This window comes from Mastacembelus armatus, chromosome 10, assembly GCF_900324485.2.
Source record: "Mastacembelus armatus chromosome 10, fMasArm1.2, whole genome shotgun sequence".
In the NCBI taxonomy this organism is placed as follows: Eukaryota; Metazoa; Chordata; class Actinopteri; order Synbranchiformes; family Mastacembelidae; genus Mastacembelus; species Mastacembelus armatus.
The window spans coordinates 12,179,017-12,296,519 of NC_046642.1; the positions used below are offsets into that span (position 1 = coordinate 12,179,017).

Consider the following 117,503-nt stretch of genomic DNA (forward strand, 5'->3'; position numbering starts at 1 on the left):
TAGATCACAACTGAATAAGGTGGTTCATGGAAATTAATTAACCTATTATTGCGTTTATCTTGACCCCTTTTCTGAGTGAAGGCAGTTCGTCCAGACTGTACAGAGCAGACGGGGTCCCACTGGTTGCAGATGTTGGGTGTTAGTAATCCGGTGTAATCCAATGATTATGACTGATAATGACATATTAGCTCTGACCTACCCGTGACACCCGTTATAAAACACGCACACACACACACACACACACACACCAACCAGCTTCCCATCAGCCTTTATGTATTTATTGGTGGTGTGACCATTTCAGACAGTATGTGTGATCGTTTCATTGTTTCATGATTAGAGCAGAAAATGTAAAAACGGAGAGTGTTTACTTAAAAACACACGCACAAACTCCCTTGTTTGTTTGAAAAGCGGCCCAGAGGTTATCTCGTTTAGTCCAAAATATTTGGAAAAGACTAGTGTTTCTGAAAAGCCTACAGCCCGCACGGAAAATTAAGACTGCACATCAATCCTCGTTTTTTTTCCACAGGCAATATAAAAGCTGACAACCTGATTTCAAAAGTCCAAAAAGAAACGACAACAAAAGAGTGAAAGAGTGCGATTTGTTTGAGAAATTACCACTTGATCTGCATAATCGGGGGTCTGGGCTGCAGCTCGATACCCGGGGGCTGCGTTTTTATTGCGCGTCTCTTCGCCGTTATCAATTTCAGCAGCGCGCCTGACTTTTTAAAAGGGGGACGAGGCCGGCTGCTTCTGAATAATGAATGACACGCTTTTATATTGTCGCTAAAGTGCCCGTGATGTTACAATATGAAAAGGCAGCGGTAAGTAATAGTGCATTTAAAGGGGATGTAGTGTATTATTATGATGTAAAAGAGAAGGAGAGAGGCGGTGGAGAGAGGGAGATGAGTGGAGAGCAGCACCCAGAGAGAGAGAGAGAGAGATTGTTTTATTACAATAAGAGGAGATGAGTTTGCCTCGCAGCGAAATGGGGACCAGTTAATGAAACTTTACCGCAGCTAACGATTTCCCCTCCCTCTCTCTAAAAACCGCCCTTATGAAATATTTAAACTATTTAATATAGGTAGTATTAAGCTGAAAGACACTGGCATCGGCCATCTAACAACATTTACAAGGCTGTGGATTTTTTAAAGTTGGGTAAACAAAGCTTTATGGCCCGCTTTGCCTCAACCCACATACAACAAAAGTCATGTAGTAAATCACACTCACATTGAGTGCAATATAGTGAAAATGTGTTTTACTGCTGGGAGACTTGATTTAGTCTAATTCACACTTTTCTCCATACCCGGCAATGTATCTTTTCACACAGGGATGCAGCAGTTTACAGGCTCATCCTATCAATATAAGCCTGTCTTGTCTATAATGGGAGGGATAGCCTAGCATGGCCCCTGTGTGGGGGGATTTTGTTTCATATTGACATGCTCAGTGGGATTGTTGGATGAGAAGAGAGCAATGGGATCCCCCATCAGGGACTTTGTCAGGACCATCATCATCATCATCATCAACCCTGGGCTGTCAGTGGACCACTGCTCCGTCCTCTGCGTGCACACAGTTTGTCTGCTAGACACTTAAAAAAGCAGATAAAGCATTTAAAACGTCACTGTAAATGTCAGATATGTAGCTTGGTAGACATCCAGTGGTTTTAATTATCAAACGTGAAGGCTGTCATTTCAAAAGGTTCTCTTTATTAGAGGAGATTGAACTCGTATGTTGCCTAAAGATAGCTGACAACAAAAATGTAACTTTTTAAAAGTGGTGCCTCAGCTGATTTATAAAATTTTCACCTTACTCAAAGACAGCAATAATGGATTGCTGGGAACCTTCATATAGAGGAAAAACTGCAACCAGAATTCAAATTAGTCTTGTCGGCTTTTTTTTTAAAAAATGTATTTATTTTTTTTATTTTGCAAGTATCAGGATGCACATGTAACTACATAAAGATGCCCTGACATGGTGGATACTTGTATCAGTTAACATCGCCTTCGTATTGTAGGCTACTTGAGGAACAATATGCTTTGACTCTATATGTGCGTGTGTGAGGGTAGACCATGTTAGTCTGTCTGATGGTTGAATGCATGGCTGCCTCTTCACGCTGGTTAAAAGTCAGGGAGGGGGAGGGGGACGGAGGGAGAGGAGGATGGAGAGGAAGAGAGCAAGGAAGGGAAGTAAGTAAACCGCACAGACGTGAATTATAGGGATGGACGGAGAGCAGAGAGCAAAAACCAGACGGACGGATGGCTAATACTGAGATGTGGGAGAAAGAGTTAAAGCATTAATGGGGATCATTTGGAGCTGATGATAATTGAACACATGGCATGAATTAGGACAAGAGGATTCCCATTACATTGTCTCGTCTTTATGTGTGTTTGAGGTTGTACTTTTGAGACTTAACCTCTGTCTTACCTATTATGAGTGCCAATAAAAGTTTCTCTGCTGATTTTGTTGAGACATTTTACTCAATAGCTTTCAGAGGGATCTGCCATTGACAAAATGACTGATGTAATTAATATGGGTGTGTTGCTATTGATTTAATGAGTTATCGCTGGTGTGTGTGTGTTAGAGTGTGCCAGTGTGGGTTTGTGTTTAAGAGCATCTGAACGCTCCTGAACGCCCCTGGTTGTGGCGCTAATGTGTTAATTCATTACTGCTTGTAGTCAGTTGCATTGTGTCAGAACTGTGTTTCCCATCTCTCTCTGTCTGTGTCCTCTCCGCTTCATAAAAGCTGATTATCCTGCATGTCGCCACCGTTCCACCCATTCTCTCCAGCCTCTTGACCTCCTCACCCCTCCTGTTGCCTGCCCGCGGGGCGCTCATGCAGGGGAGGAGGGGAAGGAGGGACAGAGGACCAGCTGCCACCAGTCATAGTGCTCTGGTGTCTGGCAGAGGGAGCTACTCCAGCCCCCTGCTTCGCTGGGCCTTCTGGCCCCTCAGGGTGGAGGGGGGGCACTAGCCTCTTGCCACCAGCCCCACCTGTCTTGCCCCAGGCACAGGAGTGTGACCGATTGCGCGCGCACACACACACGCACACACACACGCACACACGCACGCACGCACGCAGGCACAGATTTATACAGCCAGACATGCATATTGCTGCTGAATGACCGCAAAAATGTCAACTCTCAAGTCGCTTTGATTTAATCCAGTGTGCTTCTAAAACGTTTCATAAGCTGCAGAATTTTCTCACTGAGGTGCAAGAAATACTTTGATTAGAGTTTTTGTACACTGACATGCAACAGGAATTAAGCATCTATATTTAAATGCCTCTTTTTGCACACTCACGCATACCCACAAGTTCCACAATTCCAACCCTTGTGAATGTCTTTGTGAAGCCATTTATTGACGTAATGCATTTCCTTGCCCCTTGTTCTAAACTTGGCCATCACACTTTGTCTAACCCTAATCCTTATCCTAACTATAATTTAAATCCAATTCTTACCTCAACCCTAAAACCAAGTCCCATTTCTCAAACAGCTCTTTTAAAGTGAGTCAGAAATCCTCACTCCCATGGTATACAACTCAAACTGGTTGTGTACCTTGCAGGTACACACACACACACACACACACACACACACAGGCCTGTCCTCGCACACACATAAATACACAGAGGCACTTTGCTGTGAGGCGTGAAAGAACGAGAGCTAAGTGAGGCCACTCCAGAGTGCTATCCTCTATATTGATTTCCCATTATCAGACCCCAGTCCCAGTGGAGTCATTAGTGCCGGGATCAAACAGACAGACAGAGAAGGAGACTAATACCAGTCACTTACACCAGCACAGGGAGATCACCTTACTTCCCTGAGGGTAGGAAGGCCAGAGAGGAGGAGAGGAAACGAGGAATGGGGGGGTAGTGGACGGACGAGTGCAACGGGCTAACAGATGGAGACAGCAATGTGTAGAGAGTGAGGAAGAGGAAAGAGGTGGGGGAACATTCATGGGCACTCTTTGATCACTTTATTTGGCTGTTCTCCTGTAGAGGAAATGTCTTGTCTTGCTTTCTTTCTCTTTGTGATCTGTTCTTTTTTTCAGCTAAGCATCTACCCGAACTCAAACACATGGTTGCCCTTTGTTTTTTACTTAACTCAAAATCTTGTGTTTTTACAATTTGGTGAGTTTTCTTTTTGTCCAACCTTGTAAAATGTAGCCAATATAGCTGCTCTTCCCCGCCTGTCAATAATTTTATGGTAAAGATGTGATGATGAATGGTTTTCATGTAGCCGGCAGCTGTCCCCACACCAGAGAGAGGGAGAGAAATGGAGAGAGAGACACAAGGAGAAAGAGTGAAAGAAGAATATGAAATGTGAGATACTCATTTTGGTCCCTTGCTTCATAATTTCTTTGGATGTATTTATTCTCTATGGATTCAGGGGGAACAATGAATTCGTAGTATGAATCAACACCATCCATCTTATTCACTTCTGCGTGCCAGTGAGCCCTGGAAGTGGTGGTCAGACTTTACACCAGACACACACATACACGCACACACAGACTGACACACTGATGCACACTGACACACACAGCTCTGACAGGGGGTGACCCTGGCCTGACCCCCCTGCTGACCCTCAATCTGTTCCCCAACCTCACACCATGAGAGACCGGGGCACACTGGGATAGGGACACACACGCTCAAAGACACACACGTACGCACACACACATTGGCATACTGCGCAATATGAGATCTGATGGATATTTCCTCAGACAGTACCATGTGTGTGGGCAGTGGACGTGCAGATAATGTGTGTATGTCTAAGTGTGTGTGGTGCCTTACCCTCTGCCCCCTCCCACTGGTGTTAATTGATTCTTGGTGCGCTTTGCTGATTGGTGTGAGGACCCCTAAAGGCGGGCCCAGTCTCCACCGAGGGCCCCCTCCCCATTTGTGCAGCATCACACGCACACACAAACAATACAGTACATACCACATCGATATACTATGCATGTTATATCTCCCTCTCTCTATATATACATATATGTTTGTGTCCACAAACTCTTCATAGCAAATATGTGGATTGTACATTCACCAGTGAGGGGAGGAAATACACACAGAAAGACACACACTCATGTCTTTCAGGGGGTTTTCACACCCTGGTAAAGAGGAAGCTGGCTAGCTGACATGAGCAGATTGTGGATCATATGAGACGATCCACACAGAAAAAAAAAATCTGTCTTAGAGGTGATTTATGAACAATATAGGTGGGTGTAGGTGTGTGTGTGTTTTTTTTTTTTTTTTTTTTTGTGTGCGTGTGTGTGTGTGTGTGTGTGTGTGTGTAAGGGAGAGACAGCCAGAAAGACAGTAAGAGAGATGAATCTCCGGTTATTAATTTCCAGCCGCGGCCCCTGGGTGAGATGTTAATATAGGGCTGATTGTGACTAATTTCTTATTAATTGCCATCAGTGCTTACACAGTGGCCAGTAATGTGGCTAATTTGTTGAAATGAATTTGGTTTTCTGAGGCATTTTAATTGCTGCAGGTGGGCAGCGTCCTCCACACACTGTCACTTTTGTTTTTCAGCAGGAAACTTTGAAAGTTGTGCTGCTGCTGTGTGGGAATAACATTAGTAATATTGTGTGAATTGTAGCATATCACTACAACAGTACAGTGTGTGTTCATATGTCTGTGCACGTGTAGTCTTCGCTTGTGTTTCAGCCTCTGTCTAATGACATGCACACAAACAAATCTTCATTGTAAATGCCAGGGATATCTTATTCATCAGGGTTATGCCTCCTCCAGCCTCCATATATCTCTACACATTCATGATCATTACAGTGGGGACAGAGGGACATTTAAGTTGTTGCCTTTGTTTGTTGAATGTTTATAGCTTCCGTTAGCACAGTCTCAACGATCACCGAGGAACCAGTAGATACAAAATCCAAATCCCCCTATAAAAGAAGAGATGCCCTCTGGGCAGCAATAGCTCATAGTTGGCCTGATTTAGTGGCAGCCAGGAATCTGGGCTTGAATAAAGACAGAACGAGAGAGTGAGGGCATGGTGAGAGAGAGAGAGAGAGAGAGAGAGAGGAAAAGATAGCTCCCTGTGTGATAAATAGCCCCGGCTCTCTCTATTGCATTAGCCGTCCGGGCCGATAGATTGCGAGCCCAATAGACCCAGACGTATGCGATTGGTTTCTCATATAAAAGTTGCATATTAAATTCCTTCACAGGACTGTGCCCCCCCAAGCATGAAGAAGGGAAGGAAGAAAGGGGAGTTAAAAAGAAGAAAGTGGAGAAAGGAATGGAAGAACAAGAAAAAGGCTTTTTATGAGAGGCAAAACGAAGGCAGAGAGTCGGGGAAGCTGGTGAAGAAGGGGGAAGGATAATGGCAGGAGAAAAGTAGCTTTGATGGTAGAAAAGACAAATGGTGATGTCATGTATTTAATAAGTCCGTGGATATTGGGCGATGAGTGCGACCGTACGTCCATTTAATCAGTATTGCCTCCCAATGAAGATTTCTCTCTTGTTTTGTGCTCACTCCCCCCTTTTCTGTTCTCAGCCGTTCTCCACATGCTAACGACCTCTCTAATTGTTTCCAAGCTCATTAAGATGCTGATGTTTTAATAGTAATTAATCCGTCATTTGCCTACATGCAAACACGGGCCACTGAGGTTTGTTCATCGCTGTTTCAATACACTGATAATGCTGTAGCCTAGTCAAAGGAGACAATATCCTGCTAATTTAGCTCATCACTGTTAATTGGTTGTTAAGTGCCTTTAATTACCAAGCAGGTTTTGGGATTTAGGTTGGTAGAAAGAGGGGGGTCGCTATGATTGTCCCTGCCTGTCTAATGGATCTTGTGTACACTTTGAAAACTGGTATAAATGACCAAAGGCTGAAAAGACACACACATTGACCCCGTTCTGTTTTCTATCAGTGCCATTGTCCCTTGTCTCAGTTTCCTTTCTTCTTTTCCTTCCTTTCCTCCGTCCTCTTGTCCCTTCCTCCATCTCCATCTCACTCCCTATCTCTTTCTCCAGATATTATTAACTCATTAAGTTTTTTTCATTATTTTTAATAAAAGATGAGTTATGGCTTTAGCCTCACTGTGGCAGCATCCCTCCACACCCTCTCCTCCACCCTCCCTCTACTCTCTCCCTTCCTTTTCAGCCATTTACTCCCTCCCCTCCTCTGCTTCATCCCCCCTCATATTCTCCATCCTCCGTGGCCATATTGTGCCTCCTTTGATGCGTTTGACCCCTGAACCGCAGTTTCTGACCTTGGAGTAGCTAGTTTCAACCTTCTGTCCATCTCCTTTGCTTTTGCCACAGTCACTCACATCTATCAATCATCTCTCTTTCTCATAGTGCTGAGCGGTCTTTAGATGGCATTCATAAGATTTATGATTCACGATTCTCTCTCTCTTCTTCTCTGTAAGTGTGTGAGTGAGAGAGAGAGAACAGAAAGAGGGAAAAAGAGAGAGAGAGACAAAGACAGACCGGAGAGAGAAGGAAAGGGGCCTGTCGATGACACAGTTGAATAATGACAATATCTATGATTGATAACTTATACAGAGCTAGTCGTGTGTGTACTGTATTTGTGTGTGTGTGTGTGTGTGTGTCTGTCAGAGTGACATAAGGAGAGTTTATGGGTTCTGTTTTTCCCCGCATTCATTTGATGTTAAAGAAGCAATGATGAATGGGTTTCATGTAGTTTGTGCTGTCAGTGGTCACTCTGAAAAAGAGAGGGGAGGAGTAGCAAGTGACCACATTTCCAAGGGACCCATGATGTTTATGTAGGAAGAGCGGGGCTTAAATAGATGAAGGCATAATAAACGTCTTTCAGTTAGAGAGGACAGTTGTTAAACATTCTGGTTTTCAGCCATTAAAGCCTTAATAAAATATTTACTGCACCTGCTGGTCATTTTCGACACACCATGAGCCAGGTTTTTTTAAAAAGCCTTCCAAAGGTTCTTAACTGATGCATTTGGATTTGTATGTTATTGTGTTAGTGTAATCCTCACATCCAATGCAACATTTTTTGGCACTGTATGCAGGGTAGCCTGGCAGTTTGATGCTTAGGTCCGATGTTAGATCTTGGAAAAATACATACATCCTCTTAGTCGGGTCCCAACACACTCCGTTGCGATCAGGTCAGCTGTTTGGCTTCAAGTGTCCAACTCATGCTCAGTACCATTAACATATTGAGGCGTCATCTGTTTGACTACCGACTGACTGGTAACATCCACTCACATTCATGCCAGTGTAGCAGCAGTCATAAATTCCACGTTCTTACTTTTGCTGAACCTTCGTACCTGATTCCGAATTGCAGTGCTGCTTGCTGCTTCAACTGCCTCCATCAGCTCATCCTCTTTCTTAGGTTTTGGCATTGTTCTTTTTCTAAGCTTTAATGTTAACGTATATTTACATCTGTCTTTGATTCTCTACCATTATGTGTTTCAGTGAGTAGCAGATCCCTGGTTGCTGCTTGGATCATTTGAAAACTACATTTAAAGAGCAGAGCCTTTTCTGGAAAATCTAACTATAGAATCATTTGCTTTGAATGGTTTGGCACTTAACATGCATGTCTGACTGAATGAGCACTGTGTATTCATGCTGTGTAGTCATACTAGAAAAGGATTACTTCCCATCAGACAAGGGAATGGTTGGAGTGTGTGTATATATATATAAACTTAGATTTTTCAAGCCTGTCTTTTAGCTCCTAACTGCTCCAGTGGAGTAAATCATTCATCATAATGTGCAGCTGAAATCACTGTCTTTGTTGCTATTTAAATAACTATATATATATATATATATATATATATATATATATATATATATATATATATATATACATATACATATGCATATATATATATATATATATATATATATATATATATATACACACACACACACACACACACATATATATGATTTTTTTGTGTGTGTGTGTGTGTGTGTGAGACCTCTAAGGAAATAGCTTGAAGTATGGGGAATGTTAATGTGATAGTAGTTTGAGGCAATGTGTGCTGACAGCTGTGATGAATTGTTTCCAATGTGCTTGTATTCCTTACCACCCGTACAGTATTATCTGTATCATGCCACATGATAATTCCTATCCATACTGTAAATAACTACACAGCATCTGTATTGCCTCCACAAGTGGTATATAGTGGTAAATTGTATATAATGTATTCTTTATTTAGCTTCCTCTTCCTTAGTACCATATAGTTTTAAATTTCTGTTTTAAAGAAAGATTTCATGCCCTTTTTTTTGGTCCACATTTATTTTTATAGTATGGTACACTTTGCCACATTTTTGAGACTGAATGAACAACAATTAAGATGAAATCTGGAGATTATTCATTCTTCAGAAATGACATATGCAATATTTCACAGTAAAATGTCACATTTCAAAACAATCAAAATGAACTACAAAAGTCCGTTAAGTCCGCTCTGATTTTGTGAGGCCTTCATTTTTAATTAGTTAATTTATTTTGTTGATGTGCTGCTTCATGTTTCCACTGGAGTGCAGTCTTGAGTCAGCATTAAAAAAAAAAAAAAAAAAAAAAGTAGTTCACGAGCCAACTGGTTAATTGGCTGTTCTCATTCAGTTTTCAGAGCTTCAATACAAACCACAGTTGGTTCAAGAGCTTGTCAAGGCCACATGTTGCCCTGTAATGGCTGGACACAGTGGACCAGTTGAAGGCAACTTGAGTTTTAGCTCGATCCGTGGAGGAGCATCTTCATTTGTCTGGTCCTGGGTGGACTGAGACCAGCTGTGTGTTTATAATTGGTTCTTGCTGATGAGGTGTGGACTTGTTGAGGTCCTGTTTTCTCCCATTTGTGTTTATTAAATTATGGACAGTGTGAATGCTAAAGAAGACACAAAGGAAGATCATCAAAATTTGCTTCTCTTACAAGTCAGTTTGGGTGGACAGTATGTGAGGAGAAAAGAATCATTCACTTCACCATGTTGGTGATTTTTAGATTAGCTCCCGATCTTGGGGCAGAGATTAGCCAGGTTGCTGTATGAAAAATAACATAATAAAGGACGACACATACATCTTTATGAGGTAGGATTGGTGTTAGAGAGGTTAAAATACATATTCACAATAGATCAACATAGATTTGTAAAGTTTTGTTTGTATGAAATTTATGTAAAAATGTAAAAAAAAATGTATTATTATTTAATGTCATTTTGTAGGTGTATGCTAGTATTATGATTTGTCTGTACTGAATTCCACAGTACTGTAGAGCTATAGAGCCTTTACATTATATTTGTTTTGCTGCAAACATGCCCACATAACAGCAAGTCAGTTATCTGATGTTCAAGTGCAAAAAGAAAAGAGCAGGATGTGAAAGTGTATAATATTCAGTGTATTTTATGAGAGCAAATTTCACTGGATGACATGTCTATGATCAACGTGTCCCAGTCAATTTGTTCCAGAGCGCACACAGTCTGTCAAAGGCCACTGGGATGTCAGTATGTGTGTCTACTTACATTGTGCGTTATGGATGGTTCTACTGTGGCACTGAACATTTCCAAATAGGAGGGATGTAAATCTTTGTCCATCTGTTTGTCTGTGTAGAGAGTGTTCAGGATGGATTCTGGTTCTTGGTTGCAACCATGGTATAGAGGACACAGCATCCACCTCACCAGCACAGGTTCAGCATGACCTGAGCTCATAGAAAAGAATGAATGCTAGAAAAGTAAAACCCAAATGTGTTTGTGGCTGATGTATTTTTTTTGTGTTTAAGACAGAGAATGAATATGATCTGTGCAATAGCATATGCCATACATACTGTAACGATAAGGCAGTTATGAAGCTCTTTCTGTTTTCTTTCTTTCAGAGCACTGCTTTTGTCTCCCTATGAGTGAATGTGTGTGTTATAGAATTTTCACCACAATTTTGAATGTAAGGTAAAACACTCTGTATGCAAGAACTCCTTTGCTATTATTTCCAGACTAGGTAAACACTGGGTTGAAGTTTACCTTTCATTGCCATTAGTTCTGTTGACATCTGTGGCAGCAGCGCCGTTTGCAAACTGGATAGCTGCTGTGGTCGTCCTGCTGTTCATTTCTTGAAGCATGACGTTTTGGTGTGATAGACCTGCCCTGCATGTGTCAGGGGTATGGCCACAGAGCAGTGTCACCTCTGAAAGCTGCTCTCTGCCTGAGATATGAAAAGGGAAAGGAAAAAAAAAAAAAGAGAAGCTGGAACTATAACATTTTATCTGTATCTCATAGATGATGTGCTATATATGTAATGTCATTTAATAAGAGTGGTTGCAACATTTTGTTGGTCAGAAATTTTGCACTCATAAATGGAATAGATTCTGAAACATAAGCTCCTAAACTGTTACCTACACAATGTGAGAACTTTTTGACCGTTACCTGCTGTTATAGTGGGAGATGGCTGCCGGCTCCTCCACCCACTGTAAGTAGGGCATCGACATCTTAGTAGATGGGTATAGGCTGACCGGAAGTCCCTGTTGAGGGCTCCATATAGGATAGGGTTGAGGGCTGAGTTGGCATAACCTAGCCATAACACAATGGGAAATTCTGGTACTATGCTAGGGTCTGGATGCTCCTTTAGGCCCAACACTGTGAATAGGATGAAATAAGGCAGCCAGCAGACAACAAAAGCACCAATCACTGCTGCCAGTGTCACTGTGGCTTTGTGCTCCCGCAGAGCCACTGCTGTAACACTGGAAACCATGGTGGTGCTGGTAGAAGGGTTGCTCCTGCCGTTGTAACTAGTGATACAAGTCGGTCGGACACTGATAATACGCTTGGCCTGTGCCCGTGCAATGCGAAGTATTTGAAGGTATGTCCAGCACATAGCCACCAGAGGCAAGTAGAAAGTGAGAAGTGAGTCAGTGAGTGTATATGGTCTGTTCAGCTCAAAACGACATTTCCTTTTTGGAGCCCAAGGCCCGTAATTCTGCACTGTCCCATTAGCAGTGTTCCACCCCATATGGATAGGCAAGAAAGACACAGCCACAGACACGGCCCAGACACTGGCCATGGCCATAGCAACTCTCCATGGTAATACCAGTGAGGCGTATCTCAGAGGCATGGTCACTGCCAGGTAGCGGTCCACACTGATGGCCAGGAGGGTGAGGATGGAAGCGGTGCACAGCATGACATCCATGGAGATGTAGAAGTTGCAGAAGACGGGGCCGAGTGGCCAGTCATTGTTGAGCTGGAGGAGGGCGGAGAAAGGCAGGACTAAGAGGCCGAGCAGCAGGTCTGTTACTGCCAGCGACACAATGAAACAGTTAGTGAGGCAGCGGAGGCGTCGAGAGGCGCAGACAGCCAGGCACACCAGCACATTACCACCAACAGTCAGGAGGATGAGGAGGGACAAGATGACACCCAGAATGACTTTTGACAACATTATTGCTGAGGCTTCAGTGGAAACAACCAGATGACATCATGGCCAGAGATTTATGTGAACAATTATTACGTTTTCAGTTTTAAACTGAAGAAGTCTTGCTCTTTGCAGAAAAGACTTTCACATTTTAGTCTGTAAACTCACATTGAAGTATTATTACATATATTTGTTGTTTATTTATATATTTATTTAGGTGCATATTCTCAATGACTCAAGGTTTAAATGTGACTTAAGATGGTAAACCCTCCTTCTCCTTCTTTTCCAGTATCTTCTGTGCTGCTGATTTACTTAAAGGTTTCCTCCTCTGTTAGGGCCAGAACCTATTAAACACAGCTTTCAACTTTCCTGTGGCTTGACCACATCAGTGTGCCCATTCACACTCTTGACATTATTCGTGAGAAAAAAGTTGCCTAAGCAGCATTTGTCCTCTGATAAATTCTGCAGATCAGCGCTATGTGTAACTGTTGAAATGTCTGTGAGAGCTGCTGAACAGCTTTCTGTATGCTCGGCAGACTGATACTGGTCCATGGCGTCACGTTTTCTTCAACACCATCTTCTATGGCTGCAGTGACACCTAGTGGACATAGATGATTAACACAGTTAGACTTTGGTAGTTGTTACAGGATCACATGTACCACACATTAAACAGCAAAGAGCAGTTAATCATTTGGTTTTGTTATGACCATATCAAAATATATATGTAACGTATTGATTATTGATAGCTGATTTATTGCAGTGTCTGGGATAACTTATGTGAAAATATGAAGTACTTCCTTTGTTTGTGCTTTGTTTGCTGTGGGAACAGTATTTGCTCAGCAAAGGACAAAATGTACATCACTGCAATCTGCTGTAGCTGGCGTCAAGCTTTGCCTTTAGAATTAAATAAAATGAATATCGTGATGCATCAATGTGGCAAAGTGTAATATCCTCTTAGATTATTTTGTGTGTCAAATGGAAATCCAGTCAGGCATCAGAGAGTTGAGTCTAGGTTAAATGTGATTAGAGCTAAATAACATAATAATATCTATAAATAAAGTGTTTTAAAATCAAACGACTAGTAATACATTTAAAATTCAAATACCAATGTTTAATTTGTAAATTAAGCTATTTTTATATTTAGCTGCTTTATATTTAAGTATTTTGGCAAAAATAATGTTGTTATGGATATCATTTTCCCCATGACCTTGGTTAAGGAATAAGCGGGTATAGAAAATGGATCAATGGATGGTTATCATTTTTTAACAACATATGTTTTTAAATTTTTGTTCTTGGTGGAATGAGGGTAGCAGCTTGATAAGGACTGCGGGCTTGAGTGTGTGTGTAATATGTGTGTTTGCGTCAGTGGGTGGTGGGTAATGTTTGCTTGTCTGTTTTCTAACAGTGTAATGGATACTGGGAGCTTTGCCAGTCTTGGTCCAGTTCTCCGCACTTATCACCTCAAAGAGAGAAAGAAGGCAAGACACCCTGGCTTCATGTGAAGGTGAGAAGAAATAGAAATAGGCGACATAATGAAAACAGCACAGCAAGAAGGGTTTTAATTAAATCTGAGCCTATTAAAAAAAAAAAATCTCTAATTTTAAACGTTTCTAATCTGCATTCCTTTGTTCTGTGGACACACTGCTATCACCAACCCACTGCTTTGAATTACATCCAGAGCAAACACTGATAACACAATCACTAATGTATGAAGTGACCCAGACAGACTTTTGTAAGGCCACACATTTCAACAGTTTTCATGATGAGAATCTGTCTCTGGTTGTCTAGCTTTGTTTCACACACACATGCTCACTCAGATAGCTGGAACAAGTTTTGGCTTGGATCCAACACCAGCCTGTGGGGAATGTCCAGATATAGACACATAATGCAGCCACTACTGAATTTTGGGACAGTCCTGTCTCATCCTTGGGACTTAATGTATGTAAGATACATGTATGTGTTTGGTCACATGTCCTTAGGTCCTTTTCCCATGTTCCAGTGCGTGTGTCAGAGCGCATAACCATATTAATTTCCTGTGTTTATATTTGCATAAACATTTGTGTTATAATAAAAACCATATTAATATACAATCATGCCCAGTCACTTATCAAGAAGCTCAAGTGAGCAGCAAATGGCATTCATCGCATTTTTATTTTATCAGTGTCAAGTCAAAATTAATCTGTGCAGAGTACAATTGTAGTAAAAAGTCAGAGTCATTCACCTTAATGTTGTCAAGTATGGTGTACCCTTACAGTGAATAGAGCTTTGCTCATTTAGACAGTGTGTTATTTTATTACTGGCAATCTGTTTTCTTTCACTAACTCTTCATTCGTTGTCCCTAATGGAAACAGTGGTGAGTGTTGCTACATTTGTATATGTAACTACAAACACACACATGCACGGACACACACATACACATGTAGGCATGCATGAACACACTAACACCCAAAGTGTATGTCTTAGTAATGGGTTGTAATAACTAGCGAGTGCTGTGTTTTTCGCAGGATTGAAAAGGGACTCTATTTTTAGGAGTTTTCTGCGGGGGAACGCTTTTTCATGGCCTGGACAGCATGGGTTTGTGGTTTTGAGGACCGCGCTTGAAGGATTCATCCAGGGTCTAGTCTAACTGTAGGTCTCTATGTAACCGAGGTGATACTCAACAGATGAGCACAACAGAGATGAAATATTAGATGATTAACTTTAAGGACCTCCTTGATAGCTTCCTTTCCTTAACTCTTTTCTTCCAACACATGAAAGACGCAGTGAGTTGGAAAGACTTCATTCTGCCCCATCTAGACCTTCCTTTACTCAGTAAGTGATCTGGTGAAAAGAGCCCAATTAGAGTATTGAGATGAAAGGCAGCAGAAAAGAACTTGGAACAGTGGCTCTTACCCACACACGGTCTGAGCTCGGAGATGAGTAATGAGGTTATTTGCCTCTCAGCTGGGACTCTGCTATCTGAACTGTGAGATTTTCCAAGAAGAAAATGCTCATTTTATGATCTTTTTTAACCAGCCAGATGTGTCTTTTTAGAAATAAATGGATAAGCAATATCTGCTCTTATTCAGCCCAATGAGTAGCCAAAGTAATCATGCATATTTCCACAAATGCAGTGTGTGCTTACACAGAGCCAGGAAATGGGTTAATTCTACAGTCTCAAATCACCGATAAGCTCTGATTTGTCCGCACGGTGCTCCAGAATTGTCATGAATACATGAAATAACATCATTCATTCACTTATTCATTCATTCAGCCAATTAAAACTCAGTCCAGTTTTAGTGTATCTGCTACTATCTGTAGGAGGTACGGCAGTGTCCTAAGATGACAAACCAAAAAAAACAAAAAGACTTGTCCCTACACAGAGCGTCCATCTGGGCACCATAATGCAATAAGACTTTTGAATGCTTCATTTATCCTAATATAATTCAATTGAGCTAAAATACTTGGCTCACTCGCTTCCTCTAGCAATCTATAGCTGTCTGCATTTTTAGGAATGTGCTGACGGCTGGTATTACATACACTGTGGAGGCTCGCTTTCCTAGTGGGGTCTAAATCCTGGTCCCGGCATAGAAATCATCAAATTTTACAGCGTGACTTGGTTGAAGGTTAGGGTGAAGTTTGGTTAAGGTTAAGTTAATGGTTAGGATTACAGTAAGAATCCAGGAACTGAAAAAGTTAATGTCATGTCCCCATGAGAAATGAAAGCAAACGTGCGTATGTGTCCTCTGGCTTGTCTTTGTTTTTGGCTCTGAGTGAAAGACGCAGAGAGGGGAAGTGGTCTGCACTAAGGCTGCTTGGTAACAGCTGTGTACCCTGACCATCGAAGAGAAGCTGTGGAGTGTTGATGACATGTGAAACTAAAACACAGTGAGCGCTAGACGCTGCCACAGACAGGCAGATCAAGACTCATAAAATATGCATCGGCTCTACCAGCATGCATTGTGACACACACACAAAGATAACCCAGTATATATGCACAAATAAATGCAGCTCAGATGGAGATAACGGATTGCCCTTAATGCGTCAGTTTTGACCTTAACACTTAACTGTTATGTCAATATTGCAGCTTCTGTATAGAAAAGCTTCAACTTAATAAATGTCTAAGTGGACACACACATGCACAGGTTCAGGAACAACATGTCTCCTGTTTATACTTTACATATACATTTACCATCAGCTCATAAGAAATGAACTGCTCAGCACTGAATGTGAGTTTTTGACCAAGATCTGAGGCTTAACCAGTCTCTTTGCATTCTGGTGGTTACTTCAGCTGACACTGCAGAGGTACTACTTTAACCCTTTGGAGTCTTGAGCTGTTATTGGCCATTCTGAATACTTTATGTTTTCCACATTACAAAATATTTACCATGCCAGTGTTTGGTATCTTTATTTTTCAGCACCATGCCAATATGATCTGATAAATGTATTTTCACTTTGATATACTGAACCAACACACTGCACCATATACTGCACTGGATTTCCATTTGACACACAAAACTCATAAAATCATATTTAAAAATTACGCTTTTTTGACACTAGCATAGTCAATAATGCATAATGCATACATACTGTACATTAATTTTATATCACATTTAAAATATATCTGTTTTACTTGGTTTATCCAAATCAAACTGATCACACTGAGTGTTTCAGGCCTGCACTTTCAACATAAGCTGACAGCAGTGCTCGATACGGCAAGTAATCTGTAACATTTTTATTTTGTCTATTTAGCTGTTCTGTGGGCTGGTGCTGTAATATAATGGTATATGCATTTCTTCTTATCAGATCAGATTGCACTTCCTTATGTAAAACCCTTGTAGCTGTCAACAGGTTATGCTTTTCTCATTTAGAAAGAAATGGAAGGTAAACAAGGTGCATAGGATTAGCAATGTTTTACTAATAAAATAAAAAGGACTATTATTCACATTAAAGTCAGAAAAAAAGTTATGTAACAGTATCACCTGATTATTTGAATATCTTAGAAATGCAAAGCAGAAAAAACATCAGAATGCTCATGTTGTGTATTTCCGTTTGTGATTATGAAATATGAAGACAGGTTATTTTTGAGTTTAACGTTATAAATAAATATTAAATGATATTTTCTTACAGGACCTTCTAAATTTTTGTTGTTTCTTCTCACTACTCATGTAGAATGGATAATATCACCAATCTGTTCAGACTGTATGGCTGTTTTTTAATATAATGAACTATTCATATTTTGCCTATTATGGAAATTCACACTATTTGTTTTAGATAAAGAGGAAATATGAAGTTAAAATGTAGAACTTTAATGTGTAAACAAATGCAGAAGAGTGTGGTAAAGATAAATTTGTTTCAAATACAAATGCACACAAAAAAATCTCACTGATTAAGTGACCCATTTGTAGATTTGTTGTGCAGATTTTACATGTATAAACCAGGCTTAGGGTCAGCCTGCCTGAACTCTCCACAGCCACAAACCCATGAATCTCAATCTACATTCAGACACATTTTAAAAAAATTCATCATTTCCCTAAAACTGAGCTGACAAGTATTCAGAACGACGACGCAAGTCTATGACTGTCACTCACCACACACACACTCTGCTGCTTATTCTGATGCAATGACAAAAAGAAGCACCAGAGTATATATTATTTGATTGAGCAAATATTTGACTAATAATTAAATGAACTGTTCATTCATTTTTTTATAGCAAATCCATTTCACCAAGCATAAAGTAGGAATTCATCAACTTACCCCTGTGCTGCTTTTCTATTTCTCTGACGGCTGCCCCTGCTTCTCTGCTTTGCTTTCCGAGTGAGAGAGTCTCGCTCACAAAGTGTGTGTGTGTATGCTTGTGTGTCTAATGAGTGTGTAAGTGTGTGGAGAAGATAGAAGAAGAGAGAGAGCAGCAGCAACTCACACAGCTCTTTCACTTTTCTTTCATTCTCTCTCTGCTTCTTTCTATTGTTCTTCTGTCTTTAGGTTAATTATTTTAATAGCTCTTCCATTCTCTTATTATGCTTTCTAACTTGTATGTGCAAGATGTCATAATATAGATAATATAGCTGGTTCTACTTAACAAACTGTTGCCTTTGGAGACCGGGCTGTACTACTTGAATAATGGAAGCGCTAGCAATAAATCTGGTTTGGAGAGAGACGCAGGCAGGAATGGTATCCATGCATGCATCATTTCTTGTCTTTAGGGGTTTTTTTTTCTCATGCACATGTCTGTGCTCTTTAAAACTCTCATACTTCCTGGTTCCTTTAGAGCTTCAAGGGTGGATGTCTCCTGGGTAAATCTTTGAGAACTGGCACCAGTTGAGCTGGAGTGATGACAATGACCTAATAGGGCTCAAAGATTTTTAAATATATGTTTCTATTTCTAGCACAGCTTTTTACTCAGCCTTTATATCAGTTTTTTTGTGTGTTTTGGCTTCTTTCATGTGCTGATGTGGCTTCTTCTTTCCTTTCCAGTGCCAGTTTATCTTCTCAGCTTGGGGCTTACATTCACAAATCATTATCACTTCTCACACCTTTTGTCTGTTCTTGCCTCCTTTTCCTTATCTGTCACATCTGTCCGTTTTTGACTCTGTCTCAGTTTCTACTATCTTGTTCATATCTTTGTTGGCACTGAATTTAATCTGTGTCTCTTTGTGCCTTTTCTTCGCCTTTTGCCCAATGCTCCTTTTTATTCAGTCATCTGTATATCACTTCATATCTGGCTGTGTCACTCTTTTCTTTTTCTTTTTTCTTTCTTTCTTCATTTCTTTTTAAACTCCTCCTTTATTTCTCCTTGTGACTCATGGCATCAAGGTTCCAGATTTGTTCCACTACACAGAACTATTGTGATAACATATCTTTCTTTATCACATTTACTTTTTTATGCCCTTCTCTCCTACTTTCTTCATCTTCCTATCTTTTATCTCACCCTCACTTTCTAACATGTAACTCATGTCTAAAAGTGACCTCTTCACATTTTAATCTGGTTAATGTTTCTAAGCTCTAAACCTTTTGCCAGTGTTTGTATTGATAGAGTGTTAAGCTCTGTCACCCATAATGTTTCCATAACAAGACAAATACTTTCTGATATTTCTGAGTTGGTGGAGGATACCTTATTATTAGCATTCCAGAGTCTGAGTCAATGGTGTCATCAGTCATTTGGCTATATGTATGTATGTATGTGTGTATATATACTGTGTGTATAAATATATATATATATGTATATATATATATATATATATATATATACAGTGGGTACGGAAAATATTCAGACCCCTTTAAATTTTTCACTCTTTGTGTCATTGCAGCCATTTGCCAAAATCAAAAAAGTTCATTTTATTTCTCATTAATGTACACTCAGCACCCCATCTTGACAGAAAAAACCAGAAATGTAGAAATTTTTGCAAATTTGTTAAAAAAGAAAAACTGAAATATCACATGGTCATAAGTATTCAGACCCTTTGCAGTGACACTCATATTTAACTCACATGCTGTCCATTTCTTCTGATCCTCCTTGAGATGGTTCTGCTCCTTCATTGGAGTCCAGCTGTGTTTAATTAAACTGATTGGACTTGATTAGGAAAGGCACACACCTGTCTATATAAGACCTTACAGCTCACAGTGCATGTCAGAGCAAATGAGAATCATGAGCTCGAAGGACCCGCCCCAGGAGCTCAGAGACAGAATTGTGGCAAGGCACAGATCTGGCCAAGGTTACAAAAGAATTTCTGCAGCACTCAAGGTTCCTAAGAGCACAGTGGCCTCCATAATCCTCAAATGGAAAAAGTTTGGGACGACCAGAACTCTTCCTAGACCTGGCTGTCCAGCCAAACTGAGCAATCGTGGGAGAAGAGCCTTGGTGAGAGAGGTAAAGAAGAACCCAAAGATCACTGTGGCTGAGCTCCAGAAATGCAGTAGGGACATGGGAGAAAGTTCCACAAAGTCAACTATCACTGCAGCCCTCCACCAGTCGGGGCTTTATGGCAGAGTGGCCCGACGGAAGCCTCTCCTCAGTGCAAGACACATGAAAGGCCGCACAGAGTTTGCCAAAAAACACATGAAGGACTCCCAGACTATGAGAAATAAGATTCTCTGGTCTGATGAGACCAAGATTGAACTTTTTGGCCTTAATTCTAAGCGGTATGTGTGGAGAAAACCAGGCACTGCTCATCACCTGCCCAATACAATCCCTACAGTGAAACATGGTGGTGGGAGCATCATGTTGTGGGGGTGTTTTTCAGCTGCAAGGACAGGACGACTGGTTGCAATTGAAGGAAAGATGAATGTGGCCAAGTACAGAGATATCCTGGAAGAAAACCTCTTCCAGAGTGCTCAGGACCTCAGACTGGGCCGAAGGTTCACCTTTCAACAGGACAATGACCCTAAGCACACAGCTAAAATAACAAAGTAGTGGCTTCGGAACAACTCTGTGAACGCTCTTGACTGGCCCAGCCAGAGCCCTGACCTAAACCCAATTGAGCATCTCTGGAGAGACCTGAAAATGGCTGTCCACCAACGTTCACCATCCAACCTGACAGAACTGGAGAGGATCTGCAAGGAAAAATGGCAGAGGATCCCCAAATCCAGGTGTGAAAAACTTGTTGCATCATTCCCAAGAAGACTCATGGCTGTACTAGCTCAAAAGGGTGCTTCTACTCAATACTGAGCACAGGGTCTGAATACTTATGACCATGTGATATTTCAGTTTTTCTTTTTTATTAAATTTGCAAAAATTTCTACATTTCTGGTTTTTTCTGTCAAGATGGGGTGTTGAGTGTACATTAATGAGAAATAAAATGAACTTTTTTGATTTTGGCAAATGGCTGCAATGACACAAAGAGTGAAAAATTTAAAGGGGTCTGAATACTTTCCGTACCCACTGTATATAGTGACAGCAACATCAGAAAGAAGGAACACGAGAAGCTGGAGAAATACCAAGGGCTTAAAGAAGAGCTAGAAAGGATGTGGAAGGTGAAGGCAACAGTGGTCCCCGTGGTAATCGGCACCCTCAGGGCTGTGACCCCCAAACTGGGAGAGTGGCTCCAACAGATCCCAGGAACAACATCAGAGCTCTCAGTCCAGAAGAGCGCAGTGCTAGGAACAGCTAAGATACTGCGAAGAACCCTCAAACTCCCAGGCCTCTGGTAGAGGACCCAAGATTGAGGAAGACACACACACCACTCATAGGGGTGAGACGGGAAATTTTTTATATATGTGTGTGTGTATGTGTGTGTGTGTGTGTGTGTATACTGTGTATATATGTATGTATGTATGCATAGCAGATGTTTCCCATGCATAGCAGAGTAAAGAACGGAATCATTTATTTAAACTGGTAGTGTGAAAGAGACAGTTGGCAGTGGTACCTCAAATTCCATTAGCATTGTAATAATATAATTTTTTATTAAGGGAAGTTAAACCATAAGTCCATGTACAGGCCAATAATGTGTTTAAAATAAGCCATGCCTTCCTAAGATAAGACAAAGGGGATGTAATACTAAGAGAACAAAGCAAAAAAATGAAAAGAAAAATTAATTAGCACTCTAACACCCTCTTTTGGATTTGCAAAGTAATGACATTATGTGGAAATCTGTCATTTGATGCAGCCTGGTATAGGCAAAGCAAATTCAACAAAAATGTCATAAAGGGAGGAAAGTAGCTGCTGTAAAATTAAAACTGGAAAACACATTTTTACAGTTAATAAAACAGAAACAAATATAGAAACTGTTTTAATTACAAAGGAGCAGATAACAGTGCTGCTGCTGGGTAGTGTTGCCCCTTTTAATGTCATAACTATAGAATGGAAATTAAAAACAAAAAAATAAACTTTCATCCATTTACTACAACGACATTATATATGCAATATATTGGAATGGCGTTCGCCAGAGAACACCAGAACTGGCAGGTCCACCACTGGTGCCCCATTCTCTTCATAGATGAGAGCACATTTACACTGAGCATTTGTGACAGGCGTGAAAGAGTCTGGAGATGCTGTGGTGAGCATTATGCTGCCTGTAACATCATCCAGTATGACCAGTTTGGGGAGAGATATCCTTGGAGGGTCGCACAGATCTGGGAGTCTGGGAGTAGACCTGGATCAGGATGTGCAATGACATCGATGGAACAAGGATGAGCCTGTGATTCAATATTTAATTTTGATTTTCTGTGTGATTTTGAATACAGCCTTCCATGGGTTGATGGTTTTAGTTTCAAGTGACCATTGTTATGTCATGTTCTTCTCAATAAACTGTACAATCTACATTAGTAAAATTGAATAATTTCAGCAATTTTTCATCATGGATTAAAGGATTTAAAGTGTTCCCTTATTTTTTTTTTTTTTTGAGCAGTATATATTAGTTTTTGCTTTATTTATGTTTAAGTAGCCGAATAATGACAAATGCCTTGCCATGACAATATTACAAATCCACCAGAAATGTCTGTTTACACTTCAAACCCTACAGCCTTTTGTATCACCAAGGGGCGAGACAAGCAAATATGTCTATCTCAGTACTCTATAAAGTGGACAAAAAACCTTGTAATAAAAAAAGCAGTTCACTCTGGGACCCATAAATGTTTAAGGGCCAACATGACAAGCAGCCTTTTATATCCCAGAAGATGTAGCTGAAATAGTTTGATGATCAAATGCCATAGAAGGAAGAAGAGTTGCTCACTGTATATTTACAGTTCTTCTGTCTTGGGTAAACTAGAGATGCTTTACATACTGTACTGATGGACTAATTCTAGTCAAACATGTTTCCAATATGGGAGACTAACACTCGGACTGTAAGATAGTTTTGAAGACTTGACAAATTTTATGAAATAGTGCTTAATTCAGCAATGCAGAAGCTGAGGATGATATTTAGATTCTAAAAGGAATTGTTAAATGTTACATAATTTTGATATATATTTTATAATATATATAATATAATATAAAATAATATAATAAAATATATTGTTCTATGTATCATGGTTAGTTGTTGCCAACTACACACAACACACAGGATTTTGTTGTTTTCCTAATGTGTCGACCTCAGACACTCAAAATCATTTACCGAAGCTGAAGCAATTTAATATGTTTGAAAATGCTACTATTTTGAAACTACTTTTTATTAATATTCTTTTTTTTTTTTTTAAATTTTGTTAAAGTTTTGTAATATTTGACACACAGTACCCTGTGATGGACTGGAGACCTGTCCAGGATGTACCCCTGCCTTTCACCCGAGAGAGAGCTGGGATAGGCTCCAGCAGATCCCTGGGACCCTGGCTTTCAGGAAAAAGCAGGTATAGAAGATGGATGGATGGATGGACACACAGTAACCATACAGTGTGTCCCATTTTTGAAAAAGCTAACTATTGGTTTTATAGTGTTTCCCCACTGCTCCTGATCTCTGTGATTCTGGCAGACTATCGATTTTCCTACACAATTTACACATTTAAATATACACAGTATTTGTTTTAATCATATTTGGGAATAGCATCGTGAATGTAAATTGCTGTCACATTTAAATACAAAAAAAAATGACTGCAGTGTATTAGTTCTGACTTTTCATACTTTAGAGATTGGCACTTTTTAGCCTTTTGTGCACTTGTTACTGATGCATTACTGTCAGTTATCATGCAGATTGAGAGAATACGCAAAGCGGAAAGTTCACACAGTACACAGGCCTGTGGGTTCTATAGGACTCCACCTTTTTGTACTCACCCACTTCCCCTTAACCGCCTAAAGGCAGGAAGAGAGGAGAGAGAGAAGAGGAAGAGAGGCAAAAGGGGTGGTCTTATTGCTTTCATTTAAGGTAAAAAAAAATGCAGAAGTGAGAAGTTCAGTAGACACCCACATAAAGAGAGAGGGGGAAAAATAAGAGGGCAGTCAAACAAACAAGACTCAAAAGTAAAAAGTCGGTAAAGTACTACATACAATCATGGCTCCCTGGACGAGGACTACTACAGAGCGGTATGGTGTAGGTAAGTTAAAATGTACTAATATGTGTTAATATGTGTGTATCTTTGTGCATGTGAGTGCACATATATTTTGCTTTAGTGCCTCTCTGTGTAGCTCTGCTGGTAAATATCCCTGGTATAAATAAGAAATAAACAGCTATCATTTCCTGCTTGACAGGATGTAAGCAGGTGCTAACGGCCTGGTAGAACTTCAGGACGCACACATCAGATGTAATCCCCCCCACAGAGCTTAAATCTTATTCACCACATCACATCAATGCAGCAAAACTTATAAGACTTGCATTGGATTGCATGGGGATACTATCATAGACAAAAATTACAATCTATCCTAAGCTGATGGAGTAATGAGGTAATCACCATGCATTACAAATCACGCAGCACATAAATACAGAAGCCAGAACTATTTCTGAAAATTAAAGATTAAATTCGGCATCGGGAACAAATCCCAGACTGTGGAAATTCTCAGTACAATCTGCATTTTATCTGCCATGTGGGTTGAATATGGCTGAGCTAATTAGCATGCAAAGTCATCAGATTTGCAGTATAAACAGAAGCTGAGCAGAAACGGAGGTGCCTGACGTTCAATACAGACTATAATATAACAGATATAATATAACTGGGCTTTGCAAATGATGTAATGATTTACTGGCTACTTGTAATAAGTTACACATTTGTATTGTATTGTAAAAATGAATAAGGAATGAATTAAGATTTTTGTCAAAAATAGTTCTGCCACTTAGGATCCAGCATTATCCCCATGATCCTCAATAAGAATAAGCAGGTATAGATAAGGGATAATACTGCCACTTATAGATTAAGATTGTCAATGAAGGTGAAGCTTAAACATTTAGAATCAATTACTTATATAATTAATCATTGAAGAATTGTTTATCTGTTGTATCTGGATAGAATATCTTCCTGGTCTGTGTAACATGACAATACAGGAAGTAGATTAAGAAGGAAGGAAGTTGCGCATGTAAGTGTGAAGCTGTACTGATTACTGTATAAAGAGCTGATTGTAAAGAAAAAAAAAAAAAATATATATATATATATATATATGCAATACTGAGCTTGAAAGTTAAACCAAATTATTAAATATAAGTGAACAAATGTGAAGGTTAGGGATATTTGTTGTGACAAAAATGGAACGGAGAAAGTCTGTGAGCTAGTGCAAACAGACGGCAGCAGTTTCACAGCTATGCTTACTTTCTGCAACACTCTAATCACAGTGCACCATTTGCAGTTTTTCAATGTTCATCGACTTGGATTTCAGTGCTCGGTGTACTCATTTGCTCTGCCATGCCACTGCAGCACGTCTGCAAAGGCTGCACTTAACATTATAGTTAATTTGCTTAGTTTTTAGATTAAGCAATTATGTGATGGATTGTATATTTAAAAAAAACCTTCTTTCAGTTGAGTAGTTTAAATGAATGATCATTTCAGCTCAATGAAAATCATTATATATTCAAGCTGACATACTTGTAGTTCCTCACCCATGTAAACACACTTCTGGTAAACTGGCGCATGGAAAAAATGACAGAAGAGGTGTTAGAACTAAACATATATACCAGTGATGTCAGCTGAATTCCTACATAAACCAATATTATTATTATTATCCTATAAATGAAAAATGGGTTTTTTTTTTCAGCTATGAATGTGGTTCTATCTTTGGTCACTATATATAGATCCTAGTTTTTCCTAAGCTCACTCTCCAAAGCTTAACTGAAATAACTACTCAACATAGGTTTTAAGAGTTTAATTGAGACCAAAGTGAGAAACTTTCACATTGTACCCCAACAGCAGATATTATTTCACCAAACGTTTATGTTTTGGTGACAAAAACTGCATGAACTACAAAACAGAAGTAAAAACCAAACAGTAGTTAAAAAAAAAAAGTTTTATAGCTACATACACCATTTAACATATAACAAACTATAAAACCTTCTGTCAGACTCGAACTTCTAACCTTCAGTGTTCGTTCTCCTAGTTACTTGTCTTTGCCTCTGAAATTTCTCTTCTAGTAAAGTGGAATTTTGTTGGCAATGGAGACAAACAACTTTCCCTGGAGGTAGGAGATGCAGTCTACATCCAGGAGGTCTGTGAGGGTAAGGTCATCTCAAAACATAAAAAAATACATTACCTGAATAAACCTATATTGTGATATCATAATAAGGTACCGTATGTTAATGTTTTGTAATTTCAGGCCTGCGTGTCGCATGTCTATGCATGATAAATACCTCTACAAAAGTAGCATCCAAATATTACATTATTGTTATACCAGTCAAAAATGATATGCAATCCTAGTTTTCCCTCCAGGTTTCAGTCTTCCACATTTCCGACAATTTTGTATTTCAGTCAAGTAACAATCAAATGACAGTAGATTTGTTTTTCAGGATGGTACAAGGGCTACTTGGCCCGGAACAAAGTCCAACAAGTAAGAGCTCTCACTCTCTCTCTCTCGCTCTCTCTCTCTCTCTCTCTCTCTCACACACACACACACACACACACACACACACATAATCATTTTTTTTTTTCATTTTGACTGTGCATCACATTCATTTCAACCCAAAGAATGCATGATATTCACCCACTTGTAGTGGGGAGATCTGTTCTAGTTGTGAGGATAGAATAAGTGTGAGCTACCACTGTTTACCCCTTTTTGACCGATTCATCTCCACCCATGCTTCTCACCTCTGCAGGGAGTGTTCCCTGCCAGTTTTGTCCATCTTAGAGAGGTCATCATTGAAAAACGAGGGTGAGTGAAATAAAATATGAATTTCAGTGTCTTCTGAATTGATGTTTTACCGTATTTGTGAGTGTATGTATGTGTGTGTGTGCAACATCAGAAATGAGGAGGTGGTGATATCTGCAGAGATGCCCTTGGTGAAGGAGATGACCACCACACTGAGGGAATGGGGAAGCATATGGAAACAGCTCTTTGTGGTAAAACAAACAAACAAGCAAAAAACTGTGTTTATGTAAATGAATATGTGTCTCTGAATGTGACAACATACATCTACCTGTCCAGGCCAATAAAGACGCACGTGTGAAGCAGGTACAGAGGCTGATGTGGGATCTAATGGAGTGGCGTTCCCAGCTCCTGTCTGGCACTCTGCCCAGTGACGAGTTCAAGGAGCTCAAGCAGAAAGTCACCTCAAAGATTGACTATGGCAACAAGTACGTCTTGTCAAAAACAAAACCTCTTTGTTCAAACTTGTCTTTCTCTACTGCATCTTCCTCCATGCTCTCTGTCTTCTTCTCTCCTGCACTTCTCCCTTCACTTGTTGCACTTTTTTATTTTCTGTTCTTCTTGCACGTTCCACCTATTTCCCCCCCCCATATTCTAACTGTCCTCCTTCTTCCTAATCCAGAATCCTGGAGCTGGACCAGGTGGTGCGAGATGAGAATGGGAACATAATGGACCCAGAGCGGGCTAGTGTCATCAGTTTGTTTCGGGCCCATGAGGAGGCCACAGCCAAGATTAATGAACGCATCAAAGAGGAGCAGGTATAGGCAAAGACAATAAATAAATAAATAAATAAATAAATAAATGTGCTAGGGAGCAGAAAGGACAGTGTGTAGGATAGAGAGTGAAAGTCTCTTGGGGCTGATTTGTTATGGTTTGTGGTTTGTCTGCACTAGATTAGGGGTTTTTTTACCCCACAGCTTGAGTTAATTTCACTAAATGTAAAAACTATCCCGAATCCCATTTTTTAAGAAGTCATTTAACTTTATCAGCATGAAAATGCTATGGGAAATATATTTTGCTTGCCAGTCATGTCTGCCAGCTAAGCCTAATTAACAATTCATTTTTCTTACAAATTGGCTCGTCTTCACTTCACCTCCACACAGCCTGTTTGACGTTTAACACTGAGTCATTATTAAGAAATATGTGTGTTCTTTTATAATTTTCTTCTCTTACAAACTTGCAATCTGGATGCTGCAGCTGCTTCCTCCCAGAATTAAGTAACAGGCCATATTTAAGTGTTATACCCGCCAAGCAGATTTGTCAGAGCCTTGAACATTAGGTATTTGGCTGACAGTTTATGCTATTAAAAACCTTGTCCCAAGATGACTTTCTAAAACAAATGTTTCCTCCTGCAGTCCAACATCCAGACAGACCACAGTGGGATTTCAGCACGGATCCAGTCCTCCCCCACCCACAGCCTTTACGTCTTCGTCAGGAACTTTGTCTGTCGCATCGGAGAGGACTCGGAGCTCTTTATGTCCCTCTATGACCCCATCAAACAGGCCATCATCAGGTATCACTTGTTCCTTTTTCAGAATGATTTTAAGAATTTAACGCTCCAGATTTATATTGAAGATTAAATGTGTAAAAGTGAAGGATTATTTAATCCCCTTTTGTACATTTCAAATTAATGTTGCGTTATAGCATCATGCTTGACAGCTACAGTAACTTTATGTTACTCATCATTTTGATTAGAAATCCAAATTGCATAAACTCATTCCTTTAAATTACATATAAACATTGGGAAAATAAGATTATGTGGGTTTAGCCTCCATCATATCCCTTGGTACCCATTTAATGTCTGAAATGAAAGAAAACATTTTTGTACTGAGGTTTTGAATCTTAGGTCTCTACAATGTGCAGACACACATGCTACAGCCTCCACGCACTTTCCTCTGTTCTTCTCCAATTCCTCATATATACCTCTCTTTCTTCTGTTTCCTTATTTGTCTTCTCTCCCCCTTTGTTGAACCCAGCTAATTGAGAACAATGCTAAGCCAAAAATATGAATACAAAAAAAACACAAATTATAGAGCAGCAGATATTGACTGGCAGCACTATGTGGTGCCTGACAGGCCTGTAGCTAAGCCCCATCACTCACTGTCATACTGGGCATAGCTATGTGTCTCAGCCACTGCAGCTGGGAGTTTTAAGATAGACCTGGATCGATCATCTTTTCCTCAATATATATCCACCAACCATTCAAGCGCCTCTTACTTTCTTGGCATTTGTCCTGATTGTTTTTCATCTCTTTGGTCTATATTATTCAGTACTTTTTGAGATATCGGCCTGCCTTTTAAAAAAAAAGAAAAATGCAGATAGTAGGGTTTTATGACAGGAATCTTTCAGTAAGGCATCCACTTTTTCTCAGCTTTGATTCATCTCACTGACACTGTAGAAGCGTGCCCATTTTTCTGTCTGTCTTTCTATTCATCTCCCTGACATTGTCTGTTACTGTACTCTGTCTGCTTTTATGTCATGAAAATGCTGCTGGGAATATGGGGGTTGTAAGTTTAGAACTTAAGTGTAAATTACTACACCAGCTACCACACCTACATGCCTGTCAGGGGATGACTGAAACATCTGAAGTTTCCCAGATGTCATGTACCTAATATTACATCAGTAAACTTCACACAGCTCATTTACATCAGCTGGGGTGCTGTGTGATATTTTCCTGAAGATTGAGCTACTAAAAGATATGGGAGGTACTGTAAACAGTCCAGCTTTATCTGGACTCATTCTGGGACTCGACAGTAATAGTATTTTTATCTTTTGATTCATCACTTCATGCAGGGAAAAATATTTACAAACCCCTAATCAGAGAGGAATGTGCAGAACTTCACAAGCAAGGTTCTTTTTTGTGGCTGCAATTTCTGATAGTATGTGTGGTCGGTTTTTAAACTGGTATAACTTGTTAGAACAGCAGCGTATCAGGTATAATATATGACTTTAACTGTTTATCATCCATTGTGCAGTGAGAACTACTTGGTGCGATGGGGCAGCAAAGGGTTCCCCAAGGAGATTGACATGCTGAACAACCTGAAGGTCGTCTTTACAGTAAGTGGCCACAGGAGGGCACTGTCACACTGTTTCTTACCTTAGAGACAGTATGGGATTAAAGGAGTTTATTTTGTATTTGAAGATTGCACTGTTTTTTTTTTATTTTCTCTGTTTTTTTAAATTTTCTCTCACCCTCTCTTTCCTACAAACATACCATCTCCAACTCCCCCCCCCCACTCCAACTAATCTTTTTTCTCTCTTCTTCTCCCTGTTTTTGGCTGCCACCAGGACTTGGGGAACAAAGACCTGAGCAGAGAGAAGATTTTTCTGATATGTCAGATAGTGAGAGTGGGCAGGATGGACCTGAAAGAGACCAACAGCAAGAAGTGCACTCAGGGGCTGAGACGGCCATTTGGAGTGGCAGGTACAAGAAGAAGAGCCAGACCAATTTTGTCCAGCTACATTTCCAATCCCAGTGGTCAAGTGATGTGGAAAGTATTCAGTGCAGTTATTAGACTTACTACGTTGCTAATCAAAAAGATTTCCCATTTTGATGATAGGCTGTTTTATCCCATTCCCTTGCCAAAATTCACCAGTCTAGCAGTAACAGTAATGGCCTTTAGAAGATTGTTCAGTAATTTGAACTTTTGCTCCCTAAAGGTCAGAGTTCAGAGTTTTGTCTGAATTGTTAGTTGCAGCAGGGTTTATTCTCCTATAATAATAGTCACAAATAAGCTGTCAGGGTGTGTCCTGAGGCCTGTTTTGTGAGACCAGTATATCACGCATTAGAAAGCATTACACGCAAAACTTCACAGAGGCTGTCATTTTTTGACTGATGTGAATGCACATCTGAAATTACTGCTGTTTGAATTTGTCATCACAGACATATTTGTTTTCTCTTTTTTTTGGCAGTAATGGACATCAGTGATATCATCAAAGGAAAGACTGAATGCGATGAGGAGAAGCAGTTTTTCATCCCTTTCTTCCCGTACGTCCTATTTTCATCTGCTTTTCTCCAGCAAATCTCGCCCCCTCGGTTTCTTTTCTGAGTAACCGAACTCACAGATCCAACCTGTAATTAAAATTGTATAATTGCAATCTTGTGTGCGTGAAGGTTTCAGCATCTGCACGATTTCAACTGTGTCTGTCTGTGTTTGTTTGGCTTCAGGGTAGTTGCTGAGAATGACTTTCTCCACACCTTGCTGAACAAGGCGACAGCGTTACGGGGAGACAGTGGTGGCCAAGGTACCGTCCTAGACTTACAGGCTTTGCTGTCCGTTTCCTAGCGTGAAAGCCATGTGACTGCTCTGCCAAACTTTGTGCTGCTGCTGTATATGGGCTGATGATTCCCACTGGACTGTAGACACTGCAGTCATTTGTGGTCAGATAAAATGGCCATTTCTCATCGTATCCTTGCCTCTTCTCTCTACTCTGTGGGTGAGAATGAAGGCCATTATCCTGATGGATAGCATGCGCCCTTGAGCTGATGTTTTCATATTCGTTACCCTTTATTGCTCCCTCACCAACATCCAGTCTCACCACCCACGTAGTTCATGTTTATGGCTGACTTTGACAATCCCTTATGTTTGACACCATCTTGTTCCACATAGAGTCACCTCACATGTTGGACCACACTGTCATATCGCTCAGCATTTATCTTTGGTCCAGCTCCTGAAGGCCCTGGGTATAACCTAGATATGAAAGCAGCACCTGGACGAGCAGATATGGAAGAAGCACCTGAGGCCACTAGATGTCTGTTCTTAACATTATTCAGTGCCCTAATCTCTCCCTCCTCTCATTTTGTGATGCTTTTGCCACTGTACACACTTATATGCACACACTAACAGGCACATGCAGTTTTCCCTGGAGTTATATGGTTAGCCTTGAAAATGTGGGTTTGTGACATAGTTTTCACCAACTATGTAGTTCCTTTATATAGCTCAGCCCTTTTATCCTGTTCATTCCAGGTTTTATTCTTTAGGAGTAAATTTCTGTCTATTATGAAAACACTTTCATCCTTTGTTTGCTTTGCTCTCGTGTTAGACTCATATCACAAAAAGGACATACATTTTATAGAAGTGATTACAGTATAGGCTGCAGCAACAACCGACATTTTTCACATTCCCAGTTCACCTTTAGCATTACATTTCCCACAGCGACAGGTTTGAAATAATTCATTTGGATGCAGAGAGAAATGAAAATTCCCTCATTTCAGACAGTATCTCTACACATCTGAACAGGTGCTCAGCGGGGACAACTAACCAGACCAAACAAATAGAGAGACTCCCACATACAGTTTTAGCCTGTGATATTTATTAATTAAGAGCGTTATAGTCTATTCATTTTTCATTAAGTGGGTCCCTCATATAAAATAGCCTGGAGTGACACGTTCAGTATTTGTTAAAGTAAAATTTCCTAAGAGATTCAGTATAAGAGAACATGAAGGGCCCTTCATGTTCTCTTATACTGACTCTACACCTAACTTGTGTCTAACAGTGGTTTAATGTATCTGTAATTTAATGTATCTTTTGAGTTAATTATTCTTTAGATTAACAACCCATTTACTGCTAATATATCCCAGAGGTACACCCACTAGTGAATATGTGCAATAAATCTGCCCTTTATCTGAAGTTTGAGTTTGGAAAGTTCCATAATGGTCTAAATGCCTCTTCAGAGGCTTATAAATATAAATATAAATATAACTTTTTTCTTAAGCGTAATACATAACCTCCCTTTATTCTCTAACTCCACCTCCATCCAGGTCTGTGGGTGACCATGAAGGCTTTAGTTGGGGACATCGTTCAGATCCGGAAGGAGTATCCTCACCTGGTGGACCGCAGCACCGTGGTGGCCCGTAAGCTGGGCTTCCCGGAGATCATCATGCCAGGAGATGTTCGCAACGACATCTACATCACGTTACAGGGTGGTGACTTTGACAAGTACAACAAGACAACACAGAAAAACGTGGAGGTCATCATGTGGGTCTGTGATGAGGAGGGCAAGGTTATACAGGTGAGCAGTACCTTTGTGTATTTGAATGGGAAAGCGATTTATATAAACATGGACTGCTTTGTGTGTGTGGGGGGGTTGCGGCAGAGTATGCAGGTTTGAAAGTGTGTATGTGTTCTGTATGTGCAGTGTTTAAGAGATTGATGTGGTAATAGGGCAGTGAACAAGCATGGCATTGATCAAGCACTCACTCACCTTCTCATAGCCAGGGACTACAGATGCTTTATCCAGAATGGAAATCCATTTTAGGCATACATGGACATCAATGAACACACACACACACACACACACACACACACACACACACACAGACAGACAGACAGACACATACATGAACTTACAATCCTTCAGCTCAGTGTGAAACACATCATTCTCTCCCTCTCTTTCCTAGAACTCTATCTGTCTGGGTGCAGGGGATAAGACAGTCAGTGAGTACAGATCGGTCATCTACTACCAAGTCAAACAGCCCCGCTGGATGGAGACGTTTAAGGTGTGTATTTTGTGCATGTGTATATCTGTGTGTGTTGAATTTTCGTTCCTTCAATGCTCGGTATTTCTTTCAGTTTCCTTTAAATGTCTGGTTCCTCATTTCATCCATAAATTTCAATAAAACAAACCTTGGAAAGTCATTGCATAGCCAATAACATAAGATGTCCTCCAGGTGGCAGTCCCTTTGGAAGAGATGTGTAAAGTTCATTTGCGCTTTATGTTCAGACACCGCTCTTCTCAGGAATGTAAGTATGAGTCTGCCTTCATCTACCTGGTCTTTCCACAATTCCACCCACAATCTTAGTTCCTGTCTAGTGATTCCCTTAGCATAATGTGACAATGATTGGAAGCAATTTGGAAAATGACCCAAGGTGCCATTAAAGATACTTGATTATACAAATCAGAAGGTTTTCTTCCTTCCAAAGCTTAATTCTTATCTGTCGCCCTTCCCTATTTCCCTGATATGTTTCTCTCCTGACCCTTTCTCCTTCTGTTTACACATCTCTCTCCATTTGTCTTCAGCCAAGGACAAGAGTGAGAAGAACTTTGCCATGGCCTTTGTGCGTCTGATGAAGGATGATGGGACGGTTTTGCAGGATGGACTGCATGATCTTGTAGTCTTCAAGGTGAGAACCAGAAACAGAACTTCTGTAGAACAACACAGACACAGTATGCTATTCAAAGATGAATCAAATAAAGGGTAAGTTATATCAGCTGAACTCAGAACCAATTTCATTTAAAAGTGGATATGCATCTTATTTTCTACCAAATCCCACTTTCCTTGACGCCCACTGACATTAGGCAACTGAATAGCAGATCAACACAGATTTTTCAGAGCTACACAGATGCAAAAGCTCCTCTGAAAGTCAGAACTTTCATTGTGCATCTTTTATGATAAGAAAGGGTCACAGCTCATTACTTCTGTTGCACCAACCACCTTGGATTAAACAGCCCAACTACAACAAAGCCGAGATATCTTTTTAACTCGTCAACTTGTGGTTAATAACACAACCAGTCTGCAGGATTGTTTTGATTCAAAAGACATGAATTAATGAGGAATTTGTTTTCACTCTATCGGAGTTCAGTGCCATCTCCCAGAGGTTTTTCTTTATCTATATAATGACAAGAAGTGAATTGTAGACTTGACAAATCACTGATGCATACAGCTCTAATTGTCTAAAGCATGATAGAAAAAAGAACACAGACCATGCATGTCTGAAAACAAGTTAATACCAGGAAGAGGCAAAGCAGACCTACAGTAAATATATAGCGAGTCATGATGAGAGATTATGGCCATTCAGACAGGTTGAGTGAAGCCAAATAGATTTCCTGCCAAATGAGCCAGAACTAAGATTGAATCCCCTTATTGATTAAATGCCAAACGCAATGAAGATTAATTACTCGTGATTCACTCAAAGACCAAATGGACGGTTCCCCCGTGCCCTCTTTTCGATTATCTCTCGTTATCCCTGCAGTCCTCACGATCCCTGTGCCACTGATGGCTTCAACTCCATGTTTTTCATCCAACTCACTCATTAATACTTAGTGGTTTGACATTAACTAAAGCAAAGCTGAGGTTTCAGACCTGAATGAATTTATGACCCGAATAGGGTTACATTTATATGTATATAAGAATCTGCAGCAGTACCTGATGACATAAACAGAATAGAAACTCAAAATGCCAAGAGGAGATTTCTCATCTTTTTTCCATGTCTTTTCGCTTCTTTCCAATGTCTTGACTCTGTCTTATGTAGTTTTTTCAAACTAAGGAGGAAAATCAGTAGTTTTTGTTTTGTTTATTTTTCCTTTCTTTGCCTCACTGTTTTTTAAATTTATGTGTTTACAACTAGAAGTTGAGTTAGGCAGAAGTAGATAAGTGACTGATCACAGGGGATTACTGCTGTGGAACCAGTAACTACAGTCTTTTCAGGGTTGGCCTGATAAATCACTGCAAATCCCAGTATCCCTCTGTCTTCTGCTTATCTTCCATCAAGGCATTTTGACTGACCACAGAAAATATAATCCTTGTCCTAGTGCTGCTGTGACTCTCACCAAACATCAGTGCCATATGTAAAGTTGTATCATTACTACTGTGTCAGCACTACTGATTTAAAATGACTTTCTCTCATTGTCTTGTCAGGGTGACAGCAAACGCATGGAAGATGTGCACTCTTACTTGTCGTTGCCCTCAACCCGCCACCACCACAGCGACCCCCACAAGGTGGCAGTACTGAGCCGCAGTTCCAGCAGTGTGTCTGGGGGTGGAGGCCTGTCAGTCAGCTCTAGAGACAGCTTCAGTATCTCCAGTCTGGTGTGCTCCACCAAACTCACCCAGAATGGTAGGTGTATGTGTGTTTTTGTTTGGATGGACACGAAGTAGGTGTTACAACGTTCAAATAGCCATTCTGTGAATTGACATCAACCTATTCTAGAGATATTGTAGAAAAACACACACGTAAATGCACGCAATATAATATAAAGAAGGATTAGGGCAGAGATTATGAGCACAGAGAAGTAGTGTGTTTGAACTTAAACCTGACACATCAAAAAAACATAACATCCTCTCTCAGCAAAGTAATAGGACTGGGCAAAAAACAATGAATCATTGGTGAAAAGTCTTATTGACATCGCATCTTTAATGGAAAACAGGAAATTAGATACTTCAGATAATGGAGGAAAGAACCTCTTGTCTCTAAAAAACACACATATCTATATATATCTATTCCTCTGTCTGCATCTTTTACTTGGATCCCTCCTTCCTTCTCTGGTGGGCACGACTAAGTCTTGAGATCCAGAAATTCAGATTTAAGTTAGAAAACTTCTAAAATGTTTGGCAAAATACAAGGAAACATTTTTTCTGATGTCATTAGGCAAAATGTTATTTATAGGTTTAGGGTTGAAAATTGAGACAGCTGAAGAGTGAGTCTGGGTTAGGGTAAAGGGAACCTCTAGCCAATTAACGGTGAGTCATTTGTATGTTAATTAGGTCAGTGGTGCCAGAAGTACAAAGTGTGTGGGTGTGTGTTTATGCGCATTCACATCTAATATTACTTACATTGTTTGGACTTTATACACATTATGAAGACATGGAATCCACCTAAATCTAAGTGTTTGAACTTTAGGGTGATTAATATAAGGTTAAGGTAAGGTCAGGGTAAGGTTAGGGTTAGGCAACTAGTAACAAAGGTTAGGATGTCCAGTAAATGAATGTAAATGTAAGGTCCCCACAAATGTAAGGTCCTCACAAGGAATGTTAAACATATGTGAGTGTGTGCACGTTATGGTCAGTAAGCAAAGGATGGGTGGGAGCTGTGTATATCCATGGGTTTTATCAGTGGGGAGTGTTGCCATTTTGTCCTACACACCCTGGCAGTCAGCCACACATACTGAAGTCTATATCCACATCAACAACTGCATACACACGCACACTCCAGACAGTAAAGTGCATCAGACACAGGTGCAGTGCAACAGCTGTTACTGAGGAAGCCAGTCCATCATTATAATGAACATTATCCTGCAGTATTAATCACCTGTACACACATGCACATACACACAGAAAAAAGCTTTTAGGCAGCCATGCATGTCCACAGCATTGTTTAGGGCCACTCACCAGATGTGAGGCTTGGCTTCGTGAGTCAAAAGTTATTGGACAGTGAAAGCGGTGAGCTTCGAGTGGGCAGCCCTACAGAGACATGGAGATCTGCCCCCTATCAAACTGTAGCACAATTAATGACAGAAAATGTGTATATGAATGAAGTGAAAATCTCATTAATGACAAATCATCACGTTTTGTTGATTGAGCTATTATTTCCACTCGAGCTCCTTTAAGACAAAACCTGAACATATCCTGTCTCTCCTCTCTCTAGTGGGCCTGTTGGGGCTCCTCAAGTGGAGGACTCGACCTGAGCTCCTCAGAGACAACCTGGAGAAGCTCAAAATCATTGATGGAGAGGAGGTTGTTAAGGTCAGCGATGTGATTCAAAGTGTGCCTTTGCATAAGCGTGTAAACTGGCACGTGTGTGCTCTTACTGGTGCTCACCTTTGTGTTTTTGTATGCATGCAGTTTCTGCAGGATACACTGGATGCCTTGTTCAACATCATGATGGAACACTCCCAGACGGATGACTACGACATCCTTGTGTTTGATGCCTTGGTGAGTGTGTGCGTGTGCGTGTGTGTGTGTGTGTGTGTGTGTTGTGTGCTTTGTCAACAGATGTAGGTGATTTCTTGACAGCCTTCCTCTGTGTGCATTGAGCCTTATAGCTCTGTGTCTACCTGTCTATCTCCGTCCAAATAAACATGTAGAGTACTCCTCACCTGCTTTGTACATGTCTGATGTTGTGTAGACATATAACCCTACCTGTTCTTCTGTTTTTTATCTGCCAGATATACATCATTGGCCTGATTGCTGACAGAAAGTTTCAACACTTCAACACAGTGTTGGAGGCCTACATCAAACAGCATTTCAGTGCTACACTGGCCTACAAGTATGTTATTTCCTGGACCTGAAACCACTTCCTTTCATCTCTTTCAGTGAAATTTGTATGAGTTTCCCATAAGATCGACAGCACTGGCAATAACACCCTGTAACTCTTGCATCAGAACTTAATGAATACAGTACATTTAGAACAATACAGCCCATGTTTCTCCACCCCACTTTTTATTTCATCTAACACTGTGGAAGATTGACATAATAAAACATAAAAACCTGCAAACAAGCAACATACAACTCTATATAAAAATATATTATGATTGGAATCACACAAAAAAAAAATTAGTTTGATCAAAAAGGCAAGATATTCAGTAGCAAATCAGTATGCTCATGCAACAGTCCTGTTAATGTCTTTAAAAAGCAGCCAGCTCTTTATTGAGTCTACCACGGTTGACTTTAGTATCAATAAAACTCGCAGGGCGAGACCAGCTATGTACAGTACGGTTTATGGTTCTTTGAGGAGTTCCATAAAACACCAGCTGGGCATTCATTTAGTTCTGATCATAGGGAAGTTTCAGAACTGTGTTCAACTCTGTTAACAAATGTAAAATATTTCAGTTGTGGGAAACTACTACTAGTGTATCAGCAAGTTCTGCTGCATTCTTGTTTGCATTTCAAATGGAGGATTATATGCTCTTTCATGAGGCAGTTCTCCCATCTCTTCAGAATAATGAAATCCTCTAAATCCCACCAGATAATCTCAATAATGTTTTGTCATTAAGCCAGGAAGTGTTTTGTGCTTCTTAGAAAGACGGACACAGAAGCTTAATGTACACTAGGTATGTAGATGGCATTAATTTAGTTTAAGTAAATGTCTTACTGCATGCCAATGATACACACATTTAAAACCTAATGTATTCATTTAAATGTCAGCTGATGATTCAGGGTTTGGATTCTAACTATTGCACTATATCCAGTTGCCAGAGGAGGTCAGAGTATGTGTTAGCTTTTGACCTACTTGATTGAACAGGATTAGAGTATTCTCCAGCTAGGCAGAGTTTTAACCCTGCATTTCTGTGGTGCATTGGCTAAAGCATTCAGGCATATACCTCAATCACTTCTAGCTGCTTTTTCCTCTCTGTTAATTCACTTCACTTGATTCAGTGGGGCCTAGAGAAACCAGTTGTTTGCACTGGCTAAGCTTCAGTTAGGAAATTAAAAAGCCATCTAAGTCCTCCTCATCTTTTCTTGCTTGCCCCTTTCCCCTTGCTACCCCTCCTTTAGCCTCCTTCGCCCAATTATCCCTGACACTCTCCTCCTCTCTTAACCGCTTTTCTCCTCTCCTGTCTGATCTTCACTCCATCTATTCATCTCGTCTCCCCATCATCACTCCATCCCCTCTCTGCCAGTGTGTTGGTGTTCATCCTCCTTATGAGGGTCACTGCAGCTTAACGCCTGTCAGCCCAGAGGCTGGTATGTAAAACTATGTAACACCCTCTCACTATGTTTTAAACTCTGTATCTTTTGCTCTTAAAAGAGAACAAATCCTCCTGTATTTGCCTTTAAGTCAAGCACCAAAACAAAGCCAGAGAAGACTGAATGGTAATAACATAATATTTTCAAGGCCACCCAAATGGCAGTGAGACCAGATTAGAGTTCATTTTTAAAGGGACTTTGTTATTGTTTAAAAGCACTGCATAGTTTTAAAAATGAACTCCTTTTGTTCTTTCAATGAAATAGAGCCATCACAAAGCCAAAAGTCTTAACCCTCTCCAAGCCAGCAGTATTACTTGTTGTGTTTAATGTGCCATTAATGCACAGCGATATTAGGCCCATAGGTCATAAACTTAAATTGAACTCTGCACCACCCACACCTCTCTCCCCCACACCAGAATATTTGTGTGTGTCTAAAGATGTCTGTAGGGTGTGCATGTGTTGGAGACCGATTTTTTTAGTTTTTTTTTTTTTTGTCTGTGAGCTATGTGAAAGGTACATCTGTTGAGGTGTGAAATACTATTTTTTAATTTTTTTTTTTTTTTTACCTCTGGTCTTCTCCCTTATTCTTTCTCACTCTGTTGCACTGTCTTTCTGCTCTACGGAAGTGAAAAATTGAGTTGGCGATTAACCTTCCATCCTGTGGAACATCAGAAAAGAAATGACAAATCTGATTGAATGTTTTTGACTTTTCTTTTTTTCCCATTATTTCCTTTTTTCTTTATCACTCTTCATATCATTCTCTTCCAGAAAGCTGATGTCAGTGTTGAAGAGGTATCTGGATGTGTCCAGCCGAGGGGAACAGTGTGAGCCCATCCTCCGAACTCTCAAAGCCCTTGAGTACATCTTCAAGTTTATCGTCCGCTCACGCATGCTCTACTCCCAGTGAGTGTTTGCATAGACTAACAACTTCACACGTTTGGTGGAGTGATCATTATAATTACTTTTAATTTCTTTTTGAACCACAATAATGCAAATATAGACTCTAGAAGGTACTCACACAGAGCCAAGTGACACTGTATTACTGGAGTAATTGTTTGACAGTTCTGTGAGAAAATGCTGCTGATTGCAGCACAAATGCTGCTAATAAACATTGATGATAAAGTGCAGAATCCAAATGAGAGCTAATGGCAGAGACAGGGTGCTGGAGGCAGCCAGCAATGCACCAGCTGGACAAACTTCCTGCAAGAGAGACTTATGACTCCCGCTGTGCTGAGCTGAGACGAGAGCTGCACCACTCAATAAGTGTAAACATCATTTAGTGTGTAACTGCTGAGCAAAAGTTGATGCTGACAGTTCAGAAACATGATCCACAAATGTGCCTTTCCTGTGGGTGACTTAAAGCACCTATGTGTGTTTTTGTGTAGATGTGTGCGGAAATAACACACGGACATGTTTTGAATCGCATATCTGTGGGTGTGTGTCTTTTTTGGGTGCAGTGTATTAGTATTTGTAGAACTGAAATGGGTGGGGATCTCAGTGTGTGTGTGTGTGTGTGTGTGTGTGTGTGTGTGTGTGTGTTGGTGTGTTTATCATTTGACGTCCATTGGTCAGTGAAGGTCTGTCATTTTAATCTTCTAGAGGGCATTGTGGGCTTTGTTTGTTGAAATTGATCTGTTTGTTTATCGATGTGGTTGGTGCATATGTTTATATATTCATAGAGTGTATGCAGGTTTGTGTGAATGCATTAGTATGGATTCCCAAGTGTGTGTGTGTGTGTGTGTGTGGTGTTAGTGACATTGTGGGGACTTGGTCTTCCTGTGGGGACTTTTGTGAGAATTTTTGAATTTTACAGTGATGACTTAATTTGTGGTTAGGATTAGGCAGGTAGTGGCTATGATAAAGTTTAGAGTAAGTCTTCCAGAAATTAGTGAATAAGTCAACAAAGTCCCCACAAGGAATAAAGACAAAGGTATTTGTGACTGCTATTACTTAGATTGTGGGGACTGAAACCTTTATACACTCACAGTTCGCACTCCACCTCCACCATGTAAATTGTATGTGTGTGTGTGAGCCCACATACACTCACTGGCCACCATTATTAGGTACACCTGTTCAACTGCTTGTTAACACAAATAGCTAATCAGCCAATCACATGGCAGCAACTCAATGCTCAATTTAGGCATGTAGGTGTGCTCAAGACGACTTGCTGAAGTTCAAGCTGAGCATCAGATTAAGGAAGAATGATTGAAGGATTTAAGTGATCTTGAACATGACATGGTTGTTGGTGCCAGACGGGCAGGTCCAAGTATTTCAGAAACTGCTGATCTACTGAGATTTTCATGCACAACCATCTCTAGGGTTTACAGAGAAAAAGAAAAAGAGAAAATATCCAGTAAGCGACAGTTGTGTGGATGAAAATGACAAAATAAAGCACGTTTGGGATGTGGAGAAATGGGAGATTCGCATCACGGATGTGCAGCTGACAAATCTGCAGCACCTGCATGATGCTATCATGTCAATATGAACTAAAATCTCTTCTGAATGTTTCCAACACCTTGTTGAATCTATGCCATGAAGAATTAAGACAGTTCTGAAGGCAAAAGTGGGTCCAACCTGGTACTTGCAAGTTGTACCTAATAAAGTGGTGTATATACATACATAGTTGTGTGTACGTGTTCATCACATTGTCACTCCAATGCTCTGTGACTGACTGAGCTCATCTATCTCCCCTAGCAAACCCCAAACTGATAAATCGCTCTCTCCTTGTCTCTTGCGCTCTCTCTACTTCTTTATCTGTCATCCCCCACCTACATGCATCTGACCACTTGAATTTTTTTTCTCAATCTGAGATTTCCATCCAGCCATTAAATATTGCTTATTCCTGCTATCCAGGGTTGTGGGGGAGACTGGAGCCAATGCCTGCTGAGTGAGAGGCAGGGTACAAACTGGACAGGTTGTGAGGCTTGATTTGTGTTCATGTGAAGTCTATTGGAAGTGTGTAATATTTACTTCAAAAATATGTAAGGCACGCTGTACCAGATTTTGCTCTTTCCTTCACCTTCTTTCTGTCCTTCACACCCTATAGCTTTCATTATTTCCCTGTAGTCTAGTTCATTGGTTGTATCGGTTTCTTTTTTCCTCCCTTGAGCACTTACTGTGTTCTATATTTCTCCTCTGTTATCCTCCCCTTGTCCTCTTTTCACCATCCCTCACATCATCTTTAAAATTCACCGTCTGTTATCTTCATTCCTCTTTTATTTTTTCCACACCATTTCCTATTGAAGCAGATTGCAATTTATCATTTAATAAAATGATCTTTTTCTTATTATAAGGATCTTATTAAGAAATTGCATCTGTTTCCTCTGAGATGTTATATTTTGATTATCTAATCTTTGTAGTTATCACAATATGTAGATTTTCTAATTGTGTTATTTTATTCTTAATCATATCTCATTATTTTGAAATAGGAAGACGTAGTGTCTGGTAGCTAATGTCACCATGACACACCACATTACTCTATTTCACCTGTCCAGTAGATAAATGCCAAACTTTCTAGACCAACTTTGGATGCATTCCTGCTTTGTCACAATTATCCTGACTGTCTCAAGGGTCTACAATGTTTGTCTGATTGTCTTCATTAGTAAACTGTTAAACACAAACAGGATTTAACAGCAACTGTGCCCCATTGCACCATGATCACATTTTCAAACGATTGACTGATAATTACTTAAACAAGAAATATTGTTTTTGTTATACTTGCGTGCCAGATTCAAAGGAGTGATGCATCTCAACAATGTATGCTCTGCAATACTTATGTGTCATACAAAATATTCACGCCTGATCCAACCTGAGGGATTCTTACAGATTACTGCTCAATTGCAGAGATGAACATTTTCACTGACTGGACCATAGGGGGACTACAATTACACATTGAATCAAGGTGACATTTTTGAGTGATTTCCTCAGAAAGGCATTTCATAGCTCATTGGGAACATGTTGTCTTGTTCTCCTGTTTTTTCTTGCTCACAGCTCCATGCAGCTGACCCGTCCTCCATACTTTCCCTCCCACTCCCTAATTTCTTCAGATTTTTCATCAGTGACCCTCACACTTTTCCCTCCCCCCTGCTGATCATCATCCCTCTCTCTCTTCTCCATCTGTCTCCAGTATTAGTTTGCTGTTTTTGTTGTTGTGCTTATTGTATATGTAGGTATTCCATGTGTAGATAAGTAACACAGTGGTCACTTTTAGTATTTTGCAGTTGATAATTGATACTGGTATTGGTAATTAAAATTGGTACTCTACTGTAATCGGGGACACCACTATTTAAGTGTAAAGCCTATATGTGATATAAAGTAAATGAACAAACTGACACATCTAGGCAACATCTCTCTCAGCACTCAAACACAAACACACACGTTTTTATGCACAGGCAGGGCCGATGGATTAGGCAGGACAGTGTGTCTGTAAGCATAACTGTTCTCTGCAAAGAGCCCAGTGATAATACCTCTTGTATGTTACCGCCTAATCCCTCCCCCACATGCTAAATTCACTGTGTGCCACATGCCGATCCCTCCCTCCAGCATTCGTAACTTCTATTGTAATTAACAACTGCACAGCTCCACCAAATCACACAGAGATAGTGAGGAGATGGATGAGAGAAAAGTTAGCTAGGGGTGGTTGAAGGCATGGTAAAGGGATGTGTGGGTGTTCGTATGTGTTGTGAATAACAGCAACAAAGATAGCCCATTTTTTTGTTAAGTTTGAGGGAGATTTTTTTTCACTATCACAGTAGTGAGTGTTTACTTTTACGTGCTTTATAATCACTCAGATGGTATGACACGTCATGTCATGGTCTTGCAGATTCCTGTGATTAAACGTGGGCCTAAGTGCAGTGCAGCACCTTCACATTGAATGCATTTTCAGCCACATTACTGAAAGAAGATGTGAGGTTCTGCAGCCAATTCAGCTGATCCCCAATTTCCATGAAAACACAAGATTTTGTTGTTGCCAAACTTCGAAAACATTGTCATTACCAACCTGGAATGAGTTTAAACTGTGATGAAAAACAATTGCAGGATAATTCACATCCCAATGGAGTGTTCTTAGGAATAGAAACATGTTTAAAAGTTAGGAAATAAATTTTTTCACAGCAATAAAGAGGACTTATTTCTGATACTGTTTTTTTATGGAGTCATAAAAGTAGGTGTTTGTGGATGTATCATACTAGATATTTACAGACAGCAGTGAGTAATAAAAGAAATAAAACATAAGAGTCAGTAGAAAAAAAGGTTTCTATATGAAATATATGGACGTTAGGCTGGGTTTAAAGACTAAATCCTCTGTTTTTTTTACCTTGCTAATTATCATGTTATATTTTCTCATGTTTTCTATCTTTCTCCCTTTTCTGTTTTTCCTGCCCTCCAAGGCTGTATGAGGGAAAGGAACAGGCAGAGTTTGAGGAGTCGCTGAGGAAGCTATTTGAATCCATCAACAACCTGATGAGAACAGACTACACAACCACTCTGCTGCTTAGAGTAATCACACACACTTACCCTGAACACATAGTTCACCAGCCAGTACTCCTCTCTACATTCCTGTCATCTTTATCCTCATGCCTTTTCTGATTCTCCTCCTGCTCCGTCTCATCCCCTCTTCTCCTCCTCCTCTTGATACTTCTGGTTCTCTAATGTGATCTCTCATTTTGATTCTGACTCCATCCACATTCTGCTGCTTAGTGTTTTCTTCTTATTCTCACTACTTACACCAAGGCCAACATATAAACAGATTGAGTTGCAAAAAAGTTAGGCAGACAGCTAAGCTGCCCTCTGAAATATAAAATAGGTTTATTCTCTAGCTTGTGATGAGAGCCTATGGGATGGCAGTTACCTTTTATTAACCAAATGTTTATTTGTGATGTGTGTGTCATCAGGTTGCTGCTCTGAAGTATCTGCCAACAGTCCTGCATGATGTTGAGAAAGTATTTGATGCCAAGCTACTTAGGTAAGCTTAGCCTTAAACACACACACGCGCACATGCACACACTCACACACAACTATCTTATCTTTGGTCTCGTTCAGGGACACTGACAGAGAGGATATATGAGAGCTTTCATCTCAGTTTAAATTTTCCTCTTGGCTTTGTTCAGTGACCCCCATCCTTTTGTCCCTTACACACCCCATCCAGGTGGTGCTTCTTTATCAGGTGATAAAATTCTCATCAAAAATGACATATAGACAAGGACACATACACAAACACCCTCTGCAGCTCCTTCATGCACCCCTGAATGAATTCACGATTTCAGTGAAACCATCAAACAAACCCATTTGAACTTCTTCTCTTAACTTTATTCTCATTCTCCTGAAGAGCAAAATAAATCGGAATTGCTTGTTTGACCCTTGCTTCACCCAGAATCAAACTTCAGCGAGGAAATAACCCGAGTGTATAGACTTTACCAGTTGGTAGATTGTTTTCTACAAATGTCAGGCCCTTTATTTGTCCTCCAGGAGTTCCACTGACATGGACACCAGCCCAAACATAGATACATGTTTGAGATGCTGTCAAACATGATATTTTCCTGACTTTCCACATTTCTTTTCAAACACTCTCATTGTAATAGTTTCTCTTTTCACCTTTCTGCGACCTGTGTGTGCTTTTGTGTGTCTGTGTATTTTTGCGTGTTTGTGGATTATCTACTTCAGCCCTCAAGTGGTTTGATGTCAACACAGTGTCACATAAGTGCTACCTGTAACACCTGCCACACACACACACACACACACACAGGTCAACGCACAAATAAGCAGCTAGGAAGGTGATGAAGGGCAGAGAGTTAAAATCAGTGCATATATTCTCACTTTCTGTCATTTGTGCACATTCACCAACTCCTATTGTCTCCTACACTTTTTACACACACATGCACAAAACATACCAGAGTCATCTGAACTTGAAAGCAAGGTCCCCACTGCATTTCTGATCAAAATTGCCTGCAGCGGAGTTTCCAGAAGCAAGCTGTGTGAATTACAATCACTGTGCATGAAGTGGACATCAAAGCTTTGTCTCATCTCCTGTATAGTCCCATTCCTGCACTTTGCAAACTCAGCCTGTAGTGGGATCTTCAGAGTGGTACAAGCAGAGACATTGTCAGCTATGCAAGTGTTTTGTTTGCTCTCTATGTCCTTTTGCACGTCTATAGGGTATAGGCTGACATTTTGGGTTTTAATTAGATTCAGCTCAGATGATTAGTGGGCCTGATAAGTCTGCACTGAGCCTCTGTGCCCCAGCCTGTCCGTGTGCCAGCCTCTGCACATCAGAAGTCATACAAACCTTTTTGTTTTGTTTGGGTTTGGGAACAGAGGTGGTGCATTTCATTCTTTTCTACTATTATTGAAAGTGCTAGCACAGCATGTGTGGCATCATTTAACGGGACAAGGACAAAGTGAGAGACCGCAAAAGGAAAAAAAAAAAAAAAGACAGTGTTCTGTGCATTCAATCTTTCTAAGTGGCACCGGGGTTTGCAACTGGCCCGTTTAATTATATCAAAATTGAATTTGGGGCGGGGGACGAGTCAAACCTGTGTCTTCATTAGTGTGTTTAGTCTTTGGCTCTTTTGCTTTCACACAGCATACACCCCTCATGTCTGTGGTGCACTCTGACACAACCACTGCTTTTAGTGGCTACATATTTAATAGCCTTGAAAGAAAAATGTTTAAATTTTGACTTACTAAGGTACAATTTGTGTTTTCAATATCTGAATCACTTTCATGGTAGGAATAATCAGAGCCAAGATTTTTTTTTTTTTGTTAACATTCAGAACACGTACAGTAATCTGAAGGAAATTATTCTTGAATATTAATTGTGCTCATTTTAAGAAAACACACCTGTTGCTCTTTCCATGTAATGATCTTGCTGTTATTTATTCCACTCCCCTCTTGCTTTCTTTTTCCAGTCAATTGCTGCATGACTTTTATTCCTGCATCCCCCCTGATAAACTCCAGAAACAGAAGGTGGCCTCCATGACAGAAATTGTCAGCAGCCAACTCTTCAAGAGACAAGGTGTGTACATTTTTCCGGTTACTGACCTGTGCACTGAGCTACCAACCAGTAGCAGACGGTTATGTGAACAAGCAATCACATATGTGCATGACATCAAACCACTGCCAACCTATTCTGTGTGAAACCCCGCAGAACGTTACAGTGGTTGCTTCTCACGTAAATGCTGAGATTACATTAGAATGGGTCTGGATAGACAGCTGATCCGAATGAACTTTATGACCAGTAAGGATGTGCTTTGCTCTACAGGTTTTGTCTTTATACAGCATAGTGGGTAAAAGTGTGTTGCTATTACTGCAAGAGTAATGTTCCATTCCCTTTGGGGCTCTCTGGATAAAAGCATCAGCCAAATGGCACTGGAGAAACACACATTTGGTTTCATTATGGGCTTTTTTTGTTTGGTTTATTGTAACATACAAATTGAAGTTGTTATTTCTACTTACGTGTAAATAACTTATATATTTTTATTTAAAATGTTAACGTGCAGAATTTGTCCTATTTATTTGTTTATTAGATTACAAAGTAGAGGGTAAACATAACTTAAAACGATCTGCTCATTCAAATAGAAGGAGACATGGATATTTTTGTTTTACTTTGATAATCTTTTCATCATTGCCATTTACTAATTATATAATGAAAACAGTGTGGGTATTTGTTAACACATAATTACAGAACTGCACCTACTCTGATATTACAATCAGTGCAATAGGCCCAGGTCAAATACTGTCTTATTACAATCAGCACAAATGGCACCTATTATATGCTCCTCCACTGATGTAAAGGTCACTTCTAGTCACTCTTGGCATCATTAAGCACTTTTGAGGCTAAAATAACATCAACCTAAACAGACATTTGTTAGCATCGGGTGGTTTTCTTTTATCCTTGTGGTGCTCCTTGTCAACCCAGACTGAAGGTGTCCATGAATGTTACTGCAGGCCGAAAATAAGTACACCTCTCACGCCTCAGTAGGTGTCGGTGGTGAATATAGAGAAAGACAGTTGTTATCCATATTAATGTCACAGGTGAGACCTGTCGTCTACCAAAGGAGAAGTAATATCACCTAATGTTTGAGGCGGATAAGACAGGAAGTGTTCAGAATGCTGCAGCTTCCCTGATATTAATGCTTCACTTTTCACATGCCTACTCTACTTTTAGATGATTTTCATTGGATTTGGTATAATTGCCAACTGCACATGATTTTGTTTGTTTCATACCTTTTCATACCACACATCAATGAGTCCCCCCTTACGTCTATACTGAGCACTGTTGTGTGTGTCTAATTTGTTTGTAGTGGCCAGATGAGTGATAGTTTCCCCCTGCACAGTGATGGGAAGAGAGGACTGATGTGGTGCTCCTGTAAAATACAGACTTAATAAGGCGCCTGATAATTGGTCTTCTGCAGTGCAAACCGAAGAATTGGAAGTACACTGTGTGATTCTGGAAGACCAAATTTGGTGTGACACAGAAATTGGTCTGAGAGGGTCTGAGATTGGACACATGCTGGGCTGTGCTAGACAGATTCAGTCGTATCATTGATGTGGCTCCATGTGTGCAGGATTCCATACCCATACACAACCTACAAATGTATTTGCATGTGTTTGCTTCAGAGTGACTAATAATACTATGATTGCTAGGTGTGAATGTATTTGCATATTTAAATGTTTGTGTGGTGATGTATGCTTAATGGGATTGTGCACCAGTGTGAATGCTGCTTTTCTTTTCTTTCTTTTCTTTCTTTCTTTCCTCTTTTCTTTTTTTTTTTTTTTTTGCTGCTTTCCACTCATCAGTCAGTCCCTAACAGCCAAGTAGGTAGCCGGTCCAGGCTGCAGTTCTTTTGGTATTGATCCTGGCTTAGATGACCGATTCCCCAGGGGAAGAGATGACTGGCCTGACCCTATGGCTCGCTGTCAACATGCTCAGAGTCACACTCTGTCACCGGGAAAGTAAAGCGAAGGGGAGAAAGTGACAGGAGAGGAAAAGATGGGAACGACGGGTAGAAGGACAGCAAAGCAATTTAGGCCATTGAGTAAACTATCAATACGTCATCTATCAATAAAAACAGATGACCGTCCTGCCATAATTTTGGAAGAAATATTTGGTAATTACTTTTAGCTCCACTTGTAGGGTGTGAAGTATTTTTAACGCATGCCAAGAGTCAATTTTTGAAATGGTACATCAGATTTGGGAAAAATGATGGAGTCAGATAGAGGTAACAGAGTACAGTGGTCCGCAGGGACACAGCACATCCATATGTGAAAGCACAAACATTAAAGAACTGTGCTGCAAATTCAAAATTACATACAAAAGTAATATCGCAAGTATAAAGGAAATGCACTGCAAATCTGAAAACACATTAAAGAGTCGAAACACAATCCCAGAGAGGCCAAGAAGATCAGAATAAACAAGAAGAGGGAAGAAACCGAGACAGAATAAGAAGGGAAGAACTTTTGGAAAAGATTACATGAGGGTTGTTAAGGGAGAGAGATGCAGAGTGATAAGTAAATAAATGATAATAAATAGGGGGATGATAGAGAACCAGGGATTATAGAGATCCAGGGAAAGAGTGAACAAGGGATTTTAGGCAGAAAACGAGACAAGAGGGTGAATAGTTGTGAAAAATGTTGTGCGAAAAAAAGAAAAAAACAAAACAGCCTGGGGCAAATGAAAATATAAGTATGTGAGAAAGAAAAGCTGGCCTTGTTTGTGATTAAAGTTTAAGGGCCTACTCAGACTCAATCTGTCAGCAAATCCTGTATGATGTTGGTCAGCAACACCTAGCCCCTCCTCTTTTCTCTCCTTCCACTCATTCCTCCACAGCGATTTAATATATTCATTCATTTATATATTGGTCCATTCCATCTCGATCTCTGCCTCACCAAATGAGGGCTGACGCTCATCTAATTGAGATGCATTTTAGCATTGGGATGCTAATCAGAGGGCTTGTATGCTAGGTTGCCATCCATCCGGCAGGCTGAAATATGCAGCAGAGCTAAATTATATATTTATATCAGCTAATGGCCCCCGGTGTCCTATCACTGTACTGCAATACATATTTAATAGATTTACCTGTCTGTCTGACTGTCTGTCTGCGCAGGTCTGCCAAGCTTTCTGTCCAGGGAGAAATGTCAAGCCAGGGAGCGTGTGTGAGGTGTTAGGTGATGGAGGGGAATGATGTGATCATGACATAGTATTTTTTTTTTATAACATGGTCACATATTCATTTTCTCCAACCCTGGTTTGAAATGAATGTGAATGCCTCTGTGTGTGTGTGTGTGTGTGTGTGTGTGTGTGTGTGTGTGTGTGTGTGCACCCAACATGACGTTGTATGACCAGGTCTTGGCTTCCTCATGACTACATGGTTGAATCCATGAGCAGTATTCAGTATTTGAAGGGATTGGATTTTTTTTTTTTTTTCCCGTCAAAAGTGCTCTGATTTATTCAGCATACACTCGTGGGATTAAGGGTCTTGGCAAACACATTCTGTATACACACACAATGCACGCACAGACATGCTAGCACACATGCACAGACGCACATGTGTATCCTGTCATACGGGCTAATCTGGTTTTGAGACCAAATTAAATTTACGAGCTGCATTATGGCTCATTTTAGGCAAATTATAATGCCGTCGGGCAATCGCTGTGACAGATTGAGAGCATCAACGCTGATAAGGGGAAAAGAGATCAGGGAGAGCAAAGAGCAGAGGGACAGAGGGATGAGTATGTTATTTTGTTTGCCCACTCATTTCCAAAAGCCGGTCAAAGTCCCTGATTCAATCCACTAACCCTCTATATCTTCCCAACTAGGCTGCCATTTCCCCTCCTCCATCTGTACAGATAAAGAAAAGACTGCAGTTGTACCACCCATCTTGCAGTAGATATTAAGCAGATTAAAGTAAACCCCAGATGTTTTAGTTTAATGCTCTTGTATGATCAATTGGTATTAGAACTAGGTATACCTATAACATGACACAACAAATCATCGCAAAGAAAATCTGAAAAGCTGCCTGTTGCCACCTCAGGTTCAAAAGTATCACATCAATTCATATAAGCAACAACAATCTCATTACTTAAACTGTTTGCATTTGCCTGCAGTGCATTTTACAGTATTGTTGACATTGTTCACATCCATGTCTATATGGCTGCTGTGATTAATTAACAGATGCGTGCCAGTAGCTGATGAATATGGATGAGCGATGTACTTCACAGTTATTATCGTCAGGATTTAATCAGTGCTGAGTGATCTCGATTGTGCCCACATTCTCTACCAATCAACATTAGTGACAGGTCACTTTAGGCCCCATTTGTAATGATACTGAATGAGGCTTGATAAATCTGGTTTCTAAGAGAGGTTTAGATATTGCTATGTAGCAGGATCCTAGAACTTCTTTGCTCCGTGCCGTTTTAAAGTAAGATTAGTCTGTGTTAATTTATTATCTTAGATGTAAGAAATCAATAATTTTTATAGTATTATTATGGTATGTAATATATGTAGGGTGTCTCTGAGGGTAAGCAAGTGTTTGTATGCATCACAAGGGCCCAGTATTTGTTATTATGTATTTCTCTTAGCCACTCTCAGAACAGCAGTTTTAGCTGTAATTTCAAAGCTGTCAGCTTTACTGCTGCTCTGGGTATATGAGTGTGCACGCATACTATATGTAACAAGTTGCTTGGTGGTCCAGTAAGCTGCAGTGTGTCCATATGCTACTGTATATCCTTAGACAGGCATGAGAATCTAAAACAACATAATAGTCATATGGCTGCCATGTCCCCTTAGGCTGCTTCAAAGTGCTACTCTGCTCTTTATGAGACAAAGTATCTTTGTTTACTGCATTAGCGTCTCTTCTACTCTTCTCTATATTATTTTATATGGTGTTACATCACATGAAGGCTCATGATGTGCCTTAGTGTAACTAAAATGAGATCCTGCTCATAAACACCCACTAAAAGCCATTTTCCATACCTGTCAGAGAATTGAGATATGCCCTTGGTCCTATACGTTGGGGTGGGTTTCTGTTTGTCTAGGTTTTTGAGTGTTTAGCAGCAGAGGAGGCATCTGCTACAAATGGTTTTTAACCGGTGCTGTACGGGTTGACCCAAAATAGCTGTTGGTTTGTGCTTCCACAAGGTTAATGAGAGAGAAAAAGAGAAGTAGTTGCTGTCATTCAGTCATTCAGTCTCTGTGGATGAAACAGCAGAAGAAAAGAGGGATGGATGGGACTAATGGAGCAAAGTGAGTGGAGTTTAATCATTTTGGAAAATGCCTATGTCTCACACCCTCCTTCCATCTCATTCATATTCTGATCCGTGCTTGTATCTGTGGAGTGAATGTAGACAAGGATGGCAAAGGGACACAGCAATCACTTTATCAACGCACTTACCCGTTAATTTGTTTTGGTACAGCACACACCAGATAGAACAACGGAAACTGTGCCGTTGATAGCTAGCTTTCCACCTTACAGCTATGTAGTTTCTCAGGTTACAGCAAAGTGACATTTCTGTTTTAAATTTTAATGATCTCCGTTGGGATGCTGGGTCATTATACAGCAGCAGCGCCAACAGTTGATGGGGATTGCGTTGAAGGTATTATGACAAATTATTGCAACAGTAAAAGTTTAGAGATAATATAATATTAATCTGAACAAATAAAACAGGATTTAAAAACCAAGATCAAATACAGACTCATACAGAGCAAGTAGCTTTCTGATCAATTGCTTCTCTGTTAGAGGACACTGGAATAAGTCTGCCCATCTCAAAGGAATGAGAAGGATCACCGCGAGGCATTTATCTACCATTCATCTGCCTCGATTAAATTGATGAAAGCGCTGTAGCAGCGAATGATACCAACACACTAATTGGTCAATCAATTTAAGAGTCATATGGAAGATGGAGCAGAGAAGGAAGGCAGATATGGGGGGTGTGAGCTAGCGGGTGACTCAGAGATTTACCAAGAGAGAAGAGAAACATCATTTTCACAGTTGAAATCGTGTGATCAATAAAACCTGCATGTGAAAGCAGCTCCCTAGTATCTGAAGAGGAAAAGTAAGAGTAGTGGTATCTAGTACTTGTACTTAAACATCTTTGCTGTTCTTGCAGTAAGTTCTGAACTATTTATGTGTGTCTGTGTGTGTGTGTCTGTGTCTGTGCATGTGTGTCTGTGTTTGGGTATGCAAGTATGCTTGGGAGAAATAATGAAGAGAAGCAATTATTCTCAGGACAGTGATTGTGTTTACTTTGGTTTTGCTGACAGTATTTGTTGTGTGGCAGGTCTCAGCATCGTAGCAAAACCCTCTGTAAGTCACCAACTGTCACTGCATAGTGCACTCTATCATTTTTAACTTATCAGCATTTTGGGAGAGCACTGATTCACACAGGCAAGACAATTTTATTTGTTTCTATGAAAAAAAAAATCCCTTTAAACCACTAAACCAATTGGGACGCCTTTCTTTGTTTTACAAATCATACATTTCAAATATACTGCACAACCACACCACCTGTGGAGTAGTGTGGACAGACCAGCAGAAGCTAAATAAGAAAAGGGAAAATGCATTGCATTAAATTTCAAAGAGGGAGCATAAATAGGGGCCAGGGGGGAAAGGGAGGATGGAAGGATGAAGACAAATGAAAGATGTGGGGAGAGTGGAGGAGAGGAGACTCCCACGGTGAAATGAAAAGATGGAAAACCTGCTGGGAGAGACATTTACTTATCACCGAGCAGGAAGACAGTTGGCTTGGTCCCAATCCTCTCGCAACTTAAGAGATTTACTTGTCGTCGTGCCTCCAAAACCTTGTCATTATCATCTTTTCTCTCAGACAGTCTTCCCAAAAGGGAGGGAAGAGAGAGCTGGAGAGAAAGAGGAAGACAATTCTGATTTAGATGCATCTTAGGAACCTCGACTGCATCTCATTATCACATGCTATCGTTTATTGTGTTTGGCTGTCAGCTGAAAAAAATGAAAAAGAGAAGGGATGAGCTAGCTGCTGAGCCATCAGAGCTGCTCTCTGTGTGGTGGCCTGCCAGCACTGGCAGTTGTCTGCTCTCACAGACTTGGTAACCCAAACACATAACCACACTCTCAAGAGACACAAAGAGATTCCAACTCTTACACATCACGTAACACTGAATCATATACAAGGACAATTCACACTTGGGCACACAGCCACACAATGGCACTAATAATCAAAGGCTGAGATTACAGATAGAATAAATAGACATTTTGAATTGAATATAGATGAGTGCTTGAAGCTTTGCTGGTGTGCCTTATGAATATGTTGTGTGGTGTGTCAGCACCTGTGTGCATCTCTCTCTCTCTCTTTTTTTTTTTTTTTTTGAGAGTGTGTCTATCTGCATACTGCGGTAGCTAGATGAGAAAAAGTTAAAATGCATCCCAATGTTTGCTTCAACACCTTGATTTCCATTTGTCTGTCAGTGCCTGTTGGTGAAGCTTTCTTCCACAGCATGGCTGAATTGATTTACTGCATTTGTACACTGCGGGCTATAACACACAACATGCAACTAAATCACACAGGCAAGCTGATCATAGATACACAGGTGTTCATAGGAAAATGCAGCCACTGGGGCGTTCACCAGTTTTCGGCATTCGTTTTAAATTTCTTCTTTACCTTGCACTGGTGCCTCTACCCTTTTTCACCCTCGCTTGAGCCTCTCAGGCAGCATCTCTTTTCAGGTTGCTTTGTTAAAGCAGCCACGAGCAAGCTCCAGCAAACAGAGCTTGGCAAAAATGGCATAAGCTTTTAAGATCTGGGCCATGACTGAGGTTAGTCTGTCTTTCTTAGAGAGGGATGGCAGATTTGTAAGCAGTCTGATCTTTGCAGAGCAGCTCCAGAGCAAATAGCATATGTAGTGCTGTTCAATGCTCGCTGCAAATATGAGACACACAGACACTGAAGTTTGAGTTGGAGAAGCAGAGCGATGACAGAAAGAGCAGTATTGTAAGTTGATGTGACATAAAAACAAGAAATATAAATCAAGAGAAAAAGTGTGGAAGGGGGTGTGTGGGTCACTGAAGGGACAATAACCAGGTGGAAAATGACAAGCAAAAGACTGAGATGGAGAAGATGGAGATGGATTTATATACAGAGAACAGTCAGAACCCAGGAATAGAAATAACAGGTGAAGGAAGTGAGGGTATGCAGGAAGAAGCTGCAGATCCAGTAAGAATCCAAAATTTGCAAGCTTTTTGCATTTAAAGCCCCAACAGATCTAACATTTGTGCCAACGCATAACTTATACAACAGTTTTCACAGAGACAGTGCAAGTTCCCCTGGCTCAAATGTAATTAAATTTAACAGACAGGTGAAGTGTTCAACCAGAATTATAGTACTCCTAAGGTTTATTTTGACTGAGAGAACACAAGAAAGAATGTCACAAGAAAGTCACCAGTCATGGTTGAATGGAAGAGGCATCTATCGTATTTGATGTGATATGTTGATTTAAAAAAAATTTTTTTTTTTTTTTTGCATTTCCATCTGTGGCACAAATGCATATTTCTTCACGGGGGTTGGAGTCCACAGTTAGCCACGCTGCAGTGCTCCAGAGCAAGTGTTCCTTGAAATAGGAATAAATTCAAATGCCCACTTGAGGAATGACCTGTACCAGGGAGCTGCACACTGTCATAGCTAGTGTTCTTACAAGACTGAAAGCCCCGAGGACCACGGCGCAGTTCAAAGAAATGTCTGAGAAAGCTATCATTGACATATTAGCGTTCCTGATGCTATTCCAGGCCAGACCAGGCGCAGAGAAATACCTGCAAAGTTAAAGGTGCTGTTCTGTGACTGAAGTCACAGGGTCTTGGGGTACGTTGCCAAGAGAGCCCCTACTCCATCATTTTTAAGCTCATATTCAGGCACTCAAGAGGTGATTTGACAGGAAGGGGAACCAAAGTAAAATAAAAACAGACAATACACACCCAGACAATACACACAGACAATACACACCCAGACAATACACACAGACAATACACACCCAGAACGGTCCATTAAAGTAGAAGGATGCTGCAAATGAGCCATTTTGAGTTGTATCAAGGGTGCTCATACTTTTCTATATAAGTTTTCTGCTTTCTAAGATACGAGACAGCTGCTGACTGAACTAAAGGTGTTTTACTCTGTGTACAAAAACTCCCCCAAAGAGTACAGGTTATATATAGTATAAAGTATTCAAGAGAGAGACTTGAGTTGTTTTTCCATCACTATTTAAATTGGTGAAAATATGCAGTCTTGCAAGGTCAGCAGGCTGTGTATAAAGAGTGGACATGCGTCTATCTAGTTTTATCTTCATCTTTCTTCTCTACATTTTTTTTTCAACAGCATTTTTCAAGACAGCATTTTTCTCTTTTTTGGCTGAGACAGGAATAAAAAAAGAGGATACCTAACCCCACACATGGGCAATATTAAAAAAATATACCCACAAAACAACTGCAACACACAGATGTCTATGATCTTGATTAATGTGCAGTAATGCACTGAGTGGAGCTTTAGTAAATTTATTCTTCCTTCTCCCTGCAAGTTCACATAAGGGTAAAGGGTGGGAGAGGACCTTGAAACTTGCTATCATGGTTATATTTTCATTATCCCTATAGCTCCCGTCAAAACAAAACAAACAAACAAACAAACAAAAAAAAGCACATGGTGTATCACATACAATGGGATAGCCTTTCAACCCCCACCCCTATCTGCACTCTATTTCACTTTCCCTCCTTCTGACCACATTACACCCAGAAATACTGGTTGGGCTTATTTCTTAGATCAATAAAAATAAAGAAGCAGGTGGCTTTGGGGTCATTTCACCAGGGAATGGAGTTCTCTACCGGTTTAATGGTACATCCAGCCCCCGGAAAACAGATGGATTAATTCTCAAGCTTGCGCACACAGTAATACTGCTCTGAAATACAACCCATTGTTTTCTCTAGCTGAAAGGACAAAAGATGATGACTTTCTACTTTAATGGATTAAACAGGTTTAGCACAGTTTTTACCCTAATACAAAGCTGGAGGCAGCTAGAACACCATGCTCTGTAATGGGCACGGAGCAGGAGGTGCCCCTGTTTCAGGATTTTACATTATACATTATGTTAAACAGATTTGAGTCGCATGGTACTAAGATACTGCTTATGTTTGTCATTCAGTCTCTTTTAGTGTCTCACTTATAGTAAGTCTTCTCCTCCTGTTAGATTCTCTCTACCTGTCCAGACATCTCCTTCTCCTCCTTCCACTTCTTTTGAGTCATGGAGGGCGTTTAGTGACTCATGCATCTCCCCCTGTCTCTTTGTCTCTGCCCCCCCCTTCCTGTCTGCATATTTGTGTGATGGAGTGAGTTTTGTGATCAGGGTCCACTCAGCAGGCATACAAGCTCGGTGCAGTTAATAATGAGCTAACGCACATCAGCCCAAATGAGCTTTTAATGGATTTTGTCTACCTGTGGCTAAAAGAGAGGGATTGGGTGGAGGACGTGAGGGGGCAGAAAGATGGAGAAGACAAGGAGGGGAGAGGTTAAGCTAGGCCTAGAATAAAAGGGATCGTTGCAATCACACTTTCCATGTGATATATATTGTGTTATGCAACTGTGCCAGATACTTTCTATTGACAGATGAATATTCCTGTCTGACCTTGAGATAAATAATTTGACCTGTTCTTAATTTTGGGGTTTGATCTTCTAGAGTTTATATGTGTGAACCAGCCTCCTGTACATGCATTGCTGTGGAGATGCAGTAAATGCAAACCTGAGTGCAGAATACTTCTGAAAAAAGGATCTAAAATTATGGACCACATCTTTGCAGAATCACATTTCACTTTGACTCTGACATTATAGTTTTATGCATATAGTTTACTGTCTGAACAACGGCATCAGTTTTTTTTTTTTTGCCACAGATATGCTATAAAACTTCAGTAATGTGCATGAGGCATATTCTTTCTTTTTTTTTTTTTCCTGGATGGCCCCTTTGAAACCTATTAATGAATAACAAATAACTGTTAAAAATTTATAACCCATTGAAAAGAGCTTAAAAAACATCAAGAAAAGAAATTCCCTCCTGCGTATTGTTAGACTAGTAGCTTTCAGGAAATTATGCTTTTTGCTGATTTATGAAAGCTGCTAGTCACAGATACAGCCTTTATTTTACTTGGTATTTCTTTCTACTCCAGTTTCCACTACAGTACTTTTGCCACTTTAGTCCTTCAGTGATTTCTAATTATTCCCAGAATGACTCTGGCCAACCCTCAGAGAAAAGCTATGAACATTTAACATCCATCAAGGAATTAAAGAGCAGTTAATCACTACGTGTAAATAGCATAAAAAGATATTAGCCTTCATGTAGGTCTATGTGCATTGTTCATTCATTTATATGTTCACTGTGACATTTGTCCTGTTTTCTGTAATAACTAATTAAGAGTTAATTGACAATGCATGACTATGGTTTGTCAGAGCAGTAGACATGTATGGAACTGTATGCAGGCACATGATTGATTCCGCTTCATTGTGCCATGTTAGGCCTGAGTTTCTTCTTCAGGGTGCGGTGGCATCATTACTCATAGATGTGTGGGTGCAGCTGTCTCCACAGGTGCAGCATCAACTGATGTAAAGGTCTGGGGTTTAGACTTTGAAAGGTTTTTCAGAGAGGAATTGCATTAAAGTAAATCTTGATGTTGTGGATGTTGATATTTGCTTTTATGCTTCTTATGTTTTATGGCTTTCCTCCAAAGTAAATAAATCATCATGCTTGCATATGCTGTCTCACAGTACCCAATTTTTCTTACCAACTGGAAAATCTTTATCCAGTCTCTGTGTGTGTGTGTGTGTGTGTGTGTGTGTGTGTGGTTATTATTATTGTATCTGCTTATTAAACATTTCCACATTTTTATTAAAACCTGACCATGTGTGTTTTGTTTTTTTTTTTTTCTTCAGAGTGCCGTGACGTGTTGTTACCCATGATGCTGCGGGAACTGAGTGGGGCACTGGTCACCATGGCTGATGGACCTCATGATGACAGGAGAAATAGTTTGGAGCTGCTCATCAATATTCTGGAGGTCCTCAGCAGGGACAATGTGGTGAGACATGCAGCAAATCTCTATAGTGAGACGCACACAGAGCCTGCAGTCTGGGTGGACAGTGAACTACACATATGTCTCCATATGTGTTGAGACCGTATTGAGATTTCACTGCTTAGGCCAGTCACAGCTTCTACAATACCTGAGGCAAATTACAAAGTTCTTCTTTCTACATTGTTACCTCCTTTCTTGATTTCTTTCATTTTTAAGTCTGTTCAGTCCAAGCCAGTAGCCTATATAAATTCCAACCCCAGTCATTGTTAGTTTCCAACAGTAACTGTTTTGTATTTCCTTTTAATAATAATGGTTGCAGTGTCCCACAGATACAATCAAAAGCCAGTGGAAAACAAAATCAGATTCTAAGTGGTCACTTGAGGTGCACCTCATCCTGCTGCAAGAAGCGAGCAGCAACAACAGCAGTTTCAGGATCAGAGTTTATCTAAGCACAAACAGAGTATATGAAAAGATGATGAACAGGTCTGATTAGAATACAAACCCAAACATCCAAGACAATATTAAATTGTGTAGTAACAGTTGAGGCAGACCAATGAACAGAAACTTAGAAATGTCCAATTTCTCAAGCATCATTTGTTCTGAACAGCACCTTCATCTTACAAAGCATTGCAATTAAGAAAATGTGAAAGTAAAAATGATCCAGCCCATGAATTAAAGGACATTTCCTTTTTAGCTTCATAAGATGAATCTGAGCTAATCCAGAGCTCTGTGCCGCACCACTGGAATTTATCTCCTCAGGAGTTTAGTAAATAGCCTTAAGCTCTTAAGCTGAAACAGGCCTTGACCAATTAGAATCAAATTGTTTTTGTTTTCGAGCATGTTGCCGCATGTTAGTATGTTGAAACAAAACTCATTTAGCTGCTGAACTAAACACCTTGTAGTTCGCACAAAGATATACATCAAATACACCACTAGTATCCAGCCTGAGGCTTTATAATTGCACCTGCAAGTTGCCGACAGCTTGCTGAATCTTTGAAGTATAGGTATGGCGTTTTTTTTTTTTTTTTTTTGGACAGTACTAATGAAGCATGAGCCAGGAGAAGAGATGCAGTAAGAGAAAAGTGAAATGATACATGGAGTCGAGTGGATATGATGGGATGAACTGCATCGGTTCAGGTATAAAAACAGCAGGCGGTGATAGCATCAAAGGGATGGCACAAATACAATACCGTACTACAAAAAGCAGTGATGCACAACCTCATACAGGTTTTCAATCAAACTACTTGAGGACTGAAGTCTCGAGCATTTAATTCAGAATCACTGCACTTGCGTGAGTAAATTTTAAAGAGTGAAAAGTTTGATTTTCACTCTTATTTGCATATGAAAGGTCCCTCACACACAGGCACACACATATTTAGGTGGAGACTCAGCTGTTGATTCTCAGTAAGCCCAAATCTTCGTGGCTCACTGTAGGAATCGTCGTCTCTTGGCAAGAGTTTTTTTAGACGGCCAATTCAGAGTACGAAGACGAGAGATGAGAACCAAATGCTTTTTCTCTCCTGCAGAAAAAAAACACATGTTGATAATCCGTTCATTCATTTCTAAACTACAGCCCGGCTGGTTTTTATCATCTCTACTGGCATCATGATAGAAAACCAACTAAAACAGAAACCATTGCTTTGGTGGTATGAAAAGAATAAAGTGAGAAGCTGCGGTGCGCCATGGCTCTACTGGCATCCTCCCTTTTTTTCACACATATGACTGCAAACACCAGTTACTTATAAATAAACACCTCATGTTGTCTTCTGTACAGTCTCTGCTTTTCTTTCTGCATCTCTCTCTAATTCGACATCTGTTCTGTGACAGCTTAATCAGACTCCCTGAAACGAAAAGAGAGATGGGTAAATAATAAAAGAAAAGAAGTGGTGGAGGGCGAGGAGATGGGACTATCTCCCACCATTTCTACCTCTTCTGTTTCTGTTTTTTCTTAGCTCTTCCATCTGTTTTCCACACCCCCTGCTTCACATATCAGACTCATCGCTCCAACTCCCTGTATTTTTTTCTTGTAAAAATCCCTCCACCTTATTGTCTATGAAATAAACATTTCTCTCTCCATCTGTTTAGCTGTAAGCTCTCTGCCCTTCTTTTCCATTCCCTGTTTGTCATCCTGCCTGAATGACCACAAGCAGTTTTCATTTCTCTGGACTTTTTGCTCTTGTTTATTTTTTGACATGTTTAAAAAAAACGTACATTTTTACCTCGTTTTTGTCCAGATAAAACCTCTGTGTGTGTGTGTACATCTGTTTTTGTGGAGAGCCCTTTGAGCATAGTACTGTGGGAATGATGACATTTTGGTCATTTATACTGTAGTAAGAAGCTAAGCAGTGGTTTACGTTAATGAATGTCCTCACAAAGATAGAAATGCTAGTGTGTGCATGAGTTAGTCTCACACACACACACACACACACACAGATGAAGAGGAAAGGGTGTGTTTGAAGCTTCAGCCTTTTGTACCTTCTCCTGTTGGTTTTGGACCTGTCCTCTAACTTTATGCTTTGCTGATCAGCTCATACAAAGACATACGGTGCAGTGCACACACACATATATTTGGGTTAGCTTATTACAACATGATCACACACACACACACATACGCAAATGCACCCTACAGCATTGACGCTAAGGTGTGTTTGCATGTAGCAGATGCTTCACCATTGGGTTGCTACTCTCAGACAAGTAAGACTTAGCTTCAACTGACTGGCTTCATTCCATTGTGTTTGTGTGTTTGTGTATAGCACACTCTTATTTAAATATCCTTTTTCTAAAAATCTTTTAGATTGATACATATATATGTATTGTGAGCACAGACAGCGTGTTCATAGCGTGCAGATGACAAATCGTTCTGATATATTATGTAGGAGACAGTGATTTGAATCAGGACAAGCTCCAGCACAAAAACTGTTAAATGCGTCTCGTCCTCTGTTTCCCTCCAGGCAACTGGAGGAAAAGAAACATGACAAAAAGTGGCTTCAAAAGATGAGAGTGATGGGGATAGGAAAGCGGGTTTGCGGAGGAAAATCCACAAAAAAAAAAAAACCCTTTTGAGATTCAAATGTCCACACTGAATGATTCACTGAATGTTCTGGTGAGGCTCATTATTTTGAAAATGGAAATACTTTATTTCCTCACATATTTCACTTGATCAGCCATCCATCTTTTACCAACTCAAAAGAAGCTGTGGACAAACCTGGTGTCTTCACTGTGGGGATGGTTCATGTGAAAATAGCTGCACAGGCAAAACCTTACAACTCTGTTAAGTTTTGTAGAGGGAAAAGTTGTGAGATTCCTGGGATCGGGTCCAATGTTATGCCTGAGCGGTTTTGCTAGAATTGGGCAGCTGTAGCTGTTCTGCATTTTTGTGTGTGTTTACACCTGAAGACATCTAACAATCTTTTCTTTATTTTTGTCTGTTCCTCTTCATCCTTCCCTGGCCACCCCAACTCATTTTATCTCAGGGGGAAACATTTCAACATATCCAGGACATTGTGGTGTCTCTGCTGGGGATCATCAACCGGACAGTGATCACAATGGGTCGAGAACATGCTCTCATTGTAAGTCCCTGCAACAACACTATTATATGCACCATCACACACTTGACCTTCTGTAAAGCAACAAATCAAGCACTGCGATACATTCTCAATCTCCATCCACACCTGTCTGCTATAAAGTTTCACTCTGAAAGGTAAAAATATATTGACAACTGTGCATTTTGTTTAAAATACATACTTTTATTATACATACAAGAGGGAGATCAGGAAGAGATGGGCATTGTGGGAGCTCACACACTGTTATGTGACAGCTTAAAAAATGCAAGGACTGAGTATTTTGGATATCGACTGGTTAATTATTAAGTGTGGTGCCATCCAGGATTGTAATTGGTGCCAACTTGTCAGGCAGAGCCAGCTGATGTAGGCCCCTGTGAGATTAGTGGTTATGCTCTAAACTTTTTGTAAACTAAGCGTTGTACAAATGGAGTGTGCGTGTGTTTCAATGTTTGTGCGACAATAATGATGCCAATGTGTGTGTCAGCAACAGGAATAGACTCATGCAGAAATTTTACAGGTTTTTTAAATTTTAATTTCTGATGAGAGACAGTCTGCCAGTATACAGTTGTTGTGAAATTCCATTTTTCTCTACTAACTGCTTCATTAATTCACTAATACATTGATTATTAAGATTTCAGTTTTCAATATGATAATGCACCTTGAGCTGAAAAAGTATGGACAGTGTGGTATGTTATGTACACCTGCAGTATATGTTAGTATTGATTTCTTTGTTGCTCATTGAATTTTAAGAAGTAGCATGTGGCCACAGCACAAGTTTGCAGTTTGTGATGTTTGTTACCGGGGAATAACAAAACTAATATATGTTTTGGTTTTTCAGTTTAATTTTGTCTGTTACTTCCTGTATGTAGTCACTGTGTGTGTGTGGGGTGGGTGGGGGAAAAGAGGTGGGGGAAAAAGGGGGGGGTGCTATATCACATGAAAGCTGATGCCTTTGGCCTCTTACATTGTAACATGTCAACAGAGCAATTGGTTGCGCAGTTTGTGCAGTTTTAAACAGCTCAGACCTGGTTTCATGGTGCCTCACTGTCTCTTATTTTGCAAATATTGATACATCTGTACAACATTGATACAAGCCAATTTTTACCTTTTTAACGAATAACTGGTCTATTCATAGTTTGTACTGAGCTTTTTAGTGTCAGAGAACTTGCTTGTGTTTCTGTGACTTGTGAATTAGTGGCACCAAATGTGTGTCTCTTTGCGTATGTATTTATATGGGTGTGTGTGTGTGTGTGTGTGTGAGAGAGAGAGAGAGACAAAATCCTTGAAAGCTTACAGCAAAACATTTCCATTTTGGATGGTAACAAAGGAGTGAATTAATCACTCTGTCAGTTAAAGTTGACAGAATTTTTAATTATCTGACACAGCATGGCAGTCTTTGATCAGCTGTATATCACATGGTCTCTTAATGTTTTCTTAATACAATCTTCACTGTGCTCTCCAAAACCCTGATATCTATCCCGTCTTCCTGTTTCCAGAGAGCTCATTAACTTGTTTTCCCACTCAAATCCTCTTAGCACTTCAGTTGTTGCTACATTCGAATTTTGTCTGTAAAGCCATCCAGAGACACGGTATACCAGTTAGTTGTTAAATTCCAATGATTTTCAGAATCGTTTCCAGATTCCCCTGTTTATTGCTGTAATTTAGCCAAAATTGTTATGGAGATTCTTCCCCAGCTGCAGGCATGAATCCATCTTGGCATGAACCCATTCACACATCTGTCCATCTGTCTAGACAGCTACTCCGCCAAGTGACAAACAGCACAGTTGCCTGTCTGTCATCCAAAGTGTCAGTGCTTCATCTCTGCGTTGCAGAAATGGTTACTGGAAAACAGTATCCATACTTTTAGTCAGAGGTTAATCACAAATTAGCCTGATCTAGGCTTCCACAAGGAAAAGATCAGGACAAACTCGTTGTCGGTCTCCCCCCTCTCCAGACAGAAGTGGGAGGAAATTGAAACAGCTCCTTTGCTCCTCTTTTCCTTCTTAGTGCATTTCCTCTCTTTCTACCTTGTCCCAGGTGTATTTTGTCAAAGCTGGGGATGGATGCTGCTTAGAAAAATCTGTTTTAGCTTACAGCCACCAGAAACACTTCTTCCGGAGTTTCTTGACACGGGCCTTAGTGCTTGGGCGGCTGGAGGAGGGATTGGCCGGCGCGGGCTTGGTCAGAGATGGTGCAGGTGCATCATACTCCCCCTCGAGAGCCTCTATAACTCCCTGGAAGCGCCCCTCCTGCTGTCGGAAATCATGCTCAACACTGGAAAGAGAGAGAGAGAAAGCAATTGAAGTGGAATGAGACGGAGATGAGGAAGAAGCAGCAGAGCATGATTTAGAGTTTAGGGTAGCGCCAATCAAGTCGGTTTTATTTATGTAGCTAATTTTTCTTTAGATTTGGGTGTAGAAACAGGAAAGAGGAGCAAAGGGATGCAAGGAGGTCTACTGAGCAGAGAGAGATTTAGAGAAAGGTGAGCGAGGGAGTTTTAGTCATTAAAATGTAGACACACCCCATAAGGCATCGTAAGGGGAGGTTGAACCTAAACATAATGTGGTTTTATTGTGATAAATATCATGTTCTATTCATAACTCAGATATATGTACCTTAAATACTCTCACACAAACGCATGCTCTACTCTCACACATGACTCAACTCAGCACTCCTTTCACGTCCATAGTGTTCTTCTGCACTTCAATGGATCACAGGCTGGTGAGATGAGAGGAGTGGGAGGAGAATCAAAAAGCAAGTAGGAAAGGAGAACAGAGAAAAGGAAAGCAAGGAGAGGAGAGGAGAAGAGAAAGTCATCTGCAGAATGGAAGAGTTAACGGAAGCAGCAAGAGAGGAACTTTTTTTTTTTTTTTTTTTTACTTCTCTGATGTGTTCAAAGGAGACCCTCCTGGCTTTCTTTTTCTATGCTTCCCTCATATCCCCTTCTCTCCCTTGTCTCTCTCACATGCTTTCTCACCATCTCTCTGAAGTGTCCGCTGCTGGTCATACTATAGTAGACTTGGAGTGTGTTTTTGTGTATGAGCCTCTGTGTGTGTGTATGTGTTGAGTTGGATTGTAGAGGTGGAGTCACATAGGGCCAGGCATCTGGAGCTAATGAGCCGCATGATGAGGCAACATACACACACATGGACCCCCCCCCCCCCTCCCACACACAGTTTTCCTGTGATATTCAGTGTGTGCATCTTTCATAGCAGACCCAAGCGCCTGTGCTGTGAAAAGGGAATGTACAGCGTAACTACTTAGGAAGATGCAACAAAATTGACTCTATTCTGGGAGATTGAGCAATAGATAAATGAAAGTAAGACTAGCTTTAATAAAACAGGGCACAGAGGTCACTGTAGAATTAAGAAGAGAAACAAGAAAGATAAGAGTAGAGAGAACAGCACAGCGATGACACAAGGGAGAGAACCAGTGAATAGAGGAGGCGGTAAAAACGTTGGGGGGCACAGAGGAAGGAAGATGGTCATCATGAGTAAATGATAAAGGAGATGTACTGTGACTACACAGACACACTGACACTGTACACACACACTATATATCTATATATATCTATATATATATATAGATATATATAGATACATATAGATACTATGCAGTCTGTCTTGCTTTAGAATGAAAGACTTTTCTTTTGTCAGGTCTTTCTTTAACCGTACACTTCACTGGGTTTCAACCTCCCCCTCTATCAGTCCTCTGTAACTACCTCTCCACCTTGCTCTACCCTTATCTACCTCTCTGCCACTATTATTCATGGGATTACAGCACAGTGGGAAAAGGTGCTGCTTCTAATTCATCCTGTAAGGTGTCATCTACAGCATCTTTGCGTGTGTGTGTGTGACTGTGTGTTCTCATGGTTTCTATCTTTAAGTCAGTCATGTGGTGTGTCAAGTCGGCAGGGTTAAAGTTTAGGTTTTATGTGCTTGAATGTGTCATAGAATTAATATATGTATTATTTTTTCTCTTACATTGGATGCCTAACTGTATGCATGATATTTTAATGTCAGTTGCGTATATGTACCTACATATGTGTGTGTGTGTCTGTGTGAGTTGTTGAAGCTTTGGGAGGATAATACAGGGGCTGTCAAAAGTTCCTCTCCCCTCTGTCTGTCATCATACAGATCAATTAGGAGTGACAATGGCACATTTTCAGGCAGCCAGCCCACATCAAAACCACAGTTTTTTTTTTTTGTTTTTTTTTTTTACCACAAATCATTAGGATGGATGTTTGAGTCCCACACATTCCCCCCCCTACTCTTTACCCAAAATCCTCTTCGAAGGGATGATAAGGCTGTAAGTTTCCAATCAAGCAAATTTAACTGTTGTACGTCTGACTTCTGCATATGTAATCTGTCATTTTCAGAACAAATTTAAACAGATTTATGAGAAGAAAAATGATTATGAAGTAGATTCTATATCTGTCCACGTATTTACCATCTTCCCAACATCAGCATGAAATCTCTTCGTTTCTTGGTTTGTCAGTGTGAGAGTGTGTGTGCAAGTATGCATATGAAATGCATGTGCAGAAATAATTAGTAGAGGCAGACTTCCCTTTTTCCATTTGATTATTTAGCATGATTATATTTGCATGTGTGCAAGATAAAGCAAATGAAACATAGTGCAGAAAGGAAATAGCAAAATACTCTTGAGAAGAGTAAAATATCCAAATAAATATGTGAAGCTCTCTAATTTCATGGACGTGAAGTTCTATAATGTTGTATTTACTCTTGTTTTGTGTGTAAAGACAAGGTTCTTCACACCACACGTTCACTTTTAGATTATTTATAAAACAAGAGTAATCTCTTTCTACATCTAGTAGACATTACTTTTCTATTTCAATTTCTTAGATTGCTAATATTCTATATATGGTCTGAGCACAACTAGTTGGATTTTCTTTTTTGAAGCTTTTTTGCTTTTTCAATAAATTTGTTTTATTTGTTTTTCACAGTCTGTGGAAATTAAAATGATCATATATTGTATAAATATTATAATTTGCCAATTAATTCTCTGATAAACTGGATAGTGTCACTAATTAGTATTTTTCTTCTACCAAGTTATATTCCACTGAATAGAATGTGTGTAAGCAAATGTGATAAGGTTGTGTTTCCTTGTGTGCAAAGTCTGGAAACGATTGTGTGTGTGTTCATTTACATGTTTAACTGTATAGCTATACTTTTTTAAGTATATGGGTGTGTGAGTATGTGGTACTATGTGGCAGTTCTTTCTCCTTGGTGCTCATTACAACTTATTTGGCTAAGGATGATGTTTTATTAATTAGAATCATGGGGAGGACAAATTGAGATGGGGAGGGAGGAATGTTGTTGGAGTTAGGTGTGAAGAAATCCAGAGATGAAACAACAGAAGGATAGAAAGTAAAAATATTGGAGGCATGCAGTTGCGGAGCTATTTGGGAGACAAGTATCTGGCAGTTAGGGAGAACTGGTGAGATAAAGACTGTAAACTGTATCTTTATCCCCTGTGGCCTGCAAAGGAGGTTTAACTATAATTGTAAACAAGAAGTTTTGGCTGCAAGCCTAGCTTTGTCTGAATTATGTACACAAAAATTTTGGACTAAAAGAAGGTTTTGATGCCAGATTTTTCTAGTTACGGCAAGTAGAATAATATTTTCTGTTCTGTTTCATGATGCTACTGTAAATGCAAACAGCATCATGAAAACCCACAGGAGCAGAGTCTTGGAGGTCAGGTGGGAGAAGGGCACAGGTGACTGTTGGAATGAGGTATGGATGTACAGATGAAATCAGTTTGGAGAATTGTTCAGGCATGGGATGTAAAGATGGAATAATTTACATAATGAAAAGATGATAAGACTGATGGGATGGAGGTGATGAGAGGATTAAACTACAGGCTGGTGTCAGATTGTGAGGGTGCAGTTCTGGTAGTTGCAGAGGATTTAAGAAAGCTGTTACTTATTTAGGTCAGACACGCGCACACACAAGGGACAACTGGAACTGAAAAGACAGACTTAGGTGCAGAATTAATTTGCTTGTTTGCACAGAACATTATTTTATGTGCAAATGACTTTCCTGGAGAGAGCATTCCTCTTCTAATCTTCAGAATAAAGCACATGTTATTTTTGATATTGACAAGGGGATCACTCTTAGTCCTGCCTTTTTCATATAATAAGGATATATTGTATGAATAGTACAATTAGCAGAAAGGGAGAAAAGGGCAGAGACATCAGGATACCAGAAATAAATAAAGTAAAAAATGGAAAGATGTGCTGAATAAATGATAAAACCTGAAAAAACCTGAAAAAGCTGAGGAAAAAACAAGAGGAAATGGAACATTTTCGAGACTATTTTTCCAGGAGGTTACAAGGCTATTTATTAAGCTCCAGGAAAGAATGAGTTGTCATTGGTGGGTTGCGTAATGCAGTAAGCTCATTATCTTGATTAGGTTACCTGTAGATGATGCAGGCTGTCTTTTGGCAGGTGGGGCAGTTGTTAATGTCCTGACCGGTTCTGTATGAGCTGCGACTGTAGAAACAACAGATGCAGAACATTCATACACACTCGCAAAATTGACATGCACAGCTGCGCATGTGGATGCTATCTAATCGCACATAGTGTTTGTTGTTTGCCTGCTTAAAGAAAAACATCCCCACTGATAGTTTTGTTTTTAAACACCTATTAATGAAGCTAATATCCACTGTGAACCAAAATCTTTCTAGACGAAAACATTATACAGTGATGCAGCAGAAGAAGTAGTAGAAACAGTCATTTTGCATTAACAGCATGCTGAGCTTTTCTTGGCTGGAATGGGTCTCACTCCCTTGACTACTGGTGTCACAACTGTAGTTGCTCTCTCCACCTACACACACTCGGTTCAGCAATATCAGTTATGCTCTCTGGGGGTTGTCAAAGGGAAGAAAATAGCTTGTGATGTTTAGTGCATGTAATATACCCAAACAGGACTAGCCAGGGCAGCTCCTGAATAGTCCTGGTGGGTGAAAGCCTGTTTAGCATTCCATGTAGGTGAAAACAGTCACTAAGATGTGTTTGCAGTGAAGGCCTGGATAGATGTAGCTGGGAGCAAAACATTACATGGCACAAATATAGTTCAATTCAGTCAACCTAATCTCAGTTGTTTTAGTTGTCGTAATTGTAAAATACTATAAACCTGTTGAAAAATACAACTGGCTAAAAAAAAACTGACAAGTTCATTCTGACTGCCATGTAATTAAAACCATTTATTTTGCCAAGATATTTTGGCTTACTGAACCATGAGATGAGACAGGAGCTGATTTTTTTGTTGATAAAATAGACATTTTAATTCCAAACCATGTGCCGTCATCATCTATGAGCATAATTTTGTTTCCTCTAAGATACAGCAAGAGAAGACAAGGAGAAAATAAAAGCACAAGGATCTGAACAAGCTCAGCCAAAACTTTTATAACAGTGACCCACTTAGTGCCTTCATTTCTGGCAAGGCTTCAGATACATGTAGCCAATCTTACTTGCTTCTTTAACTTTTCTCTTTTACTCTTTCTGTCACCACCTTTCTCCTCAGTCTGCATTTCCACCTTCTTGCATGCCTGGTATGGGACATAAGCATGCACACACAGACTGAAGGCTATGAATACATAATCTTCAGTTGTCACACACACACACACACACACACACACACACACAGGGCCTTATTGTGCATCTTACAGTAAATGTTAATTGTATTTCTTAAAGATAATCTGACAGGGATTAGTCTGGAGTTGGAGATATCTGCTTAACCTGAGCAGAATGAAGAAGGTGGAGATGGGAGTAGTAAAAATAGAGTAATAATAGTTTAAATAGAGATATATAAACATTTTTGAAGCGATGTGGCAATGAAAGGGTTTTATGATATTGGGTGTGAGCGGCACATTATTGAGAGAAAGGAGTTGATATTTAGGATGGGAGAAAAAATTGTGGCACAAAGTACATGAGAACAACAACTGGCAATAGTGGTGAAATTGTGAAAAAGGCAAAGATATGGAGCTGAAGAAAAATGGTGAGTGATAGAGAGAGGAGAAAACAAAACAGAGTGACAGCTAACATACTGTATGACAGCAGCAGGCAGTTGTTGGGGGTAAGAAGGGGAAAAATAAAAGAACTACAAAAAACAGTGGACAGAGGACAAAGAAGTCAGTTGTTAGCTGTAGACATGATTATCTGAGGAGGTGCATAAAGAACTATGAGGATGGAAAGCAAAGGTATTAAAATAAGAACTGATAAAAGAAGTGGGAGGGTAGAGGTAGAGAAACACATGAATACCTAGAAGTGGGTTAAAGACCCTGAGAAAAAGAGGAGGGCGTTCATTCAAATGAAGTGGGTACTGAAAGCCAACTGGGATGTATGAAAGAAACAAAGGATATGGGGCAGGAGAGGAATAATTAAGAATAAAGAAATCAGTAGGAGAGAGAAATAGAACTCATGAGTTTTCCTTTGAGTATAATCTATTGTCTCTGGGCGATACCATTACATGTATAAGGTAAAAGGACAATGGAGATATATGGATGTGCTTACACTGACTACATGCAGGCAGGGTGACATATCCTCGCAGGACTGGATTACGCACACTTCTCACACACACACAGCAGTTCTCTAGCCTGACATTTAAAATCTATTACATTGACTTGAAAACCTCTATATTGCTATAAAAACTACTACACTCGCCTCTCAATCTTGTCCACTCCCTTGACAACCTCTCTGCTCGCTCTCTTTCTGCTCCTTATTGCTCTAGCTCACTCAGCCACACTCCTACCTAAGCGCTTGCTCGTGCAGTGAATACCTTTATCTTTATCTATCGTCATCGCCTCCCATGCTTCATTTCACACTTAATTCTGCATTTTTTTTTCCTTTTTTCTTTTCTACTTATTCTACCTCTAATAATCTTCCACCCCCAGCCTTTATCTCTCCATCTCTCTGCCTCCCTAACCCTTTCACTCACCCTTCACTGAGGGCCTTGCTCTTCTCCAGGTCTTGAATGACGTTGAGAAGCACCTTGATCTTCTCCTGGTTGGAAAGCAGGTTTTCCTCTACACTCTGCAGCTGCTTCTCCAGTCCACGTGGTGCGTTCCCCACGTGTCCACCCAACAATCCCCCTGGAGCCCCATTACATTGTGCTTTCACATGAGTTTTACAAGGCAGAGTGTGATCGTCGAATGATTTACTTTTCTGTTTCGTGTAGTCCTTGAGTTTGGGCCGCTCTGAAGATGCTTGTTTGGGAGTATTTGTTGTCTCATGGGCTTTTTTGGTTTGTGCTACTGGTGTGGATGGTTTGGAATGAGTGGATTTAGGAGAGCTTTTTGGTGGGAGAGCTGGGGATTTTTTTAAGTCCCTGTGAAGGGAAGGAGGTGGGGTTTTGGAGCGGGTGAGGACCGATGTATGTTGGTGCTTGTGTTCATCAGCGTGTTGGATTTTAACCATCTCATGCTTGTTAAAATCTATTACATTGACACTTGAATGCGGTTCTGTTGCCTCTACAGATGGTGTGTGTGCTCGTTTTGTATGTGTGGTAGCTGTGGTAGTGTCTGTATTTGTGTGTGTGTATGTGTCCCTTGTTTGTGTGGCTGAGTCCTTGTAGTGAGTAAAGTCTGCAGAACGTGGCCTTGTCTGCTGCTTTGAATCTTTTGTCTTGCTCCTAGTATTTGATGTGTGATTGGAATGTGAGCTGTGTGTTTTTGGTATAGTGTGTGACAACTGTGGCATTTGAGATGTTTTTCCCGACGTGTGTGTGGAAGTGTTTGCTGTGTCTGTGGTTTTGGTGCAAGACTGAGCGTCCATAGCGGAACCTTTTCTTGACTGGTTGGGGGCTACAGATGGTTTCCGTAGTGGATGAGGTAAAGTCTGGCTAGCTGTTATTTGATTAACAGGCCTCCTGCGACAAGCGCCTGTGCACGGTGTAATCTGTGATCGTCTCCTCCCACAAGTCCCACAGAGGTGGGGTGAGGAAGTTATCACCCGACAGGGCCGAGGTGGAGTGGCATGCACAGTTGTGCAAACGCTCCCCGTCTTTAGTACAGAGCGATGGCCCTCCCCGCGTAGAGACTGTACCCTCCTCTTCTCTTTGGTGGGCTCCTTACTTTCTGTGGCCTCAGTGCAAACCCCTCCCACCACATCAGAGGCTACCACGCTGCCATTTGTATACTGAGCTGTCCTTTTACTTTTTGTGTCCTTTGGGTTTGCCTGTATAGTTTTGATCTGGCAGTAAACTCCACTGCCTGACCCTTGTGATCCCATGTCGTCTTGTGTCAGACTGTTGATCTCGTTCTGAGACGTCTCCTTGGACACTGGCAGACTATTGCTGTCACTTCTGATAACTCCTCCTGTCTCTGCTGTCATTGTTTTGTCTGTTGCCATGGTGAGTGGCCGATGTGCGTTGGCTGGTCTGCTGCAGTACCGTTTGATAGAGGGGACAGTCCGCAGTCCGGGAGATGTCTGCACCCCAACACTGCACAGTGGGCCCCATCGCCCCCCTGCCAGGGGAACCCCCAGTGCAGGCACAGGATTGGTTGGGTCAGCCACTCTTCTGCCCATAATCCTCTAGTGGTTGGTTCAGCCCCCTGAGGAGCTGAATGGGATGGAGCCAATCAGTGACATCAGTCAACATCAGCAGGATTATATCCAGTAGAAAGTAGCAATGATTCCAGCTTTTGTTTACTCAGATGAATTTGTGTGTTTATGTGTTTTCAGTGTTTCGATGTTTGTACAGTACGTGGAAGCTGGAGACAGAAATTCGATAACTAGTAAGGTTATAAACTCAGTGTGCTTTCATTAATGACCTCCTCACTATTTCCAAATGGGATTCTCTGTTGAGGCTTTTCTCGGTTTCTAACCAGTGGCCCACAGATGATGAGTGGGATGAATTCTCTGGGCACCGCTGATTTGTTCTGGAAGGGAGAGAGAAAAAATAAAAAAGGCAACACGTGAGGAATCTTAAACCATAGGGCGGAGACAGAGAATAAATGGCCAGATTGGCAAGAAGACACAGACATTAGGTGTGTAAATCACCATGTAAATTCCTCCACCTTAACTGAATGCACACACTGACCAGATCAATAGAACTCTATCAACTTCTTATTAGACCATCAGGTAGGAGGGAGTTACCGAGGTAAAACTCTAAATCTCATCAAGTTGTTTCTCTTGAAAGAACCGAGTCTAGAGATATCTTCAGGTTAGTAGCCTGTGTCTCCATAAAATTTTAAATTGCACACACTCCTCAGAACCTTTCTCAGTAAATCTTGTGTTAATATATTCCCATTCCGTGCCATTATCCATACTGCTTATCCTATAGAGGCCTGTGAGGAGGCTGGAGCCTATTCCAAGATCAAGTCTCTTACAGGACTGGATGACCATTCTTAATATATAATTTATATTGAAAGCAGTTTCTAAGGCAGCAAACTTAATTTTAATATATAACTAAGCCATGTTAAAGCCTTAGCTGGGTTTGTATTATTATGCATAGTCAAAATGTCTGAATTGTTTAAGATGAGAGTAAAATTAGCCATTTGATCTTAATCACTTCAGATTACTGAGAATTGACTCAGAGTATTTTGATGCACTATGATATTGTGATTAGATGATAAAACTGGGGCAAGATGATATTATATTTATTTTTCCTATGAGGAAATTGGGCTATTGCAGGAGCAAATATTGACAACATAAAAAAGGCATTGATAAGACAGTAAATGGAGGTTATTCAAACATGCTTATGCTAATTATGCTGCATTTATCAGCACTTTGAGTGGTTAAAATGACTTCTGAGGGTAATTTACAGTCCTGTGGGGTATAATCCTATGTGCAGTATTTGTTGTGGGACTTCAAAGTATCTCTGCACAAAATACAAACATCAGTAAGGTAAATTCGTTTTTATTTTTATTTTACTGTGAAGCCAAAATGTCGATGTCTGAAAACTGACGCTTTCAAACAGAGGTCTGTTTAGACAGATGACAAAGGGTCTGGTCCCAAAGATTATGTGTGCAAGTATTTAGTCTAGTCCAAAGCATCTGTTATATCTCCATCAATATATTGTTTATTTCCCTTGCCGTGGTAACAGTCTTTCATTGTAGTCACCATATAACATTAAACCAGCTGGCACACACTCACACAGGAAGAAAATGCTTATTTTAGTCTAGCTGCTACAGCAATATGTAAGAAGAGATTTGTTCATCATGTTTATTATTTTTAAAAGTTTGAATTAAGTTAAAACCTTCACATTCAGGCTCAAGGCTTTTACACATTTTCCAAATCTGTCAACAGAATCTCTGTCACTGTAAGAAAAAAAAAAAAAAAGTCTTCTCATCAGTGGGCAGGTCCTAACTGACTGTGATGAGCCCCGACTGCTGCTGTAATAGTTCATATATATTCAGGATCAGAGTCACATGGATATTCATTCACACCAATACTCTGGGTGATCTATATTGACTCATTTTGAAGCCTGATGTCACATGCTGCTTTGATAGCATGAGCAGCATGTGACATCACAGATCAGGATCAGCCCATTTATTCTCTTTTCCCTGACAGCAAGTGTAAATAATGTCATCAGACTGCAATGTCAGTTTTCATTTACGGTCATGAAATATTACAACTACATGAGTGCAGTTTATTATGCCTATGGGTTGGACTACAGGATTGGGCACAGTTCATCTGTTTTCAGTCTGCATACCTGTATTGTCGAACTCGCGACCTGCCAGTGGAGACAACAGTCAGTGTCATATAATACTGTGCAGATAATGGTCATAAAAAAGTTTCTAGCAGACAGGTTGACTGTAGATTTTTACTGAGAGATAGCAGAGCTTTGAAATGTAAGGTCTTTATTTGAGGCAGGATTTGTCAAAGGAATTTTTGTTCAGTGACATATTGATGCTATTTATATAAATATCTTGACAGTGTGTTTGGTTCAATGACTGCTACATTGCCTAAGCACTGGCAGCGGGTCACATATAACTGACAGTCCAGACTCTTTATTATTTGGTTACCATGGTAACCGCGGTAACATTGTCTTGGAGTGGACCACTTAAGTCTTGCCCCAGAGTTCACACAACCTCTCAGGTTTGTGTGTGTGTGTGTGTGTGTGTGTTTTCTTATTGTTGGGTGACAATGATATGTTTTGTGTGCCTGTAAGTGTGTGTGAAATCGTTTATAAAGCAGGCTGCAGCCACCAGATGTGCTGTTTACAAAAAGTAAAACAGCACAAGTGTTTCCTGAGACAGAGAGAGGGAATGAGAGCAAATAAACATTTGAGGCAGTGTTTTTGTGTGAAACGGGACTGTGAGAACTGCAGATTGGCATTTGTATGTATAACTCTGTGTGTGTGTGTGTGTGTGTGTGTGTTTGTGTGTGTGTGTGTGTGTGTTTGTGTTTGTGTGTGTGTGTGTGTGTGTGTCTGTGTGTGTGTTGTCAAGCAGTTTGCCTTGGGATTCATACTGAGACAACTGAAGTTAATTTCACTGCAGCTCATTTTCAAGCATTTGTCTTTTCACCAGCAGCCACATCAGACACCTGCTGCAACAAACTTTCTCTCTCTCTCTGTGTGCTTGCTATCTTCACCTATTTATGTGCCTGTAAATCATGTATGTGTGCACGCCATGAGTCTCAATCTTAACCCATGACCTGCAAGCTGTCCAGCAGAAAGTGACACCATAGACCTCAGAAATATGTCTGTCTTTCTCTCTTTCTTTCTTTCTGCCACCCTCTTGCTTTCTCTCTCTTCTCTGTCACTCATAGCTGGTACCACTCTGCTCTCATCATTACAGTCTTATATCATTACCTGTGTTTGTTGTCGCACTTTTCCACTAACCACCCCCTTTTCCATCTCTGTCACGCTGCCTTTGATTTGCTAAATTTTTGCCTCTCACCTCCCTCTGTCTCTATATTTAATCATAATCTCTCGCCCACATCACACCTCTGGCTGTGCAGAATGAATGGGGAGGTGAAGGGGAGGTAAAGCTGTTGGCTTGGGGATGAAGGGGTGGAGACCAAAGAAGTAAAACAGGGAAAATGGCAGCACCTGGAGGTCCACAAAGGTGGTGAATATAGTATAAAGGAGAAGAGAAGGTGTGACAGAGAAGCATCATAGACATGATGAAAGTCATGAGTGCACACGTGTGTGTGTGTGTGTGTGTGTGTGTGTGTGTGTGTGTGTGTGTGTGTGTGTGTGTGTGTGTGTGTCTTTTAGAGGAAAAGATGCAAGGCCGATTTTCCTAAGCCAAAATCTTCAAAAGTGTCTGATAGAGGTTAGATGAATGGTGCAGGGAGACGCATGACGAGAGACATTAAAAGGACAAAGATCTTGGAAGCTACGCACCGTCACCGTGTGCCAGTAATCAATACACACTGCAAGTGTCTTTAAACACTCCAGGGAGCTTCATGCAGCTTTTTTATGAAAGCTGTTCATACATGCGCCCTGTGATAGACTGGTTCAAGGTGTACCCCTGCCTTTCACCCAAAGAGAGCTGGGATAGGCTCCACCAGATCCCCATGACCCTGGTTAAGGAATAAGCGGGTATAGGTAATGGATGGATGGATGTTTATACATGCAATGAGTTTAATTTGCCAGTTGGTGGGTTTGGGCTGTTTAAGAATTGTCTGCAGCACAGGCAGTTGAAGCAAGGCCTTGTGTGTCTACATGTGTGTAAATGAGTGTGAACCCACGCCTTTGCAGTGGCAACAGAGCACTAAATGCTCCAGTGAATCGAGTCCCCCTGTCGTTTCAAGGTGAGCCTCATTTTTCAACTGCCGATTGACGGGCCCTGTGTGTGTGTTTAAGGGAGACTGAGACTCACTTTACTGCTCTGTAATCACACTGCTTCTCTCTCTCAGTACTCCCCCCGCACTCACCTCCAGAGCTGAACAAACACAGCACTTGCATTTTGGGTAGTGTAGTCAGTGTTTTTCTTTAATTGGACTCAAATCAACACAAGGAAACTTTGATATAGTATTTAATTTTTATATATTGATAAACTTTATGGTTTATGGCTACAGTTTATCTGATTATGAAACAGTAAATCTCAGTCCAACATTTAACTCCATCAGGGAAACTGATGTCAAATAATTTAGAGCCATTCAATATAATAACTTTTCTTGGCGGGAAAAGACAGAAGGTGCTCGTCAAATCAATCATACTAAACATAAAAAAAAAAATTTCAAGACGGCTTGCAAAGGCATTTGTCGATTAATAATTGTAGGAAAAAGTTGAAGTGAGGTCAACACAGAAAGCCACAGTGATCTGTAAAAGAGCGAGCTGTTTGATTATTATGGCTTCCTCCCCGAGCAGACGAGCTGGCACACAGGTCAATTGTCCTGATGAACTCATTAAAGGTATGACTTCACTGGTTCACCTCAGTGAGCCTGATACTAAAATAGAAAGTCGACAGAATTATTGAGAATTGAAAATAAGAGGCAGTGTGTGTTTTACCATTAATGGGAAATTATATGTGTGTGTGTGTGTGTGTGTGTGTGTGTGTGTGTGATAGGTACAGGGTGAGAAAATAGTTTTACTTGACTGTATATTGGCATTAGTAGCAGGAGTGAATATTGAAATTGCATTTGGGTTAATTAATATATGTAATTAATCGTGTATGACTGCACATAATAACATTTGCACGCTGCGTTGCAGTTATACAATCTGTGTGCTGTGCTTTTGTTTTTCCTTTGTTTCCTCAACTGGTCACTTTTTTTTTTTCTTGTGTGTTATGGTGTAACATTTATCTCTGCACCTCAGACAGAAAGAAGAATCCAGTAATAATCATCAAAACAACCAGGGAATCTTTGTAGCACATTTTGCTGTGCATTTTAATTATGTGCAACTGTATTTTCTGGGGAAGTGCGCTTTAATCAGTATTTCTACTGAAGATCCAGACACTACAAAACAAATGTTCATATCTCAGAAACCAAGCATTCGCAGCCAACTCAGTGTAATTCAAGTTCAAGTTCTCATTGAACTATTGTTTTGGAGCAGATTGTCTGTGCTTCACTGATAGTAGGAAACTCAAGTGTCTCTTCAAGGCTAGTTCAAACAGTAGAAACTGTTGCTTTTTCAGAAATGTCCGATGTGACACACACACACACACACAGCACACACGCACACACAGCCTCACACAGCCTCATATGCCATCGGTTTTGTGGGAAACAGAATCATAGAAAATGATTGCATGTTTATGGCAAATTTACACTCCAATCTGGCTCACCATCTTTGTAATGCCTGTGAGAATTTAACTTTGGTCTGAACATAAGGCAGAGCATTTTGTGGTTCAAACTTATGTGTTGATTTTCATTTTGTGGAGCTCGGGAGAGATAGGCAGTGAGTAGTCACAGTCCTAGTTTAAACTAGAGACCCACAAAGCTCTAGGTGAGAACACCATCAGTCCTTCCCCCTGGACAAACTCTTCTGACTCTATGTACTTTTCCGTGTGTGTGTGTGTGTGTGTTTGTGCCTGGTATTACAGTGTGGGGACAAAAACCTGTTAACATGCTCACATTGTGGGGACTTGGCCATCATCTTGGTCCCCATATGTGGATCATTACATTTCAGTGTGATGACATAGTTTAAGGTTAGAGTAATATTGTGGCTATGGTTTTGGTTATGCTCAGTTTACAGGAAATGAATCAGTGTCCTCACAAGGGATAAAAAACAATTGTGTGTGTGTGTGTGTGTGTGTGTGTGTGTGTGTGTGTGTGTGTGTGTATTTGGTATCACTGATGCATAAATTAGACCAAAGGAGAAAATGACTTTAGCCAGACATGACCTAATTCTTCTTTAGACCTGTGAGGTAGCCTTGCCTCGACTTGTCAGCCTTTTCACTGAGGAATCCTCAGATAATGATGATAATTATATTAATTTAAAGCAAATTTAAGGGTTTGAGTCTTTTTAGTTGTACTTTGCATGCATGAAAATTTCTAATAGATGCTAAAAGTCATTCCTTTCAGTGATAATTGGCCATTTTAGCGGGCATTTCAGAATACAAATTGACTTTCGCAATAATGTCATAACCTATTGATCAGGTTTCAGTAGTCTGTAATTTGCATTATACCCCTCTCATAACCCTATAAAAGGCATGATGACAGAATCTGAACAAGAATGAAATTCTCCTAAAAATAATAAATGGATACTCCTTTTGTCATTTCTAACCTGCTTTTTTACAAGGGAACAAGTATAATTTCACTCAGGAGGCCCTCAGATTAAAAAAAAAAAAAAAAAAAGAACTCTGCTGGGCTTTTTCATTGTAAGCGTATTTATAACCAGTTAGGTATGTATAACAAAGAAAGGGATGAAATATAGACAAAGAGCGTATTATTGACAGATCCATGTGCCAGCTTAATTCATTTGTTTTGTTGTGGGCTGGAGGGATGTGTGTTAGTTGAGCAGCAGAGCAGCGAAACCAATGTAGAACAGAGTATGAGATATTTTCCAACAAATATTTGACAATCAGAGATAAACATAATAAAGTGGAAAACTTGGTTTATGCTAAGGGGAGAAAATAAAATGCTAAAGTTGAGTTAAGAGGCATTGCAAATGCAGGACAACACACAAATCCTGTCAGCCTTGGCAACAGACTGATATGGTCTTGAGTCTTGCGTTTTGCTCGAACTGCATACTTCCCCCACTTTCTCTTTTAGCCTTTCATCCTGTCTTTTCATCCTTTTATCCTTTTTTTTCCACCTGTCCCTGTCCTCTGATAGCACATCTACTCTGCTATCATCTAATCTTTATCTTTTTTTCCCATATCACTCATCCTGTCCACACGTCCCGTCCAATCTCCATCATTAACCCCTATCTATCCTCCTCTCATCACTCCATCCTATTGACCCAGTTGTCCCCTCTCCCTTTCCCTCATTCATCTTCCTGCCCTTCTGACGTTCTGGTCAGTTTCTTTTTCACCACATCTCATCTCTTTCTCATCACTTGCTCACAGTATCTGGTTAGCAGAGTGGTTAAAGTCACTGACACATAAATACACAAATAAATGCTCATGCAAGTACACAAATGCATTTCTTTTGACTGCCTCCCATCTTTCTGTCAATCTCCACTAACCTTTATTTCTTGTTCTCTGCATCATCTGTCACACACTGGAGACTGGAAGTGTAATTAAAGTCAATGCAGTATAATGTCATAACCTATTGATCAGGTTTCACTAGTCTGTAATTTGCATTATACCCCTCATCTGTTTCTATGCTGGTGTTATTTCCAGTACGTGCACTGTTACTGTGTTTGCATGTATTTATTAAGAGACATATAAACTTAAAAGCCATTTTTGTTTTGTCTCTTAGGTGAATTAAAACAAATAAAGAGCACTATTAAATTTTGAAAAAAAAAAACACAGAAGTATGACAAATATAAAGGAAATTGATGGTAAAATTAAGGAATTCATTAGAACTTTGAATTGTACTGAAATGAGAATACTGCCATCATATGTTGGCTATGGATCATTCTTACGTCCAAGGAAGAAAAAAAGAGAATGCACTTTGCAGTATGCTAATCAAAACAGAACCCAACAATGTCTTTTCATTTTCATGGGTTCAATAAAGGTCCATGTTTAAACATATTTAAAGCAAATGCTTCTCTTTAGTTGTTTGTCTCTATGTGGCCCTGTGATGGACTGGTGACCTGTCCAGGGTGTACCCCTGCCTTTTACCCAAAGAGAGCTGGGATAGACTCCAGCAAATCCCTATGACCCTGGTTAGGAATAAGCAGGCATAGATAATGGATGAATGGATGGATGTTTCCCTTTATCATTCAGCATCATGAATGGAAAAGTGGTCTATTGATATTGTAAATGCAAATGAATAGATGCTGAAAACGTGGTAAACAAAGGAAAGACAGAACACGATTATTTCTGTTTTCTCAGTTGATGTTTGTGTTTGTGTTGATTAATTCAGAGCACACGTGCACGCACTCAAGAAAACAGTCATGTTAAATTACAATATGTTCTTAAAATGACAGAGGTATATAAATGTTAAGTGCAAAGCTCACATATATCCACATTCTTAGTTGGTGGCTCTTTGAAAACACATTTACTTTGTTTTTGTACGTGCATACACAGATGCACAGGGGCAGCATTAGTGTATAAGAGATGGGTTATTGCAATATAATCCCCTTATTAAAGCTACACTAGCTGTTCTGCTGATTGGTTCAGAGGCTTTTTATAGCAAACCGGGCAACAGACACACACACACAGACAATCTCATAAACACACACACACACACATATGTCTATCTTTGTGAGGAAACTCTGACTTAATGCATTCCCTAGACCTTTACCCTAACCTCAAACATCACAACTTAATGGCTAAACTCAACCCTTACCCCAAGCCTAACCTAAACATTAACTCTAAATCCATGTCCTGACTCTCCAAAAAAACATTTGAAGTTGTGAGAGCAGGCCAAAAGGTCCTCACAACGCCAAAATGTCCACACAAGAATAACAACCATTGTAAGGCATGTGAACACACACACACACACACAGAGGGACAAAAGCGTTTGACATCTTTGTTAAAATCAAAAGTTGTAATTAATGTTGCATGGTAAAACACACATATATGTCCTGTACACAAACACACAGATGTATTCATCTGCATCAAATCCTACCATGACAGATGGAAAGGATTACTCACCTTCCACACACACACACACACGCACGCACGCACGCACGCACGCACACACACACACACACACACACACACACACACACACATACACAAATACATACAAAAAAATCCAAACTTGTTTTTGGTACTGTGATCACATTAATTCCTTAAAAAGAAATTGATACACTTTTGGTTTTTCTTTTTTTCTTTTTTTTTTTTTTGGTTGTTTCTGTGGTCCAGAGGGTTAACCAATGGATCTTTTCCATTAGTCCTGTTGTATCTGCCTCCATGCCATTACCTCCATTCAAAATCCTGACCGCTGTCTTAAATCATGAATGAGCTGCTTTGAAAAATAAAGTACCAGCCAAGAGCTGTCAGACTGGAAACATCCTCCTAGGGTGATAATACAGCATCTTTGCCAAGAAGAAAACATTTCAGGCTTTTAGGCAATCACTCACATACATCCATTTATTGTACACACACTGGATCTTTTTTAGCAACTGTCTTTCATTGTTTTCTCCATCACTTACCTTTTCTTAGCTTTCTGTCTGGTCTGCATGCTTCTCCTCTCCCTTGATCTTGGTGTCTCCCCCCCCCCCCTCTCTCTCTCACTCTCTCGTCTATGATAGTCCTTCAGTCCTCAGGAGTGCTCTCCGACTCTTTACTGCTCTCTATCTCTCTCCGTCTCATTCTGTTGCTGCTGATCCTCACTTGCTTGCGGAGACCAGTGATCTTCCCTCCTCTCCCCTCTCTCTCTCTCTCTCCCTCCCATTCTTTCTCCCCATATCCCTCCCCTCTCTCTCTCTCTCTCTCTCTCTCTCTCTCCCATTCTTTCTCCCCATATCCCTCTCCTCTCTCTTTCTGCTCTATCCCTATTTCTCTATTTTTGTACCCACAGCAATTCTCAGTGATATTCTTTTGCATTCACCTATTTCACAAATACAGTACCCTCACTCCTGTTTTTGATCTCTCCCCACATCTCACTCTTTCCCCATCTCTATCTGTTTATTTGTGTCTAATCCCATGCCATGACCTGTTTTTTTTCAGTCCGTGTCTGTCAATGTGTATGCATCTCCATTGACCCTGGCATGGTAGCAGACCAAGTGAAACTTTGGCAGCACCCAAGTGTTTGCCGCTGGGAATCAAGCCAGGACACAGTCAAACACAGACACACTTGCACACAAAATAACACACACTCTTGCTTCTGTCAGTGACTTTATTTATATCTTTGCCTCTCTTTCTTTCTCTGTCTTGTCCTGTCGCTTCCTTTCCCCGGTCGCTTCACCTCATTCTCCCCTTTGAGCTGTTTTGTTGATGTCCACTTTTTTCTTATCCCACTTTATTTTCATTTTGTGGTTCTTTCCTTTTCTTTTATCTTTGTCTCTCACACCACCTAGACCTCTGCATTGGACTGTCCCTACACCCACCCTTCTTCTATCCCATTCTTTCTTTCACTGCTTCCATTCATACTAGCCAAGGATGACAGTGCTTTCTTTCATGAGACAAAAAAAAAATAGATGCAATGAAAAGAAAGTGAGATTAAATGCCATATGACATCAGGTTCTAATTATGCTTAATTACAAATGCTTTGTCTTTTGTGCACAGCAAGACACGTGTGTTTGAAAATGAATTTCCTCATCCTTGTTCGTCACGCACCAGGAAAGATGAGAATACTTTGTGCTACGCGCTTCTCTTAGAGCCAGGTTTAAGAACTAAGTTGAGGTTAGTATTATGGCTGTCAGGGAGGTGTTTGTGAGTGCATGGAGAATGAATTGTTACCTGTGTTTTGTGTATGTGTGTGTCCCCGGAGCAGTCCCTTGATGCAGTGTCCATGTGACTGTCCTACCTGACCCCTCCCCCCTCTCAGAACACCCGGCAATATATGCGGCACTGCAAAGTGGTTGACTCACCTTGCGTGCGTTTTAGATGACCTCTGATGAGACAAGCAAAAAGGTGTGTGCGTGTGTGTGTGTGTGTGTGTGTGTGTGTGAGTGTGTGAGAGAGAGAGAGAGATGGGGAGACTGAATGTGTTACATAAGCAACTGGAGTACAATGCAACATGTGGACTTTCAAACATAATGTACATATGAACAGGAACTTACAAGGTTGGCAAACCAAGACATAGCTGTGCTAAAGCTCTGAGGTCTCAGTAATTTGAGTAATTTGACTTTGGAGGGGAGGATGAGAAGGGAAGCATGCCATTGGCAAGATAGGAGGATGAGGAGAAAAGGTGTGAGAGTAAAGATAAGTTTCCCTTTCACCTAGTTAATGTTTTATTTTATTGGAAGCCATCCATTGGAGGTTTCCTCGGCACGTGTAACTGGCAGGAGGCCCCCAGGGTAGACTCAGAACACACAGGAGAGACTAGATTTCTCATCTAGCCTGAGAACAGCTCAGCTGGAAAATGTATCTGAAAAAGGGACGTCTAGACTACCTTGACGAACATGCTGCCACGACAACGCGACTCCAGATAAGCACTAGAAGATGGATGGATGGATGTTTTATTCCATCGCATCTTTCTTTCTCGCCCTTATTTATAACAGATTGTGCCTTTGTACTTGAATTGGGAAATTAGAGTCTGAGGACACATTGATCTGTTTTCTGCAAAGCGAACAAGCGCACGTGTTCGTAAACACACTGAAATGCAAACTCACACAGGCATCCACGCTGTTTCTCTTTTTGTTTCTGCCTCAAACTAACACACAACCTCATCGCTGGGACACACACAACTATAATTACCACTCTGCGGAATCTATCTCGGTCTTTCATCCCCTTCTCCTCTTCCTACCTCTGCCCGAGGTGTTGGAAATAACATATGTATGTGTATTCGTGTGTGTGTGTGTGTGTGTGTGTGTGTGTGTGTGTGTGTGTGTGTGTGTGTGTGTGTGTGTAGCAGAGGGGGTCAGAGATGAGCATGTGTTTGTGACAGCAAGGAGTGCATCAGGCTTCCAGCTCGACTGTGTTTTTTAGACTATTTTAAAAAATGATGAAAAATCACAGTTGAGAGCAGCATAATGACTTCCCACCTGGGGGGAGACCACAAAAGGAGAGCCAGAGGTGGGAAGAAAGGAAAAAAAAGAATAAAGGGTGGTGAGAAGATCACAGGCAGGATGTAGACCTAAATGAAGTGCTGTAAAAGGAATGAGCGTACCTGGGGAAAAAAAAATGATTTTTTTTGAATGGATGGTTGCTATCATATCCCCCAGCTTTAAATTGAAACCCATTTATTCGTGTATTTGGTCTTATTTTGCTGCATGAATGACTCCCTGTCTGTCTGTTTATCTGCTACCCCTCAAAATAGGCTAAATATCCTGGAGATTGGCAATTTAATCAGTGGGAGCATATGAGTAGATGTCTGAGTCATTCATATGTATCGGCTGAATTGCTTGCTGCACTGTGCCACACTATTGAGTGACAGCTGTAGCACTTTGTATTTCCTTGCTTTAAGTATTTAAATTAGGGCTGTCAGAGTTAATGGTTTAATGCTGTGTCTTGGGTATACAAATGGCACAATAAACAGTGGGTTGTTTGTTTAGGTTGGCACTTTTGTTTGCTCTTTGGGGTGTAATAAACTGTGCAGCTTCCCTGGGTTCCTACCAAGGCTTAGTTTAGATGTATTTCATGTCATGCAGTTGCATTTTCAGGTATCTCTGAAATTACAGTAATTAATACATCATTAATGAGAGTGGCCAGAGTGAGAAAACGGATTGACAAATTGATAAATTGAAATTGAAGAAGGGAGGAGGTGGAGAGAGAGAAATCCCAGACCTTGCCAGCATCTGTGTCCTCTTTTGTCCGTAATCTCCTCAGTGTTGCGTAAGGCCTTTGCCTCAACAAGCCCCGAGCTCTCTCTCTCTCTCTCTCTCTGTCTCTGCCTCTGTCTCTCTCTCTCTGTCTCTCTCTTTCTCTCTCTCTCTGTGTGTATCAGTCACAAACACACTGTAGTTTTATTAACACAAACAAGGCAAATATGCCATATCTACTCCATATCGTATGACATGTCATCGCATAAAGACGTGATACAGACATGAGAGGAAAGTCATTTGTTATTGGTTAGTGGTCGCTTGTTTGAGCATTTGTGTAGATAGCATAAGCCCTTTAGGAGAAGATAAATTACACATTTTTTATGATTAAGCAGGGCAATATTACAGTTGACCAACACTTCCACAGACATGCACTGTGGACCTTAAACCAAAAATAACGGGAGAGTAGTTCTGGTGAGTACGTGTGTGAGTGTGCGTTCTTAATCCTGTTATTTATCAACCATTACACAGCAAGGAGGCAAAAAATGAAGGAGAGGATGAGAGGGGAAAAAGAGAAGAAGAAAGAAAGACTTACATGAACGCCGTTTCCTGTTATGGCCTATCCTGGTGTGAATCCTGCTGAGGAGATAATATAGATCATAACCTGCTTATTCATATCCCTGAATGATTTTAACATTATCTGTTTATCTGTGCAGGAGTGTTTTTGACTCTGTGTTAAATATTCTGTCATTTTTGCATTTACAGTATAGTGTGAGACTTTTAAGTATAAATGTCATGACCATGTTTTATGACTTAATTCAATTTCTTCCTTCGTTACACAACTTAAAGTGCACGCTCTCAGCCTGCAGCGAAATTAGTACATCATATATTATATTTATATATATTTGACAGCTAAATAGCTCAGCATTAAGATGTACTGTATAATATGTTATTAGTAGTATATGTCTGTTAATCATAATTTAGGATGTCAGTCTGAATCTGTCTATACAGATACCTGAACATTAACCTTAGTGCGTTTATCTGCAAAATGTTGGTGAAATGGACGTAACAAATCATTCATTTGCTCGTCATCACGTACCACTGCTGCTGTCATATAATAACTGAAACTGATCTGCTGCTGATTATGCCTCTGGGCAATATTTCTGACAGATATTGTTCCAAGAGCAAACACTTGAATTTATAGCTGACACAAATAATCACAAGATCTAGATTTCTCTGCCTTGGGATTGTGCTTTATTTCAGCTTGAAAATCATTGCGTATCCTTTTAGGCTTCCATTGGATATACCCACTAAAATAAGTGACTGATGAAACATAAGTAACCTGTTACTCATATGTGATTCATACACAGCACTGTGTGCAAGCGAACCACAGGTTTGCAAATAAGCAGCAGCCAGCAGGTTAATTATGTTACAGCGAGTGTAAACCCTCAGGAGAGTCCTCCTACAGTCTGCCTGTCGTCTTCTCTCTGTGTCAGCTGTTTGGTGCAGTGTGACCGGTGTTTTCTTTTATTCTTTTTAACAGTTTAAGTGGTACATGGAAACAGAGGAGACAGACTATTAAAAACAGATTGGGAATTTAAAATTAAATTCCTAATTTCTTCCTCCTCTTCGGAGCTGCTTCAGCAGGTGGTGCCCCGCCAGCCTAAAATAGTTTGTGTTAACCTCTCAGGAATGTCAGTTAACAGTATTTGTTTCCAGGCCTATTTTTACTTTCAATAAAGTTTTAGTGGCTCTAGGACAAAATATATATTGTTTAAAGACAAACTAAACTTTGTTCTCTCTTTTAGTAATTGTTACTTGGAGTGCTTACTCACTACTTTAGTGCTGCAGTAAATTGATTTCCCAGCAAATTTAAGGATGAAACCTGTGATGGGAACAAGAGGCAGAAAAGAGAAGTGGAAAAAAACAATAGAGGTTAAAAAAGAGAGTGTGTTTCACTGGGGAAAAAAAATAATTATAATAATTCATCTTAATTATATTATGTCAGTTGGTAACACACAAGTTAATTAATTAACAGATCAACACAACTGATTTAAGTCATTTAAGACATTGTATTACCATACCTACTACTCAAATACACTGTTTTTGAAATTGTTATATGGGGCCTATGGTGTCGCTGCACTACAAGAAACTTGGGAGGAGGATAGCTATGCACTCTCGTTGTTTATGTAATAAAACACTTGCTTCCTTTATTAGAGTGTGTCTTTGCCTACATTTGTATTTGCTCTAAAACTATGCTTTTGCGATGGAAAACAGCATGTTTTCTTATTAGAATGCAGGAAAGCACACACACACACACAAACACACACACTGCTTGTTTTGATCAGATGAAAGCTGTTTCTAACATTCGATGCCATTCGTCTTTCCTCTTCAATTAGCAATCCATCATCCTTCATCTCTGTCTCGTGTTTCCCTGGTCTCTGGGGGATAATTTCACCCATCACCTGGCTGCTAAGATGAAGTAGAAATATCTGCACATCTGCCAGGGACTGAAAAATATATGCAAACTTCAAGAACAACAGGGGGAAGGATCAGAAAAACATCAATATTATGTTTTGCAGATCATTTTCTATTTGTATTTTCTATTATATTTTTTATTTACGCCATTCCATATTTATGTTTTAGGCTGTCAACAGATAAATGACTTGAGTGCACTGAACATACAAAGGACAGGAATAGAAATATGTATATAGGGATACAACAGGAAGTGAACATGGAGAAAGAATATTTGATGATTGGATGACTAACCAATCAATATTTTGTTACTCTCTCATATGGCCATGATATATGAATGACAAATTATGTTTATATAATGTCACTGGTTATCTTGATTCTGGTCAGTGCAGACTAGTGTCATTTTCTCTTTTATTCTCTGTTGCCCACTGCTCTTTTCCATGTTTTCTCTTTCTTAGCCTCACAGTCTGAAAGTTAGTGTTAAATTTTCTATGGATTTTCTGTTCTAATCCAACTCAGGGTGTTTTTCTCAGCATAAATCATTTTCACACACACTTAAAACTAGAAACTTTTTTGAAACTTTTCATTTGCCTATCCTCATCTTTCGCGGCCTTACTTCCACAGACAATATCGCTTGTTTCTTCTCCATTTAGTTGTGTCTCTGACTCTCCCACTGTCTGTCTCTGTTACTCTTCTCTCTTTGTGTTTGTGTGGTGTCACCTTGGGCCATATTCAAAGTTAAGTGCATGTAATCAGGATTTAATACCTCATTAAAAAGTCCAATACTGAAAACCTGCAGTAAATTTAACACCAAAATGAATGACCACATTTTGCATTCACTGAACGGGAACCTACTATTTGGGGTTGCTCTGTCTCATATTATACATGTAATCCTGTCTTCTCCCCTTCTTTACAAAAAGAAAGTAATTTTCCTTTTCCTTTCCTTTCATTTTCACCTGTTGTTTTTAGGATCGATCGATCTATCTATCTATCTATCTATCTATCTATCTATCTATCTATCTATCTATCTATCTATCTATCTATCTATCTATCTATCTATCTATCTATCTATCTATCTATCTATCTATCTATCTATCTATCTATCTATCTATCTATCTATCTATCTATCTATCTATCTATCTATCTATCTATCTATCTATCTATCTATCTATCTATCTATCTATCTATCTATCTATCTATCTATCTGAACCAGATGGAAGCAACTTTAGAACTTAATTTATACAAACACAACTGCAATTATTGTGTTTGTTTATAGTAATTATGCTAATTTGAGCATGTCACTGTAGTAACAGCTTGTTAATGCATACAGTGTCTTTAAAAAAATAACATCATGACAATTTTTCTTGCTCAGGGCACTGCCCTTTTGTTCTGGGTCATGTAGGAAGTACATGACGATGCATCTTGGAGTTTTTTAATGATACTGTTTAGCAAAAGACAAAACTGGTCTGAGGTTTTGCTTTAAAATGATTTTAACGCTTCAGAGGTTTAATTGTCTTTGGCTTTAGATGCATAGCACTTAACTTAAGAGAAGTTGCACATTGCCCAAAAAGTAATGATGCATCTCTACCCCCTTCCCCCCACCTCCCACTGCCTTCTTCCATGCTTTACATCTACAGTCCAAGGTGGTTGCCTGCATGACAGCCATCCTCAGCCAGATGGATGATCGTCACTATGCTACATACATAGAAACCTTCACTGGAACCACTGATCTTGTGGTAGGTGCACACAGCCGCATGCAGACTTTGTTAAATACGCCTCAGTGGTATAGTAAAATATAAAAATGCAAGCACAATGTGTCATAAATTGATTTTTTTTGGTTATAAACTTAAAGCGTTCTCTTATCCATTTTACAACAGGACTTCCTGATGGAGTCCTTCCTACTTTTCAAGGACCTGATAGGAAAGCATGTTTATTCCTCAGACTGGATGGCCATGATCATGGTACAGAACAGGTAATGTACTGTAAGCACACAAAGGCCCAGGATTTGAACCTTCAATCAGCTACAGTAGTCCCAGTTATCCTGCTGTAGCCTGTTTAGTGACCAACTGTTGGGCCTGAGTATTTTAAAGGATTGTTTACATCTGCAGTGACTTGTGCCTCCACTACCCCACACAGGGATAAGTGTAAGATAGCAAAGCTGGGTTCAAGACTGCAATTATGAAAACAGCTGATGTGTGATATGTCTGTATGTGTGAGCTGATGGAGCGAAGCCGTGGGTGCATTTTTTTTTTTTTTTTGGTGATGTGCGCTAGAGGGGAGGCAAAACCTGTGTTAGAGGAAGAGAAAAGGCAAATAGGTAAAAGTGGGGATGAGCTAGAGGTAAAGACAGGTTGATAAGGAGCTCTGCAGACTGAGGTAAGGGAAGCGATGTGCAGCTACAAGGAAAAAGTCCCACTTAAAAGAGGGAATGACAGTCAGCTCTGGATAACAATGATAGATAGATAGTGTTGGAGCAGAAAAGAAATTGGGAGCAGATCTGCTACTTAACTTTAGAAATTCATATAGTCACAACTCTGCTAGACCTGCACACAGTGTGTTAAGTTGCTATCATGATCTATCATTGTGACAGAAGGCTTGAATATGAAGCAATTTTATAGTCTGTCTGAAATAGCAGTATAAAGCTATGAGTTAGTGCAGCTGAAACGGTTTCATAAAATAGTTTGCATTTGTGATCACTGACAAATTCTGTTTATTCATAAATGAATCATCAGCAATTAAGCTACAACACTGGGAAGTTATTTTTGCCACATAATCTTCTATTTCACCTGATCCAATGCTACTTTGTTGGCATAATTTGTGTTTGTATACAGTATTGTGTATGTTTCTGTTCATTAGAGTGTTCCTGAGAGCCATCAATACCTATGCTGACACAATGAACCAAAAGTTCCTCAATAACAATGACTTTGAAGTACAGGTAAGTGTAAATACACATTACAATTGTATAATTACAGTTAAGGCTTTGACAGCATCTGTGTTTTGTACCTGTGCTCCTTTTAACATGTATCTCAATTGTTCACCCTATATCCACCTTTTTCTCCCTTCTAGTTGTGGAATAACTATTTCCACTTGGCGGTGGCATTTATTACCCAGGAATCTTTGCAGCTTCAGCATTTCTCACCAACCAAGAGGAACAAGATTCTGGCCAAGTGAGAGAACTGCAATATAATTTACCCCTCAAACACTCAGCGATTTTTGATCTATTTTAGAGTCTAAATTTACTGTTTACACCCCCACTGCCTATTAATGCCCCATTTTGCCTGTAGATAAACATTCAGTTTAGTTCATGTTGGGGCCGATTAGTGTTGTGCTCACTGTGCTGTTCAGTGCAATGTTTCTAAACTGTTTTCTCTTTCTTTCTGTTTCTGTGAATTGGGTCTCTCTCTTCTTATTTTAAGATATGGCGATATGAGAAGACTCATTGGCTTTGCTATACGTGACATGTGGTACAAACTAGGTAATAAAATCAAGGATGTTTACTGCATCTCACTATGCAATTATGCCTGTTTGCCATCATATCAAGATATACTGTACCTGGGTCATGAACCATAACAAGGCTTCACAGTTTTCTATAACATATTACATTAAAAGTACAATTCATGGTATACATCTGTAATCTGAGAATCCTGCATGTACAAAAATATATTTTGGCAAGCAGAAGTAGAGCTCAGACTTCTTATTGCTGAGGGAAAAAAAATCTTGAAATCCTGAATTAGGATGTTTTGGTGCACAAAGACCTGTGGAGCCTATTTGAGGGCAAACATGGTGACCATGAGAACATTGCCCTGTTAATGTGATTTTTTTTTTTTTTTTGCCCTTCTCACATCTGTATATGTTATTCAGGTAGTCATAAGATCTGTTTCATCCCTGGCATGGTGGGCCCCATCCTGGAGATGACTTTAATCCCTGAGGAGGAGTTGAGAAGAGCCACCATTCCCATCTTCTTTGACATGATAACCTGTGAACATGCACATTCTGGAAACTTCCACAAGGTAATGACACATACAGGAACATGTGAGTATAATGTACATGTTGAAACAGAGCAGAGACATATGGTATTTACAGCCTTTGACACATTTAGAAATTAAAAAAAAAAAACTGCACTTTCTGCACTTGCACAAAAACACTTGCACAGACACATTGTGCTCTCCACCGAGTCAAAGCGACATCTTAATTATCCCCGCATAATTGATTTCTTCTTCTATTCTTCTCCTTCTTTCTCCTCTTCCTTTTGTCTCCCTCTTTGCTTTCTTCTCATGGCTCTCTTCTTTTGCAGTTTGAAAATGAGATTATTTTGAAGTTGGACCATGAGGTGGAAGGTGGAGGAGGCGACGAGCGATACATGCAGCTACTGGAGACCATGTAGGCCTGAGTATTATAGTATAAAGCAGCACAATTCCAGCAGTCGGTGATGCCTGACAAATATAGCATACTAAATACACATCTATCCTGACCATCACAATCGCCTGAGGAAGTAACTTTTGACACGCTGGTCTCATAGCAATACATTACATTGAGAAAACTTGCAGCACTTAAGCACTGAATAACAAGGCAAAACCTTCGTCGACATTTCTGTTGATTAACTCGGATGCTTGTCTGCCAGCCTGCTGGACTGTGCTGCCGAGAAACCCACGCTCAGGCCACAGGTGCAGCACTTTGTCTCCTTGGTGAAGGGACTCCTCACTCGTCTCCTTGACTACCGCACTGTGATGAGCGACGACAGCCGCAACAACCGCATGAGCTGCACTGTCAATCTTCTGGTATGTCCCACCTTCTTTGAAATGCACTAGTTAGCTGGCTGAGTTGTTATTGCTGCCGGCTTCATGTTCCGGCTGGCTTGATCAGCTTTACAAATCGCTCCTCCACAACAAAGGTGTTCAAGTGGGCTGTCATAAATGGCAGTAACCAATGGGGACTCAGGGCTAAGTGGGATCTTGAGTCCAGATTCCTGTGAACCTTTTTTCCATAATGAATTGCATCATTTTTTGTTTACTTCATGTTTCACTCATCCTTGTTGAATCTTTAAAAATCTCCCAGAGTGTCACAATAGATTTGCATTCATTGATACTGCCCTTAAAATTCATGTATTGTACTTTGTAGTTGCAGTGTTGAACCCCATAGCAAGGAGGTACTGATCCCCCACACACATACACCAACACTTATGTAGACATCAATAAACTCATTATTAATTTAAAGACTAATGTCAAGAAGAGACTAGAGAGGTTGTTCCATACAAACCTCAGTCAATAGTCTCATCCATACCAAAAGAGCCACGCTGATTGAAGAGTTCATTAGGAAACACTGATTTTATGTCGTGTCTTTCTTGCCAAGGTCTTTGTATTTATTTTCCACATTTAATTTGTGTGCTGATTGATCTAAAGGAAAAGATTCATCTATGTGTCTGGTCTCTGTTTGCAGACGGTTGCATCAGCTCCCTTCTGTTCCACATCCTTTCTTATATGTGATCTCCTAATCAGATTTTGCACCATGGTTTTCTCAGATTAGTAACGGCTCCCATTTACCCACCATAAGATCATCTCCACAGCAAATTAAATCATGTAATTTCTCTTCCAAACTCTGACTTTCTTATTTTGCACCGACCATATTTATTTGAAGTCTTTCCTAGAATATTCATTTTCATGATATTTCTTAGATGCTAAGGTTTGGGAGGATTAGTTAACGAGAAGTAGATGCAGGTTTGTCTTTATCTTGTAATGTGTTATTGTCTCCCTGAGGAGGTAAGGTTGCTGGCACACAACAGATGTGTTAAAACTGTAGATTGTAGCATCTGTCCAGCTATTTTTTTACTTTTTTTTTTGGCCAGGAAAAAAAAAAAATCTCTTCTCCAGGCTAGCAGGTGTTTATGTATGTTGTTAGCCTCCAGGCTAACTTCACTTACAAAGTACATACACAATCACATAAGTGTTTACTGCACTTTCCCATGCAGATGCACGTTTTATATTACATTCACAAACATACACTCATTGAAACACACCTACAGCTCAGACTAAATTAACCTCTGCAAACGTCTGTGCTGTCGGTTATGAAGGATGCATAGGAAGTGATACTAGCTCTGCTGATTGTGTCATTGTATGTTCAAAAAATGTGTCACAGTAGAGTCAGTGAGCGAAAACATCTAATCTTCATGTAGATGAGCAGTCTTCAGCAGACACTTTGCTTACTGAAGTTAAAACAGTCCACAGCCACATGCTGTAAAATTACAGAATTATAAACTCAGTCAGTGTGCTGCTTCAAAATGCTTTGGAAAATCTGTCTGTCTCACATACACTTATAGACGGACTCTAACATGTCCTTTTCATTTTGTAGAACTTTTACAAGGACATAAATCGTGAAGGGATGTATATCAGGTATGTGCTGAATACGACATGGTATACATTTAACCTGTGCTTGCTTATTATGTATGCATGCATGCATGTGTCTTAATGTGTGTACATGTGTGTGTGTATGTGTGTGAGTGTATTTGTGGCTCTATAATCTGACAAGGGATTATATGAGTCTCACTGAATTAATGTCAAAATCCACAGGATCAGCTCTTGGTCTGACTGGAGGGCGAGCAGAAAGAGAGACAGGGTGGGTGTGAGGGAGGGAGAGGTGGAGAGACAGCAGGAGAGAGAGAAAGAAAGAAAGAGAGAGAGAGCGAAAGAGAACACAGATTCTGTCAGGCCCCATGGTACATTTCTAGCAATGACTAACAGTGTAGATGTATTGTAATGTGTAAATGTGAGCTCAGTACTGTGGTTCATCATCTGCCTCCATATGTCCTGTGGAGAATACAGTAACATTTGGCTCTTTTGCTAGTTAATGTCGGCAAATGTTAACATTATTTAATAGAAAAACACGTTAAACAATGGATTTATGTTATCACACACTTATATGAAGGTCTAGCCATATTACTACAGGCCATGTGTGAATATTGAGCTGCAAAAATAATTAGGTTATGACTTAGTGTGTGAATTATGGAAAATTAAATTTGAGTAATAGCTCACATTTACAGTATTGGTCAAAAGTGTGGACGGAACTTTTTTGTTTAGATTATTATTATGATTATAAATTGATGCTTGAAATAAAACCATGAGATAATACACATTTAATAATGTAGTAAGCAAAAAGGTGTCAACGTAAATTTAAAATATTTTCATCAAAGGAGCTTCTGTTTGCCTTGATGACAGCTTTGCACACTGTCAGCAATATCTTAATCAGTATAATGAGGTAGTCACTTTGAATTATTTTTAATTAACACTGTCAAAAGTTAAATAGTGGGATTTCTTGTTTTCTTTATGTGTTTGAGACCATCATTGGTGGCGTGCAGACGGAGTTAGCAGAGCACCCAATCGCCCTATTTGACTAATGTAGTAATTCATATTGTAGGTAACTAATCAATGGAAACGTCGGTCCCTCATTACTTTAAGACGTGAAGATCAGTCAGTGTGGAGAAAGTTTTAAAGTTTCTTCAATTACAATGGGAAAAGCCATTAAACTCTATGATGAAGCTAGGTCTCATGAGGACGGCTCCGGGATAGCAAGAGCAAGACTTACCGCTGGTGCAGAGGATAAGTTCATTAGGGTACCAGTCTCAGAACTTGCCAGTTATCAGCAGTTTAGATTAGAGCCAGAGTAGTAGACACATCTCAACATCAGCTGTTTGGAGAAGACTGTGAATTAGGTCTTCATGGGCAAATTACTGCAAAGGAACCCCTGGCACAACATTCTGCAGTGACACGTTCTCTTATCTGGTTCAGTTGGGCCATTATTTGGACACTGACCCAAAACACAACTACAGGCTGTGTAAGATATTTCTGACATCAGATCATTCTATCTAAATCCAAATGAGATGGTTTGGGATAACTGCAATGTGAAGGAAAAGCAGCCCATGAGTGTTCAGCATTTGTGGGAAATTTGAAAAGACTGTTGGAAAGATGTTCAGGTGACCACCTCGTGAAGCTGATTGGAGAATATGAGATGAGGTGAAAAAGAGAAGGAAAGACACTTCATTTAGGCAAAGCACCAAATTTGACTAGAGAGGAAAATCCAGCTTCTGGCTAAGTGGCAGACTGTGGGAGATAAAAAGAGAAAGAATCAAACAGTAGTAAAAGAGTAAGATATTTCACTATCAGCCCAATGATCCATCTCCCTCTTGTTAGGCTAATACAGCAGTATTCAGCTTTAATTAAACATCTGTAACATCCATTACAAAAACATATGCTGAATCATGTTGTTGTCTGTATGCATGTGTGTCCTGTTGAATGTCCATAATATATTGTGTTCCTATTTGGGGGTATATGCAGTTGTGTGTGTATGTGTGACTGTGAAAGCAAAAGAGACTGATACATACAGTATGTGTACTTCATTTGCCCAACAGTGGCATCTAGTGGAGTAATCTATATGCTGCATGTTGAACGAATTTGACCCGTGTGACTCAGTGGTTTTGTACATGTGTGTGCTCAGGTACCTTTACAAGTTGAGAGACCTTCACCTGGAGGGTGAAAACTACACAGAGGCAGCATACACACTCCTGCTCCACTCTCGCCTGCTCAAGGTAGGACACGCAGACACAGGCACTTATAAAGTGTTATTTTGTTGTTTAATGCTGGAGCCAGTGTTATGCTCAGCCTAATCACTAGTCTGCCTGCCACCAATGAGACAGTTTTTTATTAGTTGATAAATGGTTGTTTCGTCATTGGCCTCCAAATGATGAAGCGCTGAGTTTAGTTTATGGCATGGCATCGGCCACCGCTGCCTGATCACCATGGTGATTGATGCAGTGAGCGTGTGTGAGCGTGTGAGCGTATGTGTGTGTGTGTGTTCAGTATTGTCTAATAATGTCTTTGCATGCATGTGTGTGGGTGTCTTTGACCTCTTCTGTCTCTTTATCTCTTTAATGGGACACTTACAATCTCGCAGAAAGGCCCAGAGTTAAAGGGGCCTCTCTTGCTTCCTATTTTCTTCCCTAGTATCATAAGATCCTTTGAACTCTGTGGTGTTTTTTCTAATCTGGAGATAAACACCCAGTGTCAGTTCTGTCATGCCCTTTTTACATTAATGAAAAGAACTGGACTGTAACACACAATATGCTCTAATCATATTCCTCACCATCCTAAGCAGACAGTTTTGGCGATCATTAAGTATGTTTTTGTCTGATTTCTCTATTCATTTCAGTGTAATTTATGAAGATGAATTACTGGCTCATTACTATAATAGATGAGCATTATTCTGCTGTTTTGTCATGTACTCTCCTTAGAACTAATGTTGATTTATTACAATAACAAAAACTTTAATCTTTTAGTTCTTCTCTCTTGTTTTTACATAATGATAAATGGAACAAGAAAACAGAGTTGTTTCTTGCTGCAGCTTTTTTTTTTTGTTTGCTTTTGCAAAATAAAATTACACATTCACAGATACCTCATATTTTTTTTTTGTCTTTGTCCTCTCTACATTTCTGTCTTCCTTTCCATCTCTATTACAGTGGTCAGATGAGATGTGTAGCCCCCAGTTTGAGTTCCACGGCTCCCAAACCCAGCGGCAGCTTAAAGAAACACTCTACGACACCATCATTGACTACTTTGACAAGGGCAAGGTCAGTATCGCTTTTATTGCCTTTAGAAATGTAAGATACTGTAATTAGGTTTTGCTATTTTTAAATTAATATAACACCGAAAAGATCACGGTACTTTAAAGTTGTTTTTTTTTAAATTGGAAGAAAGAAAAAAACATCCATAAGATCATCATTCAGTGCTCAGACTTTTATTTTGGAAAATGTTTATCCTGCATCATACATTTTAATGGATGAGTGTTGCAATCATGCAGCCATAGTGTCTGTGTGGTGTGTTGGTGCAACATTCATTTTGTATTCTCCATGTGTGCTTTCTGTTCTCTGAAGCAGTGACAGACACATTTCCTCCACTCTGGAGACCTGGAAATAGAGATTTTCATGAGATGAATTCCCACCACGACAGCTGCTGCCGATTTATTAGCAGATGGAGTAACGAAGGACACTTCTGTCTCTTTTCTCGTGTGTGTATGTGTGTGTTTAGATGTGGGAAGAGGCCATCACTCTGTGTAAGGAACTAGCTGAACAGTACGAAAATGAGATCTTTGACTACGAGCTACTCAGCAAGAGGCTGGTAATACATGACTGTCTCAGACCTTCATACCTTCTGCACTGTGATCCTGATCAGCATTTCATCCCTTGAATTACCTTTATAGATGTTGATGGGTTTAATTCAGGCAATGTATTGAGGTATTTGATGGCAGTAATATCATGGTTCAGTTCCAGTGCATCTTAATTCATAAGTAATGATTGGCTTTTATAACATCTAGGCAAAATGTCCACCAGCCAATCCAAGTTTTAAATTGCACAGATGTTTTCATAACTTCATTCTATACACACTCAACCATTAGAACCATATATCAGCACAACCATCCATCCATGTTTTTAAAAAAGAATACTTACTTGACAGATTCTCCTTTTAAATAAAGATTTCTTGAAGAAGTCTTGTTGGAGCTTCCACAATTACCATATGACCCCAAAAGTGTGATTCCTCATTGTCAATCATCTGCATCTTCAAACCCTTCTCACTTTGTCCTCTCAATCCTTAGTCTGTTTCTTTCATCTCTTGATCTGGCACCACAGAAGAAGTGATTCTGTCTATATTCAAAAGTCTGTCTAGTGTTTTAGCACCACCTTTTCCTCTGTCTCCCCTTCACTCAGCTCTTCTCTTCTCCTGCCCACAGGGAATGACACTTTTCCCAACAATGGAAAAGTCTCTCTCACTGTTTATATGACTGCAGCAGTGGCTCTCCCAGCTAATGTTGAATTTATGTTGTTATATAAATGACAAATATTGCCCTTGGATTGTGTGCACTTTTTTTTCTACATCTATCACCCTCAAAGGCCCAGCATTCTGCTGAGCGTAGCTTTGTCATCAGCACAAGCTGATAAAGCTGCTGTGATTGCACACAGTGCACATCTGAACTCCCCTCTGAATGCATCCTCTGTTTCTGTCTTTGCAGGAGAAACAAGCCAAGTTCTATGAGAACATTATGAAGATCTTGAGGCCTAAGCCAGACTACTTTGCAGTGGGCTACTATGGACAGGGCTACCCTCCATTTCTCAGGGTTTGTGTTCATGTTACTGTTTATTGTGAATAAAAAAAAAAGAGTATTAACAAAGAATTTTCATAGAATAGATATACAAAGATTCACACAATAAACATAATTAACAGTGACTCTCCCCTTCCTTGAACAAATAGTTCAACCCCCCCCCCAACCCATTATCAGCACTATCAGTGAGCATGTTTCTAAACGCACCAGCAGAATGGCTAACACAATGGGACATAAAGTACCTTATCTGAACATTGTGGATCTATGGATTTCAGCAAACTGCAGAAATAAACTGTTCCACTCTTTATACTCTTTATACTGTAGCTCCTGTATTTATTAGATGCATTGATCTGCTGTGGTAAGGAGTATGATAAAGTCAGTGACTCAGCTGGAGGGTGGGGCAGAACACTGAAATTAAAAAAAAAAAAAAAAACTCTGCCAGCTCTAAATCCACCATTCTATTTAAAGATAGTGATTAATCTATGAAGATTAATGAATAATTTGGGTCTTGGGTTTATTATTATTATTATTAACACCAGTTAATTTCCCATGGCTTCAGAACAAGGTCTTTATCCATCGGGGTAAGGAGTATGAGCGCAGAGAGGACTTCCAGAACCAGCTGATGAGCCAGTTCCCCAGCGCTGTGCGGCTAAACACAACCACCATCCCAGGAGACGATATCAGGAACTCTCCACTTCAGTGTATCCTATCTGCAGCATAACACACATGAAAACAAACAAATGTACAGCCATATTTGAGTAAATGAGCAAAGAGTCATGGGATCTTTGGTTTGGGTTTTAGATTTATTCATCCAGACAGTTTTAGGCTGAATTTACATGTAATTTTAGTTTACTTTTGTGGTACTTTTTTTTGCTGTATCTCTATATTAAACCTAGAGGTTATACACTATCCAGCTACTGTGCATCATGGTGTGCTGTTTTATTTCTGAGTTATCTGAACTAGATATTCAGTGTTTTACTGTGCAGCCAGTCCTTGAGATTCCTCCTCGCCTGAAGAACAAACCTGTCCCTGACCAGATTATCAAGTCAGTCCTGTGTAACTCATCATATTTGCATAAAGTAAAATGTCAATGTTTGTGAAATGATAAACTAACAGTAAAGAAGAATCCACTTGTTTTTTGATAATGCCACATTTCCTTCTTTTGGAAATTATTTCTATTATTTCCTCTGTTTGACTCCGTCTGTCTCCCTTTTCTTACACAATATACTTTAGCTTCTACAAGTCCAACTATGTGCAGCGTTTTCACTATTCCAGACCTGTGAGGAAAGGCCCTGTGGACCCAAACAATGAGTTTGCTGTGAGTTAACTTTTTAAAATGTGAAAAGATGTACAGTATCAGACTGCAGGGAGTGTGAGAGTAGTTCAAAAGCTATTGTATGCTTGCATTATTATTCTGAGAAACATTAGATTCTGTGCTATAAAGTGATAGGATTTTATTTATCCTTTATCCTTGTTCTTGTTTTAGTCTATGTGGATTGAACGAACAACTTTCACCACTGTGTATAAGCTGCCAGGGATCCTACGCTGGTTTGAGGCTACTGACATGAAACATGTAAGTCTGTAGTGGGTGTGTTTTGATTCCATTTCTGGTTCGTATGTTTGCTGTGGACTACAGCTGATGTGTTTCCCATCTTATTTTTTTTCCTTTCCCAACCTTCATTGATTCCTTCCTTCTTTCCACATTTTTAATCTTCTGTCACTTTACTTGCACCCTTGTAACTGTATTCTGCCTGTGTCACAAGACTACCTTGTCTCCACTGGAGAACGCCATCGAAACCATGGAGTCCACCAACGAGAAAATTCTGACCATGATTAACCAATACCAGGCTGACTGGAGCCTTCCCATCAACCCCCTCTCCATGTTGCTCAATGGCATTGTGGATCCAGCGGTCATGGGAGGCTTTGCCAAGTATGAAAAGGTAAACTAGAATCTACAATCAAATCTAGCTGACTTTATAGTCCTTTATAACAGCATTTCCTATGTCAAAAAGGGTGATGTTATCACTAAACTGTGAGTGTTTAGTGGACTTTGATGATTATAGGTTAAACCACTGATAATGATTTATTTAAGTATATCTGTATATATTCCAGGGGTGATGCTTCCTAGACCACCTGGTTCTTTTGTTTTGTAGTAATAGTACGTCAATAGTAGTTTTACTGTCCACATGCAAGTTTAATCGCTTGAATTTGACTTTGGCCTATACAAGAACTGATTCCCTTTAATTTGTGTAAGGCATATTTTTTTAACAAGGCACTGTAGTGGAAGATTCACCATTTCAACAACATTTTACGCATGAGGCACCTAAAATGTTACGTGAGCTTAAAAGACTGCTTTATTCATCCCTCCTGTTAAACTGATTTGCATTTATTTAGTTTCAAATATCAATATCCCTCCTCTGCCTCTAAACCTGATTTTATTTCTGCAATCCAAATAGCATTAAATGCGATGAATGGTTTAAAGTCTGATTAACTCATATCTGGAAATATTATTAGCATTCACCTTCAAACACCAGCGTTATGATATCCAGCATAAGAGAGAGATCAGTGTGCATAGAAACCACACACGTAGGTGGAAAATCCAGTTATTCATTTACAAACTGCTTGAGCGGGTGAAATCTATAGCTGTCATTTCTTAAAGGAGTTTTTAATATTTCATTGGTATCAGGCGTTCTTTACTGAGGAGTACACACAGCAGCACCCAGAGGACAGAGATAAACTGCTGCGCCTCAAAGACCTCATCGCATGGCAGGTAGTGAAACAACCAACACACACTTCACCAATACAGAAACACAACACAAGTAGCTGTGTTCCTTTTACATGGATGTTCTGCTGACGCCAAATCGTTTGTATTTACAGATCCCACTACTGGGAGGGGGGATCAAACTTCATGGGAAGAGGGTCACCGACGACCTGCGTCCATTCCACGACCGCATGGAGGAGTGTTTCAAACAACTGAAAAAGAAAGTGGAGAAGGAGTATGGAGTGAGAGAGCTGGTATGAACGGCAACAAAAGGATGAGAGAAGAGAAAAGAAGCAGGGAAATGAGAGTTTTTAAGAGTTTTATACATGGTGTTTCTCTGTAAACCAAAACGTTAATGCGGGCACAGAGTTACTGTGGTAGAGCCGTGCTAATTAAGCGGCAAATGAGCTGACCCAGGCGGATTTTATAGATCAAAGTACTCACAGAACAGTGTTGATATGGGATTTGTACCTTTAAGTTTCTCCATAACCAGAACAGGATTGGGGGGTCTGTGTGAGCTAAATATGGTGATTAACTTGTAAATTGGCTCTGCCCTTCAGGGGAGATTACACTAATGATGATGAGTAGGGCTAATATGCTGATTTTAAGTATAACTTTAAGAGTAACTATCTTTTACACGTATAGTCTTTAACGATGCACTTCTGCTTTTTTTTTCCACTGCCACTGGCCACTGTTTGTACTGTACTCTGTATTTCAGTTGACAGATTGTTCAGCTCTCTGTCTCACTGTTTCTCTCACCAGCCGGATTTGGATGAGCGGAAGTCCACTCGTCCCCGGTCCATGCTGCGCTCCATCCGTCAGTCTATCATTTCGATCTCCTCACTGCAGGGATCTGAATGTGGCACTCCAACCAAGCCCTATGCAGACAGGTACTCTAGCATATTTACATGTGCTGACAAATGAATTTGTCTAGGGTGTAAAGAGAACTCTAAAATGCATTTCAAGAATGACATATCTGGTCTACATGATGCATGAACTATATTGTGATAAAATGGCTCCAGGTGTGTCCTAATCAATGGCATGAAGTCACATATGCTATAATCTCATCACAAACTATAATTAATGTATTCCTAGTTTAAAAAAAAAATCACTCCAGGACAACATAGATATGATAATCAACAGTAAACTACTTTAACTTATTTACTATCCCTGCCTCCTCCCAGGGAACTCCCCCCTGAGTCACCGATCTCTTGGTCCTCCAGCCTGCAGCGCTCTAGCGGCAGCGTTAGTACAGTGGAGGAGATGGTGATGACAGTGGGCGAAGCAGAGGTCAAAATGAGGAGGAGTAAGAAGAAGAAGTTGAGGAGCAGCATGATTTTCATCACAGAGGAAACAGAGAGGACAAATACTTTGGACTGCAGACGGGTATGAATGAGCTCAAGTTGGAAGGAAATTGTGGGATAAGAGAGGAGAAAATATGAGGAACACAACAGAAAGAGAAGAGAAGAAGACTTGGAAAGGCAACACCTAACAGGAGGTTTAATACACTGCTGAGTATCTGGAAGTGTTGCTGAGTTTTCTGTGATCTCTGTCTCCCTCTAGCTGTCCAAGAAACAGGAATTCCGCAGTGACACCAACTTGTCCGGTCCAAATGAAGGAAATGTATCGTTGACAAATGCCAACTCCAGATCCCTGCCTGCCATCACAGGTGACCCACACAAATTCACCTGGCGCCATAACATGTACTGTAAAAAACCCATACACCCTCAAGTTTAAACTCATGATGCCTGTTCTGGTAAGCTGACTATAAAGACATTCAAAATATCACAGCAGGAAAATGCCCTTGTAGTGCATGTTAAAACCAATTTGGCGAGATGGGTGATGTGGCACTAATAGCCTGACCTAACACAGATTCTGGTGTAAAGTGGAAAATTAGCAAATCAGTAATATAAGTTGTAATTTTTCAGAACTGGGCAGCAGTTTCATCCAGTTTATAGCTCCTTGTTGCAGTTACATAACCCTGCACTTCAAAAAAGAGCATCGGACTATAATTCATTGATGTTTCGCTGGCATCCTGCCATGTTGGACCACACCAGCTGATCCAGCATCGACTGTGGTGTTAATACAATCCCTCTGATTAGCACCACTGACTACAGGCTGTACAGCCTCACTGAACATACACATAGTGCCACCAGTGTTGCCAGAGCAAACAGTTCAGAACAGCTGCAGCAGTATAATTAGTTACAAAATATTGTCTGGCTGAAAGAAGAGGCAGAGGTTTTGTTGTAAGCTGCTAATCAGCGAGACACAACCACTAAATCCTCAGCTGGTTCTGTCTGAAGGTCTGTCCTTGGCGGTGGTGGGGGCCGCAGAGGAGGCGGACGGCACCAGAATCAGGAGGGATAGCAAGAGCATGTCTGTCTGCATGACCTCTGACCGAACGGCTGACAGACGCTCAAAGGGAGTCATTAACCTCCTCTTCAAGTCTAAGGTGAGACCATCATTTAATTCAGTCCCATAGAGAAGCAGCTGCCTAACTTTCAAGAATTAAATCAATACTCCTGTCAAAATCTACTGATGTGTATTAGTTAGGCATTTAATACACCAGTGTTAACATTCAGATAAACATAATTCATTTTTACTCCTAAGAGAGAATAATCTGTGTGTTTACATCATGCATTTTTTATTTCAACAGAGCTGCAAATCGGAGGATGTGAAGTCTGGTGATCCAGCCAAAAACAGTAAAAATCATTTCTGAAATCTGAAGTATTTTAATTTCTTATTTCCTGTACTGATTATTATTTGCATTTTCTTGCCTAAACCTGGCACCAAAGCCAAAATTATGCAGTCACTCCCTCAGCGTGCCTGTCACTCTCACTGTTGCTGTTGCCCTAATATAATTGATTTTACCCATCAATAAAGGCTATTTTTGTTGAGTGACCTTTTTCCTGGTAATTCAAATGATTCCCAGTGAAGCTAAATGCCATCTTAGAGCTTTTCAATCAATTCTGCTTCTACAAGAATGAACAAACACAAACCTTCCCGCTGACACGCTTGATTAAAAAGCTTCTTATTATACAGTTTTTGGCATTGTTGTGACTGACTGAAGTTAATGGGAAAATAATAATTTGATAAAGCACAAAGGTTACCTTGTCCTCTCAAAGGACTTTAAACAGAAACATGTTGCCAAAACGCTTCGGCACCGGTGCAACAAACAAGAAAGTCTACTAAATTCACATATCACTGGGATTAACAAACTGTGTTTATGTTTATGTGAAACTACTTACTGTAGTAACAAGTAACAACATTCCAACCAATGTCATGTTGAATATTATGTTAAAATAAATTTTACTTTTGTTTGAAATAAAAAAAAAACAAAAACAAACGAACTTCGACCTTAAGAAAATAGTTTGAGAAGTTTTTGGGAACTACAATGTTGTGAGACATATATGGCAATATCAATACTACTTCAATGTCTGTATGCAAATATGAAGTTACAACCAGGAGGAGATTAGCTTAGCTCAGCACAAACACCAAGACTGGTTGTGTCCAAAGGTAACAAAATCCACACTAATCAACATGATATCTAGTCTGTTTTAGCTGTGAACAATATGTAAAAGAATAAGTTGTGATTTTATGATGAGTTATGTCTTAGAACTGTTTCATGGTGATCAGTGCAGTGACTTTGCAGTGTACAGAAAGTACTCACTAATGCGTATTTTAAGCTGGTAAATCCATTATATAATCAAGCTTTAAACGTTCAGTGTGATCTATATAGCATTCATAAATATGTTACCATCAGTGTGTAATCACTGGAAAATACCAACCCTTGCATTTTCTTAATCTTTAGAATGAGTCTTTCAAGTCTACCTAAGGAGCGGGTCTCCTTTCACTGAGGCAGCCATGATGTGCACTATGTTTCTACAGTAGCCCAAAACAGACAAGTCAAAAACTGGCTCTAGACAGGGAATCCCGATTTGTTTTAAAGACGACAGTCACCGTACCCTCCCTTGCACCTGGAAAAGGGTGGGGTGGGGTGGGGTGGGGTGTGAGCGGTGCTCAACAGGTTGTATTTTGCAATAACGCCGCTAGATGGCGACAAATCTTTCACAATTTAAACATTACACCAGGATAAACCACCCACATTGCAAACCAGCACAAACCAGTCTGTGAAGACAGTGTCTTTCGATTTCCCTGGATCTCTGCTGGGCTTGAGAAAAAAAAGGACACCCAGGGTGATGAGGAGATTACCTCTTTTGTCTTGCAGCAGAAAAAAATCAAATTGAAGAGTGAGAAACATTGCAGCTTTCAGCTCTGGAGTCTTAGGTTTGTTTTGTGGCACTTTACCCTCAGCCTGTTTGTTGGTAATTCCTCCAGATTCAGTCTGTAATCTTGTGAGTCCATCGTGGCTTACTCTGAATCCATATAACCCTTCAACGTCTTGATAAACAGTGAGCCAGCGAGGGGGGCAGCATATTAGCCTTAGTCAAAGTCCTACTTTCTTCATCGACTTTAGTGACATTTTAATAAAGTTATTAAGATCAACTGCTAAAAGAGCAGACAGGCTGCTGCATATGATGAATATAAATTAGTAGTCAGTGCAGATATTGAGACAGTTAATGTATCACCTACACTTGTAAAATGTCACTACGTTAGAAAATATAATTTAAAAGTAGACTGTTTTAATGATTCCTAGATATGGATGAATATTTCACATTTGCCCAGTGGTGGTTTTATCTCTCTGAGCTCTCTGCTGTGCAGGTAGTCAGAAGGAGATTAAGAACAATGGAGACATTCCACCTCTCCCTTATTAATACTGTCATTACCTGATACCACATTGACCACCAGATTTCCCCACAGCCAATTTAAAGTTGCTTTTTAAAACTCTTTCGCTGCAATACTTCAGTCTGAGAGTGGATCCTGTGATTAAACCATTGCTCCGTGACCACCGAAAGATTTCAGCCCAGAGACATCTATCTAACTTCTGCAAAATAGGACAGGTTAGACTGGTGGCTTAGGTAAATGATATGCCGTATATTGTATATCCTCACTGGGAATGAACGTGCTGCATCACTTGACTGATTTATTTTCAACCCGAATACCAAGACTCTCCTGGAAAGTATGTAAATGTTTCAAAATATTTATTCATAAACCTTCTGGTGTGGAAAGCAATGTGGAAAGCACTGCATTTTGAAAATGTAAATAGTAAGTTTAAAACAAACATGTTCAGATTTAATTGAAAAATTTGCAGCTGTGGCTGTGTGTCTATCACATTCAAAAGTCAAAAGTTAATGATCTTTCTCTTTGGCTTTTAGTCTCTGAAAGCACTGCACCTCCTTGTCATGTAGTTTGAAGCTTTTATTGGAGCTGTCTTTTTGTTTGGTGCTGTTACTTACATGTCATATTAATTGGTGTAACTTATGGCATCTTGGTGGTTGTATTTTACAGGTTTGCCATGCCAGCAGCTGTTTTCGTCTTTTGAATTCAAGTGATACATAGTCTAACCCTTAGGATTTATTTCTTGTAAGTGTCTAAATGACTCCACCGTAATCAAACTCATTAGCTCATGTTTACAGCTGAATTCTTAGAGTGGATGTATTTGTTTAAAGCTGTTTGAAATTTTACTCTCAGGGGGTGCAATTAAAGCATAGTTGAACATGAAAATGTTAAATTTATTGAGGATGGAGTTAAAGGGTCAGTAAATTATAGCTCCCCTCTCTGGGGTTTCTTCATGAGCTATCCAACCACAGCAAAGTTGGACATAGGCAGCCCTGCTCTGTATCAGCCTGACTGGAGGATGACGGACATGGCTGAGCAGCTCCACTCTGTCATAAATTTCATAATGAATCCCATAATGAGCCGTTGATGGCAAAATAATTAAAGTTGTAATATAAAAACAGTTATACTAATGTCCAGGGCAGTGGAAGCAAAATCATTTACAGTAATTTTTTTTAAAATCAAATTATAGTTAGGAAATAGCGGTAGAAAATGTCCTTATAGGCTTTGTTGAAACTGTAACAGTGTAAAACAATATTCACTCAGTTTAAGTGAGGCCAGAGGCTTCGTGAGCAGCATCATTAAGAGATGTTGTAGATATGATCCTGGTCCACTAGGGTGCAGTAAAACATTGCTCCATAAAATGAACAAAGAGAGGTTAGGCTGGCTACTGGCCTGCATGTTGTTGAATTATGTACATTATTTTCTTAAAGTATAGTCAGACACAAACATCATCCCAAAGAAGAAGTACGGTCAACAGACCATGATTTGGAGTTGATCTGCTGTCTCTGGACAACTTGGCTAAAGGAATTCCCAAGTTCACAGGTTAAATTCCAGGATAAAATCGGGGTGGCTGCCAAATGAAGCTTAGTGGAAGCAAATAATGCAGCAGGACAATGATTGCTATAAAAACACTGAAGTATAGCCTGTATTATACAGAACATCTGCAAACAAAGAAAATCTATTTTTTGGGAATGGCCCAGTCAGAGCTCAGATGATAACCCAATAAAGATCCTGCGGAATGACCTCAAGAGAGCCATTTAACCAGACATCCTAAAAATACAGCTGAGCTGAAGCACGTCTGTAAGAAAATATGGTCCAAAATTCCCTCTGAATGTTGTGCAGGTGTGATCAGTGACTACCAGAAGTACTTGTTTGAGGTTATTGCTGCCAAAAGCAGTTCGATCCATTATTAAAGCCAGTGCATCACATTTTATCGCCAATTAATGCAGAAAAACAAGTAATTCCAATGATTTTACATACCTTTTCCTGCCACCTCACATTATAGTCTGCTGTAGGAGAGGTGAGGATATCGATTTTTGTGTCCAAATAATCCAGACACAGTGCTTTCTTACATTAGAGAGGCAAGCCTGCCCTGTGGGAATAAAGGCTTCAGTGAATCTCTGGTTCTCACTTTAGCTGGTGATTCTAGCCACAAGGAAGTGTCAGCTACAGCATCCTGTCACATCTGCAGGGACTTTCTGCACGTCTTAACCCTAACCAGCTCCCCTTTCACCCACATAGCACACAATCAACACAGCCATGAGGAGTAACTCATGACTGTGGAGCTGATGATGTGATGCATAAGCTTCTTTGTTTACCTTCATCATAAATTCAACCATTAATCTGTCAACACATATGCCACTGAACCATTACACATCTGTCTCCACTCACAGTGAATCGAATGATTGCTGCATGTAGTACAGCTAGAAGATACTGATAGAGATAAAGGATGCTGCTGTGTTAACACAAAACCTTGATTGCTATATGGACTTTAAAAGAGATTTTTGAAAAATCCTGCTAATGTCAGCTTCTCTCTTTAATCTCATGCCTCTCAGATTGCTCTGAGAGGTCTGAGATGACTTTGTGAACTCTAAAGTTAAACTTATGTACAAGGACAGTTTTCTCATTTCAGCATTTTGCCGTTGGTCAGCAGTGTTTTGATCGGGTGCTTCTCTCATTCCAGCCTGAGTCTTAAATTTGAATCCAGTTTTCTTCAGTGTGTTTGTGTGCATGTCAAGGACAGTTCAGGTTGTCATCTGTTAATATGTCCTTGGCATCTGGTAACAATATCAGAGTGCTCAAGAAATATATCCACTGCATTAATATTGCAGTAGTACATAAAGAGAAGCCTACATTGTCTGGCTTCTGTTTCTTTTTTGTATTAATTGGTTATTATTATTGGATATGTAGTCATGTTGTGTGACTTTATGTCAGAATATGAACAGTTTATTTCAGCACTGAGATTCCTCTGTCTTTTTCAAACTGTTACCTATTACAGTTACTCTTATCAATGTGACCTATTGGTCAGTTTGATAAGCTGTTTCTTATACTTTACTTAACTTTACTTTTATTAGCTGCTGTTGGATTTAGTCTCTGCAAAACTGAAATTGCTTCACATTTTTGAAATGATGCACCCTTAACATCAGCCTTTATTTTAGTTTCCCTTTCAAATAATGTGTGGTGTTTTGTTTTTTTTTTTTTTAATTACCACTCGAACCTGTAGGGTGCAGTGTATAAATGTGCCAGCAGTGAACACTCCTCAAAGCAATGTGTTAGGAACAGACAGTAAGCCAATGAACAGCCAACACGACTTCTTAAATCAAGCCTGATAAGGTACTAGTTATCTGCCATCCTTCTTTTCCCACCCTGTACTCTTCAGTTCACTTTCCTCTCCCTTGTAATTTTCTAGCTCTCAGTTTGCCAACATCTCATCCCTCTTCTCACTTTGCCCTCCCACTGATAGTCTTGATTGTATCTTCATCTCTCTGACAGATTTTGCAAACAGCTGATGACAGAAGAGATAGTGGAACAGTGCTACTCTAAGTTTTAGCAGGACTCCTTAGTAATCCTTAATCAGAGAGCCATGCTGCTCACATTCTGTCTGTCTGGGATAGCTCACCAAGACACATGTGATTGCAATGTACCATAAGATATTTATGCCTGCAGATTTAAGAGTATGGTCTGCATATGCATAACAACACATTTACTGTATAATATACTGCAGCACAAGGTTCAGTTTAAAACTGCAAAATTACTGATGGCAATGTGCTGAAATGTGTCAATAGGTATGGGCAGGAACAAGATTAAAGGTATTATGATATTTGCAGACCTAATGACAGGAATACCTATCCATACATGTCTCTGCTTTCCTACTGACAACTATGTGTATTATTTTGAAGTATTTGTGTTCTGTAGGGAGAAAGATAGACTTTTGTATCTGGTTGATATTATTCAGTCTGTCACCTCAGATGCAGCTAAAACTTTAATTGAGGAGAAAGAGAAATATAGATTTTTTTTCTGATGCAAAACTCTGCTTCATTAAATTCCTTGCAAAGTTAAAATTTCACACCATTAAAAGTGAGAGCAGGGATCAATGCAAACCCTTCAGTTTATTACAGCCTTGAGTCAGATAGCACTACAGCACAGTATGTGTACAAGTAGGACAACCAATCTACAGTATTATCCAGCCAATATCCCTTGTGTCTCTGTGTGTGGAGACGATGTGATGTTTTCTTGGACAGCATCTTTAACAGACAAGACAAAGGATATAGTAATCTACATGCATGGTAGAAACAAACTGTTTTCTTAAAAAAATAAAAATCATCACAATGGATAAACTGATGTAAGAGCAGAACCCTCTCTTTGTGTACTTGTCTCCCTATGTGTATCCCACGGTTCATTCAACCCGGTATGCAGGAGTGAACAGCAAAATATAATCAGCACAATTCACCACCTTTGACCAGTCATAAACAGCACAACAACCCATTCATTTATGAGCAATCAGGATTGCAGCAAACTCCATGCTGTGTCCTGGTTAAGCATTCATACAAATTAACCTGATCTCTGTTTTTATTCCTGGAAGCTTAAACAAGCTGGTTTTGAGAAATCTGCTTTTTTGCATTCTTGCAAAAAAAAAAGTGAGAAGATGCATACAGTATCATTCTTATATCAGTGTGCTAAATTTGACGCTACAGCCAGGAGGTATTAGCTTAGCTTAGCATAAAGTGTCTCAAAGGTAAATCTAGCTGGAGTATCATTACCTTTAAAGTTCACTAATTAACATGTTATCCCCTTACCATCCAGCCATCAATTCATCATCTATGTCCATTTATTCCTATTTAGGGTCACAGGGATCTGCTGGAGCCTATCCCAGCTCTCTTTGGGTGAAAGGCAGGGATACACCCCGGACAGGCTACCCTCTTACCATTCCTGTGAAATTCAACAGAAAATGCTCATCCAAGCGATATCCAATAAAGTAAACCAGTGATTTAGGTTTCTTTGTATCAAACAAATCAGTGGATACTATTTTATAAGATACTGATAAAACATTTGATCTATATTCCTCTGCTTTCAGTCTTTGTGCCACGCCAGACTAATGGCTGCTGGATCTGGCTTTAAATGAAGGTGTGACCATTTGGATCAGTATGTCTTTAAAAGATGTCATAAAAGCACATACAGTATGTTGTTCCTATGTATCATGTGACATGAGACCGAATCTTATCAAACTTTTCAAAGAAATGATGTTTTGCCTTAAATACACAGATTATGACCACAGCTGCAAGAATGAATATTTTACACCTTAATACTAAGTTGATGTGAAATACCATCATACTGAGCAGGGGAAGAGAATAAAGTTTCCCTTTTGCTCAAAAAAGTTATAATGTAATGCATTTGTGACAGAATCTCTTGTTCAAAAAATATAGTGGTGCAGGGATGTATTAAGGCATATATCTATGACTAAACCCATAAAAATTGGAACGGATCTCATGGTTGAACCTGCCAGAGCTGAAACACTGCAGGCAGTCAAATATTTAATTTCTACCAGACAGGAGCAGTGAGGGCAACAGCTCCTTCTCAGTTTGGATCACCGGTAGCTGGAATTAAAGTTTAGCAAACGGGATCCGTGTCATCCTGAAACACACTTTCTAAAAGTGAGACTAACAAGCATGGCATTCACAGGTAGCAGCAGGCTAGGCAGCAGCAGAGGATGATGAGTGAGCCTGACATCTTAAATCAACCGCCTAATTGGTGATGGCTATTCTGTACGTAAGCGGGTGCCACACAAGTTGTGTGTGTTTGTGCTCTGTACCACTAAATTTGCTATCAGATGTCTCCTTGGCGTAATGACAGTCTGTGCCACAGACACAATGGCTGCAGAGAGGAAATGGAGAAAGAGGAAGATGGGAGGAAACTGAAAGAAGAGGATATTATTTCTTCTAAAAGAAGGAAATAGGCAATAAGGTTCTTTGTGTGGAGTGCAAGATTAGATTATCATTAAACCAATGCAAAGAAATAAATGTACACTTCTTAATTTAGATGATATACTTAGCTCTTGTGTGCATACACATTTGCTCTCTTTAACTAATCTTCTTAAAACAGCTTCTCTGGTCTTTTTTTTTTTTCTATTTGGAATTCTTCATTCTTGGTTAAATGCTTTTCTTCAGCTAATTAGAATACTTTTGTTTTACTCCCCAGAGCAGCAAAATGTATGGTGTGGTCTTCACTGAACTCTGGAGAATTGTGGTGGCGGTGGTGAGATTTGTACTGCAATGAAAACATGGATCATAATTTTGTAAAACAAATGGAACTGTGTTGCTGTACAAGGAGGATGCCACTGTGGATTCAAATATAACATTAATGATTTTAAACCTCTCCTTTTATATTATTTTTTGGAGTCACTTTTAGACCCCCAACCAGAAATCTGAATATCATTCCTTTCTATAACAATTTATATTTAATAAATTGAGTTAAAGGAAAGGGAAGCATGGTGGATGAGTGGTTAGCACTGTTGCCTCACAGCAAGAAGGTCCTGGGTTTGCAACCCAGCCTTTCTGTGGGAGTATCCTCCCACAGTCCAAAAATATGCATGTTAGGTTGATCGGTGACTCTAAATTGCCCATAGGAGTGAGTTTGTGGCTGTTTGTCTCTGTGTCTCTATACTATATATGGCCCTGTGATGGACTGGTGACCTGTCAAGGGTGTACCCCTGCCTTCCACCTGAAAGAGAGCTGGGATAGGCTCCAGCAGATCCCTGTGACTCTGGTTAAGGAATAAGCAGTTATAGAAAATGGATGGATGGACAGTGACACTACTGCCTGCACAGTAGTGGTTAGCACTGTTGTCCACAGCAATAAGGTTCTGGGTTCAAACCTACCAGCCAACTGTAGTATAAATGTTTATCTGTGTGTCAGCCCTGTAATAGACCAGTCCAGAGTGTATCCTGCCTCTCGCCCAGTGATTGCTCAAATGTCTATGTAAGCTGGGTGACGTACAGCACTAATGTAAACTACCAGTTAGCCCTAAGCTTTAGAGCAAAGTGTGCATACTGTAGCAGCCCTTGATGTCTCCTGATGTGAAATAGTTAGAATGATCCACTGGGGAATTGAGTGTCTGTCTCTGGGGAATCACCCTGGGTATCTGGCTGTCTGCCCACTGATTAGGCAGTTGTCACTAGAGGCCTGGTTACCAAGGTAACAGCCCTCTGTCACCTCCCATTCTCGTTCACTTCATGCTGCTCGCCACTCTCTGCTGCACTCTTACTCTCCTACAGTCTCCTTTTTTCTTTTTCTTTTCAAAGGGCAAGAGCTCACACACTTCTTCTACATGCATCTGTGTGATTTCAATGCACATCTGTCTGGATGTGTACAAGTGCGTGCTGTGTGTGTGTGTGTGTGTGTGTGTGTGTTAGTAAAAGTGCGTTTGTGTTACTAGTCATGCAGAGTGACCACTTGTTTCACCTGATGAACTGTGATGCCAGTCTGTTGCAGCTGCTCACGACGTGTCTGTTAGTGCAGAACTGGAAAGGCAGAGATAGAATGTAGTGTTTTTACTTCATTTCTAATAGTTTCTCCTATTTCCTAAGCTTCCTACTCCTCACTTGTCTTGTTTGTTCACTCCCTGTCTTGCATCTTTCTCCTTCCTCATCATTTCAGCTCCCTTGCTTCTCTAGCACCTCATATTACCTTTATCATTAAACTTTTCTTATGTCCATGTTATTGTCCCATCCACGCGTTCATCATACCATCTCTCTCTTTTACATCATTCATTCCATCGTTTCTTTGGTGAGTTCACCCCAGTGTGTGGTCATGTAGCTTCCATTATCTTCTATCCTGTTTTTTAGATCTTTCTTGCCCTCTCTACTTACCTCCTTAATTGCTTACCTCCTTACCTCTTTACCTTGTTTCAGCTTTCAAACTTGGTAGATGAAGGGAAAAACCGGGGATACATTGTTGGGATCTGCAGAGGTATGGAAGGACTAAGATAGTGTTGCACTAAAATGGAGATAGTAGATAGACCTGGACTTTGTCAGACGCAAAAGAGGAGTAGAAACAAGAGATAATAAAAAGATTGTATTCTTTCAGAGGGAATATATATATATAAATATATATATATATATATATATATATATATATAAACAGGGGATAATAAAAAATTGTATTCTTTCAGAGGGGATATATGAAAGGGAACAGTATCCACAGGTGTTAATGAGGCTTATAGGAAAAATGGTTTTTGATTATTTTTCACAAACTGAAGTTATAATGTATCTGTGAGGCTGCAGTTTATTAAAGACACAGTCTCTTTTGTTTACCGGTTATCCCAGATAAGCTACTTTGAATTGAAGCTACTACAGTTACTGCTGCTACAGTAAGGCTCCACATATGCCCTTGAAATTCAGAGACAAAATGTACCAGAGAAATAATTAAATGGTTGCAGACCTGGACACAGACTGATACCTGACCTGTACATCAGTCAATGAAAGTGAGATTGCTTTTGAGAGAGTGAGAACCATTGCAGAGAATGATGGCAGCCTAGATAAAAATTTAGAATAGACAGAGTAAAAGTCTGTGCTATGATGTTAGCTCAGAGTCTCACAAGCTCCAGGACATCCAGATCCAGGAGTGATGGTCCCTGAACCACGGAGACAGGTGCCTGCTTGGCTGCCAGATGGAGGTTGAGCTCAGCCTGGTTTGTATCAGAGCAATACAGACCTAAACCCACAGCTAACCACCTGGAACTTTGTGTATTGCAGACAATATTCCTCTTCTCCAGGGTCCCACTGCCCACTATTCTTTTTCTATTTCATTCTAGCTGAAGTGTTGTTTGTTTAGCTTATTGCTTATATTAAAGTTAGATTTCTAATGCTTGGGCTGAAATATGCTTGAGAGGCAACCGAAGTTACAACCACAGCAAATATGAATTGGTAAATGTAACTGGAACACACAATGCAGGAAAAGTCATTTTAAATCTGGGATATTTGCAAATGCAAAGTAAAGCATGCTGTATGTTCTGCCAACTTAGCCTCTGGGATGCCATATGCCTGCATGTCACTTTGCTTTTTGCTTTCTTTATTGTTCTCTCTGTTCATTTATGTGTTCCTCTCTCAGCAGAATGATAATTGGTGTAAGAGTTTATGAAGGACCGGGTGTCCCACTGGACGTCCAGTCCGCTGTATGAGTCTAATTAAACACAGCTTTTTCACTGGAGTCTCTCCTTCTTCTTATCCCTCTTTCTTTCTCTCCTCCTTCTCACATCCCTGCAATGCACAGTGGGCTCATTAATTACTCTTGTGCTTACAGATCAGCATGCTGTCTCTCAATGTCATCCAATGTAGGAACATAAAAGCACACATAGAACTGTACACAGTAGCACTGATGTTCTGTTTGTATTGTTATTAATTAAATGCTTCAGACTGAGCTCTTGCATGTGTTTTTGTGTTTTGGCCAGATGTTTCTATCCCCCCCCCCAACACACACACACAAATGTGCGTGGTTGTATGCCACTTTGATGTGAAGTGTGTACAACAAAGGTGCAGTCACTATTCCCTGTTCTGTTAGATCAGGACACAGATTCATCTCTCATCTCCTTAGACTGTTATCTGACAACTGGAGAAATAAAAGGAAGAAGGTGCAGAACAAAAAAGAACAGTGACACCAAAGCATGAGTAGAAAACTCTCAAGACTAAGTCATTGTTGTAAATGTAGAGCAAATAACCATAAAAAAAATAAAAATTCCTGGTAGACAAAAATGACTTTATAATATTTCCTCTTGAGTAAAGTTATTTCTACAGTACTTTTTCATTTTAAAACTAGTTAAAAAGACTTGAGCTTAGCTTGACGAAAAGCAGTGACACAGGTCAAACCCAAAGGGTCAGCTCACATTAGCTGACAATCTGAGGTCCAACATGGGTTGACTTTCACATAAATGGGTGCCTCAGCAATTCAGCATCTGATTGGTTGTAATATGAGCATGCAAGTACGAAATGTATTCAATCATGACTATCCTAGACACCTC

At 40.0% G+C, this 117,503-nt stretch overlaps 2 protein-coding genes across 2 annotated transcripts; one reads left to right on the plus strand and one right to left on the minus strand.

Moving 5' to 3' along the window:
* Positions 1–9,257: 9,257 nt before the first annotated feature.
* hrh2a (histamine receptor H2a) lies at positions 9,258–18,157 on the minus strand. The gene is made up of 5 exons (XM_026330540.1): positions 18,059–18,157; positions 11,344–12,920; positions 10,942–11,122; positions 10,450–10,625; positions 9,258–9,821 (listed from the first exon to the last, which is right to left on the minus strand). Exons 2-4 carry the CDS (start codon positions 12,347–12,349, stop codon positions 10,616–10,618), a joined length of 1,197 nt encoding a protein of 398 aa, XP_026186325.1. The 5' UTR covers positions 12,350–12,920; positions 18,059–18,157; the 3' UTR covers positions 9,258–9,821; positions 10,450–10,615.
* A 5,882-nt stretch (positions 18,158–24,039) lies between these two features.
* On the plus strand, positions 24,040–105,793 carry dock2 (dedicator of cytokinesis 2). Its single transcript, XM_026331254.2, has 51 exons — positions 24,040–24,262; positions 26,281–26,364; positions 26,653–26,693; positions 26,959–27,014; positions 27,106–27,202; positions 27,288–27,436; positions 27,631–27,766; positions 28,364–28,521; positions 29,984–30,065; positions 30,297–30,432; positions 30,921–30,996; positions 31,177–31,253; positions 32,770–33,020; positions 33,409–33,507; positions 33,679–33,751; positions 34,029–34,132; positions 35,647–35,845; positions 37,373–37,470; positions 37,570–37,659; positions 37,893–37,993; positions 40,183–40,317; positions 44,802–44,910; positions 45,306–45,376; positions 47,319–47,425; positions 59,341–59,483; positions 62,951–63,046; positions 90,490–90,588; positions 90,730–90,824; positions 91,709–91,787; positions 91,919–92,019; positions 92,269–92,327; positions 92,714–92,862; positions 93,147–93,232; positions 93,474–93,630; positions 95,198–95,238; positions 97,337–97,427; positions 98,355–98,465; positions 98,923–99,012; positions 99,902–100,006; positions 100,551–100,692; positions 100,955–101,036; positions 101,225–101,309; positions 101,478–101,564; positions 101,755–101,931; positions 102,678–102,761; positions 102,869–103,006; positions 103,515–103,642; positions 103,937–104,138; positions 104,316–104,421; positions 105,056–105,204; positions 105,409–105,793. Exons 1-51 carry the CDS (start codon positions 24,220–24,222, stop codon positions 105,469–105,471), a joined length of 5,517 nt encoding a protein of 1,838 aa, XP_026187039.1. The 5' UTR covers positions 24,040–24,219; the 3' UTR covers positions 105,472–105,793.
* The last annotated feature ends 11,710 nt before the right edge of the window (positions 105,794–117,503 follow it).

Coding starts and splice junctions, on each gene's coding strand:
- hrh2a (XM_026330540.1), bottom strand. CDS start 12,349: ATGTTGTCAAAAGTCATTCTGGGTGTCATCTTGTCCCTCCTCATCCTC. Junction 11,123..11,343: donor ATCTCCCACTATAACAGCAG/GTAACGGTCAAA, acceptor TTCATATCTCAG/GCAGAGAGCAGCTTTCAGAG.
- dock2 (XM_026331254.2), top strand. CDS start 24,220: ATGGCTCCCTGGACGAGGACTACTACAGAGCGGTATGGTGTAG. Junction 45,377..47,318: donor TTTGATGCCAAGCTACTTAG/GTAAGCTTAGCC, acceptor TTCTTTTTCCAG/TCAATTGCTGCATGACTTTT. Junction 92,328..92,713: donor TGACATGTGGTACAAACTAG/GTAATAAAATCA, acceptor TATGTTATTCAG/GTAGTCATAAGATCTGTTTC.